The 144,179-nt window shown below is 34.9% G+C and overlaps 3 protein-coding genes and 1 long non-coding RNA gene across 5 annotated transcripts; all 4 read right to left on the bottom strand.

Annotated features, from left to right (window-relative positions):
* Positions 1-41,540: 41,540 nt before the first annotated feature.
* LOC149773096 (uncharacterized) lies at positions 41,541-77,195 on the bottom strand. Its single transcript, XM_089946837.1, has 5 exons — positions 77,189-77,195; positions 73,610-73,731; positions 64,797-67,107; positions 61,034-61,170; positions 41,541-58,257 (listed from the first exon to the last, which is right to left on the bottom strand). Exons 1-5 carry the CDS (start codon positions 77,193-77,195, stop codon positions 57,949-57,951), a joined length of 2,886 nt encoding a protein of 961 aa, XP_089802963.1. The 3' UTR covers positions 41,541-57,948.
* Positions 77,196-77,320: 125 nt separating this feature from the next.
* Positions 77,321-105,297, bottom strand: LOC149773095 (uncharacterized). The gene is made up of 6 exons (XM_089946836.1): positions 105,068-105,297; positions 102,695-103,403; positions 86,504-86,620; positions 85,458-85,583; positions 84,399-84,557; positions 77,321-77,523 (listed from the first exon to the last, which is right to left on the bottom strand). The coding sequence occupies exons 2-6, from the start codon at positions 103,344-103,346 to the stop codon at positions 77,321-77,323; spliced, it is 1,257 nt and encodes a 418-aa protein (XP_089802962.1). The 5' UTR covers positions 103,347-103,403; positions 105,068-105,297.
* A 6,237-nt stretch (positions 105,298-111,534) lies between these two features.
* LOC149773094 (protein CFDP2-like) lies at positions 111,535-112,047 on the bottom strand. The gene has a single exon (XM_089946835.1). The coding sequence runs from the start codon at positions 112,045-112,047 to the stop codon at positions 111,535-111,537; it is 513 nt and encodes a 170-aa protein (XP_089802961.1).
* Positions 112,048-117,146: 5,099 nt separating this feature from the next.
* On the bottom strand, positions 117,147-133,208 carry LOC149773093 (uncharacterized). 2 transcript variants are annotated; one of them, XR_016417491.1, is made up of 3 exons: positions 133,104-133,208; positions 122,293-122,369; positions 117,147-117,483 (listed from the first exon to the last, which is right to left on the bottom strand). It is a non-coding gene; the product is annotated as an uncharacterized LOC149773093 (long non-coding RNA). The 2 variants fall into 2 exon arrangements; XR_016417490.1 differs by lacking the exon at positions 133,104-133,208 and adding an exon at positions 126,295-126,366.
* Between the last annotated feature and the right edge of the window lie 10,971 nt (positions 133,209-144,179).

The raw sequence follows: 144,179 nt of genomic DNA, 5'->3' as shown, positions 1-144,179 counted from the left end.
GTGAAGAAATAATAGAGTATTTACAGGTTTGGTGGTCCATAATTGGTTAATAATGAAAATTAAAATTTTAGGAAAAATATCTTTTGAGAGCTTATCCTATATGTAATGTAAACAAAATATTGACAAATTTCTACTGATGCAATTTTAGCATTTTTACAGGCTTGACTCAGGAGTACTCAATACTGAAAGTAGCGCCTGATTCATTTGGTGCAGAATCAATAACACGTGTTTCATGCACACGTATGTAAACAAATTGCCGCGGGTCATATGGTGTTCTCCACACATAAGCTTGCACCAAGGTTAGATGTGCACGAAAAATTATAGGTGTCATTATCAGCACGCATAAATTTTAAGTTATTGAATTTTGAATATGACAGTGTTTCCATATGTTTACCATTGGAGTGGAATTAGTACCGTGAGTCCTATACCAACCATATCGGGTAATTCTGCGCAACCATGAGCCATTTTTGTGAACAGTGGATCACGTGTTATTTTGGGTAAAAAATCCATTTTTTAATTCGAAAATGAAAAATACAAGGTCAATAACACCAAACCGAAGCCTCTAACGGACCGAGATTTCTCTAATTGGGTTACTTTATTTTTGAGGCTTGTGTTTTTGTGCGTTTGTTTACCCGCCTGTACATTCAGTGTTGGTCGTCACCCTCCCTGCTGCTGTTTTTTAACCAAAAGTTTGATCAAGACCTACGCGATATCGCGACCGAGGATCATGTAAATTTATTGTGATAAATCCGTGTGGGGTAGCTTGCGCACGTGAAAAGAAGTTTTTGAACTTCATCATATCCATATCCCCTAAACACAAAGTCTGATGAATATTTCGCAGAGTATGTGTATCGACTCAGCAGCAGAGAGGGTGAATAGACCTTTTGCTGAAACGTCATTTTGAAAACTAAAACCTCAAACGAAAAAAATAAAAAATACAGGGTAACTAACGCCAAACCAAAGCCTCTAACTTTACAGAGAGTTTCTCTAATTGGGTTAGTTTTTCTTTGTTACTTTATCTTTTGTCGAAATTTGTATGTGTGTTGTCGTTTACCCGCCTAGCGCCTCACTGAGGTCGCGCCCTCTCTGCTGCTATACTTAGATCATTATTATATCGATAATGGTACCAGCTATGGAGTCTTATACTGGTAGATTAGCTCGACAGAGATTAGAAGTAATAAAAAATTTCTTCCTGTTCGTGATTCTATTAGAAGAAAACTTCAAGAACGTCAAGAATCTTAAGTTGAATATGCAGAAGGTGCAGAAAAATTATTTAAACCAATTGTCGAACCAACCAAAAAAATTGTTAAGCAATTGAGGCAACACAAACAAAGCTCTTGAAACACTGCCTGCTGATACTGATGGCCGTCTTCAAGCAGCTCAACCACCACCCCAGCAACCTCTTCAACCACAACCTCTGCCAAGAGTCAAAATCGGGATAATATATAAATTTACGCCTGAAGGTATTGCCGATATCCAAAACCCAGAAAAAGTAATTGATATTGCCGCGCTTGGACATCGTGAAAGAGAAAAATATATAAAACCCGAATATATTAATACTCTGAGATCTACCGATAGGATTAAGGATGTATATCATGTCGCTACTAATATCCCGCAGATCAGATCTGTAAAAGATATTAATGATTTTAGCATCTTTAACCAGAAAGTAAGTGATTATATTGAACAGAAAAGGCAAGAAAGGAGACAAAAAGAAGAAGAAATGAAGTTGCAACTCGAAAAAGCAAAAGCAGAAAGGAAACAAAGAGAGACGGAAATGAGGTCGAAACTTGATGAGGATGAACGAGAAAGGAAAGAAAGAGAAAAATAAGATCTGGAATTTGAAGAAACTAGACGAAGGAAGGAATTACGTTCTTCACCAGGTAAGAAAGAAGCAAAATGGAAATATGTCTCAGGAAAATGGGAGAAAGAAGATTTTTATGATCCAGAAGATCCTCCCAGTGCCACAGGGAGTGGTTTATCTACTCAGGTAAGTGGTCTTATTACTTGTCCTGACAGTATTCTTGCCGATGTTGACTGACTAGAAATTCTGATCGGAGGAAAACGTGCAGGAAATAATTTTCCAGAAATTATTAATGAAATATCTGATATTTGTCGAAGATTATTTACTGGGGGTGTTATGGATCGCAACATTTATCGTTCTCTCATTAATGAAATTGTTGATGATTATCACAGTGACTAAAAAACAACAAATTAATCAACATGTAATTTGAAAAATGATTTTACCCAATGCACAACGTGGACCTGTAATGGTCAGGGTAGTAAACTCACGATTACCAACTTACAAAGCGATTTACGGAGATGGACTCGGCGATTTTGTTATGGGTTTATTCAAAAGGATGGCTCCAAAAGCAATACCGATTGCAAAACAATTAGGAATGAAGGCTATTGAGGCTGTTCGTGATAAAGGTATTAGTGCTATTGGTAATCTTGCCGGTAAAGCGTTCTCGACGATCAAGGATAGACTAGCTCGATTAGTACAACAAACAAAAAAACCTAACCACGACCAGTAAAATTACCGAGCACCGAAGCTATGCCTGCAGATGTCAGTAAAATAATAAATCAGGCTGCAGAAACTATCAGAGTTGGCTGGTGAAGCAGAAAAAAATATAACCGCTAGTATCATAGCAGGAAGTGGTCTTCGTTTTAGACGATGATAAGTATAATAAATTTTTTAAACGTATATCCAACACATCGTTTGACATGGACGCACCGATTGTTAGAGATGAATCCATACGCGATTATCAGTTTTGTTCTTATGACAAACGAGAACCTAACGCACGGGGAATAATAGAATTACAAATTCGGGATACAAGTAGATATTTCTTGCCCGCTGAAGTATTTATTGAAGGAGAAGGTGAAGTTCTAAAAGCTGATAATACTGCATATGCAGCTGCTGATAAAATTGGTTTTGTTAATAATGGTATTATGGCATTATTTGATAGTGCTACGTACATGATTGATGGAAGAAATATTGAATCAATTCAGAAGGACGTATATGTTGCTACAACAATAATAGGTTTAGTAAGATATTCTGATCAGCTGGTCCATCAATGATGTTTGCCAAAGACACTTCTAACCATCCCGAACATGTCAGCGTGACAAAGAATGCAGCTGGTGCAATAACAGATATGAACACAAATTACAATTCTGGATTTGCAACACGACGAACAATGTTAAAAAAGTATCGTTGATTTTCATGCGCAATTCTTCTGTCCCATATCTTTGGATTTTGTAGAAATGTTAGAAAGGTTATTTTCGGAGCCAAGCATACAGTTGTACTTGTAAGAAAGGGCGATGATCAACGTGCACTTTGGCGTGATAATACAGCTGCCGCTGGTAAAGTAGTGCTAATAAAACTTTCGTTGTGGATGCCAGTAATGACTCCAACAGTTGCTGAAGAACAAAAATTACTTTCTTTCATGGATCAAGGCGGTAAATCATTATTATCATGGTTAACAGTAATCACAGATAGTGTTCAAAGTACTATCGATGGGTTATTTACATGGCATATAGCATCACAGCAAGGTGTTTCTGCACCACGTCATGTTTTTATTGCTTTACAAAATAATAATTGATTAGACAGTCAAGAACATTGCCATATAATATTTGACCAACTTGACGTTAGTGAGGTTTCTTTAGGATAAATGGATATCAAGAACCAGCTGAAGATGTATTATTAGATTTTGATCTCAATCATGTAGCACGTGCATATCATCGTTTAATGACATTTATGGGACGTGATCAAAATATAGATACTGGTTTTCAAATACCACATTTAGATTTTACAAATCTATATCCGGTTTATTACTTTTCACTGGAACATCTTGATTTAAATAGATAATCTGTTGTTGATGTTCATTTTCGAACTCGTATAAATATAGGTGGCACAGGTAATTACATAGCAGTTGCAGTTATTCTTTCAGATAAATCAATGTTACTTGAAGTTGCTGGTGGAAGAATGAGAGTTGTTGACGCTCCAGTATAAAACATGTAATTAAATCACTCATTATGTTATAAAAATGTCGTATAGTCACGTTAATGTCACTCTGACTTCCGGTCAGCTGAAAATATTACAATCAAAAGTTGCAAGTAAATGTGGAATAAAAATATCACTGAAGAAAGATCAAATTTCTAGTGGTAGTCCAAACAAATTATCATTAACCAAGACTCAACTTAAACATTTTAATAAGGCTTTAGAATCAAAAACCGGAGTTCAACTTCAACTTTCTCCGAACGCTATTAAAGACTTAATTAAAACAGGTGGTATATTTTCACTTCTTGCAGCTATACCAGGTTTAATAGTCTCTGCAGCCCCAGCCATTGCAAAAACAGCTGCACTTGGTGTTTTAAGCGGTACTGCCGGGAAGGTTGGTAGTATGCTTGTTGATAAAATAAGAGGAAAAGGATATAAAAAAGGGAAGGTGTCTAAGATTACCGGGAACCCCTTATCGGTACGGAAATGGTCTGAGACTTCCACGAACATTTCGTAATCCGTCCACTGTCTAACTATGATTTACTTTATGCTGATAAAATATAAATATAAAAAATCAGAGGTGTTTTTATGCGTGATCAATTACCAAAACAACCAAACATATTTGAAACAGGAATTATTAATCTAGATAACAGTTCTAGTCCAGGAAATCACTGGGTTGCATACGCATTTGATCCACGCGGAATTGTTTATTTCGATTCGTATTAGCCAACGTCACCAACTAAATTCTAAAATATACAAACACAATAAAAATATTCCAGTCTGGTATTCAACATTACCAACACAAACAATGACAGATCCACCGATATGTGGCAATGAAGTCATTTCTGTACTTAACGCTATATCAAAATCTTCCGAGGCACCTCATAAAGTCGTGCACGAGTATACAAGTAACCGCGTCGTTTTAAACCGATCTTAAAGTATAATAGCTGATATTTACGGACGATCTTCTTCCATCAAAGACAAGAAAGGAAAAAGATGATAATGATTTGTCAAATTACGCTACTAAACATGATCTTGCCGATATTACAAACCTCTCTGGAGTTGACCGAGATGAATTTGTTATTTTTCAGGATAAATACGGTGTTTTAAAGACGAGTAACATCAAATGAAATGATACAGTTCGTAGAGTTCTTGGTGCTACTACGAATAACCTTCCAGTATTTACTGACGGCGGTAGAATCAGAGACTCAAATATATCATTCGCAATTATTAGAAATGAAATTGTAAGAAGCGTTGATAATCGTTTGCGGAACACCGGTGATACAATGACGGGCGAACTCAGCATGAAAGGAAATAAGATAGTTGTTTTAAGAGATCCAACATCTGATGAAGATGCAGCAACAAAAAAATATGTAGACGTTGGCTATAATACAGTAGATACTAAATTATCCACGCTGCGGGCCGAATATGATGTCCATGTAAATATGTTCATGAATATTCGAAGAAATTTTCAACCCCGGGAGAGTGCAAAAGTAACCCACCACGTGGTGACATGGTGGGATGGTTTATATTTCGGTTGAAGTTCAAGCTTGGGTTTTTGCGCCCCATCGTATATAGAAAAATCGCGAAATATCGCAACAGTCGACAATTGTCTGTCACGGGTTTCGATCGCCAGACCTCAAGTATCAGAGTTCTATTCTTTAGCAATGAGGTACAGAGACAGAAATTATTGTAAAGTTACATATGCTGGATTGCTACAGTACTGAATACAATTACAGCGTGGATTTATTTTCTTTTTTCCAGAACAATGTATAAATAAATAAATAAATAAATATATATATATATATATATATATATATATATATATATATATATATATATATATATATATATATATATATATATATATATATATATGTTATATGCTCGATGAAAAAATACTGATATTTCTTACAGTAAGTGAAGCAATTATATCATATCGTCCGCAGAAAGAAGTTTGGTTACCACAACAAAAGAAATAATCTGATGATGAAAATCCTGATATAACCAATTACGAAAATAAAATCGCAAAGATCTCGGCAGAAACATAATCGGTAAATTTACCCAAGGAGGATCATATGATCATAAATGACATTGTACAAGATTAATTATAGACGATGCTGAGTTGGAAATTATAAATGCTGATAAAACGGGGGAAAAATACGTTTATAATGTCACAGAATTATGCAAAAAATAACTTGGTTTTGCCTTAGAACTATTTGACTATTTCTCGTTGTACATGCGTACAACGTTATCTTGGGTGAATGCGTGTTTTTCCAGGTAAGCGACTGTATTAACATCTGCCTCGCCAGAAATTACTTTTGACGAAGGAACATTAAGAACATGATATGCACGGGTATTTTACCCTGACTTTTGCTCACTCTCCTATGGATTTAAGTAAGATCAATCTCTAAAACCGACACTGGTCGTTTTTGATCACGTCAAGGAGTGTACACTCTGCATTGTTCTCCAGCCATATGGGTAAGTGTTAAATTTACATTTCATTTGATATGCGAAGCTTATTCGGTTTGTAATGTCTTATCGCGTAATAATGCATTTATTACAACGCAGATTTGAACTTTGAATTACAAGTCACTATAAGAGATTAATGTATTAGCATATATCTAGAGATTTTACAGAAACTATTATAATGACCAATTTGGTTTTATTGTAGCTGATTGTGACTGTTGCTGTGATTGTGACTGTCACTAAGAATAGAGCTGACTAGAGTTTACTAGAGATGTCTAGAGCTGTCTGAAGCTGTCTACAGTTGTTTAGATATGTATGGAGTTTCCAGAGTATTAAGGCTGCGTGCTGTCGATACGTATGTATGTATGTATGTATGTATGTACGTATGTCTGTGCCTGGACGTAGACGTAGCAAATTCAAAAGGGTGCTGTATGCTGTCTGTACGTGTGTGTATGCGTATGACTGTACATGTGTTGGATCCATAACGGGTGCGAGCGGCCGATAAGAGTGTGGGCCAACCCAAGGAATCGTGCGACTGTACAAGGGGTCTAGAAGCATACGTGTGGTTCAATTATTGTTCCAATTGCATTTTTATGTTCATAAGATTATTTTGAATCTTAGTTGTGTTCATAAGATTATTTTGAATCTTAGTTGTGTTCATATTTGAGATTATGTGAATCTCTCTTGTTGGTAGAATACTGTTTGAAACGTATTTGCAGTCCATGAAGTTTCTTGCATCTCTACTTCATAATGATTTCATAGTTTTGGTTTATTTTTAATGTGTGAATGTTGTGTAGAGTGATTTGAGTCAATCGTATGTTGAGAGGGTGAGAGAATCATTGTATTTTTACATATATTTTTCTTTATTAATTCATTTAATAAATTTCCATCTTTCTTACATTGTGTTTGTCTTATTCATTTAGTCCAAAAACCCACTCGGTTTCTACTCTGCGACATATAAGTCAAAGTAATGTAAATTTATCGGACAGAACTAAATTAGATACAATTGTGGGGTATATTGATGGTGAGTCACCGCAGTTTACTCATTTAAGATCTTCAATGCACGCGTAGGTTTCGATAAATCTATTGTCGATGATCAATATATTTTCTGAGTTTGCTGTCAGAGTCGCTACAGATTTGTTTTATATCAACAAAAATATTTAGCATTGCTGGAAGAATTGAATATCGGCACTCATCCATCTTGGGGTGAATGGAGAATAAAACAAGAAAATATACTTCATTATTCTGAATCCACCGACGTTGAAAGCAAATATATTTATTACAAAAATAATCAAATATCAAAATTGTCATCAGCACCGTCAGCGTATGATGCCGTAGCAAGACATAAAACAGTTTATCTCAATGGTCCAGGTTGTTCTGGTAAAACAATTCGTGTGATTTAACTATTTCGGAATTTTGATATGGTCGTTTTAAACCCAACACAGACTCGCAAGAGAAATGAGAGAAAGAAATATTTAATCATGTACTTATCATAAATTCTTTCGATGGAAGGGAGATAAATGGACTCTTGATCGAATGGGAGAGAAATGTATTCCAAGGATTGTTGTTTGGGATGAAATATACACCGTTTCATTAGAAATGTTAAAAACATTTCTTCATTGGTTATTGACAAAAAATACTGCTGTAATAATGTGTGGCAATAATGGTCAACCACCACCTTTTGTTGGATTGTCTCCACATAAATGGCTGGAGAATTTTGTAGATTATTGTGAAGAAATAGCTGATGATCATAGAGCACTTTATCCAGAATTAAGAGAGTTAAAGAAATTAATCAGACTACAATCGAATAAAGATCAGTGTGAAATAATGCGTGAAATAATTTCAGAATCTCCTATAAACAATTTTTGGTATTTGTGGAGACCAAATGAGTTGCAAGTAGAAAGATAGTTCGTGGTACACTTCAACAACAATTATTTTTGTTACATAAAGAAAAGTTTTCAAATCTACCCGTACCATTTTGTTATCGACCAGTTGATAAACGACAACAGAATATCGACGTTGATATACCAGGATAGTCAGACAAACACGTCCGACAAACACAATCTTGTATTAAATGATATTGTTTTAGTTCCTGTCAATGTTGTTGAGAGCATGTTATCTATGGACAAAACTCCGTGGACGCTAGGATATGCAGTGACGATTCATTCTTCACAAGGATTAACCATCTCTGATAAAAATGTTTGGATCATCGATGATCGTCTCGAATGGTCAAATTTAGTTTATCTCGCAGTGTCTCGAGTCAGAAGAATATCTCAGCTGCGGAGAATTGTCATAGACTTTACAGAAACTGCTGATAAAAGCAATGTTATTGACAATGATATAGTAAGGAAACAATTAGTTATAAACAATGTGACAAAAAAGCTCTACTTTAATCTTGGTGCTGAATTTATAAAGCCGCTGAAACAACAGCAAAATAACCATTGTGCGAGCTCTAATACAGTAATGTTGTGGCAGTATTCAAATAATAATCCAAGACAATTTACTGTCGACAGAATTAATAAATTTTGTCATACACGCGAAAATGTGATGCTGACCTGTCTTGAATGTAATCGACGTCGATGTGCTCGTTTGCAAAAGTGAACGCGGTGGTAATTGTGTCTTCATGAATTACTTGTAATTGTTCACGTACAAATCCACGTTGAGGAGCAGTTGAATCTAGTCTGTAGAATGCGGATCTACCAGTAGATCTTAAAACCACGCTAGATATTTGATGTGTCGTTACACACGAAATAGGATCAGTCGCTCTTTTTTTAACCGCCTTCAGGTTTACCAGGTTCATATAAATACCTCACAGTAACATTACTAACACTGGTTATTTTGATAAATCATTTCGTTTTATTAGTATATATTTTTTTGTAACTGCATTAATAGGTTTCATGGCAGTTGTTCGAGTAATTTCATTATTTAATGCAGCTATCACACTTGGTAATCTTGCAACCCACTCGAGGGATATCGTATCCTGAATTATTTCCTTTGCATATTGATATCCAAATAACCGCTCAGCAAGTGTTCGATTAAATCTTTCAACAATTGCCTGATCACGATGAATTGTTGTATGTTCTCGTCTAATTTCGACATTATGTTTTTTTCATCAGAGATGATACTGCACCAAGAAATTCCTTGACAGGATCAACTTGTAATAGTTGTGGCCATCGTAAAGGTCCTCGTTGATAATTTCGTTCAAAAGCAGATGCAACTTCAGCAGCTGTTTTAGCTGATAGTTGCTCTGCTTCTTTATACCTACTTGCAACATCAACGACAGTCAACGCGTATTTGTATGTTAATTGACGTCTACCAATTTTAATAGTATCATGTGGTAAGAACAAAATATCTGCTTGATGAACTTCATTAGGAATGCTGACATACAAACGTCCATGCTGAATTCGTTTAGGTGGTGGTAGTTAAATTTGCCATATTGCCTGTCGTGCTGATCAGTTTGCGGCTGCTGAATGTGTAGCAACTGCTGCATCAGCTGCTCTACCTCTCCAGTATCCCCATGGGCTATAATGAATTGTTTCCATTATTTTAATAACTGGTTGATTAATTACCGGCTCCTAATGCTAATTTACCTTTCATCGCAGATCTTACCAACCAATTAGCTAATGATTCTCTGATATTTTTTATTTTTTATGGAATTTAACGAATGAATCAACAAAACTGCAATATATCTATCTTGTAAGTTTTTACTTTTATAAGCTACATCATGAGCGTGACATGCTTGATAAATAGCATTTACTGGATACGCTCCAGGTTTTGGTTGATCTTGGTTATCAAGTCGGATATCAGGTCTGGTTCCAGTACCACAACAATTATATCCTGGAAGATGTTTTTTTTCCTGGGTATATAGCCCATGGAGTTCCTGGAAATTTTGACATTAATGTTGCCATACCACCACCATCTTTACGTAGAATTTTTGGTAAAAACGAAAAACTTTTTCTGTTACATATTGCACATCTTCCACCACATGCTATTTTCCCATTTTTTTTTTGTGTAACCGTGATTAAATCAGTGGTTTGAGTTTTAACTCTACAACGCAAACAATATAGATTCATGTATATTTATAACATGGATGTAATTGATTTATCAGCGACACGAAAGCAAGAGCCAGTAAAACATATTTCAGCATTACCAAATTCAATCAGAATGATTATAATAGGCCCGTCTGGAAGTGGAAAGACACACTTACTGCTTAATTTGATAATGAGATGGTTAAAATGGGATAAATTATATTTAGTTGCACCATCAGTTGATGATCAGAGATGTTATGATGTACTTATAGATTTTAATGAAATTGCAAAATTGTTAAATGAAGATGGTGACATTATTAATTTTATAACCGATATTGATGAAGCGCCGAGTGTTGATGAACTAGATGAACTAGACGGATTTATTAATAATTTAATTGTATACTACGACGTAATGTTGGACAAGCAATAAAATCCAGCAAGAATATTTTCCAGATGCAGACATAAAAATACAGATATAATTTTGTACAGATATAATTGTGTGTCTTCGGGAATTACTTGTAACTGTTCGCGTACAAATTCACGTTGAGGACCAGTTGAATCTATTCTGTATAGTACAGGTCTACCCGTGGATCCTACCACGCTTGATATTTTATGTGTCGTAATACTCCAAATAGGATCAGTCGTTCGTTTTTTACCACCTTCAAGTTCACCAGGTTCGTATAAATATCTTACAGTAACATTACCTACTACTGGTTGTTTTGAAAAGTCATGTCGTTGTATTAGTATTTTTTTTTTTTTGCAATCGCATTGACGAGTTTCATAGAAGTTGTTCGAGTAATTTCATTATTTAATGCAGCCATCACACTTGGTAATCTTATAACACATTCGCAAGATCTCGTATCTTGAATTATTTCCCGTGCGTATTGATATCCAAATAACCGTTCAGCAAGTGTTCGATTAAATCGTTCAACAATTGCCTGATCACGATGTATTGCAGTATGTCCTCGTCTGATTTCGACATTATGTTTTTTTCATCAGGGATTATACTGCACCAAGAAATTCTTTGCCAGGATTAACATGTAATAGTTGTGGCCATCGTAAGGGTCCTCGTTGATAAATTCGTCCAAAAGCAGATAAACTTCAGTTGCTGTTTTATTTGATAATGGTTCCGCTTCCTTATATCTACTTGCAACGTCAACGACAGTCAAAACGTATTTGTTTGTTAATTGACGTCTTCCAATTTTAATAGTATCGTGGTAAAAATAAAATATCTGCTTGATGAACTTCATTAGGAGTGCTGACATCAGAACGTGCATGCTGAATTCGTTTAGGTGTTGGTATATAATTTTCCATATTGCCTGTCGTGTTAACCATTTTGCAGCAACAGAACGTGTAACATTTGCTGTATCAGCGAGTTTCCTAATCGCTGCTCTACCCCTCCAATATTCTCTTGGGCCATAATAAATCGATTCCATTATTTCAATAATTGGTTGATTAATTACCGGCTCCAAATAATAATTTACCTTTCATCGCAGATTGTATTGCCGATCTAGCTCATTTTTCTTTAAAAGAGAAATCTTTTATCGAACTGAATGCTTGAATTAATTCCACATCTGCAATATGTCTTTTTTGTAAATCATTGCTTTTATAAGCAACATCATGAATATGACACGCTTTATCAATCTCATTTATAGGATACTCACCAGTCCTGGTTGATCTTGTTTATCAAGTCGGATATCAGGTCGGTTTCCAGGACCACAATAATTTTATCCTGGAAGATGTTTTTCTCCTGGGTATTTAGCTCACGGAGTTCCTGGTAATTTTCCTAATGAAGTATCAATATCACTACCAGACACTTTGTGTTCTGACTGTCAGGGAGATAAATTTATATTTATTTGTACCACAGTTTACACCATAGATGTTAAAAACGTTAAAATTAAAATAAAAAACGTAAAAAAAACGCATATTTTCTCAATAAATAAAAACCGAAAAAAAAAACGTTCCAGTAGTTTTTAGGCAACACAAAAATCAATATTTTTCTTATTTACACGCTACATACCAGTTTTAAAGTTTCAGTGACACAAATATGAAAAAATGTCAAAAGTTTTAAACCGTAGTCCAGATAACATTGAATTTTTTTTCACTCAATGTCGTTATCACCATCTGACTGATCTGACCACTCTTTGGTTTCCTCCATATAATTTATATTGTCCAGCTTTTCCTTTAGGCGAAGATTTGCATGCACAAACACTACATCTCGCACTCTCTTGCACTGCATACGGTTTCGCTTTTTCGTGTGAATGAAGTCATACAAAAAACGCAAAAAAATAAAAAACGTAAAAAACGTTTTTATCATCTATGGTTTACACATTTACCTGTATGTACACGCTTTTTATTTTTTTTTATTATTGTTGTCAACATACTCGTAGGAGTACGTGCTCTGAATTTAACACAATATAAATTTATATTATTTATTATATTTCTACTACATGGATGTCATTGATTTCTCAGCGACACGAAAGCAAGATCCGGTAAAGCATAGTTCAGCATTACCAAATTCCATCAGAATGATAATAATAGGTTCATCTGGATCGGGTAAAACGCAAGTATTACTTAATTTGATAATGGCTAAAATGGGACATGTTATATTTAGTTGAACCATCAGTTGATGATCAGAGACGCTACGATGTACTTAAAGATTTTAATGAAAATGCAAAATTGTTAAATGAAGATGGTGAAGACATTATTAATTTTATAACTGATATTGATGAAGCACCGTCTGTAGATGAATTAGATGGATTTATTAATAATCTAGTAGTATATGATTACTTAATGATGGACAAACAAACACATCCAGCTGGGATATTTTCTAGAGGTAGGCATAACAATACAGATGTGATTTATGTTACTCAGAGATATAAACAAATACATAAAGTAATCAGAGATAACTGTAATATTTTAATTCTTTTTAATGGAGTTGATACACATACTCTGCGAAATATTCATCAGACCTGGTATAGTGGCGATATGGACATGATTAAGTTCAAAAACTTCTTTTCAAAAGCACAATCTGCTCCGCACGGATTTATAACAATAAATTTACACGATCCCAGAACAAGATATCGTGCAGGTCTTGATAAAATATTTGGTTGATATAATAATGATCTGATTATAGCAGCAGAGAGGGTGCGACCTCAGTAAAACGTCAGGTGGGTAAACGAGATGTGATGTGATGTGATTTTTGATTTTTAACGTAGCTGTAACAATTTTTCAGTCATATTGCTACGATGTCTGCAATGTGGCAGTTTATAGTGATGTCTAGCACTGGGGCATCATGCCGCAGACATGTAGCACGATGTCCCACCCAGTCACATTATCCTGACACCAGGCCGACCAGTCCTAACACTAACCTCTTAATGCTGAACGCCAAGCGAGGCAGCTGTTAGTACCATTTTTTAAGTCTCTGGTATGACTCGGCCGGGGATCGAACCCACGACCTCCCGCATCCGAGGCGGACGCTCTAACCACAGGGCCACTGGAGCGGTGGGTAAACGAGAACACACATACAAATTTCGACAAAAATAAAGTAACAAAAAACTAACCCAATTAGAGAAACTCTCGGTAAAGTTAGAGGCTTTGGTTTAGCATTAGTGACCTTATTTTCTTTTTTCGTAACAAGCTTTCATTTTAAGCAAATGACTTTTCAGCAAAAGGTCTATTCACCCTCTCTGCTGCCGACTCCATTAAACACAACTACAATATTACAGTTATCTCTGATCACTTTAGGTATTAGTGTATATCGCTGAGTAACATATATTAGAGCAGTATTTTTATGTCTGCCTCGAGAAAATATCCGAACTGGATCACATGGGCTTGTATCTTTGCTTACAACTGACCCGTCATACATGTACTATTAATAACTACAAGGGAGGACACGTGTCTCCTTGCTAGCGCGACCTATTTAAGAATAGATACTGATATTTCAAGCTACGCTTTGCGTAGCTTAATACATTTTGTACCGGTAATTAGCTCAGCCATCCGACTGTGTATCCCTCTCCAAAGTTTGACTTAATATCATACCTTTAAGGAATGCCAAATCATTTTCCCACGCTATCGCTGGACATGGCCCGGATCGCGCCTGCTTAATATGCAAGTAAAACGCGCTGATTGATATAGTGCACTCTCATTGGCCAACCGAAAATGACGTACGCGCCTATTTATAACTTATTCCGGGAAATTTAAAATGCTCGATTGTCCTGAAGAAGCAGACGAAATAAAAATGACGGTACCACACGTTGTTTCATGGTAAGAATGACCAAAATGTGAAGAACATCTATTGTTTTAGGTTTATTAAATAATAAAGATCATAATTGTTTGCAAATATGAATTCATACTGACATGGTTTAAACGACTGAATGTATAAGTTTTATGCTCATTATACTATTTTACATACTGTTACTAGTACTCATCAAAAGTGATATATGATTGTTGTCATAAATATCTGTCAATAATAGAAGATGTAAATAAAAGAAATTCTCACCATTTCTGAAAAAATCTCTGCAGCTTTCCTTACGCACCCTTTTATTCTTAAGATTTAAAACAAACATTGATACATGTATCATTGTATATGAAAATTCATCATGAGAATATCCTTGTTTTCCTCAACGTATATTTACATGCATCAGTTTAGTCCTAATCATTTATATTATAAATAATGTGAATGTTTTCATCATTTGTTTGCAGAATGCAACAAAAAGATCCATACATGATGAAATAGATACTGCAGTGTGGGGATTCAATCTATCATTAACTAATTATAAGAGAATATTTACAACATGTATTTTACTGATTTCTAAGATTGTAATTATTTGGTACCAAATGTAGGGTGGTTAATCTGTTTGAGAAATTTAGCATTTCCTATAGGTATTCCAACTTGATTGGGGCATTGTTAGAAGTGCTTTCCTAATAACTGCATGTCTAAAATTTTAGGATTTTAAGCATAATATCTTTACATTGTTTATAAATTGTTCCCTTAGTACACTAGATTGCCAAAGACACTGTTTTTCAGTATCTTCAAATTTGTATGTATCATAATTGAGAGCCATTATATGACCTATGTAATGGATTTTAGGATACTGGACCATGAACAATGTGTAAACACATTTTTCTCCTACATCATAACGTTGCAAGTTCTAATTAACTCCATATTGTAATATACTGAATGTATGTAAGTCGTGAATATGTGTGTGTGATTAGGATTTTGAACGTAGCATTAACAATTTTTCAGTTATATCGCTACGATGTCGGCAGTGTGGCAGTTTATAGTGATATTTAGGACTGGGGCATCATGCCGCAGACATGTAGCATGATCCTCCCCCCCCCCCGTCACATTATCCTGACACGAAGCCGACCAGTCCTAACACTAACCTCTTGATGTTGAGCGCCTAGCGAGGCAGCTGTTAGTACCATTTTTGTAAGTCTTTGGTATGACTCAGCCAGGGATCGAACCCACGACTCCCGCTTCCGAAGGGGATGCTCTAACCACTAGGCCACCGGAGCGGTCATAAATATGTAGTTATTATATAATACACGTATGACAGGTCAAATGTAAGCAACCATACAAGTCCATGTGATTTTCCAGCATCACGTCATCGTATACTACGAGATTATTAATAAATCCATCGAGGTCATCTACAGATGAGGCTTCATCAATATCGGTGATAAAATCAATATCATTACCATCCTCGTCCAACAATTTTACGTGTTCATTAAAATCTTTAAGCACATCGTAACATCGATGATCATCTACGGTTGGTGCCACTAAATATAACTTAACCCACTTGAGCCATCTCATTATCAGATTAAGCAGAAATTGTGTCTTACCAGACCCAGATGGGATTCTGATAATTTCTCAGAATTTGGTAGCGCTGGATGATGTTTGACTGGCTCTTGCTTTCGTGTCGCTAAAAAATCAATATCTTTGTTGTACAAATATAATAAATAATATGGATTTATATTTTGTTCGATGCAGAGCATCCACCCCCACAAGTGGATTAGCAAAAATAAGAACAAAATAATAAAAAGCGTACGCTTACAGGCAAGTGTGTGAAATGCGGTACCAAAAAAAATATAAATTTGTCTCTCTTGACAAGTCAAATAAAACAGGTGGTCATATCGCTGCTTCATTAGGAAAATTAGCAGGAGCTCCACGGGCTAAATACCCAATTTCAAGCCACATTTGCCATCATAATTTTAAGAAATGCCAGACCATTTTCCCATGCTACCGATTAACATGGCCATGATTGCGCCCTCTTAATATGCAAGTGAAATCCCGCTGAATGGAATACTGTCCTCTGACTGGTTAAAAGAAATTATATATATATATATATATATATATATATATATATATATATATATATATATATATATATATATATATATATATATATATATATATATATATACATTGTGATGTATATTTGATTTAATTTATATTTAATATAAATGTCTGTTTGTAAGTTTTACATTATTTATTTTTTTTAAATTTCACTGCATGTCAAAGTAATGTAATCTTGTTTACTTGATTTGGCATGTTTTCAGAAGATTCAGTTTGACCTGACTCTTTCCATAAACACCTAATAATGGAAACACTGTTTCTATTTTTGACTTAGTTCCTGACCTTGATTCAGAAATCACTGAAACAAGTAAACAACTTTCTATTTTTATTTTATTCTCAGAGTAAAATGATTGTTTTTTTATTGTCAAGGTCATACTGGGAGTATATGACTTTAGACTATAAACAGCCTCTATTGTGCAATTCTGGGTTTTCCGAAATTGTGCAGTAGTTAGATTTAATAGTGATGTTTAGAGAGATATTTCTGAGTTTGGGCTTTTACCTTGGACACTGCAAAAGTGTTTATTTCTCACCAGTTTGGAGTTACATTTTAATTTTTATTCAGATTATTTGGATTCTAAAAGATAAATTCTTTTCCCTGGAAATATTTGAGTGCTCATACAGAATTCTTTAACAAAGACATTTCTTTAAATTTTTTTTTGGAATTCAAACACTGGAATAGCATTTTCTGTAGTTCACAAAGAACTGTAGACACATCAGCACAATACTAGCTGTGGTATACGTCATCGCCTGACATTTTGGATTTTTTTGTCAGGACTTGAACTTAAATTCATTAGAACATTTCATTACTAGGACTTCTGAAATTTAATTCCTGGATTATTTTTGGATTTGATTTCTTAAAACTGTAAGTTCTTATTTTTTCATTTTCACATTGTTTTTTCTTTTCTTCCAGGGAAATAAATTATTTGTTAAATTTTTCAAAGCTTGTTTTCTTCACGCTTTCTTTTGTTACTTTTATTACAGCCTAAGCACATAACATATGTTAATATTTTGGGGTTTACATGCATAAATAATGAAGATAATTTTAATTTCTGCATATTGTTGATTACATATTTTTTTGAGATTCTGTCTTCCAATTCTGTATTCTCTCTGTGTGTGTCTCTCTCTCTCTCTCTTTCTCTCTCTCTCTCTCTCTCTCTCTCTCTCTCTCTATATATATATATATATATATATATATATATATATATATATATATATATATATATGTGTGTGTGTGTGTGTGTGTATAAATATATATTAATAACAAATGAAATATAAATATTTCCAGTAGTTGACAATCTACAAGACATGCATATTGATGTGTCTTTCATAGTTAAATTGTTCTCTCATGATGAACTTTAACAATGTTACCAGCAATCTGAATATAGTTTGCAACATACTGTATTAGCAAGACACCTGAGTAAAGTTTAGTCAGAATATCCCTGAAGCTTGCAAGGTTATAAACTGGATATATGCATACTCCAACTAGACAGGCATAACGAATTTATATATATCAGTAAAGGCATGCAATGGTATAGCAAATAAGGACACAAAAAGGTATAATCTTTAGGCTATTACTTTTAATAATATAGCAGTTTGTTAGCATTAGAGCTCACATTATTAACATAGAAATTTGTTAGCATCAGAGTTCATATTAATAAAATAGAAATTTGTTAGCATCAGAGCTCATATTATTAACAAAGAAATTTTTTAGCATTGGAGTTCACATTAATAACATAGAAAATTGTTAGCATCAGAACTCACATTAATAATATAGAAAATTGTTAACATCAGAACTCACATTAATAACATAGAAAAGCTTTTAGTATTAGAGCTCACATTAATAACATCAAACATTTGTAAGCTTCAGAGCTCACATTAATAACAGAAATTTGTTAGCATTAGAGTTCACATTAATAACATCAAACATTTGTTAGCATCAGAGCTCACATTCATAACATAGACATTTGTTAGCTTCAGAGATCACATTAATAACACAAAAAAGTGTTAGCATCAGAGCTCACATTAATAACTTAGAAAATTGTTAGCTTCAGAGCTCACATTAATAACACAAAAATTTGTTAGCTTCAGAGCTCACATTAATAACATAGAAATTTGTTAGCTTCAGAGCTCACATTAATAACAAAAAATTGTTAGCTTCAGAGCTCACATTAATAACACAAAAAATTGTTAGCTTCAGAGCTCACATTAATAACACAAAATTTTTTTAGCATCAGAGCTCACATTAATAATATAGAAAATTGTTAGCTTCAGAGCTCACATTAATAACACAAAAATTTGTTAGCTTCAGAGCTCACATTAATAACAATAAAATTTGTTAGCTTCAGAGCTCACATTAATAACACAAAAGATTGTTAGCTTCAGAGCTCACATTAATAACACAAAAAATTTTTAGCATCAGAGCTCACATTAATAATATAGAAAATTGTTAGCATCAGAGCTCACATTAATAACACAAAAAATTGTTAGCTTCAGAGCTCACATTAATAACACAAAAAATTGTTAGCTTCAGAGCTCACATTAATAACACAAAAAATTGTTAGCTTTACAGCTCATATTAATAATAACAGTTTCTCAGCATTAGAGCTCACATTAATATCATAGAAAATTGTTAGCATCAGAGCTCACATTAATAACATAGAAAATTGTTAGCATTAGAGATCACATTAATATCATAGAAAATTGTTAGCATCAGAGCTCACATTAATAACATAGAAAATTGTTAGCATTAGAGATCACATTAATATCATAGAAAATTGTTAGCATCAGAGCTCACATTAATATCATAGAAAATTGTTAGCATCAGAGCTCACATTAATAACATAGAAAATTGTTAGCATTAGAGATCACATTAATATCATAGAAAATTGTTAGCATCAGAGCTCACATTAATATCATAGAAAATTGTTAGCATCAGAGCTCACATTAATAACATAGAAAATTGTTAGCATTAGAGATCACATTAATATTATAGAAAATTGTTAGCATCAGAGCTCACATTAATAACATAGAAAATTGTTAGCATTAGAGATCACATTAATATCATAGAAAATTGTTAGCATCAGAGCTCACATTAATAACATAGAAAATTGTTAGCATTAGAGATCACATTAATATCATAGAAAATTGTTAACATCAGAGCTCACATTAATAACAACAGTTTCTCAGCATTAGAGCTCATATTAATAACACAGAAATGTGTTAGCATTAAAGCTCACATTATCATTTTTTTATGTGAGTATTTCAATGAAACTGTTACAGACTAGGTAACATAAAACCAATTACATAATAGACATATCAATATTATATATAAATAAATGTCTTTTTCATTTCATTGCTGCAGCCTGCAATAACAAAGTCCATTCCATGACCACATATACACGTGTACATGCAGTCTCTATAAGAGTTCTGTTTGATCCTGCTTTTCATTTTACCAACAAAACTCAAGCCAGAGTTAGTACTTAAGCCTAATGCTTCAATATAATCAGCATCCATTGAATAAATTTTTGTCATGAAAATATGCAGAATTAAAATGGTATGGTCCAAAAAAAGGATTGAAAAGTTTGGTATGTATGTATGTATGTATGTATGTATGTATGCACATGAATAATGATACTACCATTCGTGACAAAACTTTTTATATGTACTGAAATCATAATGTATACATGCAGTGCTTTAGCAGCAGAGAGGGTGAACAGACCATAGAATTCCGACAAAACAAATAAAACAAACAAATAAAATCATCTCGTAGAAAGGTCAAGATTTTTACAAATGAACTTTTCCTTGAGATGTTTTATTTCTGTAATGGACGATTGTACTAATAAAACCTCAGTTCGAAATAGTAGTTGAAAAAATAAAGTACTCTACGTGTTTATTTATTCTTGTTTATTTTTTTGACGACCAACGTTGGTAGGTACCCTCTCTGCTGCTCCTCTTCTGCTGATATTAATTAAATTATTATGTTATAATAAAATGATACATCCAGAATCTCATACTGCAAGAACAGCTCGAGAACGATTAGAAGCAATTAAAAAATTTCTTCCTGTCAAAGACTCATTTAGAAAAAATCTACAAGCGCAGCAAGAAGCACGAGTTGAGTACGAAGAAGACACTAAAAAACTGTTTAAGCCCGTCACTGCAGCTACTGAGAAAGTTACAACAGTCATCAAAGAAGATCTTCTTCCGGTATCAGAAAAAATAGCAAGAAGAACTAAACAGGCAAAGAAGATTTTACGAGACCTTCCTACTGACATAGCTGCAGCTCAGCCTCCACCTGTTGGTGAGGAAATACTTGAAGGTATTGGAGAACTTCGTACTGAAGTCGCCGATGTGAGAAAAAAACTTGCATCTAAATCCAAATCAGGAGGAGAGCTTAAAATTAATTGCAAGATTTAACGAAGGAGTTGTTGAGGAAATTAGAAATACTGAAAGAGAGAAATTACCTAAGATGATATTAGATAATATATCTGATAAATCTAATTTTTTAAAACCCTTTTATGGAAAAACAAATGATGATGATTTCATTAAATGGATATATCGCGTATATTACAATAAAAAACAAGCTAGAGGTCAAGAATTTAAAAGATTTAATGAAGAAGTAAATAGACTTAGGGTGGGGCGGGAACAACAAGGACAAGGAGAGTCCTCCCAGTATCAGCTTCCTCCACCTCTGCAACAAATAGAACAACAGCAATCTTCTTCGCCGCAGCAAAGGTTGAAGTCGGATATTAAAAAGGCTAAAGAGTCACTTAAATCACCCCCCTCGAAGAAAATTCCTTCACCTTTACGTAAAATTTCTGCACCGAAAATGACATTTACACCGACAGATTCACCACATGGATTTCGAGAAGGTGACTCACCCCCGGCCACCACTGAAGTACTTACTCCGGTAATGCAACCACCAGTATTTAAAACACCTCAAGATGAACCTAAAACAGGATCTGGTTTATGTCCTGATAATATCATCAATGACGTGTCACGGTTAGAAGTTCTCATAGGAGGAAAACGTGCCGGAAATAATTCACCAGAAATAACCAATGAAGCAGCTGATATTTGTCGGCGACTATTTCAAGGTGGTATCATGGATATTGGCGTTTACCGAGAACTTATTGATGAGCTCGTTGATGATTAGTCACCGCGATTAGATAAATGGTAAATAAAATAAGATGATTGTGCATAATAATCATCGTAAACCTGTACAGGTCAGAGCGGTAAACTCACGATTACCAATCTATAGTGTTATTTACGGAGATGGACTTGGTGATGTCATTCGGGGATTATTCACGAGGATAGCTCCAAAAGTAGCACCTGTAGCAAAACAATTATCGATGAAGGCTATTGATATTGTTCGTGATAAAGCTCCTGGTGCAATTGTCAATGTTGCTGGTAAGGCGTTCTCGGCGATCAAAGAAAGACTAGCACGATTATTGCGACGAAAACAACAACCACCGGTGAAACTGGCAAGTACTGAGGTGATGCCCGCAGACGTAAGTAAAATAATAAATCAAGCTGCAAATCAAAAACTAGCGGCGATATCTGAAGAAGCAGAAAAAAATATAACAGCAAATTTAATAGCAGGAAGCGGTCTTCGTCGACGATGATCATCATTTGAAAAATGGTAACTATAATAAAAATGTTCAGGAGCGTATCAGACCCAGCATTTGATATGGAGGCACCTGTCCTTAAGTATGAATCAATGCGTGATTATCAATTTTATTCCTATGACGCAAGACTACCAAATCAGCGAGGGAGAATCGAATTACAGGTTCATGATACAAGTAGATATTTCTTGCCCGCTGAGGCGTTTATTGAAGTAGAAGGTAGACTTGTAACGGATGTTGTAGCTAATACGGCATATGCTGATAATTTGCGTGTTGGGTTTGTCAACAACGGGATCATGGCATTATTTAGTGGCGCCACATACATGATTGATGGAAAAAATATTGAATCAATTCAGAATGATGTCGACGTTGCTACAACAATAATTGGTCTGGCGAGATATTCTGACGACTTTACAAGATCAGCTGGTCCAACATTGATGTTTGCCAAGGATATTACTGACAACGCTGATCATATCAGGTATGCTAAAATACGGACACCACAAAATACTGCATCTGATCCACAACCGGTTGCTGATGGTCCTGAATACGCAGCCAGACCAGCTGCTGCTTTTGATATTGTAAAAGGTGATAGCACAACTTTCAACTTGGGATTTGCAACACGCCAAGCAGCGCTGTCGGGAGATGATAGAAATTTTTCATGTGCAATTCCATTATCTCACATCTTTGGATTTTGCAGAAATGTTAGAAAAGTCATCTTTGGAGCTAAACACACAATTGTGCTCGTAAGAAAAGGTGATGATAATGATGCAATCTGGCGAGGTGCTGGTGTTGTTGCTGCTGGTAAAGTAAATATATCAAAACTTTCATTGTGGATGCCAGTAATAACTCCATCTATTACTGAGGAACAAAAATTATTTTCTTTTATGGATCAAGGCGGTAAATCATTGCTATCATGGTTAACAGTAACCACAGATGCTGCTCAAAGCAATATTAATGGCATATAGCATCACAACAGGGTGTTTCTGCACCACGACATATTTTTATTGCACTGCAAAATATTGACCGGATAAATGATCAAGAACTTTCACATATGATATTTGATAACCTTGGAGTTAATGAAGTTTCCTTACGGATAAATGGACATCAAGAACCAACAGAAAATATACAACTAAATTATGCACAAAATCATGTAGCTCGCGCATATCATCGTTTAATGTCATTCATGGGACGTGATCAAAATATAGATACCGGTTTGCAAATATCACAATTAGATTTTACAGGTCTATATCCGATTTATTATTTTTCACTAGAACATCTTGATTTATCCAAACAATCTCTTGTTGATATACACTTTCGAGCTCATGTTACTAACCCACCACCTGGTGGTGCCTTCTACAGAGCGATCGCGGTCATACTTAGCGATAAAGCCATGTTACTTGAAGGTGGTAGTGGTCGAATGAGAGTTGTTGATGCACCGGTGGAAAATCTTTAATCGTGTTATTTAGAAAAATATTATTTATATAAAAATGTCGTATAGTCATGTTAATGTTACTCTGACCCCCGGTCAGGTAAAAAAGCTTCAATCAAAAACCGCCAACAAATGCGGAACTAAAATATCACTAAAACGAGATCATATTAGTGGTGGTCCAAACAAATTATCGTTGACAAATAATCAGATTAAACATTTCAATAAAGCTCTGGAATCAAAAACTGGAGTTCAATTCCATCTCTCCCCGAGCGCCATCAAAGACATGTTTAAAACCGGTGGTATATTTCCACTACTCGCGGCCATTCCGGCGTTAATAGCTGCAGCTGCTCCAGCCGTAGCAAAAGCGGCCGCGTTAGGTGCTGTTGGAACAGCTGCTGGAATGGCACTAAAGAAAGCAACAGGGCAAGGATACAAAAATAGGGACGCGGCTTACGATTGCCAGGATCTCGTTGGGGGAGAGGCCTAAGGCTTCCAGGATCATTTCGTTAGACGTTCCAGCATCAAATTTTGATTTATTTAATGCCGCTAAAAAATTAAAAATATCTGCCTTTAGAGGTGTTTTCATGCGAGATCAATTACCAAAACAACCAAACAAACTAGAAACAGGTATTATTAATCTCGATGAACGTTCTGGACCTGGTACTCATTGGGTATCATACGCGGTTGATCCACGTGGAATTGTTTATTTTGATTCGTACGGGTTAGCTCCACCTGTTGAATTTATCAAGTATGTCGCACCACTTCACGCAACAACCAGAGGTTCCAAAGTTTGGTATTCAACGCTACCCACACAAACAATGACAGATCCGCCAATATGTGGCCGTGAAGTAATTAATGTACTCGACGCTATATCAAAATCATCCAGGCCGCCACATAAAGTCGTGCACGATTATACAAGCAACCGATTTGTTGCGCGTAAAGCATTTTAAACAACGGGTCTTATTATAATGGTTGACATCTACGGAAGATCTTCTTCACGCGTTAAGAAAAAGTCCGGCGACGTTGATCTGTCGAAGTATGTGACTAAGGATGACCTCGCTGATATTATGAACCTGGCTGGAGTTGACCCAGATGAAGTTGTTATTTTTCAGGATCGATATGGTAAACTAAAAACCATCAATATCAAATGGAATGATATAGTCCGGCGAGTACTCGGTGCAATTACGGATAATATTCCCGTGTTTACTGATAGCGGCAAAATCAGAGATTCAAGTATGTCACTTAAAACCATCAGAGATGAAATTGCAAAAAGTGTCGCTAATCGCGTGAGAAACACCGGTGACACAATGATGGGTGAACTTAGCATGAACGGGAACAAAATAGTAGTTTTAAGAGATCCAACATCTGACGAAGACGCAGCAACAAAAAAATACGTCGACGTCAACTATGGCACCGTAGACGGTAAATTATCCACGTTACGGGCCGAATATGATGTTCACGTAACCGGTTTTTTGAGGCTTCGAAGAAATTTTCAAAAAACCGATGATTCCATTGATAAGTTCTTTGGCACTCCTCCAGTCATCAACATGAAACTTTCTGATATCAAAACTGACCTAGACACGATCAAACAAACACAGCAAGACATCGTAGCGGGAATTCCTGAGATTGTCAACAAAACAAATTTGATTAAAATTCCAGCTGGAATAACTTCGGGCACATCACAAACATCGTATGCACGGTATCATCGGGATTTGCAACATGGTCGCAGCAAAATAATACTATCAAATATACCGCAACAGTCACTGGCGTGTACAGGATGTCTGTGTTTAGTGCTGAAAAATTTGAAATATTTACAACGTTTCCATGGCGTCATTCCACCGACAGGTTTTCCGGGGTTGTATCTGTTATATTAAATAGCGGAACCGAAGAAATATTTATTCTGGAAGCAGATGATAAGAAATTAACCGCAACATCCTTCTGATGGTGTTTGGAATTTGTAGCTGAAACACCTCAATTGGTTACTGCATAAAAATATATATGGACGGTGCACAATACAGATACAATCAAGCACGTGAATGGCAGGCGGCGCTAAAAGATCAAGTCGATCAATATACAGTAAAAGTAAAAAAATATCGACGACGATTGGTTATCGTTGATGTGATTGTTTATTCAGTATTCGCTGTTGTTGCTGGAACCGGTGTAATATTATCAGCGTTGACAACGATGGCACCAGTAGCTGTGACTATTTGTATTTCAGCAGCAACAACTATTGCAGGTGTGCTTAATATCATCACAAAAAAATATGTACTTGCACGAACGAAAAATTATCCGATTACAAAATAAAATTACATACAGCGACGGTAGCATACTCGAAATTATCCTCGTTGTTATCAGCGAGTCTCAGTGATGGAATTATATCTGATTTCGAATTTTCAATGATAACCAAAATATACGACGAAGGTATTAAAGATACAAGTATCAATAATGACAGAATTACTCCAGCAGATCGTGACCAACACAACTCCGCCAAAGATAACGATGATCTCGGTAAGTTCAATTAATCCTGAATTTAGTGTTAATTTTCCCACTGCAATTCCAGTAAAAGAAATAGCACTAGCGCAATTACGAGTATATTACAGCTGGCCAAATATCAGATCAAAATCATTTAATGGTACACCAGCAAATAATTCGCTCGTATTTGCTAATAACAACAAACCCGATGGAACACCTGACTGGGTTGTTGTTGGAATACCAACTGGCAGTTACGAGATTGAAGAGATCAGTGAGGAATTTGCGCGTAGAATAAAATCAATAACGGGAAAAGAATCAAAAATATCAATTAATGTTCATGAACCCACCCTGTCCTCGACGATTGAAATAAACTCGCCTGATTATGCCGTTGATATTTATCAATCCACGATAAGATCCGTGCTAGGATGGCCTGAAATATCACCACCGATAACACCGATACCACCAGAACCGAAAAAGTCTGATTATGTCACGGATAGGCAATCATATCATGAAATTAATCCATCATACGGGGAAGAACTACGTATTTTAAAAAATAAATCAATGCTCAGCAAGGTTTTAATTCACGATTTTGATGAGTTATGGGCTTTTAACAATTCCGGGGAAAGAGCAAATAGTTTTGCTATTTATCGTAGTGATATTATTAAATATTTTCAGGAAATCAATCAAGAATGTAAAAAACAACTAGATCAACTAAATCAATATTTTAACGAACATATTTTTGACATATCAGCGTCATCGCGTGAAAAAATCATCACGCGTATGGAAATATTAAATCAGCTTATATCAGATATGGAATATTTTAATAACCGAATAGTTCAAGCGATGCTTAGTTTAGAATTTTCTGAAGGAACTCATGCAAAAGTATGGTTAGATAAATATAAATTAACAGAAGCCGATGTACCAAATTTTAAATTTCCGGGGTATAGTGTAACCGAGTTAAGAAAATCTGTCAGTGATGTCATTGATGAGTTTTTTCCTAAAATACTCGATGCATGGAGAAAATTAATTCCACCAGCAGCTGTTCTTAGACATGATAATGATCCACATGGCGGCGGAAGACACATATCTCCGGGAATCGTTAATATAACACCGACGGTCGCGGTCAATCTGGTTTGTGACGTAATCGATGGCAGCTATCAAATAGATCTCGGAAGATCAAATCAAGCTCAACAAGGATACATCCTGTACACGTTCACACCACAAGTTCCCCCTGGAAGTTTAATCGTGCAAGAACCAACTAATCCTGTGTATTTACGGTGTCACAATAATATGTTAACACGAATCAATTTTAAGCTCACAGACCACCTTAATCGCTTAATTGACATACGTGAAGAAGAACTTGTAATAAATCTGTATGTAAAGTCGTAAGACTTTATCGTAGATCTTTGATTTTAAAGATCCAGTAATGTACCAGCACGTGAGGGTTTTTATACACTTGAAAACGCGCGTTTTCACAAAACAGAACAATTTAGTCATTGATGAACACGGAAACGAGGATTTCTTATTAACACAAGAACAGTTAGATGAACTCCGGCGCACTCCTGCATCAAAGTCGAATAAATATATCTGATGAGGTAATTCATCTTTTTTAAAATGTTTTATTTTTTTCTGAAAATTTGATCATTTTCACATAAATCAGAATCTTTGATTCTAAGTACCAACTCACCCATCAGAGTTATAAATAAATAATAATTCAGAAATAAATAATTTGTAAAATTAAGAAATTTGTACAATTTTATGTTTTTGATGGGGTAAATGGTACTCAAATTAAGAAATTTGTACAATTTTGTAAATTTGATGGGGTAAATGGTACTCAAATTAAGAAATTTGTACAATTTTATGTTTTTGATGGGGTAAATGGTAGTCAAAATTAAGAAATTTGTACAATTTTGTTAAATTTCAGTAAAAAAAAAACAAATTAATTCAGTAAATAAATAAATTAATTCAGAAATAAATAAATTAATTCAGTGAATAAATAATTTGTAAAATGAAGAAATTTGTACAATTTTGTAAATTTGATGGGGTAAATGGTAGTCAAAATTAAGAAATTTGTACAATTTTATGTTTTTGATGGGGTAAATGGTACTCAAATTAAGAAATTTGTACAATTTTGTAAATTTGATGGGGTAAATGGTAGTCAAAATTAAGAAATTTGTACAATTTTGTTAAATTTCAGTAAAAAAACAAATTAATTCAGTAAATAAATAAATCTGAGTACCAAGTAGCCCATCAAAATTATGAATAAATAAATCTGAGTACCAACTAGCCAATCAGAGTTATAAATTGCATAAATCAGAATCTTTGATTCTAAGTACCAACGAACCCATCAAATTCAGAAATAATATTTCTGATCAAAGATCTCAGTCATCTTCAAAATTACTACTCTGGATCGTTTCACCAGTAACGAAGTTACTTTGGATCGTTTCACCAGTAACGAAGTTACTTTCTGACATAATTTTTCTTAATAGTCTTATGCGAGTACTAATCGTTTTCTTTGCCTCATACTCGTGGGATAATAACGATTTAATTCTTTCTACGGCGGCAGAGAGAGGAACGAACTCCTTCACATGATCATCTTCTACGGTAGCTAGCGACTGAAACATTGCCGCCTGAATCCGTTTCATGAGCCTGTATTCAGATGATAGTGTGTGTGTCCCCTGGGTTTTACGTTCTTGTAAAATCTCAAAGTCAGAAACTATTTTTTCAGGATTAAGTTCATCAGATATATTAATTCCATCTTTTTTCAATTTTTTAATAGCAACAATTACATCATTGATATTTTCATGGTTCATTATATAATATATAAATCTTTAAAATAAAAAAAAATATCCCTAGAACCCCTATCAAGTGTATTAGCGAGTTCGTCGGGATGTTTCAAGGACAGCACAACATATACAATGAATGAAGAGCCCCTATCGAGTGTATTAGCGAGCTCAGATTATGAATGAAGTACAAACATATAACTTAACTAAGGAAATGGATATATACAATGAAATGGTTATATACAATGAAATGGATATATACAATGAAATGGTTATATACAATGAATGAAGAGCCCCTATCGAGTGTATTAGCGAGCTCAGATTATGCATTGGACGGCACAAACATATAACTTAACTAAGGAAATGGATATATACAATGAAATGGTTATATACAATGAACGAAGAGCCCCTATCGAGTGTATTAGCGAGCTCAGATTATGCATTGGACGGCACAAACATATAACTTAACTAAGGACAGTACAAACATATACGCTCAGCAAAATCCCACCCACAATAATTAATCCAGTGGGTGATACGAAAATATGTATCAACCACAAGTCAATATTGTGGGTGAATTTTGCTGGGGGGGGGGGGGTTTGCGGTTCCCCCACTATTATAAAAATCGCAATTATGCGCACACCACCGACAAATTGTCAGCCATGGGGGTTTGATCCTGGACCGCGAGCGTCACAGTCCAATACCATACTGATTGAGCTATCAAACCTTGTTACGAACATATGTTTTGGAAGTTAATATATAGTTAAGCTATATAGCTAAGGAACCAATATTTACACTAAAACAGCAGTTTCTGAATAATAACAGTTTCTGAATAATAACAGTTTCTGAATATAAAACAGCAGTTTCTGAATAACAACAGTTTCTGAATATAAAACAGCATTTTTCCTAAGCAGACTGCGAATCAATAATAACAGTGGCATGAACACACCTGCAGATCGATTACCATGACAACGGTTTCTGTTCTGTACCTACACAGCTTCCTTGCGGATCAATAACATTATCATGATTTCTCGTAATGTTGTATGATGGGAAATATTTAAAAACCATAAATAATACTTCTACGAGTAATTAATTACGATGTAATTAGTTAAACTGACTAATTACGATCATAAAAAATCAAAAATCTACGAAGAAAACTATATATTACAAAGTAATCTCCCTTTTTATAATCAAAAATTCAGTAGTGTATGGAGGACCTACTGTGACATAAATTAAAAAAATTAATTCAATGTGGTGATGATAGTTATTGATACTGAAAGGTAATTTTCTGTTTATATTTTTTCGAGAAAGCGGTTTTATATATATTTTCTGCTACTTTTTGTACTGAATGCGAGTGAATATCAAAATATTTCGCAGCAGCACACATCGAACGAAATATAATTACTTTGCCAGTTTCTATGTTTGTGGACTTTACTACCCTTCTAGAAACTGTCTTACATCTTCCTGTATTTCCACATGCAGAGTTCACGCTTTGTGTGACAACACGAAGGTTGGATAAATTATTGTTTTGAGGATTTCCATCAATATGATCAATAACAAGACCGTCTTTGATCAAACCCTTGTGACACTCGTACGTAAATCTATGACAGCGATAATGTTTCTTCCCAACAGTAAATGTGAGATAACCAAAATTATTAATATAACCAACTGATCTCTTCAACTTGCAGTGTCTGATGATACCATTAATATTTGATTCATAGTTTGCTATGACAGGATGTGGGACAAATATATTTTGCTCCATTATAATAATATTATTTGTTTAAATCATTGTTTGTCTGAAATCTTGATATATAATCCCCCACGGATTTTATAGCGTTTTCACCGCTATTATTTTTTTTGTCATAATATCTTTTAAGTTCTCTGAACCGTTTTCCGCCGCACTTTCCACATAATTCTGTTTTTCCTCGCACTCCAATACCACACCGCAGACATGATATTGGTCCTAGACTTCCTCGTCGTATGTTTTGTAAGTGCATCCAACAAAATTCCTTTCTGCAGGATTTGTTGCATCGATTTACTGAGCCGATCATCAACCATCTGCATTGAGACATTGTATATATATATATATATATATATATATATATATATAATTTTCTTTATTTAAATATTTGTATTAATTATATGAACGAGTTTGAGAGATTATCCCAAACTAGGCCTGTTAAATATAAATTCAACCTTGACAGATTATCTTCTGACTTGCCAGTACGAGATTTGGTTGATCCGAAAAATAAAAGTCTGATCTCGAAAATTCACGACGCCAAGAAAGAATTTTACACGGATGGTGCATCTCATACATGGTCAACGTTCAAGATTCTACGCCTTGACAAAGTCAGTGTCGACAAAGTCAGTGTCGACAAAGTCACGGACGCCACAATGAACGACAAGCGAGCGGCAACTATCATTAACTACATTGCTGAATACGAGGGCAATCAAAAATATTTCTTCAGAGTAAAATTTATTGTATTAACAGAAACAGGTAGTTGGATTATCCGTGACAAATATGATCCTGTCCTTGGCAATAATAAAACTATCATATTAAGTAAAAATTCCAGACCGGGTCTACTGACGGGTATTGACAAACCGTATTATGAACGAGCGTATCCTGTAACAGCGGTTATTTATGGAATTTATGAGATAAATAAAAAACCCAACGTTGATAAACTAGCGCCGATGAAATTTTCAAGGTTAAATTGTGTAGCCGAACAAGTAATAGAACACTTTACAAACGTGATGCGTGGAAATGGATTAACTGATTTAAGGCGTGAAAAAATAAACTCGTGGGCTGATTCGGTTAAGGATACCGGTGCTACAATAAAAGATGTTGCTGAGTTAGGAAAAATATTAAAATTTCCAATAACCGTAGCGACAATAACGGGAGAAGTACTGTACCAATCGAAATATAAATCGAAAGGAGCTCCAATAAATATTATCGATCATAACGCGCACGCATGGACTAACGCAGTAACAATATTTCCACGTGATCGAACTGTTAGATTTTACTCCCCAGATATGTTTGATTTTATTAAAGAAATAAGTAAAACCGATCCTGTATCGGTATGGTTATTTAAAAGTAATGAAGAAGGTGAATTTGATCAGTTTTTCAAACCAAACGGTGAAATATATCGCACAGAATCCCTCCATGACGAGATGAAAAATCTTGCGACGTTTTTACAGTGCAAGCACGCGGAAAATACTGACAAATTACTAACTAATTGTTTTACCGTTCCATCTGTTGCGGCTCATTTCGCCAGAGAGAGAAATTCATGGAAACCAACACGATTTGATTTACTCGAGGACGTACGCGCAAGTTGCGTCGAATATGGACATGGTGGATTATGGAATACCAAATATAATTACAATGATGTTATTTCGGTTGATATGGTTGCATGTTATCCAGGAAGTTTTCTGGGATACGGAGATTGTTCTACGTACTTTGAAAGATTTGGTCACCCAACAAACGAGATGACGCGAGTGGCAATTAATGGACCATTGCCTGATTTTGATCTGACTGGATTCGCCTGTATTGAATCATTCGAGTTTAACGAAAATCTTCACAAGATTTGTTATGTTTGGTTTGGTAGACATTTTTGTGAAAAACGTTGGGCACCTATAGTTTTGTTGCGATATATGCTAGATTGTATGATACTGACATCGTTGGTGGTCAGTGAGGCAATTATATCATATCATGCACAGACCAAAGTTTGGTTGCCCATGTCAGATTCTGAAGTTATCAGCGAGTTTAAGGATGTTTCCGAAGATGATATTCCTAATAAACTCAAAACCGCAAAAGATCTCGGTAGAAAAATTATAGGTAAATTTACTCAAGGTGGTGCATATGATTATAAAAGACATCACGCACGATTAATTTTAGATGATGCCGAGTACGATTTTATAATCGCTGACACAACGGCGAAAAATATATTTGTAAATCGAGAAAGTGTTTATTTATCCGACGGAACAAAATTAGGTACGATCGTTAGTTACATAAATGACGTATCCCCGCAATATACTCATCTAAGATCTTCCATGTTGGCTTATGTTTCTATAAATTTATTATCGATGATTAATAGATTTCCTGAGACCGCAGTCAGAGTCGCAACGGATTCGTTTTATATTTCAAGTACATATTTAGAACCTGTTATGAAATTTACAAGTAATGATGAACGATGGGGTTCGTGGAGAATAAAAAAGGAACTATTACACAATTACACAGAATCAGCAGATGTTCCAATGAGAGATTTTTATCGTGAGGGTAATAAAATATCAGAAATGTCGAAAGCACCATCGTTGAGTGATCCAATAACTAGATATAAGACAGTATATCTCAATGGACCTGGTGGATGCGGCAAAACAACTCGAACGATTAATGTTTTTAGAAATTCAGATATAATCGTGCTGACACCCACACATAGACTTGCACGTGAGATGAAACAGCGGCAAGTACAATCGTGCACGTATCATAGTTTCTTTCGGTGGCGCGGAGATACATGGACTCCTGAACGGATGGGAGAAAAATATATACCTAAAATAATTATTTGGGATGAGATATGCACGGTCTCATTGGATACATTAAAAACGTTTCTTGATTGGTTGTTGACGAAAAATACCGCTATAATAATGTGTGGCGATCATGGTCAACCGCCGCCCTTTGTTGGACCATCTCCACATGATTGGTTAAAAAATTTCGTTGATTATTACGAAGAAATAGATGATGATCATAGAGCTCTTGATGCAAATTTGAGGGAGTTTAAAAAATTAATCAGATTACAATCAAACAAAATTCAGTGTGAAATAATACGTGGAGTGATCTCAGAGACATCAATGAGTGATTTTTTGAATTTATGGAGACCCACCGATTTGATCGTAGCAAGTAGAAAAATAATCAGAGACGCTTTACAACAACAGTTATTTCAGCTGCATAAAGAAAAACACTCAGAATTACCCGTACCGTTGTGTTATAGACCATCAGATACACGAAAACAGAATATTAATGTCGATATTCCAGGACCCTTGACAGAGTCAAGGAAACAGAATCTCGTATTAAATGATATTGTCGCCGTTGATATCAGTGTGGTCGAAGATGCAATACACGCTGACAAATCTCCATGGGTGTTGGGATACGTTATGACGATCCACTCGTCTCAGGGATTAACTATTTCTGATACACGAGTCTGGATTGTAGACGATCGCATCGAGTGGTCAAATTTAGTTTATTTAGCGGTATCGAGGGTCAGAAATATATCTCAATTACGTAGAATTATAATTCCTGAAATCGTTGATAAATTTAACATCATCGATGATGATATAATAAGAAAAAAATTAATCGGATACAAACAATCTGATAAAAAAAATAAACGTGACTTTGATCTTGATTTTGAATTTATTATTGAGTTAAAACAGCAGCAGAATAATCATTGCGCCAGTTGTAATTGTATAATGTTATGGCGGTATTCGAGTAATGATTCAAGACAATTTACCGTAGATAGAAAAGATAATAGTCGCGGTCATACACGAGAAAATACCATGTTGACCTGTCTTGAGTGTAATCGACGTAGAGGCGCTAGTGCTAGTTAAGTGATCGAAATCACTGAAGTGATCGCGGCGGTAGTTGTGTATCCGCGGGAATTATTTGTAGTTGTTCACGTGTAAATCCACGTTGAGGAGCGGCCAAATCTAATCTGTAGATTGCAGGTCTGGAAACACCTGCGTTTCTTCCAGTGGATCTTGTCACGGTAGATATTTTGTGTGTGGTAACACTCCAAATAGGATCAGTCGCTCTTCGTTTACCACCTTCAAGTTCACCAGGCTCATATAAATATCTGACTGTGACATCACCTAATATTTTTTGTTTTCCAACATCTTTTCGTTGTGTTGGTATATTTTTTTTTGTGACCGCGCTAATGGGTTTCATGTTGGTTGTTCGTGTAATCTCATTATTTAATGCAGCTATCACGCTTGGTAATCTTGCCACCCATTCGCGAGATCTTTTATCCTGAATAAATTCCCTCGCGTATTGATATCCAAATAACCGCTCAGCAAGTGTTCGATTAAATCGTTCAACAATTGCTTGATCACGGTGAATTGCAGTATGACCTCGTCGTATTTTGGTATTATGTTGTTTCATCAGCGATGATACTGGACCAAGAAATTCCTTACCAGGATCAACCTGTAGTAGCTGTGGCCATCGCAGACCACCTCGTTGATAAACTCGTTCAAACGCATCGGCTACTTCAGATGATGTTTTCGCTGATAGCGGCTCTGCTTCTTTATATCTACTTGCAACATCAACTACGGTTAGCGCGTACTTGTACGTTTTTCCACGCACAGTATCATGCGGTAAAAACAGAATATCAGCTTGATGAACTTCATTAGGAACACTGACATCGAAATACGCGTACTGAATTTGTTTAGGACGTGGTAGATAAATTTGCCATATTGCCTGCCTGGACAACCACGCTTTAGCAGTAGAATGTTTAACCGCTGCTGCATCAGCAAGTTTACCAATTGCTGCTTTGCCTCTCCAGTATCCTCTTGGTGAATAATAAATTAATTCCATTATATATTACCAGCCCCTAGCGCTAATTTACCTTTCATCGAGGATCTTACTAACCAATTAGCTAATGATTCTCTAATATTTTTATTTTTTATAGAATTTAATGAATGAATTAATTTTACATCTGCAATATGCCTATCTTGTAGATTTTGACTCTTATAAGCTACATCATGAGCATGACAAGCTCGATCAATAGCGTTTATTGGTTCCTCGCCTGGTTTTGGTTGATCCTGATTATCGAGCCTGATATCGAGTCGAGTACCAGGACCGCAATAATTATATCCTGGTAGATGTTTTTCCCCACTGTATTTAGCCCATGGAGCACCTGGAAACTTTGACATCAAATTAGCAATATCACCACCGCGCTTATTAGGTAAAAATGAAAATTTCTTTCTACCGCATATAGAACATTTTCCACCGTACGCTATTTTTTGATTTTTTGTTATAACCGTAGCTAAATCAGTGGTTGGAGTTTTAACTTTACAGCGTAAACAATATAGATTCATGTTATAATATATATGGATATAATTGATTTCTCAGCAACTCGGCAACGAGAGCCAGTTAAGCACCATCCTGCGCTACCGAATTCCATCAGAATGATTATCATAGGACCATCTGGATCGGGTAAGACGCAATTATTACTTAATCTGATAATGAGATGGTTGAAATGGGATAAATTATATTTAGTAGCACCATCCGTTGATGATCAGCGATGTTATGATGTACTTAAAGATTTCAATGAAAACGCGCGATTACTGGATGAGGATAATGATGTTATAGAGTTTATAACCGATATTGATGAAGCACCATCCGTAGATTCCATAGACGGATTTATTAATAATTTAGTTGTATACGACGATGTGATGCTAGATAAACAATCAAATCCAGCCAGAATATTTTCCCGAGGTAGACACAAAAATACAGACGTGATCTATGTTACTCAACGATATACACAAATTCCGAAGGTTATCAGAGGCAACTGCAACATTTTAGTTGTGTTTAATGGCGTAGACACACACACGTTGCGAAATATTCATCAAACTTGGTGTGGTGGTGACATGGATATAATTAAATTCAAAAATTTCTTCTCACGAGCGCAAGCTACCCCACATGGATTTATAACAATAAATTTACATGATCCAAGAACAAGATATCGTGTGGGTCTTGATAAAATATTTGGGTAACAGGGGAGCAGCAGAGAGGGTACCTACCAACGTTGGTCGTCAAAAAAATAAACAAGAATAAATAAACACGTAGAGTACTTTATTTTTTCAGCTACTATTTCGAACTGAGGTTTTATTAGTACAATCGTCCATTACAGAAATAAAACATCTCAAGGAAAAGTTCATTTGTAAAAATCTTGACCTTTCTACAAGATGATTTTATTTGTTTGTTTTATTTGTTTTGTCGGAATTCTATGGTCTGTTCACCCTCTCTGCTGCGGCTTTCAATAGCCAGTCTGCATGCTTTAAATACTTTTTAAACACTCTGATTCTGTGTAAAGCTATGCCTTCCATTTTTTCTTTATGCCAGACTAGACTCTCAATTTATCGAGAAATTGGATCTTGGATTTCTGGTTTAATTTCGAAATCTATCAGAAACTTTATATATGTCATTATAATGATGTACACAGACCACTGTGATAAAAGCCTTCATTGTAAATCAATAACCACCCAAGATGAAACTGTTACAAATGGAAAGAATTCATCACTGTTCCTTAGGGTTTAGAATATTATAGTAAATAATGGTATTTTACATAACTCTCCACCTTCTAAGGTACATGTATGACCTCACTTTGACTATTTGGTTTAGCTTAAATGCAATGATTGAGGATCAGTCTTGTTAATGCATGGCTTAAAATTCCTTCATTAGGTTTGTATACTCCCACCCTTTTGCTATTATGTCCTTCTTAATTACTCAGGTACTGCCACTGACATTAATTATCTCAATCTCAGTGGCTACTTGTCAAGCACACATAGGCACCAGTTACAGAGAATATTTAAGTCCTGATAGTGTTTACAGTAATAACAATTCATAAACTCAGTCATTTGAATCTTATTCCTGTATTCTATCATAATCTTCAGTGGACCAAGGTATAAATTTAGCATAAATTAATGATGTCATACACACACTGACTTTAACAAGGAAAATCAGAAATCAGATCATATGCATGAAAAAGCTCAATTTGGAACCAGCATTCTTTTGGTTTGCTTTGCATTGCTTCTGAACGTGCTAATGATAAAATAAAGTCAGTCTTAGAACCTGCATTTTTTTAAAATTTGACTATTAAATTCCTCCTAATCAAATTTAGTCAATTATTAATTAATCTGTTTAAGATGATGCTTAATCAAATAAAACAATTATATCAACCGGAGAGTCAAGACAGTAATGGCAAGGTAACATTTTACATTTTACCTACTATGCATTAAACACATCTTATTCAGTAAATTCTTTCTCAGGTGTATGAATTGAAATAACATAAAGGACTTTTTATTCTCAAATTTTGTTTCTTAACATTGCTTGTGTGATTTTTGTTCAGGTTATAGTCAGAACTGCCACAGTGGTGGCACCCTTGGAGACTGGTACACATCCAAGGTCAATCTGGCCCTGCTGTTAAGTCTCATCTAATTTGGACTAGTGCAAGACTAGGTAGATTAAGGTCAATGGATGCATGGTCCACAGAAGAATATAATAGAAGGACCCAACGAATCTTCATTCCCATTGCACATGTGCATTCCACTTATGGCCAGGGAAGCCACTTCCCTTGATTTTGACCTTAACCTTGGATGACAAAGGAAATGACTATTAATAGATGAGACACTATCAAGTACAGATATACAGGAAGCTATAGTAGCATGAAAATAACCTTCATTGGTTCAAATGCTCTACTGCACATGGACAGAGATCACTGATTTATATTCTATTTTCCCCAGCTGTGACCTTAAGACTTGAGATTTAAGTCATGGCTGTGGTACCTCTAATTGTGATATATTCTGGCACAAGTTTCATTAAAATATATACAGTAGTTCAAAAATTATCCTCAATAAATTGTGCAAAATAACATAGTTACAATTTCCCCTGCTGTGAACTTAACCTAGTGGCAGTTGGCCTGGTATGTGAAACGCCATCAAGTTCTGATATATACATGGGCAGAGCTTCATAAAATCTCTCCAGATGTCACAAAGTTACAGGCTGGAGAACCAAATGTTAACAGAAAACTGGACAGACAATGTGTTAGCATAATATGCCTAATTTAAGATCATTGTGAAAATGTATCAATAGTCATACCATAATTAAGGCTTGACCTTGACCATCACCTTGAGAAATTACACAGAACATGGAATACAAAACACCCAAATATCAATATAAGCACTCCCTTCCTAATACCTTAAACAGCTTCAGAGCTACAGCCTAGATACAAACATCAAATATCCTAACATTTAAGATAGAACCATGAAAGTGGTATATGAAATATTATCAGATTATCATGTATATAAGTATATTCAGTTTCATCTGAATATGGGTTCTTAGTTCAAGACTTGGCAAGAAACATATGCATATTCACATGTGACTGTAATATTGTGGCTAAGATTAAAAAGTTGCAAAGAGTCCGGTTGCAAAAGTGTACTGTTAATGGTTTTAAATTACAGCCAAGATATCATAACCTTCTGATGACTATGACCATAACTTTACAGACAGGATCTTCATTGTGGTACAAGACACATCATCCAAAATATTTTCATTACTTAAAACACCATGCTGTTGATACAGATATTACAGTAGGTACATGATGCACCCTCAAGGGGAAAAACATTTAATTCTATGATCTTAACAAAACCTCTGGATGACAATTCTGACACACATAAAAATGATATTGACCTGAGAACCGAGATCTCACCTTACTCTGGATGACAATTCTGACACATAAAAATGATATTGACCTGAGAACCGAGATCTCACCTTACTCTGGATGACAATTCTGACACACAAAAATGATATTGACCTGAGAACCGAGATTTCACCTTACTCTAGATGACAATTCACACACATAAAAATGATATTGACATGAGAACCGAGATCTCACCTTACAGATAAGTCCTTGAAAGTGCCAAATGACACCAAATCATGATGTACAGCTATACCGAGTTTTTTCTATTACTTTATTTAAAAGCTTGCAAGTTACAGCTCCAAACAAGTATAGTATTGTCAACCTCTGATCTTAAAATAAGAATCGTGAAAGTGTCAAATTTTACACCCACTATTTTTATAAGATTCAGAGTTACAAAGAGCATACTAAATGTAGCCTTGATCTGTGGCCTTAACCTTCAAGAAAGAATGACAACACACTCTCTTGTTACAATATGTACATTTATAAAACATAATCCAACCAATAGGTTAGTTTCAAAAAACTTTCCAAGCAAAATAATTTGTGAAGATTTTATACAAAATGACACTATTATCCATGTACATGTACTTTGATTCCGCATTTTTTTTCCAGAAGCATGTGGACTGTCACTTGTAGTTTTCAAGCTGGATGATAGCTTGTCTAAACATCAAAAATTCAATGTAATAAAATGGGAGATACATGAACAAATGCTAGAATTAGGTAAATTGTGTGACACTGCACATCACCATGCTTCAGGTCTATAGAGAGCTAAGGTAATGACAGCCTATGACTGTATATAGATTAAAAGGGGACAAAATTAAAAATACATACCTTGGGTTAAGCCCCTGTGGTTGGGAACTTGACACTGGCTAATAACACAGAAATTGTTTGTTAAGATCTCCATCCTTAAACTCTATCTACATTTAAAAGACACACTTGATGTATGTCTAATTTTGTCTCCTCATGCCCTTCTAACCTATACACAGATATAGGTTGGGGATCTCGACAGTTTATCGGCTATTGTTGGTATACGAGAAAGCTTGCCAGTAGCTTCTTGTGGGTCGGTGGTTTTTCCTTGGGTTTTCCAGGGTTCTTCCTCCACCAGTTATACTGGCTCCCATGTATAGCCCATATTGTACTGAAAAATGGTGTTAAACCCTACAACAACAACAGCAACAACATCTCAACAGTTTCCAAGTGATGACCAAGAGCAAGCCTCCTTCCTCAGGGTCTGTAATGGAAATTTTGTTTGATTTTTTTCTCATGTCCTTCAACCAATATGTACATAAAAGATGTGGATCTCAACTGTTTCCAAGCAATGACTTGGGGGTAAGACCACAACCCAAGGGTTGTGACAATCTGTCTGTACTGGATATGGCAGCATACCTAGTTTTGTCTCATGTCCTTCAGACCATAATAGATGGTTTTTGAAGAGGATCTAACAGTTTTCAAATTGTGACCCAGGAGAAGCATACCCACAAGGACATTGCCTGGATAAAGCCAGAGGGTATAAATCCCCAAGAAACCAATGCATATGTTATACCCAGGCACTGAAGATTACACACACCAACTTCTAGATTTCCACCAACAATTCTTCAAATATTTAGATTTAAAAAAAAAAAAAAAAAACAACAAATAACTCTCTGATACATGGGTCCCATCCCAAGAGTCAAAATTAAATTTGGAACCATCTAAAGACTAACCATACTATTCCAAAGTTTCAAGCCTGTCTTTAATGTTGTATGATAATGATGATTAATTATGATTAATTACATTACTAATGGATGGGCAGAGAGGCAGAAGGACATAATCTCCACCTTTTTAAAAGCCACATGGGGATAAAAGCTATTCTTTTTATAAAATAAAAACTAAGACTTTCAATGACAATTATGCAAAAATGGCAAAAACACTATTAAAACTTTGAGGAAAATCTTTGATTGGTTGACAAGGTACACCTTTTATTTAAATCTTTTCATGAAATGAGAAACACAAAACAAATTTACATACATGTATATTTGAACATAATGATACAATTAATAGCTACACACATTACTACATCAGCAAGACTTTTGTTTTAACTTTCAGTTCTAAGCATACTTTTGTAACAGCTATAAACAACAGAAACCTGAGCTAAAACATTATTTTTTGTCTACCCTATTAATATGATGTTCCAACTGTCTTCAGATGTTTTATGAATTGTAATTTTCCATTCAATTGTCATGATTGTAGAAGGAATCATTGTGATGTCTATACAATTAGTGAATGGGAAAATGAAACCTACAAATAACTTTTGCAACATTGCAGCTGATTATTATTGTTGTTATTCTTATCCTTCTTCTTCTTCTTCTTCTTATTATTATTATTATAACCTCTTGTTTTATAATAGAATATAATCTTTTACAGCTTGTGGGTTATGTATGAAATTGCTGGCATGTGATTTCATGGTATTTGTGATAGCCAAGTTCTTCAGATTACTCAGTATGTTTACTAATGTTGGAAAACAAGAAATTTTTTATTTCTTCCCTTTATATGACAATTTTGAGATTCTGAAATTAATATCTATATTATGGTACACCAACACTGTCTTACAATTGTAAATATTCACACAAAATATCACTTTCCTCTTTTCAAGAACATAAATTTAAATGTATTTTGTAAATAGAAACTAAACCATTCTTATTTCTTTAGACACTGTAGGCAAAGTATAGATCCAATCAGGGTTAAAATATATATAGAATCCTTCACCATAACAGTTTCACTTGTGTCAGTGTAAGCTAAGTTCACAATGAGTCTAAATAGACATAATTTTGTAAAACAATGGTTTTAAAGGTCCTATATGTGATGTGCTACCAGAAAATGACAAAGAACAAAGATTATATAATGTAAATTAAACAAATTTGTTAAGCATGATGCCCTGCTAAATGCATCTGCAGTTTATATGTGCAACAAAGAAATGTTGAGTTCAAGCACCCCAACTGTGGTTTAACAGTAAAATTTCTCTGAACTGGACAATATTAATGACATCAGAAACAGTATCTGGTTATGTAAATAGCATGTGCTCAATTAAAGGTGAAAAGGATTTGAGTATATATTTATGCCTTCACTCTCCATATTAATTTCCAGTAACAGTACCTTTGTCCATTACATTCAATGCATAATAATTCCTCCATCAATAATGTAAATTATCACTGGGATTTAAATTTGCTGCAAGTATCAACTTCTGCAAATTATGGTATAAACAGATCAAGAATAATCCGGCATTTGGTTTTGAGATGCCACTTGTTTTCTTTTGTACTGTCTTTTATTTCTTCTTTCTCTGTCTTACTGATCAAACTAATCCTGTCTGTAGAGGTGGAGTTTCCACAAAACATATTTCTTCTTCTAGGATGTACATCTTTGCCAGTCTCAATGTTTACAGGGCATCATGAGCTTCTGCGGTAAAGCCATAGTTGTTGGAGTATGTATGCATTATTCCTGTGCACTATTTATATAACCGCTATTTATATAACTAAAAAACAGTGTCACCACTTTTAAAATCTGCAAGTTTATCTTAGATTATGTATGCAAGTCAAAATGTTTGACATGTATGTAATGAGTCAGAAAGTAGCATTTTTACAAGGAAAACAGTACTTTTGAGTTTCCTGAAATTCTATATATTTTCATATTATGGAATAGTGCTGCATTAATAATTGCAATTCTGCTGTAATAAAGCTATGCAAGTGATAAGCCTATCCCCTTTTCAAAAAACTTCAATTGTTTTCCAAAATTTATAAAAGCTTTTTCCTTAGAATATGCCCATGCCGCACTGTTCATTTATGAGGCTGCTGGCCCTTAGAGTTTTCAAGACACCAACAACTGAAAATATTATACTAACATTTTTATACACAAAAACCACCGCTTACAAGTATGCACTGTTCAGCAATTATTAGTTGGAAGGTCATAACAGGGTCAAAATGTAATGGTAAAGTCCCAGACCTGTCGTTCAAATGTCATGACACAATCAGTTACAAAAATCTCTCATTCTAAAACCTTTCTAAAACATGTGTAATCAGCGGAAAGGAGAGATGGCCATCCATAATGATTACACATAACTGATGGTAATTTTGTTTTGCTTATATGACTTTGTAATGAAATACATGCAAGAAATATCTAAGTTTTAACATGCATGAGTTTAAGTTAATCAACAAAGCAAAGGTTTACCCAAAAAATGCTTTGATTCAGCATCAACATTTCAATGAACTTGATAAAAGTTCTGAATCAGATAATATTCACAAACTTTTGTCGAGTACATTTTCATAGAATATGTGGCAACCATGCATGACTGATGCATAATATTAAATTAATTATACAAGTACATGTACAATAATTGTTCTTGACTTTGATTCTAAGCTGTTGTTGCAATATTTGACATCATTATGACAGACCAAAAGCTTCATGTGTTCAGTGGAAAATGGGAAAAAAGAAAATAACAAGTTACCACATTTTATTCAAGCTTATGAAAATTCATAACAAAATTAGCATATGTCATGGAAATGCATACTTTTCTGGAAGAAAAAAATAAAAGGTGAGATATAATCTTCAAGATTTACAGCACTATGCAGACATGGCATAATTATACAGAAAAGAAAACCATAAGTAGGTATCATCTATACTCGTATACAAGTCAGATCCAATAACAAACTGCACAGACCCAGATCTGTCATTACTGGCAGATCTGGGTCTATTCTGTTTGTTGTAAAACTACTCAACAGTGCAAACACTGACAAATGATTGGCTGTAGCATAAAGCAATGGCAGATCAGAGTTTATGTTTAAATTTTACTGCTGGACCTGACATATAAGTGAGTACATATGGTGTATTCTGCAGCAACTGAACACCTATAAACAGTATTATGATTCTTCTTACTAAGGTGAGATAAGAACTCCTAGCATAATGGAGTAACAACTTTAAAAACAAAAGGTACAATTTCTACCAAAGTTCCAGCTGAATACAGTCAAAGTGAATTTTAAGACAATAACATAAAATCAAGAAAGGTAAACTAAACTGATCTATAAAATCCACAAACAATTACATTTTGTTCATTTAATTCAGCTTAAAATAAAAACACATAATAAAGATAATAAAGAAATCATATGGTATCAACAGTGAATAAAAGGGCAAGACAATTAAAAAATACATTAGGTAAAAATAATCTCAGAAAATTAAGTTACCATATACAGTAAATAATACAGAAATGATATTACGGTTGTAAAGTGTTGAATTCTGAATTGTATTTAACCTTAAAGTTGAATGCATTGAGCATTAAAACTTTATTACATTTAAGCCAGAAAAGTCTTTGTGAAGTGTCACTTCAACTGTTCTTCTTCCCCCCCATCCCCATATCAGTATTAAATCTTGAAAGGCTAGCATCTATGACTCAGTGAGATTTGGCCAGGGCACTGCAAAACTGTCCTGAGAAAGTAAACATGAGCTACCAACCATAACTGCTTGATAGGAACCAATGTCAATTTATCATTTTTAAAGGAAAATCGAGATGATCAGAGATTCTAAACTGTCTAAATCTGACATAAGAAATGATTATATTGGGATAATTTAGGGACCGCTACTTAGGACTGGCCAGAGTAAATTAAGGCATACACTTTGAAAGTATTGTGAATTTAAAGTGACGACCTTGGTCGAAATTCTTTAACCTTAAATATCCTGAGAGAGAGGAAATTCTGACTCCAGGGAAGCCTAAAAAGAATAGAGATTTCCTCGTTAAACAAGAAAAGGGGACCAGGGGGCTGTCTTTTAAGAAAAGACTGGGTTTAGTGCTAGGACGCAATATGCAATTTTAATTTTCCACATAATTTTCTATTTTTGATTGTTTGTTTTATGCAAATGTGTTTGATATTACTAGGATCTATATTATGTATCATTTATTCAATTTCACCGAAATCTGTTGATGCTAGAGTTGTTATGCAATTTATCTCTTTAATTTTACAGTTACTAGTTTATTGATAGGACTGATAATTACATGCTATCCAAATTTTTATGAATTCATACTGGTTATATGAAATAATTTCCTTTGTCTGTCAGGACAATACAGATTATCTTGAGCTAATGATAACCGCATATTTATATCTGATTTTGCAATGTTTAAATAATTTTGTAAGTTAGGGATTGCTGTGAGCTAGAATTTAGTGAATTTTATGCAATAGTAACTGAGCATGTGGCAGTGTAGATAAAGAGATACAGTAATTTAGATATACTGCTAACGTGTTAATTTATGACTGGTCGCTGTGAAGCAAGGGTAATGTTCTATCAGATTAATTCAGAATTTATGCAGTGTTTGGATAGTTGTTTATGCTTCTGAGTAAAGTAAGTAAGGGAAATTTATGTACACATAGAAAGTGGTACATGTAGAGATTAAGGGGTACATTTGTCCTTTAAGGAACAGCATTCTGGGGAGAGATGAGACAGTCCAAAGACATAAGTTGGGAGAAAAAAAGTGACAAGTTCAGAATAAAGGACTAGGAAGTCCAGGAAGGAGTGAAGCATAGAGAATAGGGAGGCTCGAGGAATAAGCAAGATGTTGACACACGGTCAAGGGAGGAAGGTGATGCAATCAGTCATGGACATTGCACTCTTTTCACCACTCGTTATTATGATGAAATAAATCCAAATTAGACACTGCTATTAAATTCTGTTGACATAACTTATATTGAATTGGAGTTGCTGCTATTAATTGTTATTGATTAAATTTTGTTATTTTTCTTGTCTAAGGGGGCTCGTATTGCATTATTTCTTCCCAATAGTCTTGCTCAGTTCTCTGTTGATATTCTACCTATTCACTCCTGCCAGACTATAAAACTGAGGGAGGTCATTCCCTAGATAATGCCAACCAAATCTGATCAATCACCCCTCTTACTAAGAGGGCGACATTACAATGGTATCAACAGTAAGTGAAAGGCAAGGCAATACAAAAAAATTAGGTGAAAATAATCTCTATTCCACCAGTCTTGAGAGACAAGATCCTCAATGCACAGATTTAATGATTACATAATTTGGACCTGTCAATACAGACCAACTGTAATAAGAGATTCTGAATTTTTGGACAGAAGGGGTGGTCTTTCATTAGGTTCTGTATTTAAATTATTCATGCCAAGACAAATTCATAGTAAAATATGTTGAAGTCATGTAAACACACACTTCCCTGGAGAGAAAAGGAGAGAAATAATAACAACAACCAAAATGAACTTATATATAAAAATTAATATACATTACATCCAGAATTATGTATGAAAAAGAGGATATTAAACCTTCATTTAATACTTGCAGTTCTGACTGCAATTAAGCTCCCATTTCATATAATACATGTACCAATATGACTAGTAATAAGTGAAGTAGTTTATAATGAAGTCAGACCCTGTTAACTCAAGCTTTAAAACTGTTCAGTCAAATTAAAATCTAGATTTACTATCAAATAGTAGATCTGACATGCTTTGATAAAAGGTCATCTTATGTTTACCTTTTGTTTCACCAATCAAATCCAAGCTTTTGTACTGTTGAAACATATGACTGCAAAAGGCAACTCTCCTTAACATGAACTTTTATCACATTTCCATTATGACAGAGATCTCAGTTTTGATTAGTTTGGAAATTGCTTTGTATTCAACATTTATATTTTTAATCATCATAATGATAAAGACCAATCATTGTCATTTCAATAATTCTTCCAGTTTAAGACAAACCAACTATTATATCATTTTTATTAAGAAAAACACAAAGACAAAAGAAAAAACACAATGTAATGTAGAAAGTATTATATAAAATCAAACAAATTATCTTTAAAGTAGTTACTGCAACATAGAACACATTATCCAGCAATAAAAATCTGTTCTGAAATGTGAAGAAAATAATAAGATATAAAACCAATTCTTCTAGTAAAATATGTTTATTTCATAAGGCTTACTCAATCACAATACCTTAGGAGAGCTACATAGCAAATCCAGTCCATCCAGATTAAAACTTCATAGCTAAAAAGTTATCTGCCCACCTAGGTGGCAGTTAGAGTGATCTACCTTTCATACCAGGTTTAGTGCCAAATCCCATGAAATTGTCAGTTACTACTGGAGTGGAAGGCATGTTCTCTATATGGATGTAACTGTGGGGAGGCTGGGAGAGTGTATATTATGATTCGGAATGTATTATCAAAGAAACATATTTACTGGAAACAAATTGGTTTCGTCTTCAAATATTTTACCTACTGTACAATAACTTCAGAGAATAGGTAAGAGGTGGAGGGATATACATATCCTAACCCTGAAGAGACCATATCTGTTTCAATAAGGTATGTGAGACAGCTTCTAGACAACCCAACTGAAAAACAGACTCCATATGTCAGTGACTGGCTTCAAAAAGGGAAACATTTTACCTCCTGCAAATCCAGTGGAAGTCATGAAGCTGTGTCCTTATGATGCCATCTAATGACCTGGAAATGTATCCTTTTGCACCATGAGTAAAAGTCCCACCAGATCAAGTTGAGCCATTTAGGATGAAGATCTCTGAGATAAAACTAGATATATAAATATGTATCTCAATCCTACAGCACAGATAATAACAGACAACTGTAGTTTTGCTCAAATGCAATGTTGGTGGAAAATGTTCTAAACTTAAAGAGCCGAAATGCAATGCAAATTCATTGGTGTTGGGTTATTTCCAAAAAGCCCACTTTATCCAGGACAAAAGATTTTGTGATCTTATATCAGCCTTTCCCTTTTATGAAGGAAAGAGGACTTATGATCCCCTTCTATGCCATGGCTCAGTCTTCCTTAAGTACCGCTTCAGAGCTCACACTGGTAGATGACATTGAGATGAAGTGTCCAAAGTAGACAGGAATTATTAACAAAGTCTGATCACTCATCATCAGTAACCTGTTTTGGGAAATGAAAGCAGGGGGCGTCATCAGTGATACTGACTCTTGTTGGAATGGAATGTAGATGGGTCCACCAATAGGACGTGTATTCATTGACTGTCTGCTGCTTGCCAATGTAGTGAGGAGGAAGGACTTATATGAGAGGTGAACCATGAAGCTCTTGAGAACAGTTCAAATGGTATCTTGTTCAGCCAGGTTAGTACCCATAATAGATTCCACTTGGGCAAGGATCCAGTGTCATTGGACAGGTGAAATCCAACATGAACATAATATTGGACAGGTCTTTGGTTTGTCCAAAATCCTCTTTTCCAAGAAAATGCAGTGTGCCAGTGATCACGGAAAAGTAGGCTTTAATTATGATTTGTGCTAAGTGTTTCTTGTCAAAGAGCCATAGGAAGTTAGCTATTGAGGTATGGATGCCTGCAGTGGTATAAAGACTTTTGCGCATTCCACTGAGAATATACATGCATTCCATTGCCTTTGTATGCTTTTAAGGTGGATGGGCCTTCTCACTCAAGGAATTCTCCACCACTTACTGTGAGAAATGTCTGTTCCTTAGGGTGCATTTATTTTAATAAGATCCAGATGTGACGGTTCATTAACTCTGGGTTGAGATGAAACACCTCTTGTTGTTGTAGCTTAAAGCAGATGAGGGTATATCTTGATTCCTGGAAATGCCGTTGCGAGACTGATGAGGTTTGAGTGGAGTAATCAGGATGAGGATACACTCCAATTCTTGTACTTCCTGTATCACCTTTGGAGCCTGAGGTGTTGGAGGAGCGTACAAATTTGGATGTTCCAATCTATAGAAAGAGCATTGAGCCTTTTGAATCCAGGACTGGTGAGACAAAGGTTTGGATTTTGGCACTCCACCTTGTCTCCAATAGGTCCATCCCATCAGGCACCTTTTGAATACATAGTGAGGTATTAAGTGACCATTCCAGTTGTATTAGTTTGTTCTTGTGGGACAATGAATCTACCAACACATTAGCTAGCCTAGGTAGGATATGTTGAACTTGGATGTGGATTTGTCATTGCAGACACCACCTTAGACAATCCCAAACAAGAATATAAAGGTCTGGGGACTTGGTTACACATTGCTTTTTAAGATAAGTCATCACAGTGGAGTTGTTGGACAGAATGAAAACTCTATTTCCATGTAGGTCCTTCAGCCACCAATGAAAAGCTTTGAAAACAGTTTTCATCTTGAGAATGTTGATATGTAAATAATGATCATGGGGGGAAACACTTCTCTGGCATCAGAAATGGCAGTAGACTTGCTACCACTCTTCCCAGTCCCCTGTGTGTACATCCATAATGATCCTGCTTGCTGCAGATTGTACTTGACGAGGTATCCCTGATGGGAGTCCAGGTTAGCTTCCCTACAATTGAGATACAACCTCATGTTGTGCAGTTTGTTAAAGTTGGTCCAATGGTCATAGGTTCAACCTCCATTTGGACCCTAGAATCATTGTACTAGGATGTGCTCTGTTGCACTGAGCAAAACAAAGCACATGAAGGAATTCTCAAATGGATGGATTGTTCAATATAGGTGAGGAATCTAGCATTGTACTAATTCAATTATCATTCCTGGCGAAGACATACTCTGTTTGCTTGATTGATGAGTTCCAGATCTAGATGACCAAACTTTTGTAAGGGTACAAGGACCAAAATGTCCTTGTTGACAAGTAGAGTGAGAATGACACAGGGGTAACAAGTGATATCATGACTTGCTCCAAATAATAACTAGCTTACTGTTTTGTAGCCAGTTCTTTTTGTAGGTGAATAATGGGACTTCTGGAAGCCATGTGAGTGGGAATGTGGAGCTTTGCATCTTGAAAGTCCCCGCTGATTTTTTTGACTGTGAATGGCGTTTAGAACACAGTGCTGCATTCCATGAGCACAAAAGAGCTGAATGAATGCACTTAGGTTCAAGACCAAGTGATGAGTGCTGCATGGTGGGTATAAAGCATGAAAACATCTGCAAAAAGGACTTAAGATATTTTTAGTCACAGTTTCAATCAATATTTCTATTTCACAAAATGAAATTATTATGTTTAGTAACCTATTTTATAGAGCATTTAATATATCATTTTTAATATGAAGTGTTAAAAATGGTTCCTTGTCATGAAATTGACCCAGCACATTGTTACTAACAATTTCAATCTATAATTATATCAAATGAATGAAATTAATTTGTGTATTAACAAATGAATCAGTATTACATGTATATAGATTTGTTTTTGTAATTCAATATTACAGTAGCCTCAAAAATTGTCTGTGACAAAACCAACATGAACTCTGGGTTCTTGTGTTTCAGATTTTCCTAGTAACATTAAAAGTTATTTAGATAATAATAAAAAAAAGGATATTCATCAGTCAAACCAAATAAACTTGGGAGGTTGGGGGATATATATTTGCCACAAAGTAAATGGACTTTAAAGTCTACTAAAAACAACCTCATTCTTTTTTTAAATTTAATTTTGTCCTGGTCACTTTTCTGATTTATTGTAACCTTTATTTAAATGGTTTTATTTGTCCTAATGAAAAATCATGTATTTCATTGGAAATGAATTACATTTATTTTTTTTAAGTACATCATACACAGAGTATTTAGATAAGAACTTATTGTTAATGATTTATCAACAGTATTAATTCTCAAAACAAAAGAACTACAATAGGGTGAAATTACACCCATTCTCCTACACTGGATTAACAATAAAATTCATCAGCATGTGTAAAAAATTGTGTTGATTAAGGTAGAGAATTCATGATCTACATCTGGTGAAAATAAGGTGATCTTAATGGAGCAGATTGTGGTTCTTTCATCTGGCAACTTCATTTTAAAAAATGTGTAAATCTGATACTGTAATGTTCTCAATGAATAAACTGACTTGATGTAGTGTGTTTAGTATAATTGTGTTATTGCAGCTTCATCATTTATTATTGTCAGTGGAATAAATTGACTGTTGTCATGCTCTTTGAACTATAGGAAATTTTAAGTCAAGCACAACATTTTAGCATCACCAGATTGATACAGATCAATGGACAAACATTTCACAGGAACAGAATGATGGGTGCATAATTTTTTTCTCAACAATGGTGGTAAAACCAACATAAACATTGTAGTTTCTACAGATGGAAGGTGATCAGTACACATATCTGCTTAAGCAGGAAAAAGACCAAACCAGAAGAAGCATAAACATGCAAGGTCATAACGCTAAATGAAATCTACATGCATAGAGTTTCTGTTGATATAAGACAGTTTGCGTCCATGATGCCGGCCCTAGCCATATGTGCCAAAAGTGAGCTCAAAGCACAGACCAATCCACAACTTTGCACTTATTTTCAATTATTAAACATTATAAGTGGAGAAAAAAAATCAGACCAAAACCTTAATTTAAGAAATTTTCTAGGGCTATGTTACAAACCTGTAATCATCACCTATCCCTAAACTATAAATATTGACTGAATCTGTTAGTAGAAACATATTGGTTCCTTTTCATGAAAAGGACCCATTTTCACACTTTATAGTAATTAGAAATTAAATGCTATGTAAAATGATTTGATACACAAAATAATTTCTTTTGTGAAATAGAAATATTAATTGAAGCTGTTGTTGAAAACATACTGGGTCCTTTTTGTACGCAGTAAGTTCTTTTCATTGAAAGGACCCATTTTCAACACTTTTCGTTGAAAGGTCCAATTTTTAACACTTATATTAAAAAGATATATTAAGTGCTATGTAAAGTGAGTTAATACACAAAATAATTTCATTTGTGAAATAGAAATATTGATCGAAGCTGTTGGCAAAAACATCTTCAGTCCCTTTTGATGACAGTAAGTTTATTTAGCAAAAAGGACCCTTTTCATGAAAAGAATCCCGTTTTAACACTGAATATCTAAATGAGAAATTAAATCTTAAGTGAAATGAGTTGAAACACAAATTATTTCATTCATGAAATAGATATATTGATTGATACTGTTAGTAAAAATGTAGTGTGTCCTTTTCACAGACAGAAAGTCTCTTTCACAAAAAGGACCCATTTTCAACACTTTAAATTAGAAAAGATAAATTAAATGCTATGTAAAATGAGATACTACACAAACACATTTATAGTAAAAAGAGAAATTAAATGCTGTGTAAAATGATACACAAAATAATTTAATTTGTGAAATAGAAATATTGACTGAAGCTGTTTGCAAAAACATACTGGGTCCATTTTGTGGACAGTAAGTTCTTTCTGTGAAAAGGACCCATTTTTAACACTTTATATTAAAAAGAAATATTAGATGCTATGTAAAATATGTTAATACACAAATGAATGTATGGTAATTCGTGAAATAGAAATACTGTTTGATACTGGTAGTAAAAATGTACCCATTTTTAACACTTTATATTAAGATATATTAAATAATATATAAAATGAGTTACTACACCACAAAATTTCATTTTTAAAATAGAAATATTGATTGAAACTGTTGGTAAAAGCATCCTCTGTCCTTTTCACAGAGGGTAAGTCCTTTTCGTGAAAATGACTGGTTGTTGTGCACTTTATACCCATCAAGTGCTGCATTTGTATCTGAAGGAACTCTGGGTAAATGAGGAGGTGTGCTGAATATAATATTGAGTCCCTAGGAACCACTTCTTGGGTCCATATGTTGTCATGGTAAATCTTCCCCATTTTGAAATAAAAGACTGAAGCCTTCCCCTTTTGGTAACAGGCTGATTCAGACCATGGTTGATTTGGACCAGGCTTATTTGGACCAGGCTTATTTGGCCTAAGTGGGCTGATTCAGCCCAAATTACAGGCTGATTTGGACCAAATGCCAGGCTGATTCAGACCATGTGAAATAATAAATTTCCTCCAGGATTTAAATGGCACATTCATATTTGTTTGAAATATGTTATTTCTCATTATTTTCCAGGCACAGTGAGTAGTTCAAATATGCATTTAAGGAAAAAGTCCAGAGAATGGGGTTGTTATATATAATGAAATGAAATAACGTAAGTCTGTTTATGTTACATTGGCAATTTAGTACAGTAGTGAAAACAGCTCATTCACCTTTGTGCAAAATTCGTTTTTTTTCATTCATAAACAATAAAATTACTAACACTGGCAAAAATCGTGAAATTAGGGCTCATGTAGCAGATTTTCCTTTCTCTCTCTCGCTGCATGTTTCTGTCTCTCTCTCTCTATTTATATATATGTAGATATTTACATATTGGTCTCATTATGCTAATGTCTTAGGTTTTTTCGTTGACATTTACTGAGCTGAGAATGTTAATGCCTTTAAAAAAATATATATTTATGTAGAGTTTTTCTTTACACTAAATAAACCCTATATACAAAAACAATGAGCACCATAAATGATTTTCATTAGCTGAATTTATAATATATTACTTAAATGTATGCATATTATTATTGAAAATGAATACTGTACAAGAGCAAAGAAAATAAAATAGCATATTACTTTTAAAAAGTTTTATTTATACATTTTTCAGCATAGGATTTCCGCAGTGCCATAAAAGCAGCCTTCCAGGCAATTCCTCATCTGTTGACATCTCTAGAGTTGACCCTCAAATACCATCTTAAATTAAATTAGCACCATTTGTTTGACACTTTGCTCATTGCATACTTAATTAACTTGACTACGAACACTAATAATGGGGTCATCTGACCATGAATTGGCCAAAACCATTTGAACAACGCTGCTTTGAATAAAGCACTTTTGATGTCATCTGCCAATTTACCATTCTAGAACACAAAATATAATGCTAACCTGAAATAACTTTGTGATCATCAGCCACATGTAAGTGTTATTATAGTTATTAATATAAAAATTTATGTTCAGAACTCAATATTTAATAGATTTAAAATTTGCTTTAAATGAAATATTTTTAAATGTTTCAAAATTTAAAATGAAAATAAGTTGGTTTAATGGTTTGAGATTTTACTCAAAAAACAATTCAACAACAACAGTAAAAAAGAATTTAATGATAACAGCACAGTAATTATCCTATAAATTTTACTCATCAGTAACTTTTTATAAAGCATATTAATCACTTTATAGCATCGGGTCCATTTACATGCATTACTGTTTCAAAGTGTTTATACTGGCCTGATTTATGAAAAGTTAACTTTTATATTACTTTTGAAACACTGGAAAGTTAGTTTGGTTATAAATTATAAATGTGATAGCTCATATCTATTTCATTCTGAATTTGATTAGAAATTTGCTAATAATTATCTGATAAAAATTTAAAAGACAAAAATAAACCTTTTACATTCTCTAACTATGCTTATGAAAACAGGTATATGTGTTCCATTGTTTTTCTTCTAATGTTTCACATGATCTGAATCAGCTTGTAATTTGGTCTGAATCAGCCATAATTTGGTCCCTATCAGCCAGCATTGCCCTCTACTGAGATCTGTGATGGGGGGGGAGGTATGAAAGTATGTCATTTGAGAGTGGGAAGGTCTTGTGGAAACACCCTCCCTTATGTCTTTTTTCACTTTAGTTTGGGAGAATTATTGTTTTTGACAGTTGTAAATTCAGTAGGACTGCTTCCCAGTAGCCTGTGCTCTAGGGACGTCCCTGCAACCATTGATGGTTGCCTCACAAATCCTTCCACTGTAGCAGAGACTGTGAGGGATAGAAAGAATGTATCCTTGGTAGCTTGTTTGCAAATTCCATCAGCCTGATCAGTAAAGAGGAGATTAGATGATTAAGGTTGCAGGTGTAGTTTGGCCTATGATGGTTTTTAAGAAGGTGGCGGTAAAGAGCATTGCATGTTTTTGCACCTGTTGTAAGTTCATAGCTGCTGTTATGGCCATGGCTATAGTATGTTGGGCCTCTATGTTATGAAGTGGGCCATACCTGAACATGCTCCCACCTACATCCAGTGAGATTCGGGGTGGAGAAGGTAAGCTGTGTTCCACCTACTGAAAAATCACCACAGGTATTAGATGCAGTGTTGATCCCATGGTCATGAATCAACTAATGGGTATCCAAATGGAAAACTGGCATGTGGGGCTTGTAGAACCACCAACAACAATTTGAGGGAAGGCTGTGAGAACAAAATGTCCATGGACGATTGAAACTTGGAAATGACAATGTAAGCAGCCCAAAATGTCAATAACTCTGTCAGATTGTGGAAGCAACTCTAAGTAGCTTCTTCCATTGTCAATGTCAGAACTGTAGACTGGAAGATGGTGTAGAGGAAAATATCAGATCTTTTAAAGGTCCACAGTCATGAATCCATCTTCTAAGGCACAAAAGTGGAACACAAACTGAAGCTTTTAAGTTAATTTTTAAAAAACTTCATATGGAATCATAAGGACATTTTTTTTTAAAATTTGAGCAAATAATGGTCAATGTAGATAAACTTTATCAACTATATATATATATATATATATATTAAACATGGCACACATTATAAACTGACAGATTAGCAAAGGTGGAAGACCAGTCTATAGCCATATGCAGTCAGTCCCCATTCCCTCTTCAACCCATTCAACATACAACCAATTTACACATGGGGAAGATACAAAGAAGGCGAATACAATGGGTTAGTATAGTGGTAGACCACATAAGCTTGACATTAAACAGTGTTTGTTTTTGTTTTTACTGAATCATTCTTTTATATAGTATTATACTGAGGTTATGATCCACTGAAGAAAAGAAAACTCTAACTCACATCGAACTCGTGTGTAGGAAACCATCTATAAATGCAAAATTCTTAACACATTCCTTATAACAGTATGCTTCCGAGATTCAAACAGCTCAGATCTCTACTTTTCTCTCAAAACCATTCTTCCCAAATATTAAAGTTGAACATGCAGAATTAGCATAGCTAACTTTACAGTGTGTTATTAAAAATTGCATTTATCTGAACACATATTATTTTGGATCCAATCTGGTTACTGGAGGCACTCAATTTAGAGTACCAAATCTACTAGACTCAACTTTAAGGAATGTAGAGATAGTAGTTTGTGTATATATAGCATGCTAAAAACTATTTTGGTCATGAGCTAAATGCATAAACTTAACCTAAACATTTATAATGTGAAATGTATGTCACAGAGACAATCTTTCATGTAAAGGGTGTGGTACTAGCAACAATATCTTTGGTTATCTAGTTTCATCATTTTAGCATGAACAAAAGTTTAAAAAATAAACTTAAAACATAATTTCACCATAGTCATTCTAGAATGAAATTTAGGTCAGTGTGACCTTTTGTGAAGTGAGCATAGTATTTATCAAGATGCATTATCTCACCAAGTTTTATGTATCTAGGAATAACACACACACACACACACACACACACGGTCCTAAAATCTTGGTCATGAGCTAAATGCAAAAATGTTACCTAGACTGGTCAAATGTGAAATTTATGTCACAACAACTTTCCTTTGTTGTAATGGTGTAGTACTAATAGAGATATAATCATAAAACTTGTTGATATTATGTTACTAAAATGAACAGTCTTTTACAAATTAAGACAAAATTTAAGCAAAGTCAATGAAGCATGCAATGTAGGTCAGTCACCTGCATTTGTAGTAAGGTTGCAGTATTTATCAAGATGCATTTCCTCACCAAGTTTCAATTATCTGGGTTTAACAGTGCATGTCTATATATATACACAGAGTGCTAAAACCAAGTTAGTCATGAGCTAAATAAAAAATCTTAACCTAACCATGTAAAATTTTAAATATAGGTCATGGTGATATTCCTCTGTGGTAAGGGTATGGTACTAAGAGATACCAAAAAAAATCATATAGTCTGATTATTCTACTATGAACAGTGTTTGAGAAATGAATTCACACCACATAATGAAAGCAAAATCTGTGGAGCATGAAATATAGAAAACAATGGCTTATATTTGTGATGATAGGCATAGCACTCATTAAGATGAATCCCCTCACTAAGTTTCATGATTCCAGGAATAACAATATTTGTGTTGTGTGCCAAAAAAAACAAAATAAATTAAATAATGAAGAATGAACAACCAATGTACATGTACAAATTTAGCTCAGACTCCTTCCCTCATGGAAAGTTCCATGAAACTCACTCCAAACACTTGCCTGGGACTGGGAAGTAAGAATGGTTAACATTCAGTGATGGTGTGCTTGTGTATATGGTTTCATCAGTGCTGATGTACATGCCAGGGATAGTACAAAAGCTTGCCTCTACTTTGTAGAGGTGAACCATTACACAGCATTTCTGCTGGGGTTTCCTTTTATGTTCCTGCTTTTTTATGATATTGATAGATCCTGGGTTGAACTTAAATTTTTGACCTTCTGAGTTTCATGAGATTATTTGTTTTGTGCTCATGATGGTTTTTTTTTACGATTGAGACTGGTCAACTTTGCCTTTTTGTGGACTATTTGGGACTGATCAACTTTGCCCTTTTGTGGACTATTTGGGACTGGCTTGATTCTGGATAGCTGCAAATATTAAGTCCTGGATTGGATCCTCTGAATGACTTGCAACTGGGCTAATATATCCCTCATCATTACTTATCTGATGCTGAATGGGTCCCTGATATAATGATGCTATATCTGCCATCAGGTTCCTATCAACGATGTCATCTGCTCCAGCACATTCCTGATCAGTCTGTCTTAAAGCACTTGCATTACGTGCCACTAGTGTCAGGGCTGCATTTCCTCTGCCTGTAGTACTTTGACCTAACTGAAGTCTTGCCATCTCCTCATCAGTATCCTGTGCCTTAGAAACAAAATAGAAAATGTTAACAATGTTTGAAAAATGATTTTGCTAACAATAATCATCTCCACTGACTAAATTAAACAACAAAATCTTTGAATAACACTGATTCAATCATTCTCCATAAAAAGTTTTAATGAAATTTAGAAATGTAATCAAGAACTTAGTATCTCTATAGAACTTTGACTAAAGGGAGAAATGTTTCAGAAACTGTTAGAAAGACTTCCTAAAAGATAGTCTAAATTTGGCTATTGTAATGATTTTAAATGGAAAAGCAACATTATTCACACATTTGTAAAAGAATTTTGTATCTGAATAATTAACAACTTGAACCTGAATAAATAAAAAGTGCTTCTTGGTCAAGGTTACAAAATCATTTTTACATTTAGTGGCATAAGTTATGTAACTTGATGTCATATTATTGGGTAAATAGGTTTTCACTGCAAATGCAAATTATGCCAAAGTCATCAACTGATGAATAAACTGGCTACAGATTTTATGTAAGACATCCAAATTTTTCTTTTTATTTTAATAACGCTGATGAATATTTGTACAAATGTTAATCTGTAACACATGACAAATTCTACAATTCATCTTTGTAAAATGATGGACACAAAGTCATGCATTTTAAGAAATGAAGTCAATTTAATGATTTTCTTTTTTTGTTAATGCATGTCAGTTTTTGAATGAAAGATTTGAATTGATCATATGAAAAAATGAAAGAGCTGAGTGTAAAAATAATTATCCATGTAAATTGTGTTCAAAATTAAGTTTACAATTCTTCAAAAAAAAAAAAGAAAAACAAGCGGTCAAGATGGCCTGATAATGCTCATCTGGCTTCAGTAAGAGTGTTTAAAACATTCCCAAACAATGCTCATGATCAGGAATTTTAATGAATCTCTAATCAGAAGTACAGCCTTTAGAAGGGTAACAAGCTCAGTGGTCATATTTTGATGGCCCAGTTTCATTTCCATGAAATAAAGCAAATTTTCATAATCTTGGCCAAATTTGATCAGTTATTGTGTCATGTATTTTTAATCAGTTTAATTTTGAAAAAAAACAATGTTTTTGCTATATTTAGTGACAACAGCCATATGTAATGGAGGGTCTGCTAATGCAAACTAAGAAGACCTGGATGACAGGCTTTCTTTCAGTCTATTCACTGCTGTAAAAGAAATGTTCTGAATCAGTGGACATATTTGACGGGGGATCCACAACATTCCAAGTTCTTTTTGCCTGGATGCTCAGTATAAAATTTGATCAAATTCTGTTAGATGGTTCTGAGAAGCAGTTTTCAGTTTTATCTATTTTTAGTACTGCTGTCATGTTATATGGCAGATTACTATCATTATAACCAACCTGAAACCTGTAGAATCTCAGTCTTGAACATGGTTGGCTCAAACTCATGGGATCATTTGAATTAAAATTTAAATGTAATATGTTGAGGTTTCTGTTTAAATTTATTTTTTAACCTTCCCTGCCTGAAAACCCATTTTCATTTTTTCGTTTGTTTGGTTTTGTTTTTGTTTTTTTCAAATCAAGTTTTAATGCACAGTTAATTAATTATTAGTACTATATTGAAATGTGAGAACATAACAATAGTTGGCACAGGTATTACCTGTCCCAGATAGGTATGCAAAAGTGACATATTACTAGAACAAAGACCTGGCTAACACAGAGATTATAATTTACAGATTTGCAGGTGGAAATGTAGATATTGAAACAAGTAATTCTGTACCTGCAGTCAGTATAGTCACTGATAGAAAAATAAAACCTAAATTCTGAAAGATGTTGGGAAGAATTCTGACAATCTTGTACAGTTAATGCAGAAAGATCTTGATTATTTTGGGGAATGTATTTTCTAAAATGTTACAAACACAAACAGAACATACATCAAATATCTATTATAGGTTAAAATTATTGAATATTAAAGAATTATCTGCAGTTCTTTGATATGGTGAAAGGTCTTCCCCATCCCCCTTTAAAATGTTACCCATTATCTCCCAACATGATCTTTTGCAACATTCTGCTTGATATTTGCAGTTCTTATTTCTTCTGTAGTAATGCAAGGTTAAAATGAACATGTTTTCAGTTTAAATTTCTGTACACCGTGAAAAAGGACAATCTACTGATCAATATTTTTCTTCTGTCTCTCTCTCTCAGTATGTATCATTTATCCATTAATGATTGCCTAAATTCTGTTTCAGAACCCTTTTTTTTTTCTTCACATTTAGATGGACTTGTGATATTTTAAACCTATAATATGCTTAAAGAAATTTTAGAATGTGCCACACTTGTATAGCTATTTCTGTTTGGACTAATTATAACTTTGGTAGATCAATATATTCAAACTCCTGGTCCTTTAGAAATTTAAATAGAAAACAATTACCCATTATTCTGTTTGAGGTTAACTGTTGTGGCCATATGGCATGAAGGATATTGCTTTGAAATGTCCATTCAGTCAATAAACTGTGCAGCAATGGATGGCCAGCTCATTACGGAATGATGTTGCACATAACAGCAAACCAAGCCTAATCATGGTTGATACGCTAGAAGTTATTCTGAACACTCTAACCTGTCAGTTAATTTGGCAGTAAAATGAAGGAATTCTATCACAATAAACTTTACCAGAAGTAAATCTCTCATATGTTTAATCTGACTGACCCTAACTACTGATAGCCTAAACTGATTTATAAGATTCCTTTTGGGTTTGAGTTATCCTGGTTCAGCTGTTTCTTTCACTCTTCCTTTCTCTCTTATCCTTTTAAATGAAATTTACCCCATACTCTTGATGTAGTCGTACAAGAGGACAGTGTGGATCAATGTTTTTATGCTTTTCCACTGGATCAGCTTTACCAGCCAGTTCACTTCTGTGGAGTTTTCCTTCGCAGTAATTGCATTCAAAATTTCCATCTCCTGCAGTTAAAATACAAAACAATATGAATCATTTAGATATTATGTTTTTGGGCCTTTTGTATCACTTTGACAAATGTTATATCCCTGGGATGGAGCCATGATTTACTTCTTATATTATTATAAATTTTCTAGATAATGAACATATTTTCTGACAAGTATAATTATGGAGGTGTTAATTATTTTCTTTGATTATTCATGTATTAGCTCTTAGTTTGTTACTGAAGTTACTTCAGTGTTATTATTATTTTGAATATTTTCTTTGTATTCTTCACTTAAAAAAACCCTAAAACCCTACAGATCTATAATGGAATTAAAATCTATATGTTTGTATAAATCTTTTTGGAGATAATAAATAAGGTAATCATATTTCAATGAAAATTGAAACCACAATATTATTCAGATTCTGTGTAAACAAAGACTGCACAATAAAGCTGAAAAGTTTCTGTAATGTGCACAGAAATGACTATAGACTCTTATTATTTCCCTTAAAACAAGAATGGGCAACCTTTCAATGATTATTTTCCCTACGACAAGAATGGGTTAAGGTGGCTCACCTATATTATATGACAAACACTTTGTGTGAGCCTAATTTTGAAACTACCATCCAAGCAATGGGAACAAGTACCTTCCATACTACAAATTGTTACCATGTCCAAGTAGCTTTAGTTTTCCATTTCTCAAAATGAATTTTATTATTTTTGGTTACTTTTTCACTATAATTTTTTTCTCAAGATTTTACACTGAGCAATGGAAAATTAACAATTTTGTCAAATATATCAAAATTTAATAAAATGGATAGTCAAATATTATTATTTTCCTATATTTTCAATGGTAATTATACATTACATTTACAGTATCTAACATGGTAGGTGTGTTATAGAACTAAGAAACTATTTAAGAGCAGTACTTCTGTCAACTGACAATTTTTTACAGTCATGACCATTTGAAGTGCTAAAATGTCTATTTTCTGAACACCCTAGCCTGACATTGGTCATACATCATTTTAATCATTCATATATTACTTTTACAGAGCAAGAAGGAACCAAACCAAAAGAAACAACTTGCCCACAAGGCAATACTTATACCCATCAACATCTCCTAACTGAGCTCTGGTATGCAACACAAAAGGTGCATGAAATGACCCTTACTGTTCAAAATCCAACCACTTGAATTGCATAGGTAACTAAAGGACAAAATTACTTCATAAAATCAATAGTTTATATGGAAGCTTAACTCTCATACATATTCTCTAACTAGTTACTAATATATATGTATTATTTGTAGTGATAACAGTGCAATTTGCATGTCAAAAAGAAACTGTTGACTCAATGTAGCTGACAAATATTCTAACCCTTGCAAGAAAGGATCAGCTTTCACATAAATATGGCTAGAACAGTTTTTCTGGTTCCACTATCATGGTAAACTATGTGTCAACAATTTGAAGTAAAGAATATATTTTCAACTCAAGAATCAGCGCATTTCTGAAAACCAGCCCTAGTAATGCATGCCACTAGCATCACCCATATGATGCTGGGAGGCTAACTACACTGCAGACAGGAAAATGCTGGAAACCTGGAATTTTTAACAATGCTATAGACAAAGTAGTTTTTAGGAACATTTACTATAAAGACGAGGAGAATTCATGAACAGATAAGTTCTGGTCTTTGAATGAACTGAGTCAACTAAACAGAACTGTTATTATGTCAATTATGTGCCAAAAGCACAGTTCTGGGACTTGAACTACTGTTTGTGACACAAGATTTTTTAGAAGGAAAGCATAATACATGTATGAGAACTGATAACAAGAAGCTATTGGAATTATACCAGATGACTCGTATGATTTATCAATGCAGAAACATTTTACTCCACATATCATATTTGAAGAATGTTGAATTGATAATTTGTTTTTGTTTTTAAAATTAATCAATCAATCTGCAATTGAAGCATATGTAAAATAGCACAACTCCATGCTTATTTAAATTCAAATAGGATTTTCTTGCAAAATGTGTATGGCATGGGTTCAGATGGACCTCCGTTATAATAAGGAAGAATAGACGTATAGCAGATATTCTGAAGACCCGATTCCTGTACTGCTTGAGATGTATTTGCTTGCATGGCAAAGACTATCCCAAACTTAGTTAATATAAAAGTATTCTCAGTTCCTTCCACAGCTACTTTAAAAAAAAATCAACAATATGCTCACCAACTTTAAAATTCAGTACAGAAATAATGAATGACCCAAAACTGACCCCTTTGATGTCATTTCTATATATTCATGTTTCAGATTAAACACCATTTGCACTAGCATTCTATGACGTCAGCAACTGACAATGTGCAATACTCTTTCATGTCACTCTTACATATATTTGAGGTGGAATCCACTTTAGGTATTGTGGCCAACTCATTATACAGTGCCTTGACTTGCTACAAATTTCTCTTTTTTGACTCACTTTTCTGGTACATGTAACAGTTTTTCACAAAATGGTTCGAGTGTTATGAAAAACCTTACTGATTAGCTATGTTAGTTATACAGAAATGCATACAATTTACTTCATACATTTCTGCTGTCAATCCAAGCCCCATAATTAAAAGATAATCCAGTTATTGGCCCCACTTATCTGAATTTCTAGAGATAACATTTGAAAGTAACAAGTTCAATTGATTTAACATCTCAGAAATATATGCAGTGGACAGCTGAAATTGAAAGTAGGTAATGTGCCAGAATTTGCCATATGAATAATGAGGGATGTTTCCAAATAGCAAGATGTCTGATGCATATACTCTATGTTTGGACCAGCCAATTATGGATATAGTGTATACTGGACATGGAAACAATAAATTAGAAACATTCCTCAGTGACTTATATTAGAGAAAAGAAGGAAGTCAATAGACACTGAGTCACCAGCTACTATGGATACTGTTGAAATGGTACAGGTTGGCAATCACTAATAGCATGGTATTTAAAAACTTAAGGGTATCAGCAATGAAAGATTTATTGCAGCACTTTGATGAACTGCTCTGCATCTGCAGTCTGCAACTGTAACAAGACAAATGCAGTTTCCAAATGTAACAAGGCATATGCAGTTTCCAACTGTAACAAGGCAAATGCAGTTTCCAAATGTAACAAGGCATATGCAGTTTCCAACTGTAACAAGGCATATGCAGTCTCCAACTGTAACAAGGCAAATGCAGTCTCCATCTGTACCAAGGCATATGCAGTTTCCAACTGTAACAAGGCATATGCAGTTTCCAACTGTAACAAGGCATATGCAGTCTCCAACTGTAACAAGGCATATGCAGTTTCCAACTGTAACAAGGCATATGCAGTCTCCAACTGTAACAAGGCATATGCAGTTTCCAACTGTAACAAGGCATATGCAGATGAAATGTTTATTGCCAATTTACAGAGTCATATTTTTGTGACAGAACTTGAGTAAAACAAGATTAAGATGTCCATGTCATGTTGACATGGTTTGCTTATGAGGATTTCCCTTAATTAGACTTTCTGTGAGTTTGACACATTTTCAATGCATGCAAATACAGCATTTGCCTGTAACAGTAGCATCCTTGAAAATGTAAGTGTCATGACCTAAAAATGGTAAACAAATTAAAAGACCAAAAATTACCTGTGATGATGAACCCTGCTTCTGATATTGTCTTTGGTGATTGTTCCAGACTTTCAGGCCAATTCAGCTGAGATATGTTGTATTTGTACCTTTTCTGCTGCTCAGCTTGTAAACCTGGTACACGATAAAGTCGTGGCTGAGACTGTTGTTGAGGTATATTACCCTGTTGATGCTGAGGATACAGACCTGGCTTAACACTTTTTGGGTTCTCAGTCTGTTGGCTGGGCATACTATCTTGAGGCTGCTCAGTCTGTTGGTCAGGCATATTATATTGTCGCTGCTGAAGCTGTTGGTCAGATGTATTATTTTTTAACTTCTCAGTCTGTTGATTAGGCATATGATATTGTGACAGCTGAGGTTGTTGGCTAGGCATATTATTTTTTAACTGCTGATCAGGCATATGATATTGTGACAGTTGAGGCTGTTGGCTAGGTATATTATTTTTTAACTGCTGATCAGGCATATGATATTGTGACAGCTGAGGTTGTTGGCTAGGCATATTATTTTTTAACTGCTGATCAGGCATATGATATTGTGACAGCTGAGATTGTTGGCTGGGCATATTATTTTTTAACTGCTGATCAGGCATATGATATTGTGACAGCTGAGGTTGTTGGCTAGGCATATTATTTTTTAATTGCTGATCAGGCATATGATATTGTGACTGCTCAGTCTGTTGGTCAGGCATAGAATTCCATGGCAACCCAGTCAATAGGCCAGAAACATGATTCTGCTGCTTCTTAGTCTGTTGGCCATGTGTGTAATCCACAAACTGCTCTGTCTCTTGGCCAAGCATATGATATGGCATGTGTAAATGTGATTGCTGAAGATGTTTGCTTGACATAATATACTGTTGTTGCATGGTCTGTTGGTTAGGTATAAGTTGTGGCTGCTCCATATGTTGGCAAGGGATAACATACTGAAGCTGCTGATGTTGTTGGCCAGAATTTCTGCATTGTGACTGTTCTGTCTGTTGGCTGGGCATACCATGATCTGACTGCTGAAGATGTTGACCTGGCATACCATATGGTAGATGCTGAGGATGTTGATCTGGCATACAATATGGTGGATGCTGAGAATGTTGATCTGGCATATAATGTGGTGGATGCTGAGGATGTTGATCTGGCATACCATATGGTAGATGCTGAGGATATTGATCTGGCTTATAATATGGTGGATGCTGAGGATGTTGATCTGGCTTACAATATGGTGGATGCTGAGGATGTTGATCTAGCATACAATATGGTGGATGCTGAGGATGTTGATCTGGCATACAATGTGGTGGATGCTGAGGATGTTGATCTGGCATACCATATGGTACATGCTGAGGATGTTGATCTGGCTTACAATATGGTGGATGCTGAGGATGTTGATCTGGTTTACAATATGGTGGGTGCTGAGGATGTTGATCTGGCATACAATGTGGTGGATGCTGAGGATGTTGATCTGGCATACAATGTGGTGGATGCTGAGGCTTTTGGACACTTAAACTATAAGACTGTTCCCTCGGTTGGCCAGGCACCTCATATTCTGATTGCAGAGGCTCCTGGCCAGGCACACGGTATTGTTGCTGCTGATATTGTTGACCATGTATATGATATAGTGGCTGCTCAGGCTGTTGGTTGGGCGTATGAAATAACAACTGTTCAGTCTGTTGCCCTAGCATATGTTGTTGTGGCTGCTCAGTTGTATTACCAGGCATTCTGTGTTGTAGCTGCTGTGACTGCTGGTAAGGTGTATAATACTCTTGTTGCTGAATCTGTTTGCCAGGCATAACATTTTGTGGCTGTTCATACTGTTGTCCATACTTAGGGTGTGGTCTAGACATGCGATAATGTGGCTGTTGAGGCTGTTGGGACTTTTGAGGTGACTGGCCAGGCACATGACATGATGCTTGCACATTCCATTGGTTAGGAACTGAATACTGTTGCTGCTTATAAGTTTGGTCTGGGAAAGAATAATTAAGCTGCTGAGGCAATTGACCAGACTTAAGATATCGTGACTTCTCAGTCTGCTGGTCAGGTAACTGATATTGTGACTGGTTATGTTGCTCAAGCATATGATATTGTAGTGACTGAGATTGATTGTAAGTTACAATATGTTGTTGTTGCTCAGAGTTCTGTCCAGGTGCACCATATGATTGCTCCTCAGGATTTTGGCCTGCCATATGATACGGATGCTGTTTGGTTTCTTGGCCAAGCATACAAGATGGCTGCTTCTCAGATCCTTGTTTTTGATCAGCCTGCCATGTCTGCATCTGCATATTTGATTTCTCTTTGCTAGAAGAACTCTGGTTCATCTGGGAATCATCCTACAGAAACAAGAATTACAAAGTTAACCTGTTAACTGCAAGGTGGTCAAACAATCTTCTAAAACCTAATTTACAAACACTTATTTACTGTTAGACAAATGACTGGTTTTTGCAAAGTGGCACATAAATTTCAAGTCATGCAAGTTAAGGAATAAAATCAGGCTGAATATTAGTTACAAGAATGATAATCATAAATATACAACTGAGACTGAAAAAAATTGCATGTATAATTGGCATGGCACTATTTTTAATTATCATTTTTAATATGACAGCTGATAATAAGCACAGTTACATTGAAGTTTAATCCCTTTCAAAATGATTTGGGAAGAATGCACCAAACACTTGATTCTGTTTTCTGATAACAAAATGGGGTTGTATTCTCCTTGTACAACATTGATTCCATCTCTGAAACACATATAATCTATTCAGGGATTATAACAATATTAAACTTTACCAAGAAAATTGGCTGTTGATGTTTAAAGAACATGAAAAATGACTTCCAAAGTTACTGACGACATAAATTTGAACAATGTTTTCACTCAGAGTATAAACCGGTGTAAATCTTTTTTTATTTGCAATTAGTTCAAATACAATTCACGTATTGATGAAATGCAGACAAACAAGGTACTGTAAAATACATTTTCCATGTAAAATGGCAACATTTGTAATCCTCATTTAAGCTTTGCAAAGCCACATCTATCCTTTCAGTGATCAAGTAAAAATATGTCAATAATTAAATTGTAGCTAAATTGTGATTGGCAAAGGATCAAGTAAAAAACAAAAGCTTGTGTTAGTGTACTTTAAGTTGATAAACACCGCAATTTATACACTTAAATTCTAACACCTGAAAATAAACTCTTTCTATATTTCCTTGGGACACAAATAGTTTCCCAACTGCAAATACATGGCAAGTTTATCTGAGGAGGAGGTATATCTGAACTTCAATAGCTACTTCTCCAATGGATTTATTTTCTTCCAATGAAACTGTAAATGAAGTCTGCTTTTTGGCCATGCAGTCTTAAAAACACTGATAATGTCTGTGCTTTGTTAAAGCCTCCTTTGTATATGTTTAGGAGACCCCCCCAACCCACCCCATGTGTATTTCCTATTGCATTGGTTTAAATTAAGGGTAAGGTAGATTGTTTAATTTTTGTTTATTTTTGGGTTTTTTCTCTCCATATATATATATATAGTACTAAGCATTTCAAGTTCTGTCAGGAAATTTTATTTTTATTTTTAATATTTTCATTTTTTTATTTTTTAACCCAAGGAAAAAGTGCTTGGGTCAGCAGCTTAGACAGGGACAGCTGGCCATCCAGGAACCTTTATTTTTTTGGCCTGATATGGTATTTACGGTCTGCAATGATCAGAATCTGGGAGATAATTTTATCTTATAGAACAAAATTTAGATAATTGAAGGACCCTATGTAATGCTCGTAACAGGTGCTTATCTACTTACTGCTTTTAAATTTAAAATATACTGAGAAGTTGTGGCAAGTTCTGGGAAATATTTCTTTCACATTCTTCCATTGGTTGCAGAGCATGGAATTATCCAATCACAGCAGCTGATTCATCAATCAATCTTGTATGCGCCATAATAATAAATTTGAAAGTGGTCCATTGAAAGCAAACTGGTCTGTGAAAAACTTGCGTTATAAAGGAGTGGATTCATCAATCACCATGAACTTGTTTAAGTTATGTATATGATGATCATAATTATCAGAAATGTTCTTAACCTAATAAATACTGTTCAGCCAAGAAAGGCAAGCAAACATTACAAAGCCGAAGATTTGGTGTCTGCAAGGTTGCAGAGTTTTAGGATTACAGAAGGACTTATTGGAAGGACTGGAGGTAAGTTCGTTTCTTTTTTATTATATTACATTAAATTTGAACAAGATAAGAACATTTACTGGCTCTCATTTCATTATAAGGCAGGCTGTACACTGCATCAGTTTTTCAGTTGATTTCTTCTGTTTTTGGTGGGAATGGGGTTGTTTAGTGAGCTATAAATACTGTATGTCATTTACCCATTAGGCATTGCGCTGTCAGCTGTATTGTTTTCGGACAAACATCTAGGCCTACAGTGTTGAGTAAACCTTATTGTTGTTTTCATCTTTATCTCATTGATAGCTTGTGTGTGTTGATGAAGAGGGATTTTTGTAATAAAAAATAACTGTCATGAAACAATGGTATGGAAATTTGAATGAGTTTTCCTGCTTCTATGCATTGTTTATTCCTTTTAATAATAATAATATTCTCTTAATATTGTTGTTGTTTTTCTAATTTTATTTTTGTATGATTCAGTTGTAATTATCTGGAAATTAACTGCAAGAATATAGTACATTTTAATGATACTTTTTTAAAAACTATGCCCATTTTGAATAGAGTAAAGCAAACTATCGTTAGTTGAATGTAGAAGAAAAGAATTAATGGTTTTAATTATTTATTATTATTATATGCTCATTTTTTTCCCAGTTAACTTTACATTGTCAGAATCGTTCAATATTACCCGATACTGAACTCGCGCGACAATACACATATAGCATTCATCTGCATAAAGGAACTACTTTATATTGTAAACAAACAATGGACGCAGACGCCAGCACTTTTGATTTGTACACAAATCGTGTACACTCATGTAAGAGGCTCTTTATATTGTGGTTGTTTAAATTTGTTTCTGAATGAACTAAAACATGTTTCGTGGACTGCCACATACCAGCTGCTTTGGCACATTCTGCGTTGATACATTGTTATGGATTTAGGCTAGCTACATTATATAACAGACGCAAGATAATGTCCTTACAAATAACATACAAGTGACAAGTTATATACTCTCTTCTTTAGCTGGTGATAAGAATGGCAAAATAAAATATACTTACAGTTTTACATCCTGAATTTCCTCAAAATGTATTTTCTTAATTCAGGAAATCTGAATTATATGAGCCATGTCATAGGTTTTCAATCTGGATTACACATTTCAAAATTGTGCTGTAATTTTGATGATAAGTGCAATTGCGTCCTCCTTACTGCACTCAAAATGAAATAAACATTAAATTCCATAGCGTCTTTTTGATAATTGCAATTGAAAGACTTCATATTTTTCCCACAATATAATTTCAAAGATTCAATGACAGAAACAGAAACACATTTGCAGATCTCAACATGATTCTCCCTAGCTTATTAAATCTCATGTATTTCATGTGGAATCGTCACATACAAATCCAGTCAATAATCATGAAATTTCCTAGAATCAAGAAAAATACCAAAATCTATTCATTCCAGATCAAATGGAAAAGTTGTTGCAATGCACATTTATTCACAATATGACTCCAAATTTCAATTTTAACTAGACATGCCATTTTCTTTTGAAAGTTATGTCGAGCGCGAGACTAAGTTCAAATTTATCTGGGCGGAGTTATGTGCGCAGTAATAATGTTGATTTGAGTAATGATGAATATGCGCTTGTGTATTTAGTTTGGAATGTGGCATACATTCATTTATGTTGTTTCCTGTAGTGTATTGTGTTTATATAATTAAACCTTAGGTAGAATTAAAAAATGAGCATATAATAAAAAGGTTACTGCCTTTGTATGGGAAAATATGAACTCGTTTTGTCGGAAGGATATACTGCACTCCCAAGGTCGTGCAGTATTCCATCCCAAAACTCGTTCATATTTTCCCATATAAATGCAGTAAGCTATAATTATTATTAAAAATGAAAATGAAGTCATGTTTAAAATCATTGAAAGAACAATAAAATCTGAAAAATATTTAATGAATCAAAAATGGATCTTAGAATAACTGTGTACATAATTATTATAGTGCATTACATCAGAAGAATAGGTTTATGAATAGTGTTAAAAACATGTAAGAATAGAACAGAACATCCCTGCATATAGGTTGTTAGGCAGCAAGAAAATCTACAAGGCAATCAATCAGATTCATTACTGCTTCAATATACTGATGAAAAGCTATATTACTTTATCCATTTTCGTTAAGTACAGTATTTTATAATTTAAATAATTGTACTGGCCTGCCATATTATCATGTGATTGTCAAAATTGCAGCTGCATTCTACTTTTAGATACAAGGCAGTTTAGATACGAGGTAGTGATTCATGACATCACATGATGGCCACTGTTAAACAACTTTATAGACCTTGCAAACCCTGATAGTATATGCCCTTCATTTTGGGTGTAAATTTGTGTACCATATTACAATGATTAATGCTCATGCCTGTCATATGTTGATGATATTAAATAGTACTTAAATTGGATTTCTTTTGTTTTCCTAATTGAAAAGGAATGTCCATGATCCTGATCTCATGATTTATTGTAACTGTTGCATATGAATTTGCAAAAGAAATGCAAGCATCATTGATCTCTTAACTTTATAAAGAATGTTGGGTTGCATAATAAAAATGATTATTATTTTTATTTTTAATAATGCCAAACCACATTTTTTCAGCAATAAACGCAGATATAAGTAAACAATTCCATCACTAGTAAATAGCAAGGAATGTAATGCATATTATTTGAAAAGTCTGCACTTTTTTTAAATTTAGGGTTGAAACAAGTAAAGATGCAAATCCACAAACACCAAAACCACCATAGCAAAAAAATAGACCACCAAGACGGCAATACCAAAACAGATGGTAACACCAAAAAAGTCCAAGGTAAGATAAAGATGCAGCAATTTCAAACTTTCTGAAAACTTTTTTAAGCAACTAGCATTGTGTCATATCTTTAAGAGTTGATTACAGTACAGAGAAATAATAAGATAGTAATTCTGAAAATTTGTAATAATATCTTTTAAAGGGATGCATCAGGATCTTATAATTGACTGAATACATTGATTTGAACTTGTAAGGCATTGAATCAGGAACAGAATATAATCTTGACTGTATTTGTTATCAACAATTTAGAATGATGGTCCCAAATTAAAAGAACAGTCCAATTTAGAAAATTGCATTTTCAGGTTTAATACCTTGTTTTCAGAACTAAAGGATTCCAAATATGATTTGTAAATTTAAGGCTGCCAATAATGGTTATATTATAATGCGTACTATTTGTTTTATTAATTCATCACGTTTATATTTTCAACCATTTTGTTTTTACAGAACTGATCCAAAAGAAATGGCAGAGTATCAAAGAGGTGATGATAAACAAGAAAATCAATGATGTGCTAAAACCATCAAGAAGCCAGGATATAAATGGATGGATTTTCAAAATTAAATGGACAATTTATAGGCATTCTTGATATTTGGACCTTTTTAAAATTTTATTTGTATGTGAACAAATTAAACATAAAATGTTTTCTTATATTCTGTAATATTTGCTTTCATTCTTGGTCTGATGTTTTATGCCAGGGAGGTGTCCTCGGAATGCTTGAAAAACATGGACATGTCTGAGGATTCCTAGGAAACCTTGGAGTATTGGTTACAAAAAACCTTGGAAGTCCGAGGTCAACCTCAGATGTTTGAGAATAAAAGCCTTGGACACTGGTATAAAAAAATTTGTCCTTGGACTATTACCTTGGAAAGCCAGCAACCAATACTCCGAGGTTTTTCCTAAGAACATTTGTCTAAAGGTTTCCTAGGAAATCTTGGAATATGTACAGCCAGGATATAATCAACTATATAGCCACATGCTACCAGGATATTGATTATCATATGAATCGTTTCATGAAACATGTCTGTTGACAATGGGATAGAGATCAAATGAGGACTACCAGGACCAACATGATCTAATACTTGAATTCATGGACATTTTCATATACATGTACATTCTTTAACGTATTGTGGAGTGTACTACACAAATCTAAGTTGTCAATATACAAGTGTTATTTCAGACTAGTTGTCTTCATTTAATCAAAATTTCCATTGTTTTTCTCTCTCTCTCTCTCTCTCTGTAAATCCTGTTAATGATGACAGGTCACCTCAAAAATTTCACTTGTATGCAAAATTTCAATTCTTTTCAGCCCCCCTCCCCCCTTATCTAAACATCCACTTATTTCAACAATATTGCATTTGGTCCCAAGGGTGGAGATAAATGGATAGTACTGTATTATGAAAATGGCAACAGTTTTTTTTTAAACTGGCAACAAAATATTGAGGTTTTGATTTTTTGGGCAATAACTTTTTTAAAGCCAGCACCAACCCTGAGCTGTATTTAGGTTATACATTTAATATTTGCAATTTAACTTTTGATGTGGAGGATGTCTATTTTCTATTACCAAGTTCTGTATTGTTAGTCGTCATGTGACTTATTCATACCCTTCTTTTATGCTACATGATCTAGTCATGACCTTGTTGGAGTTTTTAATTAACATTCCATTAGAATAATTTTTGACGAACAAATGGGATTTTATATCTGGATATTAACTAAATATCTAGATGTTTTGCTTATGAGGTAAGAACAAAGTTATTACAATTTCCATTCTCATGAATCATAAAAAAACTGATAATTATGTTTTGCTGTTAAAATGTACCAAATATGCCAACCTTTTTTATGTCTTGCATGGTTTGTTCATATGAACTCAATAACTCTGGCTCCTGTCCTTGTGAACACATAGGTTGATGTGGCTGAACCACAGCCAGCCTCTTAAACATCTCCCTTGTGGACCCTGTTTTCGAAAAATAAATAATGAAATTAACTCATACAGAAGATTAAAGATTATGCACAAGTTACAATAACAGTAAATAGTGCATAGTAACAAAATAGGAACAGCAAACAAAAATCAAAAAGGAATAAACTAAGAAGGTTAAGGCTATAATAATTAGCTCTGTAAATCTATTCATTAATATTTTTTTAAAAGGAAAAAGAAAACATTTTTAAGTGACATCATTCAAAGTATTTTTCTCATATATCCGCAAACTGGGTTTGATAAAATATCCATTTATAAGATCATCTTATAATCAATGTCAGATCTTTTACAATCAGCCTGTTCACTAGGATAAAACTAAATACAAAATCTAGACAAAATTCACACACACACACACACACACACACACACACACACACATATATGGCACTCTGTTCATAAACTCAATGAAATATAAAAATATAAGCAGTGACTTTTAACTTGACACCAAGGTCAATTAGGTCTGGTTTTCAAAACTCCTTCACAAAAGAGTGAATATTTTGGAGATCAGACATGTACCATTTACATTCAGAACCAGCAACATACTGCCAGAGTTTTGGTGATAAACCAATGTTGATACAACCATTCCTTCAAGACTGCGCCATTCATCGTCACCAGTAGGTATATTTAGTGCTAACAAGATATCATGACATCTTGTTCTTTTAAGTGAAAACCCCATGTCATTATGACCAGTCGTTAAGAAGTAACCAAATTAAAAAGATAATCCTAAGACACAAATTTTACTTTATAAAATTTAGTTAAATGATATTAATTTCTTAGTGTTTTGTCACCAGTAGGTATTATTTTAATAAACTGATATTTCATCATATATTGTTATTAACAGTTTACTGAGAACAATTTTCACAAAGAAAATTTAACAAACTATATTACTAAAAAATTTGAATTTCATGATGTTGGTTCAAATTTCTAGGCAATGAACACCATTTTTGACCATAAAAAGACCAATACATGTACATCCTAAGAAATCTTTTATTGAAACCCTATAGCCATCTGTTCTGGAGGAGTATTAAAATGTAATTTTTTCAAGATCATCATGCCACCATGGCAGCTATACTGGATGTCAGCTCTGCACCATTTTTATTTAGGACCAACTAGACATAACATTTTAGCGAAAACCTCAAGTCAATCTGGTCAACCAGATTTTAAGACAGCCACCATGGTGGCCATGTTGGATTTTAGATTGGCACCGTTTTCATTTAGAACCGAGAGACCATAAGATGTCCTTAGTGAAAACCCCATGTTGATAGCAGCAGTGATAACAAAGTGGCCATAGTGGCAGGCATATTGGACATGCTTTTAGGACCATCCAGACATCATGTCTTTAGTGAAAAGACCATGTCTATACAACCAGCCATACCGAAGAAGTGCAAAACAAGATATTTATATTGGATGTCAAACCTGTATCTTCATTTAAGACCAACCAGGCATAATAATAAGTCTTTTGCGAATTGGGTTGTCTTAGGTGATATAAAAATGTTTACAATTTGCAAAGTGAACTGCTTGGCACTCAGCATTTTAATTTAAGAGGTTAGTGTTAAGACTGGTCGGCCTGGTGTCAGGATAATGTGACTGAGTGGGACATTATGTCATGTCTGCGGCATGATGCCCCAGTGCTAGACATCACTATAAACTGCCACACTGCAGACATCGTAGCGATATGACTGAAAAATTGTTAAAGCTACGTTAAAAATCCGAGTCTCACACACACACATACAAAGTTAACTGTTGGTAAATATCTTTATTTGGAGCATTTACAGCATTTTATATATACTTGTATCTCCTGGTTTGTGTGAACATTGTAGGTATCGCCAAATGCTATGTGGACATCAAAGTAATGTGTGGACATCAAATGTCCCCACAATTCTTAATGGTATTTTTTAAAAACTTTGATGCAAGTACATTTCAAATCTTAGATAAAATTGTCCACATAGAAAAGGTCCACATTATTTAATAACGTTATCTCCCTTGGGCAATAGTGCTCAGTCAGATCACAAATTAATTCCTGCATCATTGTTGTTTTCCTTCTTTTTTTCTGGCTTGATAAAAATCCTAGACCATGCTCTGATTTTTCCATGGATACTTGCCTAAACAAATCTGTATAGTCAATCCAAGTACACAGGTGATCTGATTATTTAAATGACTGGTTACCCCTTAGTTTGCACCATATCCACATATTAATTCCTGTATGGTGGGTAGAAAACCCAGTCTAACCTCACACACTGCCAACACATCTGCAATATGTGATCCTTGTAATGTTGGAGAAAAACAAAAAAGTTTACATTCTCCAATTCCCCTTATGATATGTAAATGTAACAAAAATGTGGTATGATAAATGTTTACTTATTATTTGGCAGTTCACAGTGGGAATTGTTAATTATTATTTTCAGTAGTAATTTTTGATACCCCCAACTCCTCTTTTTACAGTGAATTTTACTATCAGACCTTTCTAAATAGGTATAAATCTACCAGCTATTTGGGTAATTTTCAATGTAATCCCATGCTCTGCATATCCTTTACAATATCTACATTAATTATTCAGTCTAGGATTGGATTATGTCAAAAGTAGATGTCAGGGCACTGATAAGACATATGAAGGGCTCAGGAAAACCACTGTTCCTCACATACGTGAACATGTACACACTATACATACATCCAAATAAAATGCTGCTATGTAAAAGTCCACATGATCTACTGGATGAACATAAAATATATAAAAGTACATATATGAACACAATTCTACACTAAAATACACATGTATAATCTCTCCTATACAAGTCCACATTATGTATGTAATTGTCATATACATATGCACAGTCACACACACACACACTATGTATAGTGTGTGTGTGTGTGTGTGACTGTACGTCTCTGTTTGTGGACTCCTGTTTTAATGTTAGAATGAAAGATGGGCCCACATCATCTTCAAATTAAATTTCCAAACATTCTTTACAATTACATTGTTTAAGAACGCTTATGCAGTAACACAACAAGATCTCCTACATAACATTCACCAATAAAATTAAAGCTTTCACATTTTTATGAAAGTAACATATTTCATTTGGAATACATAGTTTCCAACAATAATGGAAATTCTTACAAGTTACTAAAAATAAGTGGACTGGGTTTACCACTGCCTGTAAGACCAGTTTGTTGTAATTAGATCTCAGATCTAATCAAGCAGTACCGTAAAGAAAATTAATGGAAATTTTAAAAATTATTGATCATCCCTAGGTATACCATAGTAAATGAATCTGACTGTGCATTTTCTCCCTCATTGTTTTTTCTATTTATTAATCAAAGCATATGTGTTTGTCTGAAAAATAATGTCAAATTGACAAGAAAAATGCTAAATAGTTTCATGTGAACATATTGGATGGAGTAGATACATGACCCAACAATCTCTTGACGACAAACCCACCCTCCATGTTTAAAAAATTTCAGTAAATATTTATTAAAGATATCTCTTTGTCTGATACCAAGTCAACAACTTCATTTTAAAAATGTATCTGGTAATATCATCCAATACCAGTAAAAACTTTGTAGGCCTATATCAAGTATTTATATACTTGCCTTCATGAGATTCTGTGTTACTATCAGACTCTTGTGGTAAACTTTTACCAATCTTTTGGATAATTTCTTCCATTCTCCTAGGGTTTTCAATCATATCCTTCAAAGTTCCCGGTTCAATCTCAATGCCAACTTGTTGAAGACACAGGTCTATAGCTCGTATGCACATTAACCTGTCATTTATACCTGAAAATTCAAAATGAAAAATATAGGGAATCAGAGAAAAAAACCTATAATTTAAAAGGGAAATACGTATTCCACAAAGTGGCATAACTGCTGTAAATGTGTCTCACACACAACAGCCTGAGAAACTTTAACACTCACTTTTAAAAAAAAATAGAACCTTTCAACTCTTTGTCAAAACTGAGGTAATTATAACCAGACTACAAGTTTATTTTTAGAAACTAATGACAAGATAAACTGAGGCCCCCAAAAATGTGTTTTTACAGTTGGCATCCCTGTTTTTTACTGCCACCCTTAGCACTTACTTGCCACCCCCCAAATAACTTTTTAAAAAATTTCCTAATTGATTTGCACATCTTACTGAGTTGGTTTTGCCCAGTACTTAAAGCACTTACTATATATATATATATAATTACATGTTTAGGCTCAAATAAACAGTTACAAAAGAAAGAGTGAAATCAACAAAATTTGAAAAATATAACAAATAATTTATTTTCCTTGAAAAAACACTCTAAAAATGAAAAAATAAGATCTTACGGTTTTTAAGAATCAAATCCAAAACTAATCCAAGAATAATCCACAAATAAAATTGTATAAGTCCTAGAAATGAATTGTTCTAAAGAATTCAAGTACAAGTCCCGACAAAAAATCCAAGACGGAAGGCATGACGTATACTGTAGCTAGTATTGTGCTGTTGTCTACAGTTCTTTGTTATTCACAAACAATAATCCAGTGTCTGAATCTCTGAATGAAATTTAATGAAATGTCTTTGTTCAAGAATTCTGTAACCAGGATAAAGAATTAATCCTTTTGAATCCAAATAATTTGAATAAAATTTAAAATATAACTCCAAACTGACACAACAAAAGAAACATCTTTACATCCCAGTGTTTTAAGCCCAACTCAGAGATCTCTCTCTAAGTATCACTATTAAAACTAACTAATGTGCAATTTCTTAAAGCCCAGAATTGCAAAATGGAGGCTGTTTACATATAAAAAAAATCACGTAGCCCCAGTATGACAAGGTCAAACTATTTTCTGAAAAAATATCGAGTTCCTAGTAAAGAAAACTATATTATTTTGACATGTAATGAAATTTAAAAAAAAAAAATTTTAAACTTAAAAGCAATTAAATTAAATCAAATGTACATAACAATATATATATATATATATATATATATATATATATATATATATATATATATATATATATATATATATATATATAATGTCTAAAAAAAACTACGTATACTAATTTTAATACCAGTGAAATAGGAAACACAGATTTTTTTGCCTGATCTGAATACCCAAAGCTGCACCCAAAAAAGTAAGTAACCAAAATTTAACTCTAAAATGATGTTCGTTCCAATGCATTATTTATTATTATATACCCTTGGAGTGATTTCCTATGCAAATGCATTATGTGACATACTGTCTATATTTGCATATAAGGTGGGTGCAACTGCAATCAACATACACCCTGTTCCAGTGCCAACAAGAGGTTGGGGGGGGGCAACCAGGACAATATCCCCAGGGTCTGGATTTGTGAGGGGGGTGAAGGCCAAGCAATGCTTTTTAATTTTATAAAAGAATTTTTTTTGTCTGAACAAGAACTAAGAGAGGCCCCTGTGTTTCTTACCCCAGTGCCTGTACTCACTCTCTACAGCCCTGCCCTGATCTGCTATTACATAATGTGCCAGCACATCAGGGTCTATGTTGTTTAATCCACTGATTAGTCCTAACAAACTGTATAGACCCAGATCTGCCAATGCATTATATGACGGCAGAACTGTGTTTATGAAGTGTGCAGTTGGACCTGACTTACGAGTATACACCGCTCCCTCGATAACTCGCGCACAACGGGGTCCAAAAACATCGACCGCACTATAAGCGAGGGCGCAAGTTACCGAGGGACCTATAAAAAAACTAATAAAGAGATGGAGATCGACAGAGAGAGGCGAAGGGGGGGGGTTTGCATTGTTAAATACTCGTTTTATAATCGTGCTGAAAATAACTGTGAATAAATATTTCTTTATAAAGGTGTTGTTCGTTTTTCTTTATAAATTACCTTTAATTTCTGGATAAAGTATCTTGAAAAGATCGTAAAAACAAACATTATTCCACGAGGTATCAGTGCTCTTAACATGTGTATCGCTAAACACATTGTGTATTACATCACTGCTTTTTGTGTTGATTTGGATACATTCTAGTTTTATTGTTTGTTCAAAATGAATCAAGATTTCTTTTATCAAAAAAGATAGCATTCATATCGAAAAACGACAACGTCGAAACTTGTGTTGCTCTAAAAAAAAAATCTGCTATCACTAGATAGATAGATAGATAGATAGATAGATAGATTGATAGATAGATAGATAGAGTAAAATGTAAAAAAATGAATTCACAAAGATAAACCATTACCAACCATGAATTTAATGGGTCTAAACGTCAGACATGTAAAAAAAAAAAAAAAAAAATTTAAATACAAATACGCGAGTGAGAATACGACAATATTTGCTGAGCAACTGTCTAATAGCAGTAGAGCTTTCTCCTCTAAGCCCCTGGATAGCAGGTGGTTTCTGACGGCAGGGACAAACATCTTAGAAAACCACTCCGTAAATATTGTTGCAGTCATCCATGCATTTCCACTATTTCTATATACAAATGGAAGGGTGTCCATATTCATGTGATGAAAACAACGGGGAGACTTGTATTTGCCAACACATAATGGTTTCATTTTATGTGTGCCAGTTTTGTTAACACAAAACAAAAGTGTTAATCTCTCTTTGTTCAGCTTGAAACCCTCATTTTTGTGTGCATCATCTCTGGTAGCTAGAGTTTTGTCTGGCATCATCCGATAGCATAGACCAGCCTCATCACAATTATAAACTTGGTTGTCTGTATATGCATCACGGGTCAGTATCTCTCAGAGTTGGTTGGGATAACTAGATGCGGCCGCCTAATTTGCTGAGCGTATCTCTCCCGACAACAAATTTTGTTTTATTCCATGTCGGCGCTGGAATCTCCAAAGCCATCCATGGCTTGCCATGAAATCTGAATTAGTATCCATAGTTTTGGCCATTTTCTCTGCCTGGGCCTTGAGAATTGTTCCCGAAATCGGAATTCACGTTGCTGTGTGAACCAGGTGTACACAGCATCATCTAATTCTGTGTCGTTTGCAGTGCGTGCCCGTTTCCGTTTAAATCCATCATCAGAATCAACTTCATGCAAATAATCCCGAAATTTCTTCTCATCCTTGAGCCAACCTCTGAGTGTCGACTCGGCAAGTTTAAGTTCACTACAAACTTTTGATCTTGATTCAGCATTACGAACCCTCTCTATGACAGTAAGCTTTTCATTCACCGAGTACGCCTTTCACTTGATTCCCTTGATCTCCATGATCACATTTACAAATGATTAGGATAAATTACTGATTAATATATACTTTAATGACAATAAGTACATACTATTTGAAACCATGTTCGACTGGTTCAATTAAATTGATTGATGTTGAGACACGATATTGACCACAAGAGTTTATGCATGTAGGATTTGCATTCCTTTGAACGTTTGTATTTTTGTAAGTCTTTTACCTGATTTGATACAAAAGACCGACTTAACGTGATAAAACAAAGCAGGTCTATTTTAATTGATTTTTACAATGCAACAAACACTTCCCCAAGTCGTCGATCAAAATGCAGCCGTCACTTAATTAGGTTCTCACAGATGTGCTCGCGGGCATCGATGTGACAGTCAATTGACTCTTTTCATGTTTGAATAGAAGAGAACATGCAACGATTATACTGCTTACACTGCAACACAATGAAAAGATTAAAACACTGATTTCCCTGACGAGACATATTTAATTAGTGTTCATTTCATTCAGTGTTGCCACCTGTTAGCATTTACTATAATTCATTGATCGCTGTTTCGCCGTATACATATACAGTATTATTATTTACAGTGAATTAAGAAAATATTTTTTCCGATAAAATCTAACAAGATATGTGATTCCTTATTAAAAACTGAAAATTTCACGATGTTGATTCTAACTTTTCGGGCACTAACCACCATTTTCGACGATAAAACGGGCGATATATCAAGGTTTCATTCATCAGTTCTAATCATGATTTTCTTCATTTTTTAAAAATATTTTCTTTTAAAAAAAAAGGGATCCACGCCGGACACTGCGTTATAAGCGGGTTCGCGAGTTATCAGGGCGCGAGTTATCGAGGGAGCGGTGTATATGGTTCATCACCTAATATTTTTTCCTTATACTGGACACAGGCAATTAGCAGTATGTACAACTCATTAAGTTTTTTGCTGTGTAACATGATGTCACAGCAGGTTTAACAAGATGCAACAGCAACAAAATTATGGAACATCTTAGCATATACAGTATTAATGTGTTACCCGGTAGAAAACAATAACAATAAATAAGAATTTTCCTCCCAAATCTGAATTCAATATAGCTTTGGGAAGAGCAATTTTAATCCAAGTTATCATTCAACAAACAAGGATATATAATAAATAAATTGTATTTTTACTATGGGGAAATGCAGACTATCTTAGGAGACCCAGGTGGCCAAGTGGTCTAGAGTGCATGCCTTTACCGATCATTGCTCTCTCACCCTTGTTTGCATGGGTTTGAGTTGCAGGCTCAGCCAATGTGAGTATATGAGAAATCTTGCCAGTAGCTTTCCATTAGTTGATGATTCTTACCAAAATAAGTCTGGGTTCTTCCTCCACCAGTTATACTGGCCACCAGGTACAGCCTATCTTTTACTAAGAAATGGTGTTAAACCCAAAGCACCAGCAGCAGCAGTAGACTCCCCAAAAGTACATGGTGCAACTCTGCGTAAAGTGCATGTTAACATAGTCATATTGGTACATTTGCTCATCTTAAATTACATTTTAATCGTTGTTTTAAAATTTAATACTAATATAGTTTAACCAAAGTGTATTCAATCCTGATTGTTAAAATTGCTCTGCACTTTAAATCTCACATAAAACTTACAGATGAAAATTTAATGATCGCTTTGGACTTTTACAGTTGTGGTCAGAAAGTAAACTGGTCTAAGAACAGTGGACATTGGATCTAATTGCAACAAATAACATAGTACAGTAGTATGAATTATTTTGAACATGTGCAGCTTTCACTGTGATATCACAGCATGACCCAACATTCAATCCAATTTGTACTGGATCACATCTTTAGCTTGACCTCGACAAAAAGTATCCACATAATATGTATATCTTGGGACATTTAAAATATGACCTGCCAAGGAATATGTAATGTATGATTGAAATAAAGTGATTAATCACCATTTAAAGTTAAATCTTATCAAAATTCTTAAATATTCTTAAAATCCCTACTTCACTTGCATGACTTGTACTTCAGTCTCCTCAACAATATTCAACAATATTCAACAATATTCAACAGTACAAACACTATTGTAGATACAGTGGTCACCCTCATGGATGAACCCCTGACCAGTGGCCACCAACTTTTTACAACCAGAATCCCCTGGCACTGATGAGTTTGTGTTCAAAAGTACCCCACAAGAAAGGCCACCCATTTAACACAACCAGTGGCCAGAATATTGTAGCACAACTGTAAAATTTACCACTAACAAACAGCCATGTTTTATTTTAATATGTGTCAAGAATCAAAACTTAATTCATGCAGCAAATTCAGTAATTTGATTTTCTTTACCGATGTCAAGTTTTTGTTACTGAAAGAAGTGTTGACTAAAGTACAAGTACCAATAAGGTCACTATTATATCATTAATGCCAACATTTACAGGAAATGGGGTCAATAATGTTGTGATAGAGTTTTGGGCTTCAGTTTCCTTTGGGTGGTGATTATGACCAGACATCATTGTCATAATCATAGCATGGTCAGCATAGGCTAAATATAGATTTTATTGATCAACACACAGAGAAATGAAGCTTAAACAAAACAGTGTACAAGAAAAGTCAGAAAAATCATGTGACAGTACATGTATCAATTCCTTTATAAACAATGCATTTTGTCTACTATACAAGTTTTGTCTGCATAATTAAATCGCAGGACTACAATTAGCAACATAAGAATACAACATAAAAGTTTAGCATGTCATCACATAAATAGAAAATTAATTATACTTTAGAAGAAAAAGATAAAGTTATTTGATTTGACAAAAATGGGGAGAGTTCAAGAGTTCTTGCCAAAACTTTTGTTGGGAAGACTCAAATAAACATCATAACAAGTAAGGAGAATATTCAGCAGCAGTGGTAAAATGGAATAAATGGAAAGAGAATTATTTTAAATGCCATGTATGTATCAAGATTTAAATAACATTTGTGAATGGTTTTGCAATGTACATGCCAACAACACCCCACTAGTATTTCACACTAAAGAATAAGAACTATTAATGTATGTTAACTTGAAAAAAGTCTGTTCTTAAGACAAGAAGAACCTTTTAATAATTAATGCTACTTTTAAATGAAGATATTAAATGATCTGAAGTTATATGAAAGCTTTCTTACTACATATACTTCTCACCAATATAGTCACCCTCTGGAAAGGCCACCCATCTTATGCAGCCACTTTCTGCGGGTACAGAAGGAGTGGCAGAAGGGGTGGCCATATAATAGGGAGACCACTGTACTTCCTTTACAAATGCAACACAGAAAGGTATTTTGGTTGTAAATATGTCATGAGCATTTTGATTGTAACCTTGTAATTGTGTAAGTTATCTTTTTAATTTGAGAAATATGCACAATGCAAAAGTACAGATCCAATTTAGCATTATTATATACAAATGTACACTGAACATTTCCCCATCAGAATAAATACACATGATAGATGAAAAAGGAATTTATTAAACCCATATACCACTGGAAGGGCCAACTGCATGCTGGATTATGAGAAGTTCTTTCAGTAATCCTGGAATTTCAAATTGGGATTTCCCATCAAAGCTGACTAGACATCGATCTAGCAATGGCAGCACTGAGTCCTTTTTGAAAAAGGGTTTAGCATTCTCTAAGCTGTCAGCTGGAAAAGAAAATACCATATATTTCACTTCAATTATTACTAAGTAAGGTTGAACAAATTGACTATTAACTTACAAAATGGGTACTGGGTAATCTGACAAGACACTGTAACAATGCCTGGAAATCAGACTAGTTCAACACAGGTCATTCGTCTTAGCTCAACCATTCAGGGCAACTAATAATCATTGAAAATCAGTTTTGTGAAAGTGAATTTTCAAGTAAGTGGCCCAGGTTTTACACAGAGAAATGAAATAAATTGTTGATTTCAAGTCCATTTCCCCCACAGAATCCTTGCTGGGTCAGTAGGTAAAATTTGGAATTGCCACCTCCTGTAACAATAAGCTGAAAACAGATTGGAATGATAGTACATGTAGCAATACAATTTTTATACAGTATTACATCAGTAATTATATTTGCACCATCTCTCTGATATATATTAATAAATAAAATAAAAATACAAACAGGATCACGCATCTATGAAAGACATAAAGTCCATCCCGGTTACCATGCATAGTCCTTCTGATGCATCTGGACTGCACATAAAAATTAAACACATGTGAAAAATACAGGATAAATATAATATTTTCAACCTATCAAAAGTTGAATTATAAGCATGTACTATGGCATGTATATTTTACAATTTTATACAATTTTGTTTACTTAATTTAATGCATATTGAATATACACTGGAAACTTATTTTAATGCTGAAAAATTTCTCCACATTACAAACACAATATATCTCTCTTTACTGATGAAAACTGTTGTTCATGGCAACAGAATAACCAAACCTGAACTATCAAAATTTGTGCTTTTAAAACTGCTTTTATTGGCTCAGTCCCCATATGAATATTATAATAAATCTTCTCCACTTTTGGTAATTTCTTCATGCATTGTGCATACCTTTAACAGGCAAATGTTGTATCAGCTCTTCCAAACTAAACCGTGTCTTCTCCATGCTGCTAATATTCTGTAATCTCTCCCTTATACATTCAGACTGCTTCACAATTACATCATTATACTGCTGTGCTGCAAGAATAATTATTTTATTACTAAAACCAAACTAATACAGAGGGTTTCAAGAAATCTGTGCCAAAGCAAGATTTACAAAATGACTTTTTATAAATCAGTTGGTAATAATTCTCGATGCAGATGTGAACACTGGAGAAGAAAAAGGTGTTCAACACTATACAAACTATAATTTTCACATTTCTCTTCCTCCTCAGTTCCATCATCATTATCATCAACTTCTTATTATTATCAATATTATTGCTGTTATTAATCCTTTTCAATGTGTAACTTTGACTCTTCAACATAAGACTATTTCTGTGGCTTTAGATTTGAAGGGCCTTCTGCAATACCCTTGCTGTTCCAAAGATTGCAGCTTCTGATGATGTTCCCAATACGATCAAAGCATAAAACTCAAATCCTGACTCAAAGTCCCACAATGTTAACTGTCTGTAATGCTGGTTAGAATGATGATAGACTCATTGAAATTTCAAGATTTTCATGAGTCTCTCTCCTAAACTGTTAAATTTCACTGACCAAGATGTCCTACAAATATCATATCTAATTTTCACGGCTTTGAACGTATCACTCTGGCATTAGTTCATCATGCCATTTTTCTTTATCACCGTGGGTTAGCTTCTTGCATTTACTAATCAGGTGAATGACAATGTCACATTTTTACTCCTGTTTTTGTAAACATTTATTAAACATTATGATGATAAAGATGCCTGATTTTGTAGTGTATTACTTCAATACTTGCCTTGATAGTGCCGAGCACGAGTTCTGTAATGCCAATATCAATCCTTATGTTGATTCTTTCACTCTTCCTCTCGGACCCATCTCCATTGCTAGCCACTATTGCCGCTCACAAGTTATTGTTATTATTTATTAGTAATAGTATTATCATTCATAATAGGGAAGAGTCCTATAAATTCACTTACCCATATTATCCTCCTTAGGGTATAGGTCTGGACTAAGGGTATTCATTCTTCCAAAAATAAGAAGTACAGTCATATCCTCTGGTGTGATGAAGCCACTATGCTGCATCAGTTGACTCCCTATTAAAAGCACAGTATATAATCTGTATTTAGATAGGTCTACACTATGAAGATTTTTAGTAGTTTCCAGCAGCCATTCTTAAATTATGATGTACAAAATAAATAATTTGAACAAAAGTGATCTTCAACTTTAGGCAATGAAATGATGGGCCCTTTTCTAATGAAACATTTTATTAGGGATTTGGTTGCATTTTTCATTAGTAGAACTCATCCTTGAATTGGCAATGAATAGCTAGTCTTGTGCTGATATGCAACGATAATAATAATAATAATAATAATAATAATGACTTTATTTAAAGAAGATGCTCATTTGGTCAACAGACCAATCTTCCATGAAGCCTTCTACCATGATAGTTGTACAAAAATAATATATATTAATCCGGACTCCGTTTATCCGGAAACCTCGCTATCTAGACATAATTCAACGGGATTGGAATTCCTAAATGTTAATTTGCTCCGTTAATCAAGAAATCTGCATTCCGGATCCGGAAATCAACATCGGGGACCAAAGTGTAAAATTATATTAAAACTTGTCTCGATAATCCGGAAATAATCTGTCCAAAAATAAGAAAATTCGAAAAATCGTATGTGAAAATACAATCAGAAGAATAATACATAAAACACAGTAGTGAAGCCCTTGAGAATCTATGGCCACTATCAATAACTAAGTAGCGTGACCATATTGTAACCAGCGATTGTATAAACAACGTCTATTTTAGCTAGTCGCCAACGGGGGTGTTAATAATTAAATAAACACACTGGGATCAAATCGTCTATGCTTTTTGACATAACATATGGTAAATAAATTAAAAGTGTCATTAAGCCTCTTTGTTGCTTACCAATTGTATGTAACAATCACAGTTTATTGTTTGCTGTGCAAATACAGTTGACATTTTTAAGCTGTGGACACTACAGTATAGGGCTTCAAAGAATCCAGACAAACAAAGGTTACAGACTTCTTCAGGAAATTGACATAATAAATGTATGTACAGTACATACATGTACATGAACATAGTGTGATGTGTTCGATGTGTTAATTGTCTAAACTTCTATTTACTGTATATGTTCGTACAAGCACATGTTATAATAATGTGAAATAAACACAAATTAATATATGTATTCATTAATTTATTTCAACCATTATTGAATATACAGTACATTACATTTAAAGCTAGCATATACATGTACATATATACGGTGTGATATCATAAAATAAAAAATGTGCATGATTCAATTATCCGAAAAACTCATTAATCCGGATATATTCGCTGGGAACGAATGTGTCCGGATTAATGAGGCTCCACTGTATATATATTCCAGCGCAAGATATTGTCTGTCATGAAGCCAAGTAGTTTTTCATGTTCAGACTGTTGTATATCCATTGCTTTTATCATTACTTTGAAATCATTGTTCTCAGCTTTTACTCTTTTTCAACTAACTATGATCATGGCTTTTGATTTGGCTGTATTTATCTTCATACTATTGTGTTCACACCAGTTATTTATTTTTACCAAATCTTTATTTAATTTAGTGTTAATTTCATGGTTTATTGATCCAATGTTACATTTTGTGATGTCATCTGCAAACATGTTGGCAGTGGATGGCTCAATGTCTGTCTGTGGTTTTGCAGTTTGTTGATGTAGGTTTTTGTGAGCTAGGGTAGGTCTTGGTCAGTCACTGTAGGTGTTGACTCAAGGTGTCCCTCCAAGTTAAATCCATATAAGGTCAATAAGTTTATGTTAATTTTTTAGCAATAAATGCAATTAATATTACACATTCCGTAGAACCCATAGGGCATGGGATCATATGTAATGTTAAATTCCCATATGGTAATATTTAATGTTAAATTCTCATTGATCCCCATAGGGTCATGTTTAATGTTAATGTCATATTTAGTGTTAATTCCTTTAGATCACAATAGTGTGCCCTCTGTACAATATCATCCCCAATAACTACTTACATGTTTCTTATGGTAATTATATCCAAAACATTTGTACTTATAGGGGTTTGAGATGCAAATATCAGCATTTATATCATGTTCATATAATATAGGAATGGAAGATATTACACTGGTCAACAGTGAAATCATTACTGACTTGAAAAGGCCCTAATCTGTAGTATTTTGGTGTGCCGAACACGAATATAACCGTGAAAAATTTGTATTGGCTCTCGTTTTGAAGATATTCATATACCTCATTTTCTATGTTTCACTGTGTAAATTTCTCCAGTAGGACTGCAGCAACATCCGGAATAATGATGTAACATTGCATAATACCATCATGCTCACATCATCCACAGTTGATTGCATCATTTTCTGATGCAATGCAATACTAATGCCATGCGGCTGCTGAAGTAAGTTGACGTCAGCAGTGTACTATACATGTGTAGGCCTATTATACTAATGCCAGGCGGCTGCTGAAGCTGACGTAAGCAGTGTACTATATAAAGCCCAATCAGATAGGTTCAGCATTTAAAATATTTTAGACGTTGTGCGAGACATTTCAAGCTACTGTTACATAAAACTTATTATTTTATCCATTTACGTACAATAAAGAACAGCAATGCCTCGAAAGTGTGTTAATACCGCGGACAATTTTTGCTATATTTGTGGGGAAGTGACGTTTGCCAACCAGAAGAAAAGTATCAATTCTCAAGTGAAGAAGGCATATCATCTTTACTTCGGATGCAAGGTTGGTGACCAAGACAAGCCTTGGGCTCCGCATATATGCTGTGCTACATGTACAACACAGCTTTCACAGTGGTTGAATTGCAAAAGGTCATCAATGCCGTTTGCAGTCCCAATGGTGTGGAGAGAGCCAAGCAACCACCTAAATGACTGTTACTTCTGCTTGGTTCCTCCTCTTTCCGGCGGAATAACGAAGCGAAAGAAGTCGAGAATAGTCTACCCAAACATTCCGTCTGCATTGAGACCAGTTCCACGTGGTGAGGGACTTCCTATTCCAGAACCTCCAGCAGAATATTCTCTTGATTCATCTGACGAAGACAAAGGTGAGTCGACCTGTTCTTCTCCTGGTCCATCAGCATGCAGTGATCCAGATTTTCACTGTGGTGCATCATCAACCACACACAGAATAACACAGGAAGAACTAAATGACCTGATTCGTGATTTGGACTTATCAAAGAACAAGGCAGAATTGCTAGGATCAAGACTCCAACAATGGAATCTTCTAGAAGAAGATGTCACAATTACTGCATATCGAAAGCGCCACCAGCAATTGGAGCCTTTCTTCAGAAAGGAAAGTAATCTGATATTCTGTTCCGATATTGAGGGCCTCATGAATGCTTTAAAAATCACTCATGACCCACAAGAATGGAGACTATTTGTGGACTCTTCGAAACTGAGTCTCAAGGCTGTGCTTTTGCACAATGGAAACATTCTTCCATCTATTCCAGTAGCGTATGCTGTCCACATGAAAGAGACATATGATAACTTAAGGCAGCTACTGAATTCCATTGAGTATAACAAGTACAGCTGGCACCTCTGTGGTGATTTGAAGGTAGTTGCCCTTTTAATGGGACTGCAGCAAGGATATACAAAATACATGTGTTTCTTATGCGAGTGGGATAGCCGAGCAAGGGAAATGCACTACATGAGGAAGGAATGGACTCACAGGCAGAATGTAGCCATTGGAGAGAAGAATATCCAACACCCAGCTCTGGTTGAGGCTCAGAAAATCTTGCTACCACCCCTTCACATCAAACTAGGTTTGATGAAGAACTTCGTGAAAGCCATTGACCGGACTCTGCCAGCATTCCGATACCTGCATGAAAAATTCCCTCGACTCAGCGAAGCAAAGATTAAAGAGGGAGTTTTTGTGGGTCCTCAGATTCGAGAGCTTTTCAAAGATGACCGGTTCAACAACTTGCTGGAAGGTGACACGAAACAAGCATGGAATGCTTTTCGCCTAGTTTCTACAAACTTCCTCGGAAATGTTAGGGCAGAAAACTATAAGGAACTAGTAGAAGACATGTTGATGAAGTATAAGAAACTTGGCTGCAATATGTCTCTAAAGATTCACTTCCTTCATTCCCATTTGGATTTCTTTCCTAGCAACTGTGGTATTGTTAGTGATGAACACGGCGAACGTTTTCATCAAGATATCGCAACAATGGAACAAAGATACCAGGGAAAATGGTCCACTACAATGCTGGCTGACTACTGCTGGACACTCCTCAGAGATGCTCCCGAACAGCTGTACAAGAGACAGGCGAAGAAATCTAAGATGTAGTCAATGACTTGATTTTTTATAGGTAGGCTATTACAGTTGACCTTTTACTATTGGAATGCATTTCGTTATGTAAACATTAATTTCTTGCAGATTACAAAAAAACTAGAGCCAATTTTGCAATTTGACTGTCATATTCGTGTTCAGCACATAAAAATTGATAAGAATTGACTAATTTTATTTCAGTAACATGACTTTTGTAAAAATTTGTTGTCCAGTGTTATCTTCACTATTTATCTTACCAATTTATTGGTGCTATTTTTAATTACATCAAATTATTCATTAAATTGCATGTGCTTTTAGTAACAACTATATCAATTTCATGACAATTATAGTGTATACATATACGAAATCTACATCTAATAAATAACTTGTCAAGATCCAATTTCACAACCTATTTTCTAAAATTCAATTAAAACTAAGAAAAAACAAAATAAAAACATATTACCACATATTATGTACTATCATGTATTTTTTGCAGCTTAGAGCAAAAATTGGCAAATAAAATTAAAATCTCTTTATGTTTTCCATCAAGTATATTAAATACAGTTTATATAATATTTCTTAGTAACAGATTTAGTTGCAGTTTAAGTGTCCATGCATTTCTCCTTCTTTACTTTCTCCATCATCAACATACTCAAGAACTAACCTGGGCATGTGCTATTTTAACACTTCCTATGGTCTTGCAATTTCTCATACACCCAGTCCACCTATATGAGAAGGCCTTGGTAAGTAAGTTTTCCAAAAATGTTATGTGCAACAGATCAATCAACTTGTAGATTGTACATTTTCCGAGGTTATACTTGGAATTTAGACCTAAAACATTGGATGTCCAAGGTTTTTCCATGGTTTTCTGAGGTTATACATGGAATTTAGACCTAAAACCTTGGATGTCCTAGGTTTTTCCATGGTTTTCCTTGAAAAACCTAGGAAACCTTGGACAATGCTGATATTTTGTCCAAGGTTTTATAAGCAAACCTTGGACATTATCTCGTACATTTAAAAAACCTTGGAAATACCTTGGACAAAGCCTTTGACATGAGAACTTAGTTTCTTTTTGGCTCGGAAAAACCTCTGAAATAAGAACTTTGTCATTTTTTAGCTTGGACATCTTATTTACATGGAGATAAAAATATGAGATAAAGAACCAAAAACCTATATACATACTGGAATCCCCCAGTTAGAAATTCTAATGCCCTGCAACCACACATGACAACTGTACAAATATAATTTTGACTGTTCTAACGATTGAATCTAAAGTAAAGTCTTCAATGCTTAAAGGGTCACATAACATTTTTCTTAAAATTTGTGTTTGTGTGTTAGTTACAGGATTAATAATTTAAAGTACCAGTTTAGATAGATAACAAACTATTACAGTATTAGTGTAAAAATGTTTTCTGAAAAATTGCATGACACTATTTATTTGTCACATTAGTCACAAAAATAATAATCATAAATATACAACTGAGACTGAAAAAAATTACATGTATAATTGGCATGGCACTATTTTTAATTATCATTTTAATATGACAGCTGATAATAAGCACAGTTACACTGAAGTTTAATCCCTTTCAAAATGTCCTATGTCAAAACTGGTCATGTGAGTAATCTAAGGTATTTTTGTCACTCTGTATGATTTTTTTTCCTTCAGATTATTGTGTGTTTTTTTTTAACATCAAGCTTGTGTCAAGCACCTGTGGTCTAAAGCAAACTGGTCTGTGAAAACTTGCATTATAAAGGAGTGGATTCATCAATAGCCATATACTTGTTTCCATTATTTATATGATAATCATATTACAGAAGATGTTCTTAGCCTCCTAAATATTGTTCAGCCAAGAAAGGCAATCAAAGATTACAAAGTCGGCGATTTGGTGTCGGCAAGGTTTTGGGATTACAGACGGAATTATTGGAAGGACTGGAGGTAAGTTCGTTTCTTTTTTATTACATTAAATTTGAAAAAGATAAGAACATGTATTGGCTCTCATTTCATAGCACAGGAACTTGATTCTGGAGTAAATTAATGTGTACACTCACCAATTAACACATGTTAGTTTACCCTGGAATCAAGTGCCTGTGAAACATGTACAGCGTTCAGTAACCTTATTGTTGTTTTCATCATTATCTCATTGATAGCTTGGGTGTGTTGTCGAAGAGGGATTTGTAAAAAAATATTGTTGTGAAATAATGGTATGGAAATTGGACTGAGTGTTCCTGCTTCTATGCATTGTTTAACCCTGCGAAGATATATGATAAAAAATAATAATAATAATAACTCTTAGTATTGTTCTCATTTTTCTAATTTTATCTTTGTACGATTCAGCTGTAAATCTTTGGAAGCTAATTACAAGAATATAGTACACTTTAATGATAAAAATTATTTAACTATGCCCGATTTGAATCGTGAAAACCAAACTAATCCATTAACATTAGTTGAATTTAGAAGAAAAGAATTAATAATGGTTTTAATTATCTATCATTATTATTAAACATGAAAATTAAGTCATATTTTAAAATTGTTGAAAGAATAAAATCTGAAAAATATTTAATGAATCAAAAATGGATCATAAAATAATTATTATAGTTTTACTGGCCTGCCATATCATGTGTTTATCTGAAATTGCAGCTGCATTCTACTTTGAGATACGAAGTAGTGATTCATGACATCACATGATGGCCACTGTTAAACAACTTTATAGACCTTGCAAACCCTGATAGTATATGCCCTTCATTTCGGGTGCAAATTTGTGTACCATATTAAAATGATTAATGTTCATGCCTGTCAAATGTTGATGATATTAAATAGTACTTAAATTGGATTTCTTTTGTTTTCCTAATTGAAAAGGAATGTCCATGATCCTGATCTCATTCTTTACTGTACCTGTTGCATATGAATTTGCAAAAATGTAAGAATCAGTGATCTCTTAACTTTATAAAGAACGTCAGGTTACATAATCAAAATGATTTATTATTTTTATTTGTAATGGCCAACATGACTAACCACATTTTTTTTCCAGCAATAAACATGGGTATATGTATTTTTTCCTAAATAATCAATTCCCATCATTAGTAAATGGCATGGAATGTATTGCATATTATTTGAAAAGTCTGCATTTTTTTTTAAATTTAGGGTTGAAACGAGTAAAGATGCAAATCCACAATCACCAAAACCACTAAAAACAGCTAAGACAATAGCAACAAAATAGACCACCAAGATGGCAACACCAAAACAGACTAAGACAGTAACACCAAAACAGTCCAATGTAAGATAAAGATGCAGCAATTCCAAACGTTCTACAAACTTTATAAGCAACAAACATTGTGTCATATCTTTATGGGTTGATTACAGCACAATGAAATAAAATAAGATAGTAATTCTGAATAATTTTAATAATATCTTTAAAGGGGTGCTTGTAAGACATTGAATCAGGAACAGAATATAATCTTGACTGTATTTGTTATCAACAATTTAGAATGATGGTCACAAATTCAAAGAACAGTCTGTTGTAGAAATATAACCTTTTAAGGGTTAATACCTTGTTTTCAGAACAAAAGGATTCCAAGCATGATTTGTAAATTGAAGGCTGCCAATAACAGTTATGTTATATATGTACTATTTGTTTCATTAATTCATCACATTTTATATTTTCAACCAAATTTTTTTTTTTACAGAACTGATCCAAAAGAAATGGCAGAGTATCAAAGAGGTGATGATAAACAAGAAAATCAATGAAGTACTAAACCCATCAAGAAACCAGGATATAAATGAATGGATTTTCAAAATCAAATGGACAATTTGGCACTATAGGACCTTATGGGCATTCTTGATACATATTTGGACCTTTTTAAAATTTTACTTGTACGCGTTGAACAAATTAAAAATAAAATGTATTCATATATTCTGTAATATTTGCTTCAATTCTTGCTCTGATGTCTTATGCCAGGGAGGTGTCTGAGGAATCCTCGGATGATATGTCCAAGGAATTCTCAGAATGCTTTTAAACCACAGACATGTCCGAGGATTCCTAGGAAACCTCGGAGTATTGACTATAAAAATATTGAGAATAAAAACCTTGGACATTGCTATAAAAAAAATTTGTCCTTGGACTATTACCTCGGAAAGTCAGCAACCAATACTCTGCGGTTTTTCCTAGGAAAATTTGTCCAAGAACATGTACAGCTGGGTGGGTGGGAACACTTGTCAAGTCAGTTTGCACTGGCAACAATGCACCAGAAGGCATCAATGATGTAGCATTAATTTGTCAATGGTTGCTCACCAATCATATGATGGATTAAGGATACCGATGATGTATATTACAACACTAATGATGAGTAGGAACAAAACATAATTTCAGGTTTACAATGTATAATCGCATCACTGACTTTTATACTGCTGGGGTTGAACCTGAATTCACCTCCAAGAAAATGATACCCATGTATCTTCCATGCCAAAATCCCTGGTTAACATATCTTTGTTTTACCCATATAGATCAGGATGGCACATGTTAGATCTTCATGGGGAGACACATACAATACAATTGTCCATTAGTGATTGACCTGATATTCAAATATAACAATGTTGTGTGGACATGTGATATCTGTGCATGTTGTCAACATGAGAAAACCTGTTTATGAGACATATTATGGAAATGGTCTTTGTGATGTTGTTCACATGAGCCCTAAAGGAGCTCATGGCCTTCTCCTTGCACGCTGCACTGATTACAAAACAAGCTGCAATGTGAGTCATTGATAACATCAAAACACAGCTGTGGATCAGTTGATAAATCAGAAACCGTGAGCAGTTCATTAGATTCAAGATAGACTGCAATAATTATTGAGTTGAGCACCATCAAAAGTGGTTATGTTTCCATAAACAGTTACACTTTCATCAACAGCAACAATGCCAACCAAATCAGTAAATCAGCATGACACAGTATTTTCTTCCATGTGAGTTTTTTTTAAGAAATGGATGGAAAAATGTACTAAATGATGTCCACACTACTGAATATGACCACACTGAAAAGACTGGGTTTACCAGCAATGGTATCATCCAAGTATGCTCTTGCATCAATAAAGAAAATTGAAAGCATGTTTGAGTGATGCTGGCATTTCTACAACAATTATTGGAATTGCCAGATAAAGTGATGATTATGGGACATTCCCTGGCCCATTCATGATATTACACAAGGATGCAAAGGTATATATTGAGCATATACAATTTACAATATGACAGGCTATGGACCACATAAATCTCCCTGTTACTTTAAATACCAAGGAAAATTTAACATTTTATGATCATTTTATGATCCCAATTATAACAGCGGATTCATCACACACTGAGGACAACTTCATGAACCTTAATTATTTTCATGTGTGCTTCTTCTCAGCCACATATATGTATTCTGGTTTGGTAGAGATGTTTCCAAGACTGTTTTCTTAGCCCAACACAAAGTCACAATATACTGAAAGGAAAATAGTAATGATGCAGTTTGGATTGCCGTTCTTGTCCAAGTTTGATGGTCTGTCATAAATGGCATGTAATAGGATTTTTAAAACTCCACTCAATACCTGGTTCATCAAGTGACTGTTGGAGCATTTTCATCACTGACCTATACACGGGTAGTGGCATTGACAGAATATTCTCAAGTGCCTTTCTTTTATCTTCGAGTACCAATCCAGCACGGCTAGTGGCTGTGGCTGCACAGCTGCAAAAGTGGCAATGATTTTTTTGTCTCACAGATGAATAAAAATACAAAAAGGCCTCTGACTACCCAGGATGAATCACAATAGGTCTTGCCATTGATAAACATGAAAACAGTTTCTCACATGCCCGTTGACCTATCTTGACTTATTAGTGACGACAATGTAACTTAAGTATTTCCAAGGTATCTTTATTCAGGATGAAACTGCATCGATAATTCCATGCACAACAGAAACTGGCTCATCAACCTGGATTTGACAATAGGACCTAAACACATGCTAACACCTCAACATCTTTTGCATTTTGACTCATACGAGCTTGCACCACCATAATTTACACAGATGACAAAATTGTCTAGCGCTGTTTCATTTAATGCTGCCTTACAAATTCGGATGGATGGGCCAATATATGGACTTACTGCTAAAGCACTGCATGCACTTGAGCATTTTTTGATGCCACATGCACTTGTTGATTTTACATTGTCACTTAGAAAGGACACTTAAAGATATATGAAATGCCTGTTGATATTTATGGACACCACATTGTTGCAACATAATGTGACTTTGAGGATCTGACCAGGTTTGCCATCAAAGAGAATTTGAGTTTGCAAGCCAAGTTGTTGCTGACATTGACCTGGGCAAGCTTGTGATTTTCCAAGATCAAACTGGAAAATTTGAAATGTCTAACATGGAAACAAAATTTGGGGAATCAGAGATGCTGGTGTGTTGGTTGCGTTTAACAAAGACTATGTCGACTAAAATAATGTATTGAAAGTTAAGAATGAAATTAAATGAGTGGAGGCCTTATTATGAATGGAAATTTAATTTGATGGATGCAAGAGCCCATCAATGGTGATGATGATGCAACAAAAAACTATGTGGATGTAAAGACTTTATGGTTGCCTTCACAACCGCACTTAGTAGTTTCATTAAACCAATAAAATATGCTGAGCAAGGAAGAGAGGAAAAAAACTGATAATATATTGGTTAATAGTCAAATTATTGTTACTAATTTTACAGGTTTTGATAAACCTAAATCTCACATCCTAACATTATGGGAATCTGGATTGTATTTATTTAGCATATCTGGTTATTGTATTGGGTGTGGTCAATTAACACTTAATTTTCAGCTTGATCCATGAATAACAATACGTAACAATCCCAATGAAATTGCAGAATCTTTCACACATGTAATATCAGTATCATCAGATGGCAGGACAAGGTACCAAACACAGAGGTGCTCACTCAGACTGGCATGACAAACATCCACACCATGATGTGCAAGGCACAACTCCGATGGGCTGGCCATGTTGCCCGCATGCCTTTTAGAATGCCTACCGAAGGTCTTCTATGGAGAGCAACACCAAGGCAAGAGATCTCACAGTGGTCAAAAAAAGAGGTACAAGGACACCCTCGAGGACTCGCTGAAGAACTTAGGCATTGATCCTGACAGGTGGAAGAGTGTCATTGCTTTTCAATCTACTTGGCACAGTCAAGCCAATGCAGGTGTGGCAGCCTTTAAGCAGAAAAGACTGGTGGATGCAGCTGAGAAACGTGATCTGCGCAAATCCAGGAACAGCAGTTCTGCAACTCCCAGTCAGCAACTTGTACATCACTGTCCCCACTGCAACAGACTCTTCCAGGGCCGGATCGGACTGATCAGCCATCTCCAGACCCACCCCCAGTGAATTGATGACACTGAATGGTCCATTGACAATTCAATGGACAAACATTATCATCATCAGTATCATTTGTCATCAGAGATAAAGTTCAGTTTGAAGCATCCCTAATTATCAATATGCACAGTTAACCATCTCTGGTAATTGTGTTTATGGTTAAATTTATTATTACATCTAAGTAATGGATTCTGAACATGGTGCAGAGGTTGCGGACATTTTTTATGGAGTGTTGGACCAGTTGACAGCAAATGCTAACATTGACAGTAATTTTATTCCACTTATCAATGAATATCCAAGTCAGAGTGGTGTTAACAAACCCTCATATACACTGAAATACAATCTTATTAAGAGTCAAATAGAAATCGACAGTTGTGAGTACCCTGATGTACCAATACCAACTCGAGGCCAGCTTGATATTATAACATTAACACAAGAAAATGCCCAGTTGCTGATTGCACTGCCAGGCATGAAAACACCTAGGGATTGTTTCTACAATAATAAAGTGGAGATCTACAAATCCTACCTGGTTGCATTACCCACTGATTATGTAACACAAACACTGACTCAACCAAGATGAGAAAAATCTCACCTGTAACTGAACAAGGACGCACTTGTCCATGTAACACTTCCGGGGCAAAGACGAGAATGACTGCTTCAGAAACTATACAATGGCAAAATCAGTATGGTTCATAACTGTGTTTCTAGGCCTCAGAACAAACAACTGCCAAAGATTTAAGAGAGAGAGATCAAGATCCTATTATGACTCTATATGGTTGTAAAATAAGTATGAGAATAGAGCAAAAGCCAATGAGTAAAATTTGGCAAATAATTTATTTCCCTGGAATCCAAAGTGACAATTTAAAAAGAACTTACAGTATTGTGAATTAGATCCAAAATAGTCCTAACAGTTCTATCATAAGTGCAAATGATAGGGTATACAGAAATAATTCCAGTAGTGTTCAAATGAATTCCAATATTAAATGTGCTGACATATCAATAGACTGGAATAATGATGTTGTCCTAACATTATTGATGTATCAAAATGATATAATCCAAAATTTATCTAAATGAATTCACCATAATCTCAAAATAGTGATTTAGCCTGACAGTATTAATGAGCACTTCATAATTCCAACAAATAATTTAAATAAATAAATCTCAAATTTTAACTGAACACAACTAAAAAGACTGAACAAAGTAAAAGGACCAGGATAAGGGTAAAATGTTTATTTCTAGAACATTATAAGTTATAAAAAAGATCAGGTCTTTTACTTCAAGTTTAGTAAGCTACCTGGCAAATATTAGACCATGTTTTTGTTTTTTTTCTGAGGGAAGATCAATGTCCAAGTAAACACTTTTGACAAGAGTAATAATTATCTTTAATCTTTCTGTTGGTCAATTAGTCTGTCAGTTTACCAAAAGATATATACACACACACATGCATGTGTGTGTGTGTGTGTGTGTGTGTGTGTGTACACACATAAAAATATATGCACACATGTACATCCATCCATCCATCCATACATACAATCATCCATCCATCCATCCATCCATCCATCCACATCCATCCATACATACATACAATCATCCATCCATCCATACATACATACATTCACACACACACACACATATACACATACACCACTAATACATACATACACTAATACATACATACATAGATACATACATACATACATACATACATACATACATATACACAGCATGATCTGGATAAAACTGATGTAAAAATTGAAATGAATGAACAAACTAACACAGACTGAGAGAGGGAGTGAAACCTGATATTTTAGTATCTGAAAATAATCTGTTAGAACCTTACTACTGGTTAGAAAGCAAAAACAAAATAAGCATCAAACAGATGATATTATTTGCATGCCACAGGCTATTGCAACTCTGTATTACATACCCATTTAATCTTACAAGACTGATCTGGAGATCCATACAGATGTTCAATCTGTCATTCCGTATCACACACCGTAACTTTCCTTATTGCACATCCAGCCTGGAACAACTTTTGCAATTTGAAGTACATGTATTTGACAACATTAAACTTATAAAATATTGGGAAAGATTTATTGTTTTTCATTTTAAAATTATTAAAAATTGTCAACACACATTTGACATTTTATAAAGTGCGCTTATCCTGGATGAAATGTGCCACTTCGGACAATGGAGGAATAATGAAAGTAGCAAAAGTAGCAACAAACAGTTTATGGGCATTTCAATGCATCTATCGCTGTGAAATTAGAATTAGTTGAGGCTGACAACAATAAGCTGGACAGAATATTTGACAATAAATTCTCAGGTGAAGCTGGTGTGCCAAGTGCTACCAAGTGTAAGATGGGAGTGGGAGGGGGGAAAGGACGCCAAATACTTTGCCGCTGAAATATTATATTGAAAATTTATCAAATCCAGATACTGAAAGAAAGACTCAGGGAGTTCTGTCAAGATTCAAGACATGGTTACAAATTCCTCCACATCTGGAGAAAACTTTACCCATTGTTTAAGTAGACACTTAAATTGTTGCCTACCTGGTTACTTTCATGATGCTCACATTGGTGTGTACCATGAGCCAGATACTCTCAACAGCTATAAATGGATAATTAAGGGACAGTAATTACGGCTACGTCTAGTTGCCACAAAAGTTTGAATTCTGGGCGAAACTAACTTAAACATAAAGATCTAAGAAACAAAAGAACTTTCAAATTTCTGCACCGTGCACTTTTTGATCTCATTCCCAGCTGCAGCGATGATGACAAAGAAGAGACATTCCAATGTAAATTATCTAAACTACCAATCTTACACCATTTCAAATCAGCTTCTGAGTTTCAAAAAATATGGTCTGCGGAATTTTTTAATATTTTTTTATTTAAGGAACAAGTTTACGTGGAGGAACTTTCGATTTGTCTATTAATATTACATAGGAATCAAACTTGTTAAGTAAATCTGAGGATAAGACTGATAAACTTTTGCAACATATAGGTAGACGTTTCACAAACAACAACAGCTGTTTTGACTTTAACTTAAATTTAGAAGAATTACATGTTGTTACAATGTTGTTGAGACTTTTTCATCAGAGGGATACATGCAAGGAAGTATACATTTGTTTACATTTTAAATTCTTGTGACAGTTCAAGTAGTAAATATTATTGTTTAGAATTTTCTTGTTAAAAAATAACCAATTGAATATTATATTTAAAAACCATGTCCGCACATTAGAAAGATACAGAAACTTAGTTTTCTAAAAAATATATGCTTAATTATCATTTATAATTTAAATGCATCAATAATTTTTTGCAGTAGATGAAGAAAAAAATAAAGATATTGAAAGTACCGCATATTAATGAGTTTTCTGTATCAAACTGAATGCATTTAATTACGGTCAGTCTGTGAAATTTGCCCTAAAATTTGCTTGGAAGGAAAGCGTTTGAATGCAGTAAGCAGGGTGTAAGAAAAAGCGCCACTTACTGTTCCAAATCCAATGTTCGAAATGAGATATAAGGTGAGGGGGTCCACTTGTCTGTGATACCAGTTTTAGATCCATTCATATGTCCCATTCAACACTGTTTCAAATTCATTGTCAAAGAGTAAACCACAAGATTTGCAATGCAGACAGACTGATGACACAACTGTACAGTTTATATCTAGGCCTAGCTCTGGTTACGCAATTAGGGATTTTTCAGAGTATTGTAAAATATCTTTCATAAAACGTCAAATGCCTCATTTATTTTTGTTAATGTAAACATTTAAAAAATTTCAAACAATGTGTGAATAAAAGGCGGATAGTCTCGAAATATTCCAACGCCATATCAAATTCGTTCTTTCTGCCCACTCTGAACAAAACACACATGTTGTTTTTTTTCTATGTGTCATTGGTATCATGTAACACTGTAGAAAAATACCATCAAAAGTGACACATACTATTATAAGGACTCTCTGTCCTCTAGGTTACTTGGGATAAGTTCAAGTTTAAGGTTTCATCCAGTTCAAATTCTTTTTTATCTCTCACTACACATTTTGATGTAGTCTGTCCCTTACAGCATGAGAGAAACAAATGGGAAAGGATAAAGGATTTCAATAAAAATGTGTAATATGTTTAATTTATTACAAAAATGAGATAATTATTTTTCTTGTTATTTTCCTATTTTATTCATGATTAATCAGTATAAATTCAACACAGAGTAAAGAAACAAATTCTCACTGCTAAAACCATGATTATATGCATATGTATACACCATGGACGAATCACAATTTGATATACCAAACAGATTGCTGGTTATGAGGATATATGATGATTGTATAAACCGAAGAAATCACTGCAGGTGAGGGGATGCATCTCAAAATGCATGTCAAGATGATATGGTTTAAATACACATGTGCGCATTATTTATTGTGTTAAGTTGGGGGGTAAATAATATGAAAAACTTCCAAACCTGTAATAACTATTGCAAGAGGTACCCCTTCTAAAAGTTTAGCAATTGCCCGACGGAATGGACCCCAACAAATCTCTGGTTTCGCCTTCTTTGTTGTTTCAAGCAGCAGATTATCTGCATCTGCTATCTCCAAAGGTTCAATTTCCATCAGAAACAGAAAGGCTCCTTTCTTTGCATAATGTACTTTCACTCTTGCTGAAATGAGTACTCTGACACAACTCGTTTGCATGACTTCTGGAATAATGGTTGTCTGCATGTCATCAAAGAAGCCCGAGTTTCTAGTGGAATCTAAGTTGTCCAGAAGAAATATTACTTTCATTTCTTCTATTTCCTCCAAAATGTCACCTGAGATGTCGTCAGTTGACGACTTTATCTCAATCTTCAATTTTTTAGCAACGATTTTCCAAAACTGTCCTGCAGTCATATTCTTATCTTCAAAATCTATATCTATAACACGATAGTCTAAAGGTTTACTTTTAATTAATCTATGCAGGAAGGTCCTCATTACGCATGACTTCCCAGTTCCTTTCGATCCATAGATAGCAAATATTCTGTTGGTATTTTGATCCCAGGCATTAGTTAATTCCTTTAATTCTCTTTCTCTCCCAAAACAGCCATAACCATGGCAGCGCAAGAGATCTGCCGAAGACATTACTGCTAAAACGTCTTTCTTCGGTTCTTCTTTGGTATTACTTTTATCTTGGTAAATCTGAAAAATAAACAAATCCCTTATGCTGAGCAAAAGCGGTTTTCACTGATTCAAAGATTCATAGATTCAACAACTGCTAATGCACCAAAATAATTATACAGTCATAGGCCAATTCTCTAATATTTGCCATTGTCATTGTATTTTGTTTTGAGATGCACTTGTTTATCAGGTATCTGTCCAAATAAGAAAAAATGTTGCACCAAACGTTTTTAATCCATTAGACAGAATGACAGTGAAAGAGGAAGGGCAGGTGAAGCATATTGTCTAATATAATTTAGTTTCAACTAGACCCACCATTACAATTGTGAAAACATGTTTCTGGGCATTGCATTTTTTAACATGAAAATGCAATTTTTATTCTTGTATTAAGATAAAGAAATATTACTTTGCATTAGGATGACTGGAAGTTACATATTCTACCTTTTTAGTATTTGTTTTATTAAACTAGAAATGCTTCCAAAGCATTTAAGAATTCATCACTTTGCAAATGACACTAAAAACGCCAAATACTGAACTGTCTGAGTTAGTGATAGTGGAAAGAGTGGAAGTCAATTTTAGTTTCATTTTAACACAATTTCTTCAAGAAAAAACATTTCAACAAATTCATGATTTTAATCCCTGACGCTGAACATCATGTGAAAGGAAAAAACGTTACCAACCAAGCAATAATAAAATCAAAACTCTCAACTGAGGAAGGCATTTTGAAATACTTAGTGAAACTGGGAACAGTACCGTAATGCTGATATTTATAACTTAAAAATTTACTAATGCTAATACTTATAAATGGATGAATAGCATAAAGAACACTGATAACTGTTGGAAGACCTGACCTCCTATATTATGAATGTATTAATAATGGAAAGGAATAAACAGCACCTTAACAGAGACTTTAAAAGACCCTTATATACATAAATGGCAATCGTCAGTATCCTTATCATCCAATGGGATATTTTACATTATTTAAAAGAAAGACCCGAATATGGAAAACTATTTATTACTATAACCTAGGAATCAGTATTTGCCATTGATAAAGTTCAAAACTTCCAATCAAAGACAACCAGTTAAAACCGGTAGGACAATGTACCGTTTGAGGAACGAAAATGTAATCATTGTGATAAAAATGACATCAGGGAGGAATACCATTATGTGTTTATTTGTCCCGAATTTCACGAAATAAGGGTATGCTTCTACAACCGTTGTATTACCGCAAACCATCCTTTCGAAAGTTACAAATCTTATTTGCCCTAAAAAATCACAAAATTCACCAAAATTGTTCTGCTCTGCTCTCCAAAGAAACTTCATGTTGCAAATAATCACTTAATACATGTCAACATTAATATTTCAGTTTACTATACTGCCTTGAGTATTTCAGTTACAATAAACCAAGACCTTTACGCATCACCGCATAGTTTTAATTAGCACTAACCTGCTACGCGATGTATAGTCTACGCTTGCCGTTTATGATCGTAACAGATACTGAAATTAAACCTCGTACGTTATTAAGTTTACAGGTAACTAAAATGGGCACTTTGCAGGGACAAAAACCTCCTTTATTGTTGTGTATGCATCACTGCCTGGTGTTAACCAGTAGACACAATTTAAAGGCTTAGCGTAGGCACATATTTCTCACCCATGCGACAGAAAAATCTACTTATTTTGCTAACCTTACTTTTCCTGTCTCAGTCTAATCGTCTCAGACCAGTCGTCTCAGTCAAGGTGTCCACGCGCTCAGAACTACTTTTAAAAAAGAAACCCTTGTTGTCTTCTGCTGTGCCTGACGTAGTTGTACTAAAATCAAACAACAACAGAACAAATATATAACAAAAACATAGTAACTTAAGTTAAATCCATGTTTGAGAACACACCAAACAAAAACATTTCGAGAGACAAAGACAAACGCATATTATGTCGAACTTTTTGGTATTATGCTTGTTCGTTCCACAGAGCATGGTCATTTCTATCCTATATGCAGTCCTAGCTCAGTACAATTTTAAATCAGCGTCATTAAATGTAGCTAAAGCTACCTAACTAATTTTAAATACTTCGTGTGAAACAAAGTATATACTGTTAGCTACATTTAATGACGCTGACCTGAAAATGGCTGTGCTACAGATAAGATAAAATTCTCAATGCTGTGTGAAATAAACAATATAATAGAAAACACTGCTCCATGCATATAGACTATAGACCTATACACTTCATAGCCTCCCAACTTAACAACTACGGAAAACTTTGTAACAGCCAGAAAAGTGTTATATAAAACATGTTTTTATCTAATTTTGTCAAGCATCTCCATTGTGCCCCGGTTAAATCAAAAATATATCTACAATATTTAATGACAAATAATACAATTACCAGCCAGAAGGAATCATTTATCCGTCAGCACATAATTCTATAAGCAAATTTCCCTGTAGCACTTGCCATATTTCCAGGACAGAAAAATAAATCTTCAAAGAATCCGTGAACTTGAAAGTTTAGCACATGGTTATTCGCTGGAGCCCGTTTTTTGGAGGGTCTGTTATTATACACAGAGGTAATTTTACAATCAATATTAAGGACAACACAAGTATGTCACACACAGTTTCACCTCCTCCAAAGAAAAGAATAGTTATATACGATAGTGACACAGATCTCTAATTACCCATGAATAATCTAAAGAAAGATGTTACTCCTCGTTACAGCTTGTACTAAGTATAACTACAGTAGAGCTGAGTAGCCAATATCGTTTTATTATTTACAATATAACTTTTCAAAATTGGAACTGATGACAATAAAACAGTTTCTTGTAATAAATATTAATTATTTATTGTCAATTTCATTTAACATCCATATATTAAATGTGATAATACCTCATTATTATGCGACGTCTTATGTTATTTTTCTTTGCTCACGCGTATAAACTGTGTACTTCGGACGCAACGGTCACACCACAGCCCTCATTAACATATTTATATTAATGCGCCGCATGTAAACATTGGACGTGAACACTGGTGCAAAATTCTTTTTACTTTAAAGGAGACCAGAAACCAATGGAAATATAGAATAATAATAAAAGTACTATAGCAGAAAACCTTATTCTGAAGTATCATCTGCGACTGTAATGCCAATATTTAAATATTGGCCTATCTTCTAGGAGCTGAATTTCCGTGACCTCGTATGCAAAATTTCCGCGCCTATTCGGTTACTTTCGGGATGTGACGTCATAGTAGCGACTCCAGCAACCCAAGTGAGAGTTGCCAGAGTAAAAGACAATACCGTTTTGCGTTGCTTACGGGTGTAACAGAACATTAAGAAAAGCCTGTGAACATATTTTTTTTTCTTTTCCGAAAGATAAAGGCATCATGAAAGAATGGGTACATTATTACAAACGAGTCGATTTCAAAGCAACACCATACAGCACTATGTGCTCGTTACATTTCTCAAAGGAATGTTACGAGAGGGATCATGAAAAAATAGCAGCTCAAAGATACGCAAATGCTAGGCCTAGACTAAAAGTTGGCGCTGTTCCAGACATACCTTTGAACATTTTAAATCCTGGGAAAAGAGTTAAACGTGTGAGTTACGAAAATGGGCAGAAGGACGAGTAAGTGACCACAAAATGCAACAATCAATCCACATATCTTTTATCTAAAACAGCAGTGCTAAAAACAAATCTGATAGCCCGACACCCTGGGCCCCTTCTGGTTTTAGATCCGGCCCATCCTGTATTCAAAGTGAGGTGCCCGTCAGGCTTGTCGAAACAAAAAGTGTTTGCCTGAGGAAACTTTGATCGCGCTGGTGAAATGAGTAAATGTATTTTCAAGATGTTGACATACATGCCTTAACACGGCACAATCTAAATCAAATCACCACTGTCGTAGGTGAAATTTAGATTTGATTTTAATCAAATCGAAGCTTTGCTAAAAATAAGATTCTGAACCTGTCGTGTTTCAAGAAAACACAATTTTCAGTAATCTTATAAAAATTAAATTTAAAAAAATGCATTGTATACATGTAGTATGCATAAACGGTAATCTGTATTAATTGGAACTGATATAAAACTATTCCTTGGGCAGTTTGAAAAGGAGCGATTAAAAAAAAAGGTCAAAGTTTCACATTAACTGTCTGACAATAGAACGGGGGAGGGACTATTGACCCCCTCCCTTGCCCCAATGTGCGACCGCCCATTTGACGTGCCTTTTCTCGCTGTGATACGCCTTATTATTCCCCCATGACAAGCCCCTTTTGCATATTCTGGTCAGTTCTGGCTAAATTGCAAAATAGCTAAAGTTTTGATTTAAGTACGCAAACAATAAAGCCTGTGTGACTAATGAACAGAATCCTTATCCTTACATTGATCTTGTGAAAAGGACTGCCCTTCGGACATACTTCCAAGAAACCATGTTCGACAGTGTGTGTATGTATAAGCACCAGCAATTGATTACCAAATAAACGATGCCTATTTTGTTTTTACTTACGATGCCATGGACTTCATTTTAACAGTTCAAATCTGCAGTCACAAGTTACCGTACATCTGGCAACTGTTTTTCTCAAGCTTTATGCCCCACCTTATTTTCTTAGGTTTAAGTCTTAATGCATGTAACACTGTTTGCTGATTAAAATATTTATTCAGAATTAGTTCTTTAGGGCCACATATACTGCATGGTATATTTTGTTTTATTCCTTGTAATTTAATCATGGTAATTAAACTTTTCATATACGGTAGAGGAATGTCAGGTGTTAACTGGCCGAGTTTCTTTGGCGGAAATGGAGATGCGATTTTGTTTGCAGAGAAAATTTCAACGTGATCATTCATTTAAGCTAATTGGTGACAATTTTATTCTTTTAATTATTTTTTTTTTTACTATAGTACTGTTGTAGTTGTTTAAAAAATCTGAAATTTACTTGAATAATGTTTAATCTTCACGTTCTATTTACTGAAGAAGAAAAAAAGAAGAAAAAAACTGTTGTATGATATTAATTATTTCGTCCAGTGCCGGGTTTAGACGTGTGTGCGTGTGATTTGAATTTTTAACGTAGCTTTAACAATTTTTCAGTCATATCGCTACGATGTCAGCAGTGTGGCAGTTTAGACTGTGGATTGCATACGTTATATTTAAAAATGGTTTGGGGTTGGGTTTTTTCTTCTGACAAATGAAAATTGACAGACATAATGTAATAATCGGGACTTCGCTGCGCAAAATTGAGAGATATTACGAGATCGGGATGTAGATGAGGAAATACCCCCAAAATCGGGAGGTTTTTCTCCCGGCTTGAGAGTTGACAGGTATGAACTGTCCGGGCTTGTGGAATTTCATTCAGGACTTTAGTTTATTTAAGTCACCAGCCCCGGGGCCTGTGCCTAACAAATTTCTTTTAATACTTACCAGTACAGTACATAAACTATTATATCAGACTGCAGATTCAACTTTTGAATGTGCAACCCAAATGTGGTCTCCTGTCTGCCTCGCTCGCCAATGTTTATGTTTGTATTCGAGGACTCGCTAGTATAGCGTCACGGTACCACGTGATCTGTCGTCTCATTAAAACTCGGAAAAACTCGGCAATTTACGGAATCGTGGTATCTTCCACGCAATATAATCACTACCCGCTTACGATATTTCATTTATAAACATTGCAGTCGAATTAAAATCTGTAGAGAATTACATACGTAAAAGGAATATTTTGATTTCTAGTCTCCTTTAAAGGAAAATATTGGGTGAGAAAAATAATCTACGTTGGGGTTTGGGCCGAGACAAGGAAATCCCAGTCGCGGGTTTATATTATATGTCTCCCCACTCGGGCAAGGCTCGTGGGGAGACAAATAATATAAACCCTTGACTGGGATTTCCTTGTCTTGGCCCAAACCCCAACATAGATTCTATATGTATTGCCACTTATTATCACAAACATTAAATATTTAAAAAAAACATACGGGCAACCGTTTTTGCTAGCATGACATGAAAAGAGGCAATCTACATCCGAATAAATGCCAAGTTGTTGGTAAAGGGAGATGGCGGGATTTTAAAAAGATGCCTCTTGCAGACAAAAATGATCTGGAGTGGGAGTAAAACAGCATGAATCTAAAATGACCGGTGATAAATTTTAAACTAATTGTGCTGAAGAAGTAATAACAAAAAATCATATTTAAAAAAATCAAGATGGTCATTTGTCAGAGAGAAAAAAATTAATTAAATTTTGATTTAATTTCCATTTACGCTCAACTCAAACTACATTCGAAGGTTAAACACCATGCATGTCCTCTCTTGGATTACCAAATATTAAGTCTTAAAACGAGAATGTCTCTAAGCCACTAACTCACTGCTGGGTGAAAAGAATTTCCAGGAGCTCAAGATAAGACCATTTCTCCCTTTTAACTGCAGAGTTTTGAAACCATGTCTGATATTCTTCAATTATAAAAAAAAAAAATTCAAATTAGCTGCAGTGGTGGACATACCGAATGTGAGATTGGCACCATTTTCATTTAAGGTTGTGATTGTGTGTGTGATACTAAGTAGACATCATTAGAAGTCTTTTGGGCCACCACGGCTCCCCATTAAAATGATGTGTGATGTCACTTTGGATATTCTTCGGGTTTTAACCATAAGGTACAATGTAGAAGATAAGAAACACCATTATTTGTCCACAATAAAGGTATTTGTACACCGGGTACAATTCTCTAGACACGAGAAAAAATGCTTAATTGCTTATGGGAAACAACCAGCCTGCAACTATCAAATAGACAAATCAATATATTGATCACATTTTAGGAAGATGATTTAAGAAATGAAAGAATATATAATAAATATTTGTACAATATATTTTTTTAATTATATAAATGTCTGGACTAGCCTAGCTATATTAATATATCTAATATTAAGAAGAACGTTATTATAAAATGGCTAGCTACGATTTAGTGTACCGTCAAACCCACAAATTTTGTGTATGCTGAAAATGTTGATTTTATTCTTCTGTGAGAGTTTCAATCAGTATTCTACGTTAGGTGCTTTATATCACTGCCTTGTGTACTTTTGAGCCAGTGTCCCTAATTACTAATTTAGTGTATGAACTCTACTCATATACTCTTTACTGATCAAAAGTGAAACACAAAGATGTAAAAACCGTGTTTATCAGCAGCAAAAAAAATATTAAAAATCTAGATTTACTACCTAGTGTTTAACGGCACATCAACACGTGGAAAGACTATATCGTACCGAGGAAACTGGAGAAAAAATTACCATGGCGACCCACTAAGCCTGGTGTAGACAAGATTCGGACTTGCACCCCCTGGTCAAGTGTCCAGCATGCTTACCACTGGGTCAGTGCTGCTTTAGATAAAATATATGTTCCAAAATCATTACGTTTAATGTACTCACCAGAAAATTTCTTTGGAAAGTAATCGATCAAATAAACCATTCTACACTTTTTCATGAAAATAAGGTCACCTCACATGCGAATTCCATAAAATGTAAAATTTCCCTCGACTTCAAACCCTGGAGGAGAGAAACAGATGCACTATGTGACGGTTTAAAAAAGAATTAAAAAAGACCGGAATTGGACAGCTCTTTGGACTAACGTAATAAAAGAATACCATGATAGGTGATTTAAAACAAGACCCTCAACCCTTTTGGAAATATAATAATTCCCAGAAAACAGACAGCCATGGAATATCTTCTCAGATGTTATCCGACTCAGGAAACATACAAAATCCACCCAGGACAAGATCCCACCAGGACAAATTCCACCTAGGACACCACCCCATCACACTCAGCAAGATGACAAATACAATCCCGTCTTCTAGTTTAAGTTTAGCCCCTTCTAAACTATCACCTTCACGTCTGCAGACAACAGGGTTTTGACCGGAAGCTTCCTTCTCGGGGTGCCTCCTTGTTGTCTGGGCATGGGCTTAAAGTGGAGGTCGAGCTGGCATTGGACAAGACGATGATCTGTGTGGCACTCTGCACTGGGCATCACTCTGGTATGAAGGACATCTTTTAAGTTCCTCTGGCGTACTCTGATGTAATCGATTAGGTGCCAGTGTTTTGATCTAGGATGCATCGAGGTCGTTTTCAGGCTGTCTTTCTGCTGAAATACGGTGTTTGTGATGGTGAGCTGTAATTCTACGCATAATTCAAGAAGCAGGTGCCCACTGTCATTGACGCCACCCACGCCATGCTTCCCAACAACGGCTTTCTTTCCAGGCTTCTGAGTCTTGGCCCACTCTGGCATTGAAATCTCCGAGGATGATTATTGTGTCGCTCTCTGGGACGCTGTTGAGAAATCTGCGCAGGTCAGCGTAGAATTTATCCTTTTCAGAAGGATCTGCCTGGAGTGTTGGAGCATATACACTGAAGAGTGTGGCGTGTTGTTGGTTCCCTAACGTGAGACGTATGGACATGATGCGGTCGATGTGGCCAGTGGGAAGGTTTGTTAACTTGGTTGCGATTGAGTCCTTGACCACGAAACCGACTTCTAAAAGTCGTTTTTCAGTCTTTGGTTTTCCTGACCAGTACAGGGTATATCCAGCGCCGAGTTCTCTCAGACTTCCTTCCTCTGAAAGGCGGACTTCGCCAAGTGCAGCAATGTCAACCGCAAGGCGAGAGAGTTCGTGTGCATTTAAGGCAGAGCATCGTTCTGGTCTGTTGCTGTCGGTTGAGTCTAGCATTATTCTGATGTTCTAACAAGCCAGTTTTAGTCTTTTCGCATGATGTGAGGCAGGTGGGGAATGCCTTGTTTTTTTCTGTTATGTTTCGACGGCATTGAAAGATGCCTGTTGGCTGCATCAGGCCAATGGGTGTGTGTGTAAGGAGACGAGCTTTGGTTAGGTCACCTTTTCTAGGTCCCTCTCCATGCGGAGCAAGCAGTGCTGTCCCTAGAAAAGGCTGCTTGGTCACTCAGGCTGCTGCCGGTGATGGTGTCGTCTCCGGATCAACACCAGATGGATAAAGGCCTGAGTCGTCTGCATGTAGGATTGGGCCTGCGGCTTCCAGTTACATCTTTTACCTGCCGTTTTTGCCCCTTTCCCATTGCTGCAGGGCTTGATAGAGTTGTATAGTTTTAGGGGCAGACGTAAACAGTAGACTGTAGACCGTTCCTTCATGCCTGTGCAGTGGAGCTTTTAGGTGGAGTGCAGTCTGCGCAACTGGCCCCACCCTTTAAACCTGGGGTTCATCTGCCATGGCCCAGCAAGCCAGGACGGTGACAGCGAGGTCCGCAGGCCGAATTGTTTTAATCGGAGTTTCCCTCTCCTAGGCAGATGGCCAACCATGGCTGAAAAGATCTGCCTTCCCTGCCATTTCGAACCATAGCTGGTCTGCCACAGCCGCAATCCACTAATACATATGGTGCGCTCTGGTCCCGAACACTTGGCCGTTGATCTGTAGAGACCTTTTACCCTAGCCGGTGACTTCACTGTAGAAGTTCATACGCCTAGTGATGCAGTGTTAAAATTAACCCATCAACGTCGCTTGGCCCAACAGCTGAGGCGGTGTTCCGGGGTATGCCGGAAATAATTCCTTCTTGGAGGCAGACATGAGAGATTTGGGAGATGGATGAGGGCCAGTGCGTCTGTCCACTCAGAGAGTGCAGCTGCCAGACAACAAAGGTACTATCTCTATTCAGAGATTTACATACTTTTATTGTTACCTGCACGATCATCCGCATCACAAACATGCACCTTACCTTGTACATTAGGCAGCTCCGTCTACTAAAAATAGCATTTTTTTATCACTGCACTCGCCGATGACAATTTTTGCTATATTATAATTGTGCCAGGTAAATACTTTTAAAGACATGAAGCGGGTACAATTCATAATGGACCAAAGACCAACTATACAGCAGTTTCGTTATATTATTCGTTTACCATCCCGTTTGTTTGTACCCCTACTGATTTTAAAAAAGAATGAAAAGCACTAGGATATGAAAAATGCACAAAACATTGTCATTTCATTCATCAGTTTATAATTTCTAACCTGATTGTCACCAGGGGATCTATAATATTGTCTTCCTCTGCGCGTTCCAAACCAAATGAGTTCTTTTACTAATATTGAGCGCTATTTGCGTCGGCCAGTCCATATTTCGTTCCGACAAATGAAGTGATGTAGTTCGTCGAGCTTTTTGAAAACATTTTTTCACCTTAAGTAACGAATAAGTAATACTACTTTAACACAGCGAAACGAGGCCGATTTCCGGAGTAGTTTGTATAAATCTGATAACTATATAAATGTTTGCTTGTGCTGTTTTCATCTTTATTATTTGCTACATAGTTAAACATCGTTGTTCAGCGTGATTTTGTTTCCAACTATCTCAAAACAAACCACTGCAACATCGAACCGGTAACAAAGGTATCCGCTGCTGACCGGATTCGACTAGTGACGTCAGAAGTATATCCATCATGGGGACTCTCATGGCCTCGAGTGTAGATGCAAATGTTTGTTATAATTCTACTACAGCTTTAATAATGTGCATGATATTGTATTGTAATTTGCTCAGAATGCGTTTTCGTTTAAGTTACCTTATGAAATGAGTGTAACATCTTTATATGGGTTTTATGTGGGGGAGAGAGGGCAACCAGACACTTTCTTTAAAAAACACGCTGACCAATCACGGGATAGTTTCCATTTACTGCATACTTTCTACGGGGAGGTCACTGCATGTGAACGAATTTTATATATCAAAACTGATTTTTTTTAAAATCAAAAACTTAAGTTATTAAAAAATAAGTTGAATACAAATGTTTATATATATATATATATATATATATATATATATATATATATATATATATATATATATATATATATATATATATATATATATATTTATTTATTTATTTATACACACACACACACACAGCACAATGGAGTTTTTAAAAATCTGGAGATGCCCATACGGCTAAAAAAACTTCAGCGCTACGGCGTCCTCGTTTTCTCTGCCTGTCCCAGTGTCGTCGCCCCAGTCTGCAACATATCTGGTATTTCACTCGAGCACATCATCATACTAATGCAAACAATCATTATTTTATTATGACATTTTCAATCAATATAATTCAGTTGAAACCAAGTACTCCTCACTACAGTAACAACAAGTTAGTGAATTTTCAGTTATAATGCAAAGCATGAATACTGTAGTTTGGGGCCTGGGCCTAAGTTTCATCTCAAAATGCGCAATTGGTAAACGATGCAGTTATGTTTCAATGCCGTTTTCATATGAACAGATTGTGTAATTCTCATTACCAACTCATTTTTTTAACGTCTTTTAATACATTTTTGTAAAGTGCCGATCAAAAATATGACAGTATTTCAAAAGTCACCACAACAACAAGGATAACAACATCAATAATAATAATAATAATAATGGTGCTTAGACTTTTGGCTATGGTTTGCTAAAATTATATCAAGTGATTTACGTGTACTTGAAAACTTCGTCAAGTCAAAGACCAGCTGTACATAAATCATATTACTGACTATAAGATACGACTTTCACTGCCAAGCTTGATGTAATTTAGTCTGATTCAAGAATTTTACACATGATGTAAAGAATCATTAGCACCAACCTGTTCTCTCTCTCTCTCTCTCTCTCTCTCAAAAATGCTCGAGGGCAGGGTTTGGGGGTGGGGTGGGTGGACAATACATAAAAGACTAATAGCAATTAACGTTGAAACATTTCCTACATTACATTTCTTCTCGATTGTCAGGTGTATCATCACTCCATTTTGTATAATAGTGATGTAAATTGACTGCTTGTTACGGGCTCCGAAACGTGCGATTTTCGCGAATTTTTACTCTGAGACAAGTCCGAGCTCATGTGATAATAAGTATAATCTTTTGAGCCAATCATATTTCGGCGTTGACGCGTATGCCGCATAGTTTACCTATTTTGAAAATAGAGTCGCATGTATACAATGTCTGTACAGTGAAGAAGACGATGTCTAATTCTTGCATGGAACAGGATTCCTAAAGTTGAATTGAGTTAATGGTAAGTAAAAACTTACTTTTGCATCTACCACTGTTCTGTGGTTCAAGAAGGGATGCATCGTACAGTCGTAAACATGGTACATGTAGCTATTGTCACCGGTTTTCACACGTGCACGCACTTGTCTCAGAGTAATCATTCGCGAAAATAGCACGTTTCGGAGCCTGTAATTTCAGTTTGGCACAACGCAGAAAAGTCAATAATTGCTTGATGAATAGAAAAATATCTCAGGAGTAAAACAAGCCATATAATATGGTAGTGTGCTTTTAAAAACGGAATAAGCATAAGGAAATACAGAGTCGTAGGTGGAACGAAGTATTTGGAAGTTCCGTACCTTCTCTCATATATTATGACAGAGAGGGTCGTATGTCAGAACGGGTCATGGGGGTAATCTAAGGTTATTTTGTCACTCTGTATGATTTTTTCCTCTAGATTATTGTTTTGTTTTTTTCTTCTCAACATCAAGCTCGCGTTGAGCACCTGTGCTAAGAAGTAGATTTCTTAAACGGTGAAGGTAAATACTTAAGTGCGTCAAAACTGGGGTTGAAGAAGATGGACCACCCTGCTGTAGTGTATGTGTTTTTGTTTTTGCAAGGTGCTATAAATCACTTAGATCTTCGAGAAAGCATATGATTTTAGAGACGATTAAAACTTTCTTGCTAACGTACACCTTAAAAAAGGGACTGAAAGAATTATCGACACAAAATGAATGCCGTAAAGCTCCGTGGGGAACATTCATTATGTGTGGTAAAGGAAAAACTTTAGAAATTTAGAGCGCCGTCTGTTGTCATAATGCCATGTTAATCTCTAGTATGCCATTATGACAACAGATGGCGACACGAGTTGGACAACAAAGACGATACTGACAAAACTTAGTATTTACATTGTTGCAAGGCCAAATCTGTATTAAAACAGCAGCTGGAATGATGTAATTGTAAAGTTTATCAACAGAATATACAAAACTTGTAATAACTGTCATAGCGTTTGTCATACGACAAACTACAGAATCAATTTAGTAGTTGGCAAATTGCAAGAGACAATGACGCAGAAGGAAAGTAGATCTAGGCACTTTTAAGCAGCCATTTACAGCTTGCATCAATGAAAAATAGAAAATTCGTGACTAGAATTATGAAAGTAGTACTTGCAAGCAGCCATTTACAATAATGCATCAAGGAAGATTAGGAAATAAACGCATATAATTATGGCGGTAATCCCCCTCCATAACGATACGCGTACGAGCGTGTGTGTGTGATGCCATCCTTTACCGACCTAACCATAAATATCAAGGGAAAAGTCTTACATTGAAGGACTATCCTTTGCCCTGTCGTAACTACATGTAGGTTTAATACAGGGAAAGCGCTGTCCTAAATGCACCAGTGGAGTGCATGAAAAAGCCCCCTCTTGCATCATTCTGTCCATTATAAACATGTTCCATTAACCATTAATTCAAAATTTTTACAGTAAAAAAAGATGTGTCCATTAAGACAGGTTTTACGGTATGTCACAGAAATTATACAAGGAAAAAATAACTGTCCATTGCAGAATGTTTTCTGCGGAATCAGATCTACAGTCTATCGACTTTTACTTTACTGCATTCCAATGTGTTTTTGTGTTGTTTTTTTTTTTTTTTTTTTACATGTATAAAAGACAGAAATTAGGTCAATAAAAATAGAGGGCAAACAAACTTACCTTGATACTGATATTATCTATTACACGATTAAAATCTCATTATCCACTTTTTTGTAGCAAAATAGTTTCAAATACCAGGATTACATACAACAATAAACATAATGCGTTATACGGCCGTATATTTAACCAGAAATTTAAATGTGTCAAAGGTTCATTCGTTTCCAGGAAAGCGTACCGTGTGCAACGATACTATTATTAGGCTGTGACCAAGGTTGCGTAATAAAATTCGTTTCAACAATATTTATCTCACGTAAACGTTCTTACGAGTACATGCAGGACAAGGAAATAATCTCTGCATGCCTATATTAATTATTCTCCTGTTTCAAACAATGAATTTACGTGAACATCACGTTCCAATATATATTACATTAGCAGAAGCAGAAGAAAGGCACAATCTGATTTCAATCAGATCTCCACTGTCCTGCGTGAAGGTATAGTCCTACAATGGAAGACATAGCATGTTATTATTGTTTTAGTGATTATATATATATATATATATATATATATATATATATATATATATATATATATATATATATATATATATATAAAATAAAATAGAGACAGTCATATATATAATTATATTGTTATAAAGGATATATAATTTATCAATTTTTTTTTCAATAAAAAAAGTATTTTATACAATTTTATATAGTGCATTGGTATTAAGGCCATTAGGATACAAAGTATCTAACGCATGAATCCAATAAGTTTCTTTTATGAGTCTATTCAATCTATTCAAGCCTCCATGCACAATATATATTGGCATGAAAGAAAAATCGAGTAGAGAGTGATCACTGGTATTAAAATATGTTGAAATATTAGAGGAAAACTAAGGATCTCTATAATTTTTTATATGAAAGCGATGATTATTCATTCTCTTAGAAACTTGTTGAAGTATTTGTCCAACATATTGCATGTCACATTTTTTACAGGTTATCAAATAAATCACATCAGCTGATATGCAGTTAGTGTTATAACGTAGAGAAAATACCTCTTTTATATTGGCGCTACTGAAAGAAGAAGCACTTTCTCTTATCTTTGCACATTGAGAGCACCGGTGTCTGTGACATTTAGATTACGAAAATTGTCTTTTTTCTACCTGTTTCGTTTAATTAGAACATCTTGCCTTTTGTTTTTGTTTCAAGGTGAAGTTGTTTTATTCTTGATATGTGCCTTAAGAAGCACACATTATATGCGAAACTAGTTGCACAGACTTATCGGCGTTTGTGTTTTTTTTTTTTATCCCAATATATATATATATATATATATATATATATATATATATATATATATATATATATATATATATATATAGTTACGTTATATTTGATTTAATTTATATTTGATTTAATTTAACTGTTTGTAAGTTTTAAAATCTTTTTATTTTTAATTTCATTACATGTCAAAATAATGTAGTTTTGTTTACTAGAAATTCGATATTTTGTCAGAAAATAGTTTGACCTTGACTCTTCAGTTGTAAACACCTAAAGCTGGCCTAATTCCCGACCTTAATTCAGAAATCACTGAGACAACTAAACAACTTTTAATTTTTTTTATCTTATTCTAGAGTAAAATGATTGGTTTTTGTCAAGGTCATACTGGGACTACTTGCTTTTAGACGTAAACAGTTCTCGAAAATTCTGGAGAGTTGACCCTCATCCGGGAATCTGTTTTGCGTTTCTAGTTACTGTATAACCTTTGTTTATAGAGACACTTCTCAGTTGGGGCTTTTTCTTTACACTCGACGTGTGTGTTTGTGACCAGTTTGGGAATTACATTTTAATTTTTATTCGAATTATCTGGATTCTAAAAGATTAATTCTTCTTCCTGGAAATAGTTGTGTGCTCATGCAAAATTATTGGACAAAGACATTTATTTAAATTTTATTCGGAAATCAAACACCGGGATATTGTTTTCTATAGTTCACAAAGGACTGTACACATCAGCTCTGTAAAGGCTACATTATGACCTAATTTGCCGGTGGAGGGCAGTACCCTCAAAGATGAATACACCCATCGTGATTCAAAGGTGTCAAAGAAACAGGGCTGAATGCAAAAATATAAACGTAACTGCTGCAGCGTAAAATATAGATAACAGTAACCAACATTTGTTCATGGTGAGTAGCAGCAGTCTAGATAAATAAGCAGATCAATTTTCTTGACTAAACTGCCAAAACTTAACGTGATCACTGAAACGTGAAAAGTAGGCCATAATAACGTACGCTTGCACATGTCAAGCAGTACCACCCCCACCCCCATGATGAATACACCCAGAGTTTCATAACTATACATAACGGTGACAGAAACAGGGCGTGAAAAGTAGTTCACCATGGTGAATATTATCCTCCAAGATAAATACGCCAATGAAGTTTATGACTACATATGAAGAAGCAAGAAACACAAATAACTTGGACATTTTCAGAAGAGCATAAACTGAGCTATATGCAAAACTTCGGTCCACGATCACGGGTCAATGTACCCATAAAGTTTCAAGACTGATCATACTACAATGGTGTCACAGAACTGAGACAAATTACAAAAACACAACGTTGCTGCCATCAACAAAGTCATCCCTAAAGTAAGTATAACTTGTATACCTATTCCGACACGAATCCCTCATAGGAGTAAACTGCGCGAGTCGGGTTACAATAATTGCTGTTATGTCCACGGGAATCTTTATAACTGTCGAGTACTGACACTATATTCCTGATAAACTCCAACATATAAAAATTACGTACTTAAAGACAAAAATTCACAAGATAATGCAATACACAAACCTTACTCACGACCTTTGACCTCGAACCTAATGTCACTGATAGAAGATCATCGCACTTGTCTCAAAGGCTGACAAGGTATACCACATTATAAGATTGGTTAGAATACATAATTACTGCTTGTTTGATTTTGTTGTATTCATGGTCATTAAGTTAATAAAACACAAGTTATGTCTTGATACTACCGTATATACCTACTATGAGTCGAATCTAATTACAAACAAGAGATATAATGCGCCAAAAGACCAGGGTTTTTATGGTGTTTATTGTATTGATTACTCTTCACAAACTGCATATCCTCGCATCACCCGGCGCATTATCCGACGTCAGATTTATGTCTGTGCAGTTTATAGTTGGACATGCCTTATACGAAATTATATACGGTAATTCTAAGTAACTTTCAGATTTATCCAAGAATCGGGGGTAAAATATTTTGTTCGTGATTCTTCGTGGAAAGCCATCGCCGTCAAAAACATGAAATTAAAATAAGTAAATAAACCAAAAAGACTTAAAGTAAAACTAGAATACTTGTGAAATAAAAATATTAAAACTCAAACAATAAGATCAATACTCAAATAAAATAAACACAGTACAAACAAACGGACAAGTGTCAAAAGAAGCAAACACAATACGAATGAATAAACCAAACGCGAAATGAAATAATGGTATGTAAAATAATAAGACCAATACTCAAATGGACCAAACGAGGCATAAAGGAACAAACAAATATCAAAAGAAACAAAAAACCACACAAATGAAACAAGCAAATGTCAAACGATATAAATGGTATTTAAATGAAACAAACAAAAAGCAAACTGGACAAGAAAATGAAACAAAGGAGAACAGAAAATTAAGAAACACAACCCATTCTAAAAAAAAATACTGACAAATGAACCAAATAAGACAGTCTAATTGTCAACTTTATGAAAAGAACAGATGCCGCCCAAGCATTGTAACGGGATACTGCATTTAACGAGCCAAGAGCGTAAAACATTTTAACATGACGCATCAGGTAAGAAAAAATTATTTAATTCACGCTGTAAGGCTGCTAAATGGAGCAGCCGATTTGCTGTCACGCGCAATAAATAGCAACTTGCAATACAGGTAAATCGAGGCCGCTGCCGCCCACTGCGATGACCCCAGTGCCATTGACAGCATCAAGAGTGCCCCTCGAATTGACTAGGGCAACATCATGGACATCAGCTACCTCAAACACCATCAGCAGCAAACACAGCAATTTCATTAATTTTAAATGTTCCTTATATTGTTTTAATTTCATCTTTTTGTCCGCGACGGTCTTTCATATTTCTTGTCATCATGCTCACAAGAAATTACAGCTAACAAGCTGACTGTCGAACAAGACATGAGATGGCTCACCTGGCTGATATCTCGCTAATAACCAGCACAGAAGCAGTTGACCATTAAATCTCAAGTGATGCTGTCATGATTTTATCTTAAGGGAAGCTTCCCCTCTTGCCGCCAACATAATGGGGCAGTTAGATAAAAAAAGGGGGGGGGGAGTGGAGGAAACATCTAAAGTTCAGTATTTACCTAACACTTAAATATGTCTCTTTCTTCCTTGTTCCACTGTTGGAATTCTATTGAAACCAAAATCCCTAAAAGATGTCGCCTCTAGCTGTATTAATCGTTTCTGAGTGTAATCTATTCCTTAACCCCACCCCAGGCATTTGCGAGGGTTGCTGCGTGAATGCTACTTCATCTACATACGAAAACAAATATACTAGTCAAATTTCAGTAGTCTGCGTTAAGTTTTTTAAGCACAAACATGCCAACAAGCTTCTCGGGACAGGCGGACGGACGAACAGGCCCAAATCTAGCTACATAACATATCAATACATAAGATTCCCCATGAAAGTTCTGCAAGGTAAATTAGTGTGTTTGCTCGCTCACTTCCCGAGTTTATTCCGTTCCACTACAACAAAGTACAAATTGTATATCTGGTGGGTTTTTCAAAACTTCCTTTGCTGACAACTGCTTCACACATTATCAGTGATCCTGGTATTAATAGCTTACCAATTATGGCACTAGCGAACACAATTCCATCTAGGAAATATTCTGACGAAGTGATTACAGCGTAAAAAGGAGGAAAATTAGCGGAAAATGTTGCAGGACTCGGTCACGCTCTAAAGTATTCTAGTCAAATTAGAACCTGATCAAAGACATTGCGATAGATACCTCAATAAAATCGTCTGCACAAGTTCAGTAGAAGAAAGTTTTCTGAGAAAAGAAAACGCGAATGTTTCTGCAAATAATAAACAGACTTTCCATTGACACTATGTGATGAAGTGAGATAAAGTAGGCCTAGTTTAAAAAAAAAATAAAGTATGGGAAAATGGACGGGGGTAGGAATAGAGGTATTTTGTCATTTAAATCCCTGTCTTAAAGAAAATAGTATGAAATTTATTCAATTTATGAAAATTAGTGAAAAAGAACAACCTTTACTTGACTTACCTTCACGAACTTAAACAAAAGCGTGCTCTTATCTGTCTCTTACGTCCAGGTGTCTCTATCATCTTAAACACTTAGTCCTGTAACACAGGACGTCATGCATTTATTTTGACAATTAATATTTACAATCTAATATCTTTTACTATTAATGGGATGTCTAAAGTCTTTACATGACGTGACAGCGCATCACGAAAATTTAAAAAGATATGTAGCAATAACAAATAAATACGAATTTCCTCTTACGCTTCCAAAGTTATCTGCCATTTATGATTAATCTTCATAATTGTGTAAGTTCCTGCAAATTTTAGCTATTGTGTCAGCCATAGAAGTCACATGATATAGTGGGATGTGTGTAAAATAAAACATCTAAAAATATATACCCAAAACGAAACTACAATCAAACAGTTTCCTTCTTGTCAAGTAGGTAAATGTGTTTATCACATAAGATTCCCTCAAATGGACAAACACTCTCCTGGCCGAAAATAATCTCCAATAATTTAAGAAAAGACCATTTATTCTTTTTAACTGCTGAGTGTTGAAACCATATCCTGATATTCTTCAACGATGGCAATATTTTCAAATTAGCTCCTGTAGTGGTAATACTGGATGTCAGATTGGGTTCATTTTCATTTAGTATCAAGAATACGTTACTAGAAGTCCCACTGGGAAAGCCCAATGTCAATATTCAGAGTAAGAAGAGGCCACAAGATTTTCACGATGGTCGTTGGGACAGCCATATTGGATGTACAATCGTCCCCATTTTCATTTAGAACCAACTAGGTCTCATAAGAACTGTACTGGTGAAAACCCGATCTTGATATGGCCACATATTTAGAAGGAGTAAAGATAACAATATTATCAAGATTACCACCATGAAGACCATATTAAGTGCCCGTTTGTATCATTTTCATGACCAACCAGACACCAAAAGAACTCTTCTGATGGAAAAAATCTCCATCTCAAAATGACTTCCATTGAAGAGATTTAACGATAACAAGATTTTCAAGATGGCCACTATAATGACGCTATTGGAGTTCAGATTGGCAATGTTTTCATTAAGGATCAACAAAACATCTTAAAACGATCTCGTGTCAAACCCCATGCTGTGACGACATTCCGTTTTGGAGGAATAACCGTTAAACGATAACAAGATTTTCAAAATGTCTGCTATTATGGCCATATTAGACATGAGCTTGGCACCATTTCCATCAAGGATCAACTAGACATCATAAAAAGTCTTTTGGTTTAAGCAAAATGTCGATATGACCAGCCATATAGGTGTATCAGGGATAACCATTCATTCTGGATACGTAGTGATAGCAAGCTTTTCTAGATGGTCACCGTGGTGGATGTATTGGATATCTGGGTGGCACCATTTTTATTTAGGACTAACTTGACTTCGCATAATTAGAAGTTTTTTTAGTGAAAACCCAAGTTAATATTACCATCCATTTAGGATAAGTAGCCATAACATGATTTTCAAGATGACCGTTTTGACGGTTTTTAATATGGCTATTGTACTATTGTCATTTAGTCCCAAACATAAATCATAATAAGTCCTTTTTTAAAGATTGTGTGTTGATATAACCATCTATTCAGGAGGACTAAGGACAGTAAGATTTTCAAGATGTCCGGTGTGGCGACCAAACTGGATGTCAAAGCATAACCATTCTTTCATTGAGGACCAACTAGAATCATCAGGGGTCTCAAACTCAATCCACCCTGGGGGACGCAAGTAGTGAAGTGGGTCCCACTTCACTACTGCCGCATGAGGGCATTTTCGATGACCCAAGGACCGCATCACCTTTGTTATCTCACATGACAACTTGTGACTCCAATCATTTTGCAGACCACATGATACGGCTTGGCAGGCCGCGTGTTTGAGACCCTTGAACTAGACCAAGGGATGAACGTGTCTGTAAAGTTTCATGGCAATACTCAGTGTAGTTTAGGATGAGTAGCGGTAACAAGTTTGTGCTAGCGGACGCATGAGCGACAGACGACGGAGGACGGACTATCCCATAACCTCTTTTGGTCTATAGCCAGTAGAACTATACAAAGAAAACGGAGACTATCACAGTATTAACTTCTACTTCCATTTTGCATGGTACGTTGTATTTCAACACCTTTAACAGCAAAACACTTGTGCAGAATGCACAAAATTGGGATTTCATTATTCTAACTGAAGGCAAGTACGCGCTTTATGATGGTATTCATTCAAAAACAGAAAGGTGTCTATTTCAAGTTAAATACAAGCTGTTGACATGTTACATTTCCACAAGCAGGACTATGCTATATTCATGAATAGCAAATGGCAACAAAAAAATAAGATTGCATATTCTCCCGAGAAAAAAAAATATCAGCTTAAAAACATAAATATTTAAGGTCTGGAATTCGAATTATAATGTATAATTGGAATACTTAAACAACCAATCCACATCACAGAGACCATATTTGAATTCACTTCGTTACGGCCATTCAGGGCACGTGTAATCAATTTTCAACACAAAATTGAACAACAACATTCAGGACAAAATGGTCATTTTGGAAAAGCAGGGAAAAATAAGGAGTCTGGCAAAAAAATGTAGGGATAATGCATGAGCACTGTGGCAAATCAAGTCGCTGGAAAAACTGAACAAGTAATCTCTGTCGAGGCGCCAAAAAAAAAACCAAAAAACCGCTTTGATACTTTGTGCCGTGCGCATGTCATTCCGTACACAATGTAAACGCGTGCGTGCGTGTGTGTACCTATATATACAGAGTGTAATAACGGTAATTTCTTCTTAATAAAAACGCAGCAGTTTTTTTCTGATATGCAACTAAACGCAAGTGGGCCGGGAACTTCAAAGGTCGGCAGGAATTAAATTTTTTTTGGCGTGTTTCAGATCTTTGTTATGTAGGAGTTGTAGATTGCATTTTACCCATAATTCAATGCTGACGATTATAAAAACCAAATACATCAAGGATATGAAAAACGCATGCAACTTAAGTCATTTCATTCATCAATTTATCATTTGTAACCTGCTTTTCGTCAGGGTGTCCCTAACCATGGACGTCATTTGGGGGCCGGAGGGGGGGGGGGGGGCAGGGGCATTTGCCCCCCCCCCATTTGCATGTGCTGTAAAATTGCTGTAGCCCATATACGAATATTAACAAGCCCGTCAAGTTTTGCCCCCCCCCCCTCGAAAAAATTGAAATGAAGTCCCTGGTATTACTATCTCTCTAATCTGTTATTCAGCCTGAGCCAGCGCGTTGATATTTGCATGAATCAAGCTTTACACCCCCCACCCCCCACCCCCCGAAAAAAAGTTGAAATGACGTCTCTGTCCCTATCATCGCCAACTTTGCGATTTAAACCAAACGGAAGCTCTCGATGTAAAGAAGCAGATTAGACTGATCACTGTCATTTTCTGGTTTCTAAAACAGTCCATTTCAGTAACAAACTGTGTCGTCTGCGTCAAATATTTGCAATGTCCAGTTTTAATATTTCTATTTAAAAAATTTGAACCAATTAAAAGGAAGAATTCTTGTACACACGTGTTCAAAGATATGTAACTCCAAAACTTACAGAATTATTGAGATTATCAAAGACAGTGATTAAAGTCAGCAACATCTGTTGCTTGAAAACATAGACTCGCCCATATAAATATGGCGACCGTGTTACAAAAGAAACTCCCGTTTGATTCGAAATGTCAACAAGTCGACAGTGTTTGATACCCCTGTGGACAATCAGATTAAAAATAAAAATTGATGAATGAAATGACAAAGTTTTGTGCATGGTTTTAAAAAACGTAATACAATTTTTTTAAATCGGTAGAAATTACAAACAAACGGGAGGGTCTGAGAATACTATACCTGCCACCACACAGTTCATGTATGTTAACACGCATCAACCATAACACGCATATCAGTTTTTAACGTCTCTTATACTAACCTTTAACTATATTATTTTCTAATGTTCATCTCTGAAAAGATTTAAACATCATTTAAAGGTGCCGTTCCTACCTGTAATGATTGCCTTTACCTGTAATAGCGCCTTCATCCTTTAACACGATAACATTTATTCGGAGTTTTCCACTTATCATGTGACTCAAATGGGAAAAACCCAAATTAAGACAGTACAAGTATTATCTTTAAAAACAGCGTAATAAGATTGAAAAAAAACAACAACTTATATACAATAGGCAAGGTTAAGAATCAGTAAGTTAGATAATCTATTAAAGCATTCATATTTTTCATGCTGAGTAGGCTTGGAATAACTTTACGGTGAAAATATTTAGGTCTAGTCATTATTGAGTGCAACTGGATTTGTACGAACGTGTGTGTGTGTGTGTGTGTGTGTGTGTGTGTGTGATTTGGATTTTTAACGTAGCTTTAAAAAAAATCAGTCTTATCGCTACGATGTCTGCAGTGTTGCAGTTTATAGTGATGTCTAGCACTGGAGCATCATGCCGCAGACATGTAGCATGATGTCCCACCCAGTTACATTATCCTGACATCAGGCCGACCAGTCCTAACACTAACCTCTTCATGCTGAGCGCCAAGCGAGGCAGCTGTATGTACATTTTGTAAGTCTTTGGTGTGACTCGGCCTGGGTTCAAACCCACGACCTCCCGCATCCGAAGCGGACGCTCAAACCACTAGGCCACCGGATTTGTAGAAACAAGGGGAACCCCTATATCGTAAAATATGGGTGCAGAAACTGGCTTTCCTCTCAGACAAACAAAATTACCGGAGCAAGTAGCCAAACCCAGTCACATTTATATACCTTTGGTATGACGCATCAAAGAATGCAGTTTCCTGGTGATGCTAAAAACATGACAAACAGAAAATAGCACGGTTGTTCTGTGGTTTTAGCGTGTCATATTTATAATTTATACACAATAACAAAAATTGTAACAGACATGCAAATGGACTTGGAAACATTTTCTACAACTTGCAAGTACCTCCTCCCCCCTTATAAAATGACATTCAGTATGCAGGAGAGAGAGAGAGAGAGAGAGAGAGAGAGAGAGAATTTGGTGTGGTCAGAATGGTACAACCATGATATAATGTAGCAATGGCAATAGAGTTGTGTACGATGGACTAGGTGAAATTACCTCATGTCCTTTTGTACTGATGTTTACTGCTTTGGCTTTTTTTTTTTTTATAATATGTAATTTGTTTCCAAAGAAGACCAGAGAGTCTTGAATTCTATGTGATTATTATGGATTAAAAGTGTCCAAAATATTTGATCTCTGGTGTTATAATTTACGCTAAAAACTGATTATGATTTTGAATGGGAAATCTGCAAAAACATGTGGGATCAGCGATAACGTTTGCCCACAATAAATCATAATTTCTACACAAATTTGAGTTCGCGGCATTGCTGGACAAGGTATGTACGTGTTAATGTTGTCGTATCCATGTATCAGTTTCAAATTTCACACACCACTGACTAGCCAGACTTTAAACTGTATCTGAAAATTTGAAAGTTATTGTTGCTGCCTTTTTGTTCTTTGTTTTCATGTCAGACTAACGATAATGCATATTTAATTTTCGTAATAATTTTTTTTTGTTCTGGTATCAACTTTCGCTGAATCCAGAAGGTGTGATGAAACCTTCGTTCTTTCGGGCTCTGGCTTCAACAATCCCCATGTGATTCGGCGAACGCTAATAACAGAAATAAAACCAAATAATATATAATCCTTCAATTTAGTACGTTTCATTTATGTCTGAACTGTACCTAAAGAAAAGTTCGCCAATTACCGCAGACTAATAAGCCGGGATCTGCAATAATACATTTACTTATATCCTTTACAAAGATACTGATAGATGGACAGTTTCCTGCATGTACATGTAGCTCATTCCCATAATCATACACGATAGGAAGGAATGTTTAAAGAGGGATGTTCGAATCGAAATTGAACATTGCTGGTCGATTTTCTCAAACTGAGAGGTTACTATTCATTATAGTTGTGTGTGTGTGTGTGTGAGAGAGAGAGAGAGAGAGAGAGAGAGAGAGAGAGAGAGAGAGAGATTTGGATTTTTAACTTAGCTGTAACAATGTTTCAGTCATACCGCTACGATTTCTGCGTTGTGGCAGTTTATAGTAATGTCTAGCACTGGGGCATCATGCTGCAGACATGTAGCATAATGTCCCACCCAGTCACATGGTAGTATTTAAAAGAAGAAAAAAATACAGTATGAATATTCAACACCAGTTAAAAAATCCGAGCTTTATCCAGTGTATTTCATGTGCCAGCGAGTGTTTTAGGCTACATACATATCAAGATCTCCGGCTATATTTTAAGTATAGCAAATAGGAGGGTGGCAACGTGATATATTTTATGGTCACCAAGGAGAGTACCTATACGAATCGCCGTATCTCTACTAAAGCACGAACGTCACAACCACTGAACTGCTTTCCCCTATAGTCTACACACGCCAAATACGATACAAAGTATAAACACATAATTTTAATCATATTGTATTTGGTTTGAATTTACCCTTTGAAAAACTGACGGTTTTATAAGTGTAAAATGCATCTCCTTCATCAAATAAAGCTGTATACTTCAGCTTAAAAGTAAACCACGAGTAACTGGTAGGTGAGAAGGCTCTGCCTAAAAAAATAATACAAATCATTGTAGCGGTAATTTAAATCAGTACACACTGCGACACAATATCGTGTCTCGAATATGATACACAAGATACTTGTAATTCACAGATCAAAAGTCTGACTCAGTTACACAGTTGTTGTGTCGTATTGTGATCATCGCATGCAGAAAGCACAAAGTTCCCCCCCCCCACCTCTCTCTCTCTCTCTCACACACATATATACACACACACAAAACAAATAACCAAATGCAGTGGATATATGGATATATATATATATATATATATATATATATATATATATATATATATATATATATATATATATATATATAACGTGCTATTTTCTTTACCTTTTATAAAAGAGGCATATAGTATTAATTGTGTTGTTTCTCTGTCTGCCATACCTGGGTTAAATGTAGTGTTTAGACACGTTTCCTACACTTCAGTTCAATAGTTAAACAAATTTATTTATTTTTATTTTTTTAATTATTTTTTTTTTTGTTGCACATTAACACAAGTAAGTTCTTAAGTGTCGATGCAAAATTGGAGCGCAGTGTCCTGCACAAGGACACTCAACGGAAGCCATCTTGGGATGGCCTGATGTGTACGATTCGAACCCGCGCCCTTCTGGTACCCAGTTTGGCTTGATTAATACAGAGCCGCAGCATTTCCTGTTTCTATTAATCGCCTTAACGAGGGCTCGAGTACATTCTACATACGCGAGTCCGCTGGAGGAAAATCAAAAGAACAAGAAGTTTACAACAGATTCGGAAACGAGAAGCCCATTTGATCTTTGTTAGTAAAGTATTAGTTCACTCACCACTGAATACGGAAACACTGGAAAAATTTCCCCTGAACTTCACTGTCAATGCATTGCAGTGATATTTTTTTTTTACCAAGCTTTCTCTGTCCTGGAAATGGCGTTCTATTATTTGGTTATTAATGGCCACATTCACCATATTCACCCCAAAATAACTATCCAATATTAATAAACGTAGCTGGGAAAAGTAGGAGGAAACTCAGACCAAGTTTGGCTTTGCTAATGACTAGAGATGGGTGCCATAATTATTTTTTTTATACCGCGGTTATTTCTGAACATACCGCGCTATTTACCATGGTATACCGCAGTTTTATTAGGGACTAACAATATAATGTTCTTAAGCAGATGCCTGGCATTTTCTTTTTTGAATTTCCGTATATAAAAAGCTGGAAAAATATATTGCAGTTATTGAAAGCAAAATAAAACTATATTATGTCAATAATAATAATAATAATAATAGTCTTGAGATAAAAGAAAATAAAATATCTCGACTCAAAACAAAATCGCAACCGCCACCCACCACATCCAACCCAACCCTCGAAAACCCAGCCGCCACCCACCACCCTAAAACCCGAAAGATGAATGGTCAGTACCTTTTAGTAAAGGAATCTCACATGTGTGTTTAATTGTTGAATACGCTGTATTCTAATAATATAACTAAAATTGACATGGGTAAGCTTACATTGCAGCGAACACCCTGTGAATGTCATCGTACTAATATTAGCTTAATGATAAAAATAGGAAGTGTTGACACTGAAGCCTACACTTACACTACTGAAATAATAGGCATGGAAACTTTGAGTGGGATGTCAATACCCGGGCACGTTATTTCAGAGAGGGTCAATAAACATAAAACATGCTTACTCAACAAACGAGAAAATATTTAGTGGACTTCATAAAATGTTGTCCTGATAATCTTTGAATGATTCGTAGTCTTACAATGGAATGCTTGTACTTAACATAATAACATAAGCTAGTAAATGAATAAAAATGTCATTTTTTAATCAGATTTTTTTTCTCCAAAACTTGGATTTGGCCCGAATATCTTTCACATTTGGTAACCACGCTGGTATACGTGACAAATACCAAACATAAGATTAAAGGAACATAAATATATCTGTAATATTTTCAAAATTAATGTTTGATAAATTTAACTGTTTTATATAACAATAATAATAATAATAATAATAATAATAATAATAATAATAATAATAAATAATAAAAATAATTACGAAAATGAAAACATGCTGTTAATATCATTAAATTAGTGACAAGATTACTCTGGAGTTTCCGTACATTCATAACTCACCGAAACTACCGAAATACCGGTACAATGAAAAATACCTTTTGCCACCGAAAAAAAATACCGTGGTAATCCGGTATACCGGTACTACCGAGCACCTCTACTGGTCGCATATGTCAGATTGTCTGTACCGTAAATGCATGTCAGAGATTGTTGACCACATGTGAGAAATATGCTATAAAAATGGTATAATACAAAATAAAAATTACGTATCTGTAAACCTAAAGGTTTCGACATTCCTGAAAAACCAAAGTTTGTACTGAATGGAGGCGTTTTAAACTTTATTTACGAAATTTTTATATCTTGGGAATGTAATTTTTCACACTTCTCTAATGAAGAGGATATTTCCGTGCTAAGATACTAATACGGAAATTTGGTACTTGTAGTCGAAAGGGTGTTTTGTTCACATTTGTACAGTTCCATGTTTATGAATAATTTCTGAGTCGGTGTTGCTTCAACAATGCCTTAAAAGTGTATTAATTCATTTTACACACGCCTACCCCACCCCTTTTATTTAATTAATTTGTAGCGTATAAATGGCTTTAGACCTTGGTGTGTTACGAGCATACTGGGAGTCCCGATTAAATCTGATGCCTATGCTTTCATAATATTTTATTTTGAATCTACGACCTTGCATGTACTGTTATTAGTCAGAGTTTCCTCTGACCCTTGTCACCCCATTTTTGATATTCTGATATTTATGTTGGGGTGTAGGGTCAGAGTCCATTCCCTATCGAAAAGTTGGAATTCGCCTACACCCCAACATGAATGTCAAAATATCAAAAACGGGGTGGCAAGGGTCAGAGGAAACTCGGACTAGTACTGTTATATGGTTGTAGTAGTCGGGAAAAATACAATTAAAAATTACTTTTACTTTAACTTTACTAAAGACCGACCATTTAATTATCGAGGAGGGTGGGATGAGGTTGAGAACATTAAAAAAAATCAGAACCTTTTAGGTTTTATGGGGAAAAAGAAAACAAATTTGTAATAATGAGAACCCGGTAAATCTAAAAAAATGTTCATACCTTTCCTCAAAAATGCATATTTGACAAAAAAAACAAAACCTAAAAAAATGTCTCTTGCACTGATTTGTAGAAATAAAGATCGTATTCTATCAATGAGTTTGTTGTTGTAAAAAAATATGTACAGAAAGAAAAAAGATCTGGTCAAAAAAAAATTCAATCCCCCTATTGAAAATCAAATGGTCCGTCCGTTACAGCGTACATCATAAGCTCCTCCAGCAGTTGTAGTGGCAACAATTGTTAATGCATCCTAAGACCAAGAAGTAGGTCTCCGCTGTGTTTTTTTTTTGTTGTTGTTGTTTTTTTTTTTGGGGGGGGTTACTGGTACCGGTACCAGTAATGTCAGTAAAAAATCCCCCCAAAAAAACCGAAGACTTGTTGGTCTATATACGTCCTATGTTCTCTGACTCCTTATTGTCACGCATTTCATTTGTAGAATTTACAGTTTCTTGTTTTGTTCCAGTCTTGCCACAGAGTTGGAAAATGGGATGGGCTGTGGAAACTCTTGCTTGTAAAGCTTTGCGAATTCAAACTAAACACTAGTTACCTAAGACAGACGATCTAATTTTCCGGGGGGCCTTGGATATTTAAAAATAAAATAACCGGCCCTCAATACCATGAAACTAATACTCTTTCTCAGATTTGTAGTGAATATAAATAATTATATTCATCATATTACCTGCAACAACAAAAAATATCCTGAGATAATATAAATTTTAAAAAAAGGGGAAAATGCAAGCCCCAACCGCATACGAAACTTAAATAGTCTGTTCCCTATTGCTTTCAACTCTCACTCCCCGAGTAAGATGTTTGTTCTGCTCTATTGTCGTAAGCCACGGGTGATGATCAACTACTGTGTTTGTAGACCAACAAGTAGGTCTCCGTTTTTTTTGTCCGCTGTCAGAAGAAGAAAAAAGCGGAGACCTATTTGTTGGTCTACTGTGCTTAAAGTCTGACTATACATCCCCGTTTGTTTGTACCCCTTACTGATTTCAATAACGAAAACGTTTAATGTGATAAAACGTGCACAGAACTAAGTCAATTGAATCACTGATTTATAATTTCTAACCTGACTGTGACCAGAATGGCACGAATACTGGCATCCCCAGCACCTTTCATGCTTAACGGCCTTTCCATACTAACACGGCGCCATATTGCGTACACAATGGGTTTTTTTTTTTCTCCATCAGACCAAAGGATAGACAACATAATGACGTAGTCATCCTGTTCGGTAACTGCCGGATAATTCCGTAAATTACATAACGTTGAGAGTTTGGAATTAAATCCCTTTGCACACAACATAGAAATTAAACCGCTTGTTAAATCCATGTTTAAGGCAAATTTGTTGTCATTCTTTTCCTTTGCTTGATTCGACATTGTAAATATCTAGCAGACGACTTATGTATGTACAACTGTAGTCGTGCACACACCCCTTTGCTGAAAACGGACTTGTCCAGGAACTGGAAATGGATCACGGGCATGTCTGTCTATTATATTGAAAACTTCCGTTAAGCATGAAACGCATAGACAATGACGGTGTTAGAACCATTCTACTCACAATCAGGTTAGAAATCATATAGCAATGAATGAATTGACTAAGTTCCTTGCACTTTTTATCACATTAAAGGTTTCCATTATTCCATTATTGAAATGGGGGGGGGGGGTCAAACAACCAGGTTGGTATAGTCAGACTATAGGTGCGCAGCGGATTATTACCCATCGCATGCGACTATTCTTCTACTGAGATGACAAATTAAAACTTTATAGCTCATGTCCTGTCTTTTCTACTCACTAGAATCTTTAATCGTGCGAATCAAAAACCGCGAAATAATCGGCATGGTAAAAGGCAGATTTCAATATGCATGGCATTTAACTACACGTGCTCCACGCGAGCTTGATGTTGAGAAAAAGAAAACAATAATCTAAAGGAAAAGAATCATACAGAATTGACAAAAATACCTTAGATTACCTCCATGATCAGTTCTGACATAGGACCCTCTCTATCTACTTGTGCTCGACGCGAGCTTGATGTTGAGGGAAAAAAATATACTGAAGGAAAAAAATCACACAGAATGACAAAAATACCTTAGATTACCCCCATGATCCGTTCTGACATAAGACGGTCTTTATCATAATATATAAGAGAGAAGTTACGGAACTTCCAAATACTTCGTTCCACCCATGACCCTCGATTTCCTTCCGCTATTTCCGTCTTTAAAGGCACACGTCCATACTCTATGGCTTGTTTTACTTCTGAGATATCTTTCTATCCATCAAGCCATAATTGACTTTTCTGCGTTATAGTTAGCACTAAAATTCAGATAAAGCTTTACCTACCTCGACACGGTGCCTTGCTTTCGTTAAAATAGCTCCGCTTCTGGTGTCCTGAAATTGAAACAGATTTAGTCGTCTTTCCAAACTCTTCACCAGAATTTTATTATGACAGATCTGAATATGGTATAGAACCAGACAAAAATTTCCTGGAATCCATTGTTTGTGTATTGTCGCGAGCTACTTACTGCAGTAACTCATCTTGCTGATAGTGTCTGATATTTGTAAACCTACTTTACATGCACACACTTGATAAATATCACTACATAGGCTCCATATGGACATGCAAGTCAACGCCATTACATTTTTCAGGCATTGTAAGGGAGATAACTCACATTAAACGCAATTACTGATACATGCATAACTCTGTCTGTCTGTCTGTCTTTAAACATTTTATAATATACAGTTTTAACAGACTTTTAACATATTTACCTTTTATCTTCTTGTAATACGTGTTTACATTTATTTTAAAAGATTGGTCTTTCCAATCTTCTTTCGGGGTTCGGGTATATTGCTTTGCAATCTTTTTAAAGAATGTTGATAATCATTATTATGCTGACGGAATGTGTGTGTGTGTGTGTGTGATTTGGATTTTTAACGTAGCTTTAGCAATTTTTAAGTCATATCGCTACGATGTCTGCAGTGTGGCAGTTTATAGTGATGTCTAGCACTGCATCATGCCGGAGGCATGTAGCATGATGTCCCACCCAGTCACATTATCTTGACACCAGGCCGACCAGTCCTAACACTAACCGATGAGCGTCAAGTGAGGCAGCTGTTAGTACCATTTTTGTAAGTTTTTGGTATGATTCGGTCGGGGATCGAACCCACGACCTCCTGTATCCGAGGCGGACGCTCTAACCACTTGGCCAGCGGTCCTGACGGAAGTAAATACTACATACATACATACATACATACATACATACATACATACATACCTTTTGATGTTTTATCAGAGAAAATAAATGGAATGATGAAGTTTTGTTGACATCATTTATTTGCGGAAAGACCCACGATATCGAGCTATTTAAAGTGTATGTATTTAGAATCCTCGAGTTTTAGGCGCATACCCTGCTTCAGTCACAGTGTCTATCAAATTTCTTACAGTAATAATCATCCGAACATTTATAACAAGTAGAAGTGGTACGAATCTGTATTAAACATAAATAAATGGTGGTTTTCGTCAGAAGAAACAGCAACTCAGGTATTGATAGTGACCCAAATTCACTAATGAGGCACAACTCAATGTCGCTGACAGGTTAACTCATTATATACGTTGCTTTCCTTAATGCATACCTTTTTGCTATATCAATATACGTCTATCATTCACACAAAAATCAATGTACACAATAAATAAAGCTTGGATCTGAAAATATAGCAACCTAAATGGTGTATATCAATACGTACGTTACTGTCGCTAGTGTAATTAGGAGCCAATTCTGTCAGATAAAGATTGAAAAATAAAACTGAAGATTTAATTAAAAAGTCTCTGAATCAATCGTCAATCGTGTATTCTCTTTGAGAAATCTAAAAACAAATTTTGCATAAGTATACCCTGAACATTCATTCACGAGACTTACAGAATGTAGGTCGCTAAGGTCATGATACATACGTAACCCTTATTTACGCACATTTTTTTGTGTAAAACGAGGAGTTTTGGGAGTATAAAAGGCGCTCAAAATTCACTTGTACGTTTTATTATATAAAAAAAAAAACAAATAAATGATTATTGTTGATGCATGAAATTTTTTTCGTGCCATATGTTTTAATGTTCATTGGTTATAAAATATGGGATACCTACGTTACGTGGTCCAAATAATATGAAATCAAAATCAAAGGATTGAATAAACCATTCGTAAATGTAAGCATGTTTCATATATGTCTGAAAATAAAATTTTGATAAATCTATCAAGTAATATTTTGACAAATTTTAGCATAAATAATGCTTAATAATACGTACGTTGCCGATACATACGTGACAAAGATATACTAAACAACGGAACACGTGATGATAGCCGGCCAACTTTGCATGCTGAAAGGTGTCATGTCGCTATCTTTTAATTCTCAGTATTTAAAAACAACAACACCAAGTACAACGAGGACAAGCCAGTCAAATTGTGTTATACTTTATGTACTAAAGCCCACCTATAGGTAAGCGATTCCAATTAAAACTTTTTATTGATACTTACGTTTTTATTCGACAGGAAACAGTAAAAAAGAAAGAGAAGATATCATACATTAAAATATAGTGACCTCTTTGTTTACAAGCGATGTAATCACTGTGTATAAAGTACTGATACATACGTTACAGAGCGTAACGTATGTATTAAGACTTAATCCAGAACAAAAATGATTATCAGTGTAAAATATGAGTACAATTCAGATCTTCAGTTTAGCTCTACTATACAGTTATTCTTAAAAACACAATTAATATTGGATACGTTTTTAAAAAGTTTTAAAAGTGACTATGAATGACATGTGTATATTCGGTAACTAATAGTTGAAGGACTAGCATAAAAAAGATTAAATCTTTGGTGCGAAGGTAAATTATAAACAAACAAGGAAAAAATTTCAGTGCAAAGGTAAATTAGAAACAGGCCATGAGTGTAAATATTTATAAATATAAAAAGAACAATTTCAATTATACGCAATACTTCACATGATAATTTCGTAACGTATTATCGATACTTGCGATATTAGTCCGCTACCGGTGAAACCGGGGGGGGGGGGACTCTAGGTCTGCACTTACTTGTTATTGTCTTATGTTACGTGTTTAGGCTCTAATAAACAGTAACTAGAAAAAAGTGAAGACAACAAGCTTTGTAAAATTTAGCAAATAATTCATTTTCTTGGAAAAACAAGGTCAAAAGGAAAAAAAAAATAGAACTTAGGGTTTTAAGAATCAAATCCAAAAATAATCCAAGAATAAAAATTAGAAGTCCTAATAATATAATGTTCTAAAGAAATTTGAGTTCAAGTCCCAACGAAAATCCAAAATGGAAGGTGATGACGTATACTATAGCTAGTATAGTGTGCTGTTATGTCTACATTTCTTTTTTATTCCACAGACAATAATATTCCGGTGTTTGAATTCGGAATAAAATTCAAAGAAATGTCTTTTTCCAAGAATTCTGTATTAGCACTAAAATATTTCCAGGGAAACGAATTAATCTTTTAGAATCCAAATAATTTCAATAAAAATTAAAATGTAACTCCAAACTGGTCACAGCAAAACGAACACCTTGACATCAAGTGTTTTCAAGCCCAAACTGACTACATTCTCTATAAACATCGGTATTAAACTTGACTACTGCGCAATTCCGGTAAAACCAGAATTTCGAAATAGAGGCTGTTTACATCTAAAGTCACGTATTCCAAGTACGACCTTGACAGAAACCAATCATTTTACTCCAAGAATAACATAAAACTAGAAAGTTGTTTACTTGACTCACTGGTTTCTGAATCAAGGTCGGGAACTAGGTCAGCTTTAGGTGTTTGCGACAAAGCATTCAGGTCAAACTAATTTCTGGAAAATACCAAATTCAGTAAACAAAATTATATTACTTTAACATGTAATAATTTTTTTTAACTTACAGACAATTCAATTAAAGCAAATATAAATTAAATCAAATAGACATAACACTTGTTTATTTTAGAATGGCCAAAACAAGAAAGGAAATACAAAAGGCCTACAGGGAACGCCAGACGGCTAATGGTCCGGTGTTCCTCCAAAAAGAGAGAGCTAAGCAAAGGCAATATTATGTGCCATAGTCACAAGTAAGTAAGAAGAAAAGGGAGGAGAGAAACATGAAAAATAAATTAAGAAACTTTCTTTCATGGCTGAGAAAAAAAGAAAAAGAAAGCAACGAAAGCATAAGTGAACAGACTAGTTTATATGACAGTGATATTGTACCAAGAAATGAAGAGCAGAATGATCACCTGATAGTAAGGATACCATTTATTACTAAAAATTACAAAGGAAAAGGTTTACAGATGATCAGGCGTAGGGCTTTTGCGCGTTCCCATAAAAATATAGGTATTCTGAAATCTGATGTTTCAAACCTGAAACATAAGATAAAGACACAAAATAAGAAAATGAGCGACTAAGTAAAAAAAACTCAGACTGTTGACAGCACGTAAGGAATTAACACCAAGCAAACGAGCCGTTGCAGATGTTGAAAATTTATGTCTGACTCCAAGATAACGGAATCTCGTAAGAAGAAAAATCCTTGAATGCAATGCAGTTTGTCTGAAATAAAAGCGTCAAAATAGTTATTTGAAATTACCTGTTTTACACTATGACACACGTTACCATTCTACCTGACAAAAACATTTTATAAAATACATTAGTTATTTTGTTTTATTTTAAAAATTTCATGAATTCACTTAATTAGGCATACAAATTTAATCATTTTATCTTCCTGTAAAATATAAAATAAGTCATAATGATTGTATCAGATCAATAATCATGTGAATAACGATGATTTTCAACTGTCACATACAGGAGAAATAACTACAATGACGAATTTACGTGTTTAATATGATTAATCAAACATATTTGTAATAATTACATGCCATATATTCATGACCAAAATGGAACCAAGAAAACTGAGTGAAAATAACTTTAAATTGAATGAACAGTCTCTTGTCGTGTGTATCTGATACATACGTTATATTTTTGGAGTGACTGGAAAGGCATCCAAATTTTAAACTTTCGTGATTATATTTTGAATCGGAAACTGTTATGGTCAGAATGGCATTAATTTGACAACTTAAAATGTTTTTAATGTTTTGAAGACTGACTATTATCAATTTAAATGAAATTTAAGATACGAGAAATTTTGGTAAGGATGCATTTTACTTTACGCACATTTATCTGCCTTTTTCATAACTCATAATAGCAAAACGCAATAATATTTTGAATTAAAGTTATGTTAAATTATCGCAAAGTACCTAATTATACATTTTCAACCATTTTCCCGGTATAATTTTATTTGTAAATCATAAAAAATACTTTCAAATACGAGAAGATCTCTTGTAACGACTGTATTTTGCTTGAGAATTAAATTTTTGAGACCACATTTGTGAGTAAACATAAACAAAATATGCGTCAATTGGTGTTGTTGAAATTTGTACAGTTTAAATTTCAGATATTTCTCTGTAAAACAGGCGAATAAAGTTGTTGTTTCTAGATCTTTTTTCTCTTCCATTTTTATACGTCTAATTACGCCTCATTGGTGAATTTGGGTCTAGTACTCCCTAGAGTATCAATGTATCCCCTTCAACGATGGAAATAGGACAAAAATATATACATTTCAGGTTAATGACAGCGTCTATTCTCTTTGAATGAAAAAAAAAAAAGAGCGGCGGGGTGTAGCTAATTATTATTTAGCTTTATGTGGAGTGAATCAGGGAAATGAAAAGAGACAAGAAAGAGAGAAGACGAGACAGAATGAAAGAAAATGCGTTGCTTTACGTCTGAATAAGTTAAACACATATTAATTAGCAATTACTGGTAGAAATTTGTCTCCGCTCTTGTCCCGGACATTTTCTTTCAAAAATCAGACTTTGCTTTCAATAGCACCTCCCCGCGAGAAGGACTGGCATGTAATATAATTCAGAAGTTCAACAGATAGTCAACAGGGTTTGAAAATATGATTCCTCGACCTTTTCGTTTATTCAAAATCTCCAAACAAAACATAGGTACCAATTGGGTAGATGCTACCTACAATCTCCTAGGGTGGCTGCCACTGTATTAATGGTTTCGTGTACAGATCCCATCGAGACGAAAATAGCCTTCCATGACCATTTTATGACTCCTGAAAAATGAAAGGGGAAAATTTTACCATTAAGCTTTCTACGCATAGTTAAATTACCCATTATTTGTTCTTCCTCTCCTCGTCGTCATGTTGCAGTGGCTCAGCTACCAATAAAAAAGGAGGCAAGCGTCTTTTCCAAGGATACACTGAGGCAGTCGAGCAGAGCTTGCTGAAGCGGGTAATATAAAAACTGTACCCTTGAGTTACAAGTCCGACGCTGTACCACTTCACGAACATTCGAAATCTGAGATAACACGGCTTAACAATGTCAAATTATATTTGACCGTGTATCTGTTGTATGTGCGCTTTTATGGATCTGCGTGAATGTAACTACGTACTTGTCAGCGTGAACCATCAAGTTAGGTACATAATGTGTTAATAATATTCATATACATCATGTATAAAGAAACGAAAACTTTGCATCTTTACGTGCGTTCCACGCTATTTAATAATTATTTTATAACAAATTATACAACCATTATCAATACAGACATCACCTACACACCAGCAACTGAAACAAATCATTATAAAAAAGTATACTCTGCTACAGTGTTGTGTAAATTGTGTGTGATATTCAAAATAAATTTTAATCACTGAACTGTCCCAGTTGTTGTGCATATCGTTGCCATCACCATCCATATATCAGATATTCAATAGGCATACAGAAAGGCACACATCCAGACTGAGCAACCCATTCGAGTGACACCGAGTAATTAGTGACTAATAGTTAAGTTATCGAAATCTATTTCAAACATACCAATATAAATAAATAGGCCAGCATCATCTCTGCTACTTAGCTCAATCTAGTCGATCTGTTAACTTTGATCCATTCTGTACAGCCACGAAGACCTGAATGGGGTGAAATAAATTAATTAAATCAATCTTAGAGATAAGTAAATAGTTAATTTGTTAACATACTATAGGTGTATTATATTACAACGGAGTGTCACAACGACTTAATATCTTGTAATTCAAATTTGAATTTTGGTTAAATGGATGATCTTCAATAAGTGCTTATTTCCAATGAAAGTAATGGACTAGTTTCATACATTTCATTCGAAATTGGCAGAAGATTCTTTTTAATGCATGACAAAAATACAGATTTTATATTAGGCCCGACAACACTACATAGTAGTGTAGTGAAATGACCTTGAAATATATTCGGGTGCCTAGGTCGTTACGCTTTTCCTTTGCGTTATGTTATTGCTCCAATTTGTGACAACACGGCTGTTAGTTTCATGTGGTACTGGTATTTAAACCTAAGTAACACAGCAGTCATGTGTTATATATATTTAATTTGTAGTGTATACTCGACCTTTGTCCGTATTCGAGGGTAGGAGTTTGTACCTACCTGTCTAATGTAATTTTATAAAATATGTTTTCATGGATTTGAGTTCAGGACCTTGGTTTTTCCCCTAAGAAATTACATTGTCCATCTAATTTTTGTAAACATGTTGGCATGGTATTTAGACCTTAGAATGTTCTGGAAGTGAACGGATGACCCACATCCTGGTCATCTTATTGTATCTTGGCATTTTATATAAGGTCCTGATAAACAAAGTTATTCATTCCTATTTTAATTTAATGTAAGTCTAGTGGAATCGCTTTTTGTTTTATTCGATTATAATTTGAGAGGAATTGTTTATTTTTGAATTATCCATTGGAATTATAAATCACTCATTAACTTTTGGACTAAAACATTGCCATTGGGATTATTGATGACTCGCTCAAAGACATTCTGGATTATATCATTGTGATACATCAAGAATATTGGTAGATCAGCATATTCAAGATTATTTGAATTCATTCCTAACATTCTATACATTTGGGTTTTTGATAGAACATTTAGGATTATTTAGGATTTAATTCAAAATACTGTGCGTTCTTATTAATTTTTCACTCTGTAACTTTGAGAATTAGATTATTTGTTGATTTTACGAAACTTGTAAGTTTTGCTTCTTTCTGTTACTTAGTTTAGGACCACAGAGTCGTAACACATGTGATAAATTTGTGTTTGTTTCAGAACAACAATTTTCTATACCTTTACATATTCGAACCTTTTCTTTGCGCTTTGTTTGAATGTCAAGTAATTTGTAATTTGTATCGCATTCTTCCTGAAAATGAATACCGTAACTTTTCATTAAAAAATCGTGTTCTTCCTGAAAATGGATACGGTAGCTTTTCATGAAAAATGCGACACAATTACATTTTTGCCCCATGTAATGAAACGGAACTTTCAACTGAAACAGTCTGATTCAACGTGCGAAATTTAAATTTTCGACAAACACCAATGAAATTTCAACCACGCAGCGGATATCAGATTCAACATATGAAATGGAACGGTCAACACTAACGCTTTTATTTTAACACGTGAAACTGAAATTGTCGACATTAACAATAGAAATATTAACTGCTTCATCTTCACTGGACCACCTTTTGTTCGCTACGGTGCCTTTTTAAATAACTGATTCTGTTTATTCCTTTTAAAGCAGCTTTCAGCAGTGGTCAGCAAATTCATTTCCCCTGTTTTGACCAGATTTAAAATGTGCAGAGCTTTCGTTAATATGCACTTCATTTAAAAAACAAGGTCATATTCCAATGGGAATCAAGGTCATATTCCAATGTGAATCAAATTCATATTCCAATGTGAATCAAGGTCATATTCCAATGTGAATCAAGTTCAAAGTCCAACGTGAATCAAGTTCATAGTCCAACGTGAATCAAGTTCATAGTCCAACGTGAATCAAGGTCATATTCCAATGTGAATCAAATCAAGGTCATATTCCAATGTGAATCAAGGTCATATTTCAATGTGAATCAAGGTTATATTCTAACGTGAATCAAGGTCATATTCCACTATGAATCAAGGTCATATTCCAATGTGAATTAAGGTTATATTCCAATGTGGTATGTAGAACATCTGTATCTTCAAAATATAAAGAGATCGTTTATATATATATATATATATATATATATATATATATATATATATATATATATATATATATATATATATATATATATATATATATATATCAGAATTGATCAAAAATGTATGCTTTGTAAAAATTAATATTGCATGACTCATAACGGGTATGTTTGTGTATGCATTGTAAAAAGTAATACTGCATGATTCATAACAGGTATGTTTGTGTATGCATTGTAAAAAGTAATACTGCATGATTCATAACGGGTATGTTTGTGTATGCATTGTAAAAGGTAAACTAATGCCTGTTCTTAAATATTTCTTTTTCTTTTCTTCCTGTTCAATGTCTATAGATGGTCGTGTGTGTGTGTGTGCAATCCAACGATCTTTTTTCTTCTTTCAGTCCAGTAGGGTTACTATTGATAAGGTGATAATAGGGAGGTAAGGTGATAGGGTCGTTTATTTTTTACTAATTATGAATTTTTAATTCCTATGAGGTGTGTAACTGATTAGGCGTTGGTCGATTCAAACGGTGTGTCTAAGGTATTGAATAGTTTTTCACCAGGTTTTAGATAGCAGATGTGGTTTTAACATTGCGTTTCCTATTTGAGGCTAGTGATACTCAGCAAGATGCATTCTCATTAGAGGTCAGACAGTCCTCACCATATTAAATTCATGTTAGAGTCCAAAGAACCACCCACCCCAATGTTACGTTACCCTTATGTCCCATAGCCACCTATACGTTTTAAACCTATGGGTATTTTAACAAGAATTATCTCCCATTAGAATCCAGATAGACCCTTAATGTTACATTTCGCGCAAACAGACACGTAATGTTAAATCTATCGACAGTTTTAAACATTGGGTTTCCCGTCAACATCTATAATACGCAGACCCAGTTGATCATAAACTTAAACTTCAAAAGAAGCACATTTATTTGATAAACAGAGTAACATAAACAGAGTCAGTGCGAATGATGACTTGTTCCTAGGCCGCATGAAAACTCTTGGCGGGCCGCATGAAAGGCCTTGGCGGTGACGGGCTGCATGCGGCCCGCGGGCCGTAGTTT

Source organism: Sinohyriopsis cumingii, unplaced genomic scaffold (assembly GCF_028554795.1).
Source record: "Sinohyriopsis cumingii isolate HCF-2022 unplaced genomic scaffold, ASM2855479v2 utg000913l, whole genome shotgun sequence".
In the NCBI taxonomy this organism is placed as follows: Eukaryota; Metazoa; Mollusca; class Bivalvia; order Unionida; family Unionidae; genus Sinohyriopsis; species Sinohyriopsis cumingii.
Note: the sequence above shows the minus strand (reverse complement) of the source record. Positions and strands in the feature narration are given on the sequence as shown.

What these genes read in the sequence shown, in the direction of transcription:
- LOC149773096 (XM_089946837.1), bottom strand. An exon ending in CCATGCAAGACATAAAAAAG is followed by an intron (nt 67,108 to 73,609) that starts GTTGGCATATTT and finishes TTGTTTCTGTAG; the next exon opens with GATGATTCCCAGATGAACCA. An exon ending in GACTACATCAAGAGTATGGG is followed by an intron (nt 58,258 to 61,033) that starts GTAAATTTCATT and finishes TTTGTTTCTAAG; the next exon opens with GCACAGGATACTGATGAGGA.
- LOC149773095 (XM_089946836.1), bottom strand. Translation starts at nt 103,346, where the DNA reads ATGTCTTCGGCAGATCTCTTGCGCTGCCATGGTTATGGCTGTTTTGGG. An exon ending in CCCTAAGGAGGATAATATGG is followed by an intron (nt 85,584 to 86,503) that starts GTAAGTGAATTT and finishes TTATTCTTGCAG; the next exon opens with CACAGCAGTATAATGATGTA. An exon ending in ACAACATTTGCCTGTTAAAG is followed by an intron (nt 84,558 to 85,457) that starts GTATGCACAATG and finishes TTTCTTTTCCAG; the next exon opens with CTGACAGCTTAGAGAATGCT.
- LOC149773094 (XM_089946835.1), bottom strand. Translation starts at nt 112,047, where the DNA reads ATGCTAGACTCAACCGACAGCAACAGACCAGAACGATGCTCTGCCTTA.